This window comes from Hypanus sabinus, chromosome 5, assembly GCF_030144855.1.
Source record: "Hypanus sabinus isolate sHypSab1 chromosome 5, sHypSab1.hap1, whole genome shotgun sequence".
NCBI lineage: Eukaryota > Metazoa > Chordata > Chondrichthyes > Myliobatiformes > Dasyatidae > Hypanus > Hypanus sabinus.
In genome coordinates, this window is record NC_082710.1 from 29719157 (window position 1) to 29835955 (window position 116799).

At 39.4% G+C, this 116799-nt stretch overlaps 1 protein-coding gene across 4 annotated transcripts; it reads left to right on the forward strand.

Moving 5' to 3' along the window:
* The first annotated feature begins 11147 nt into the window (after window positions 1-11147).
* Window positions 11148-113506, forward strand: sncaip (synuclein, alpha interacting protein). Of its 4 annotated transcripts, none has more exons than XM_059969651.1 (10): window positions 11148-11230; window positions 56558-56658; window positions 67146-67218; window positions 73229-74091; window positions 79109-79288; window positions 87904-88017; window positions 92453-92578; window positions 96505-96674; window positions 97827-97916; window positions 109207-113506. In XM_059969651.1, the coding sequence occupies exons 2-10, from the start codon at window positions 56605-56607 to the stop codon at window positions 110249-110251; spliced, it is 2715 nt and encodes a 904-aa protein (XP_059825634.1). In that variant the 5' UTR covers window positions 11148-11230; window positions 56558-56604; the 3' UTR covers window positions 110252-113506. The 4 variants fall into 4 exon arrangements, with proteins under 4 accessions (XP_059825634.1, XP_059825633.1, XP_059825635.1 ...); XM_059969650.1 differs by having other exon boundaries at window positions 11157-11296; XM_059969652.1 differs by lacking the exon at window positions 11148-11230 and adding an exon at window positions 11353-11444.
* The last annotated feature ends 3293 nt before the right edge of the window (window positions 113507-116799 follow it).

A 116799-nucleotide genomic window follows, 5' to 3' on the forward strand; every position in this document is an offset into this window, starting at 1 on the left:
GATGCGAGGGAATTGGTAGAAACAAAAAACTTACTTCGGTAGATTTTGCATATATCCCAAAGTTAAAGAAGATGCTGGAGACGGTTGATGCTGAGACAATTGGTTTAATTACAGTGCAAATTGCTGAAATTTTTTTTCAGAAAATATCCAGTAGAGGGCAACACACTTGTTCAAAATCAATCCTACTCTGATGCATATTCTGTTTTGTGAAAATTCATTAGCCTTGGTCCCACCTGTGAAAATCAAACGTATTTTTATGAACTTATTTTATGATATTTCTTTGACATATAACATAATAATGAACAATTTAAAGCAAGAAATAAAAACTACACTAATTCTAAGTTCTGATCATTGTAGATAGCCGTTACTAATTAAATAACAAATAAATATCCGTTAAGAGCAGGAGTTGGAAAATACATTAATCTCATCTCAGTCTTAAATGGTCAACTCCTTATTCCTAAGCAGTGATTTTCTAATAAGAGTGTATCCACTCTCCACATCCACCCTTTCAAAATTCCATGGATTTTTTAATGCTTCAGCCAAATCCCCTTTCATTTTTTTGAATACTGGTATTTTTCTTCTTAAGGCAACATACTCATTCCATGCATTGGTCTGGTAAATAAAAAAAAAAAATTATTAAATGGTGGAAACAACCTTCAACTTAATGCTTAATCTCGAAGAATCTTTATTAGACCTGGGAAAGAGAGAGAAGTTAATTAATTTCACATTGGAGGGAGTTTGGGTTAAGTCAAGATTGGGTTAAGATGGATAAGTCAAGAATATAACTAATATGGTGAGGCTAGGTTTGTCATAGAGGTAGACTGGTGGTAAAAATGTCTGGTTGATAGTTTAATGAGGGAAGTTACCTGGAGGAACAGAACCAAAGGAATATAAAAATTGAAATGCAGCGTTATGAGAAATGCTCAGCTCTTCCTCTCAGTTCAAGGATAACAAAAACATTCACACTGTTGCTCCCAAGAACATGATTGCTACTGGTAGTGGAACTTTTGTTTGAGGACACTTTTAGATTGATCAATGAGTTTTTCACTAGCTCTCTGTGATGGTCACTCCTCTCTCAATGGCACTGAGGCTATGAAAACTGCACCGGCTGCTGTGCTCCATGCCCACTAATATGCTGAACTGGTAAGCAAAGCTTTGGCCTACTCCGAGGTTCGAATCTGAGGGCTCAGTTTTGGTTTGGAATGTTGTTTCTCACTTCAATTGTTTCCATGTTTTGTGCTTTTTCTCCCCCTTCTCTTACGCATCAGATGTTGGTTTTTAATTTTTAAATTGGGTTCTTTTGGGTTTCTTGCTTTGTGGCTACCTGTGAGCAAGCAATTCTCAAGGTTGTACAATTTATACATTCTTTGATAATAAATGTATTTGAATCTTAAACCGTTGATCTGTTTATCAGGGGTTCTAATTGAAGCTATGATCTAGGTTTAGTGCAGTTACATCCTGTCCAGGGAGCCAGCTGGGTGACCATCAGTTGAGGTCTAGCATTAAATGAAAGTTTATGAAAACAGATCTGATACTGTGGCTGCTGCTTCTTGCCTTATATAATTTTTAACCTTATGGCTTTACTTCCTTGAAGAAGTGGTAGAAACTCTGATTCCACACTGACCTTCCAATGAAGTAACACTTGTGAAATAGGAATATCTTCAAGGTTTTTCATTGTTGGAAAGCTGAACCACAGCTAATTCAGAGTAGGGATTGTGTCTGTAATATATCTTTTGATAGAAGGGATGGGAACTGACTGACAGATTAAATGGCATTCAAAAAATATAGTTTCTGAAAGGCCTTTGGTATGAGGTTGTTTAATTGCCTCCTTTAAAACATTATAATTAAAGATTCTAACAGTTGACATTTTCCTTACAAGAACTGCTTAATAACAGAGGAATTCTCAGTAAATGTTTTTGGACTATAAATAAAATGGTGCACTTGTATCAGGTGTCTTTAATAAAATTTACCATTGCACTGAACAGAATGTAGTTTTGTAACCTAACAATGTGACTGTTTTGTTTTATGTGCGATCCATTCCAAGAAATGGGAATGAATGGACTTGTATTCAATCTCATATGGTAATATTTATAGTATATTTCTACAAACGTTTGTAATAGGACAGTGAGAAGCAACTACCTGGTATGTGACTGAGTTCACATAAACGCCAGACTGCAGAGATGATCAGATATTTAAACAGCACTGAGGCATATTTCACAGTTACATGAACAGATAGAAGAGGTCCTGGTTGATCACTTGACAATAAAGTGTTCCCTTGTTACTGCATTCAAGTAATAACCTAACTTTGTTTTTCCCGGACCTGCTGAGAATTCCCAGCATTTTCTTTTTACTTCCAATTCCATAGCTGTACAATTTTTCCCCATTAGCCTAATATATTTATGTCCTGAAATACCAACAACTTGCATTTCCAACAGTGCTTCCTACACAAGTCAGGGAATGCTAAAATTACTTTAATTTAAAAAGTTTTGGAAATGGGGTCTATCCATGGTTTAAATTGAGAGCATTAAGATAAGAGAAGGAAACAAAAAGAAAACAAAATTCGGAGTTTTCACCCAACCAAGGGGATAAATGGGAATGTGAAGGAGAGATGGGAGTGAAAGAGTTTGTTAAGAAAAGGTTAGGGAGAGGAAACGTTCGAGATTTCAAGCTACAAAGTTAAGGCACAATTATGGCATGAAGAAATAAACTGACAGTTATGTCCAGCAAAGCACATTCACTTCATTTGTATGTCTTCCAATTTAGTGTATTGCATTCCATGTCACAATGTGGCCTCTACATTGAGCAGACCAAACACAGGCTGGATGACTGCTTGGCAGAATATTTCTATTCTGCAAAGGATGACTTTAAGCCTGTCATCTTAATTCTCTAACCTACTCCAGCCTCTGTGACTTTGGTCTTTTAAACTGTTCCAATAAACCCTAACATAAAACTTGAGTAATAGCACCTCATCTTCCATTTATGAATGTTGCAGTACATAGGAATGAATACTAAATCCAACCAGTTCAGATATTCATCCTTTACAACCAACACATACAAAATACTGGAGGAACTCAACAGGTTAGGCAGCATTTATGGAAAAGAGTAAACAGTTGATGTTTTGGGCAAGACCCTTCATCATATCTGGAAAAAAAAAAGATGAGAAATTAGAGCGAGAAGGTGGGGAAGGGGAGAAAGAAGTACAAGGTGGTAGGTGATAGGTGAAACTGAGAGAAGGGAAGGAGTGAAGTAAAGAGCTGGGAAGCTGATGGCTGAAAGGGATAAAGGGTTGGAGTAGTGGGATATCTGATAGGAAAGGGTAGAAGTCCATGGAAGAAAGGGATGATGGAAGAGCATGGGAAGGAGTAGAGGAGGTCATGGACTGACATGTCAGAATGGGAATGAGAAGAAGAATTGAAGTGGGTGGCCACTGGGAGATCCCGCTTTTCATAGCGGACAGAGCATAGGTGCTCAGTGAAGTGGTCTTGCAATCTACGTCAGGTCTCACCGACACCTTATGTTCCATCATCAGTCCCTGCTTTATTGTCATGATGAGGTTGGAGGAGCAACACTTTCTATTCCATCTGAGTAGCCTCCAAGATGATGGCATAAATATTGATTTCTCAAATTTCCAGTAATTGTTGCCACTTCACCATTCCCATTCCTGTTTCCCTCTTTCACCTTATCTCCTTACCTGCCCATCATCTCCCTCTGGCGCTCCTCTCCTTTCCCTTTTTTCCTTGGTTTTCTACCCTTTTAAGAGCTGATGATCTCTTAAAAGAATTCACCCGGCAAAAGGCAATGGCAAACCACTGCTGTAACTTGCCTAGTACATGATTTCCCAATATGCCAGAGCAGCGTGGAAGGTAATCATCCGCTACCTGGAAATAATTCCGGATGAGACATACCTTTCTTTTCTATCAGATTCCCCCCCACTTCAACCCTTTATCTCTTTCACCTATCAACATCCAGGCTCTTTACTTCACACCCTGCCCCTCTCCCAGTTTCACCTATCACCTGCCACCTTGTACTTCTTCCTTCCCTCCCCTGCCCTTTTGCTCTAACTGCTCATCTTTTTTTCCCCTGTCCTGATACAGGGTCTCAGCCTTAAATATCAACTGTTCACTCTCTTCCATTGATGCTGCCTGACTTGCTGAGTTCCTCCAGCATTTTGTGTGTTTTGCTTGGGTTTCCAGCATCCACAGATTTTCTTGTTCTTGTGCATTCACCCTTTTTGCCTTTTTTGCTTGTGTCAGAACTGACCAGTTCTGTTGTGTCATCCACCTCTAGAGTAAACTAAGTTTTTTTCTGTGTCTATAGACATTATCTGATCTATTGAATATTTCAAGCATTCTCTTCTTTGTGATTTCCAACAATTATTTGGTTCTGCATCTTATCATTCAAATCTGTTTATTTTAAGTCTCTCTCCACTGTCCTCTTAGATAGAACCAAAAATATTTGTTTTGTCCAGACAACTTCAGCCTCCTCCTTGTTCTCTCTTGCCCACCTCATCTATGCTACTTCAAATCATCTGATTTTCTTGCATTTTGCAGTTTGATCAGGGATCATTGACCTAAAAGATTAACTCTTCCTCTATGTACAGATACTGCCTGACCTACTGACTATACTAGGCAATTTCTGGTTTTATTTCATATTCCTGACATGTGCAGTTATTTTGCTTCCCAGTTCCAATATCTTCTTACTTGTACGTTTTTTCTAGCTAATCTTTAAATACAATTAGGCTTGTTGCTTCAACTGCTCCTAGAGGTGACGTTTTTTGCTAAATCTCTTCAAATTCAATAGTTACAATCATAAATTAATGAACACATTTCTAAATATCTATATCCAACTAAAGTTGCTGTTTCCCTTATAAAGTGACCACCCCCATCTCACCTTTCCTATACAAAAGTTCAAAAATTCTTCCCGGGTATGTTAAGTCTCTTATTTCTAATGAAGGTTCTAGAACACTGTGTTTGTGTCTATTGATAAGATTCCAAATGTGGTAAAACCAAGATTAATTCCAAGTATAACATAACTTCTCTTTATTTTTAGAACTAACCACAAACATAAAGTTAGTATTTTTTAAACAGTTCTTTCAAATCTCCTTTGGTTTAGCATCCATTTGTTTTGATTATTCCTCTCGTAAATGCATGGCTGCATGGAGAAATTGTTCAAATGCATACTTTATGTTGTCATCGTTATTATAATATTTAGATTATATAATTACATGAAATCAAATTTTTCTTAGTTTCATGAAACTTTAGATCAAGTATTTTTCATGGCTTAATATCACTATTAAGGCCATTGATAAGTGGTTTAAATTTAAAAAAGGAAATTGGCAGTTTAAATGAGACAATCAAAATCAGATTTTTTATCATCAGCATGTGTTGTGAAATTTGTTAATTTAGCAGCAGCAGTACAAAAATCCTTTTATAATTTCCAATTGAAATATACTGTAATAAAAGCAACATTCGACTGATATGATTATCTTAAATCAATATTACTAATTTTAAACAGAATGCAGTCTTTTAAACATTAATATTCAATGTAATCTGGTAACAAAAGTAGAGTTTGATCTCTCCAATTACCAATAATTAATTACCCATGTCAGGGTTGGCAGTCCTAGAGAGAAAACTTAGAATTGCTTGTACCTCTCTTTCAATTCTGTCATTATTGGCTTGGCATTCACAACATAATTATGGACTTTTCTTCATCCTACTGAATATTTAGAAATACATTGTATTGTATATATTGTGATAGTGTTCAAAATCATCAAGTATGTTTAGAGTAAATAAGGAGAAACTGTTTATTGTGGCCGAAGGGTTAATGACGAAATAAGGAAACAGTGTTCTGACAGAGCTTACATGCTTTAAATAACTGGCTGAAAAAATAATGGAAGCAAATTAAATTGTAACAAGGAGAAAGATGAGCAGTTGATGTACTAAAATATAGAGGCTAGCCGCTATGGTAAACACAGAACTATGACAAAAGCAAAATCCTGTTTTTTTTAAATTAAAAATAAAACCAATCAATGCTAAAAATAACCATCAGATCAGGAATCATCAATGGAGAGGAAAAGACACTTTTGGATGAAATGTGGTGTTTGGATAGGAAGAAATACTGGTGACTGAAGGAGTAAGGCATAGAATCACTAATTTTTTTGCTGGAATATGGGTTTGCCTTATGACAAGGAATGAAGCAAACTGGGCCAATGATCTCTTTCAGTTAGGAGAATGAGAGGTGCTTCAATTGAAATATACAAAATTCTTACAAGACTTGGTGAGAAGATGCAGAACCTGTTTTCCCTGTCTCTGGATCTAAAAACTGAAGGGAGTGGGTCCATCATCTCAAAATAAAGAGACAGCAATAATTACAGAACAGGAGAGATCATAATGGAAGGCAAAAGAGGGTGATAAACTTGTCAAGAAATTAACTGTTGGCTCAGAGTGTTTATAGAACACAGAAAAGGAGGAAAGCACACAAAATATGTTAATGTGAAGACGGATCTTATTTTTTTGGATCTGTAATGGATAATCCAGGGTTGCAGATGATTCTGCCAACAATATTCATCAGGGAATCTGACTATTAAGTAGCAGTTCACACTTTCTCAAATCCCGGTTGTCCAGACATTGCCATTACCAGCATCTGTTGTGAAAAGAAGTGGGGTCATGTCTTAAAGTCCCATGATGATAAATGTTTTCAGACAGAAAACTTTTAAGTCTAACCAGAGTAGGAGATACTACACTGGCTTTACTTTAAAAGTAACAAACCCTCACTAAAGATAATTATTAACATACTGCATGTTATTAATTACTTAGATAAGATGTGAAACTTCATTTATTTATAAAAGTACAAATATATTCTGTCAATAACTATAGATCTAACCATAATTTTAATTCATTTTCTACTCCTCTCAAACACCCTAGATACAAGCCAAATAAACAGCCCTGACTTCTATTAAACCCAACGAATAACTTCTTCAGTGAGCTCCACACATAACTAATCTCATATTCTATATTAAATTCACACTTCTTTTGAGAGAGTTACCTGTCTTCTCCCATTGTCTCTTCTACTTCTTTCACCTCCTCTGTTGGTGAAACAATGGCTACTAATTTTCCATTCTCTATGATCACCGCATTAGATTTATAGCTGGTAGTCATGATATGGCCCAGCTGTGAATTCTTAACATTCTTGGAATTCACCTGACCAATGATTTTCTTAAGCAGGATCACACCTCACAACCTTAATGGATTCTGGGTCTTGTTACTGCCCAATGCTTCGGTTCTTTAAAAGACCAAAAGATCCTCAACTGAAGTGTCTCAATAGATCATGTCCATAACTGCAGATACACAGCTCTAGCTCAGAACCAGCCTAGGCAATTGGATCAGTATGTCTAGACCAGCAATCTAACAGTCTATTCCCTTCATAACATGGAAAGTCTCACTTGAAGAGGTGCCCAATGCTAATTTACATTGTCTTGACAATAAAAAATGATATTGAGATATTTTCCAAAACATCTTGCACTTATACGTACAGGATATCTATGTGTATGTTGATTATAGCATCTTCAACCAATTAGAAAGCTACTAATGTATTGCTGATAACTCGCACTATCAAAGTACGAGAAATTTCATTCAATTTATCCAGTCCTTATTAGCAGTTGCTCCATTAGGACTGCACACTCAAACAATATGCATAATTTAGTGGCAATTAAAGCACTGGAGTAATCATGAATATCAATCTGTGGTCAGGTAGTTTTCATTGAAGCCGTCACAAGGCTTCCCCACCTTTTCCATCCACATGACTACTGGTACTCACTTGACCTTAATAATTTCTTGCCAAACACTTAATCCTGAAAAAGACAACCAAACCACCACCACTGTCGTCATTTTCATGATCTTGCTCCCTGCCTGCAGTTCAGTTTAAGTCTTGAGAAAATAATTTCAAACTGTTTCCAATAATGTGTGGTTATACTGCACACTCCCTCTGCCAGTTCAGACAGTTTTGCCTGAATCCTTTCATTTGATAGAAAACATGGTAAAGAATCTCACAGACTGAAAGAGTTCTGAAAATTGCACACTTAAGCCAGTGTCTTTTCATCTATACCCACTGTCTCTTCTGGTCCCTGAATGCATATACTTAATGTGTAAATCAAAGAATCATTGAAGTTAGTTCAAAATCAAAGTTAAAAATAAACTTATTATCAAGTATGTGTATGTCACCATACACTACCATGAGATTTACTTTCTTCTGGGCATTTACAGCAGATACAAAGAAATAGAGTAAAATCAATTAAAACTACACACAAAGATGGACAACCAATGTGCAAAAGAAGACAAGCTGTGCAAATACAAAAACATAATAATAATAATAATAATAACAATAATAATAATAATAATAAATAAGTTATAATAATATTGGGATCATGAGTTGTAGAATCCTTGAAAATGAGTCCGTTGGTTGTGGAATCAGTTCAGTGTTGAGGTGAGTGAAGTTATCCACAGTGGCTGAGGAGCCTGATGATTAAATGCCGTTTTGAGGCCCATATAATAACCTAGTTGGAGACGACAACATGGATTGTTAGAGTAATAAACTCACTAATAGATCATGTCTCCAGCTCTTTTCATGTATCACAGCATGCTCTGATTTCTCCCAAGACTTTGGGAAAAATTCCTTTTAAGAACATCTTCATCCTCTCCATTAACACATAATTGACTGTAACATCCCAATAACAAAAAATCTCTTATATCTAGCACAAGATATCATTACTATTCTAACTATAGGATGCTGTTTTCTTTTCTCTTAATGCAGGTCATGGATTTGCCATTTCCTTAGCAGCAATATTCCAGACTCTTTGGGTTCCTCCAAATTGTTGGTTAATAAGGTAAATAACTAAGACAGAGATTTCATTAGTGATGAACATCATTTAACTATGAACAGTGGCACATATAACAATGTAATAAAGGTCATAACACATGCTACAGACAAGTCAATATCCCGCATATACAGTTATTAACTCATGGCTGGTATCTTTAATATTCAATGTGAACTCTTTGCTTTCCCATTCTTTGCTCTAAACAATAAAGGCAAGAATTCCTTAAGTCTTAATTTCCTGTACTCTATCTCCAAAGATCTGTCATTAACCTCTCCAAAATCCCACATGTGTCCTGTACCTCAATACCTGTCTACTGCAGGAATCTAGGACAGAGTGGTCAGAATGTTACTGGAGTGAAGAATGGACTAAAGGCTCAGTATAATTTAATTATTCCAATTATTCCTGGCAGTCTTCCCAGTTTCCACTCTCCATTAACCCAAGTAGATGCAAAACTCTGCTGTTTGTGTCCTGAATTGCACTGTGGCATTCTCCCATAAGTCTGGTGTTCACTGAGTTAAATCAGCGCTCAGTCCAGGCTCAATTCTCAAAGGAATTTACATAGACTTAACCTTCCCTTTCACTGTACCCCCTTTCCTCGCCAACCCTTTGAGAAGCCTGTTGTCCTCCAAACCCATGTCTATGCAGATCTCTGATTTTTGACTTGAATAATGAGAATTAGGCAACGCTAGAGAAACGAGATGTTTTACAATGAAGAAAATGGGATGTCGGAAGAGAGACCGATAAGGCAGACTAAGCAATTGTTATGCTGAGCACTTGCTCTCTGTCTGAAATGGCTGTTTTCATCTTCCACTTGCAAGCCATTCAAATTCCCTCCCCACTCCCACAGCGGCCTGTCTGTCCTTGCAACCCCCCCCCCCCCCACACACACACACACACACACACAGTGTGAGGCCAAGTGTAAACAAGAGAAACAACATCTGATTTTCTGCCTGGGTAGATTACAACACAATGAACATTCCCTAATATCAAGTAACCTGTCTCCTTAAGTCAGACAGAGACATGCAGGAAAGGAAACGGGACTGAGAATAAAAATGGCATTTTCTTCTTTTTGTAGTGGGCAGAAAATGCAGGAACATTTCTGCTTCATCTTAAAAGTTATTTGCAAAGGGACTTGAGTGCAAAGGGCAATCTAGTTATAAGGACAAGAGTGGTATAAGGTTATATGAGAATGTACAGTACCTCCAAATAGGGAGAGATTGGAAGACAGAATCAAAACCTACCAGAAGATATTTTACACAATCAACATACATAGTTTCATTCTTATGGTAATTTCGAATAATTAATCAATGTCTTCAACTTGCCTCAGGCTTACATTTTTTCATTAATCCCTATAACCATCTTATTCACACAGCACTCTCACCGCTGTCATGTCGTCTATCCTGCCTCTTATCTTATCATAGTTCTCTCCACCCTTCCTCTTTCTCTGTCCTTAATATTTTTTTTATCTGTAAATAACAAACTGAAAGCTTATTGATCTGAAATGTTAATTCTGTTTTTTTTTCTTTCCACTGGAAACCGCTGATTATTTCCAGCACTTCCTGTTATTTCAAACTTACAGCATCTGCAACTAAACTTTTGGATGCCTTTTAACATGGCTCGATCCTGTATTTTGTTTGACAACTCTCCTGTGAAGCACCTGGGGACCTTTTACGGAATCCAAGTTGCTGTTGTGGCCGAATTTACAAAGATGTTCGGCAAATTCACTCTGTGCACTACCTCCTCAATGTACAGGAATCCAAATAGGAAGAAGCGCAAATAAGAAATTGTTTAGAACAGATTCAGAAATGTGTTAATTGAACATTTAGAAATAACATAACCAGACTTTGTTTGCTCAATTATTTGTGGTTTGACAAATCGGGCGGCTGCACCTCGTTTTGTTTTGTTGCAGAAACCTTGCCTTCTGTAGATGGGAGCCGGGGCGGGGTAGATAGAGGGCTGGGAGAACGTGGGGGTAGGTGGGGGGGGGGGTTGAATGTCGTGGCATGGAGTCCCAGTGGGAGCTTCACCTGAAGCGGTGCACATTCAGCCTCACCGAGTCCTTTCCAGATCCGAACACGGCCTCGGGTTCTTCCCGTTAAGGCTCAGAACGGCGTCCCGTTATGTGGCGGAGGGGGAATTCGCTGCCACTCAACCTAACTTGAAACAAAGGAGTGGGGCGGGCGCTGCCTCCGCGTCCTCCGCGCCCCCTGGATGGCGATTGGCCAGCCTGTGAACACCTCGGCCAACTGTTGGCTCGGCTGCCTGTCAATCAGTTGCGGCTCGGGCCGGTGGATACGACCTCTCCGTGGAGAGTAGGTTGAGGTGGAGTGGATTCACGGTAGTTGCCGTGTTGGAAAGGTGAGGCGAGCGCCTTGTGTCTTCCTCTCGACCCCCGGACATGAAGATGGTGCATGGATAGAAATAGTGAGTGACATCCCCAGTGGAAAGCGGGTGTTTCTGCTGACCGAGGCATGTCTAAGCGTATGGTCCGGTTGGGGGTGCGGGGTTTCGAAGGGTCCGACGTATCCCACGTCCCTTCAGCCGCCGATGACGGACGGGACACCGAGTTGAGGTGAATGTTGCATTATCCCGAGAGAGGCTGAGGTAGCCAGCATACTGAGGTGGCGAGGATCCCCTATCCCACCACTTGGCAGTGGTCTGCGGCGAGAATAGTGGGACGGATTGGCATTCGGACACTGGTATTCGCCGCATGTCTGCCCCACATGAGGCATACCCGGTCCAACAGGGAAATTAGGACCTTCATTTGTCCAAACATCGTGTGCACTTCTACATGTTCACGGAGTATTTTGGAAAAGGTTTGCAGCTTAAGAGTTAATTGGTTTCGATGAAGCGGTTCAAAGCTAAGAACTGAAGGCGGAGGAAATAAATCTGGGGAGCAGTAGAGGCTTCACGGGTTGCAGTTGTGATAATAAATAAGCAGTTTAGTGGAGTATTAAATAGGGGTAAAATATGATGAAAACACCCGGCAGTTGGGCTGCGTGAGGAGTAGGAAATAGTTAACTGTCAGATCAATGAGCTTTCAATTTAATATCAGGAAATTTGAAGTGGTATAAAATGAAAACAGAAGGGGAAGCTATGTAATGTGGAAAGCAAAGAAATTTGGGGATTCTTAAAAGTAATTTGTGAAATAGACTATAAAAAGTTTTATGGAAAGATGTAGTGCTAAAACCTGTGCAAAATTTGAGTTCAACCACAGTTGGCATACGTGAGGTTCTAGTTTCAAAGGAATGAAAGGATGAGTACTTAACGCAGTGCAGTTTTCCCACAGTTCCTACCAAGTGTAAAAGAATGGGAATTTGTTGAGTGGGGCATACTTGAGAAGATTTAGTTTAGTGATTTTAAGGTATTAAAATAACTGATGTGTTATAGTTTCACTTGCAGTGTTGGTCATTGGTAATAAACAATACACCTGACAACTTCCAAGTTAGGTGGTCAGTTGAACGAGTTTCTTGAAATTGCTATTTTAGTGTTTGGGTTTAAGTAAAACTAATCAACATATCTTCTGAGTGCAATTTTTACTATGCAGAGAGTGTGAATTTGATAAATAGAGATAAATGTCATTTGTTTAAAAAGTTACTGGGTTTAACTTGTATTCTCTAGTCACAAATGGCTTTTAATTATTTTCATCTGGGTATGGTAGGTATGAAGGCCATGCCATCATCTTTGTGATTTTGAGAGGAACTTGAGGTGGCTGTGAAGCAGTAGGCAGGCAGTGTTTCCTGGTTTTGTTCCAGGAGGTGACCAGCCCACAGCCAGAGAGAATTCAGGAAAGCAACTAGTTGAAAGAGCAGGAAAAGTAGGAATAATGGAAGTCTTCAAAATAAATGCCATGTTCAGACACTTACTTGATGTTAGATACTGTTAGAGGTAAGATATTTAAGAAATAATGTTAAAATCATGGGGCAAGGGACTGCACAGCAGGAAACAGTAAAGGTGGGAAATTACATTGTTATCAGCAAATTCTACATGAGTCCTTCATAATGTGTAGCCTTCCTGGTGCCACGGTAAGAATCATTAACAGGGTGTTGATGGCTCTTAAGGTAGCTGGGTGGAAGAGAGAGTCCAATTCAAAACATTGGTACCACTGGCAGGTAAAAAAAAGGGGTTTGATCCTGTCAATGGGTTTTAAGGAGACAGGAAAGTATTGAAGAAGCAGGACGACCTGATTGTGTTTGTGTAGACTGAAATGATGATTAATGCTAGAGAGGAGGGCGGACATTTAGATTCCTGCAGCTTTGGGACCAATTCTGAGGGATGTGGAACTGCACACGCTGGACAGCCTGCATTCAGTGGATTTGAGGTCAGAATTCTTCCAGCTTTTGTTTAGTACATGTGGGATGGTTTGTTTAATTTGAAATGGTATTGTAATGTTTATTAAAAGTATAAAATACACAAAGTATGGGAAAAGAGCAATTTTTTGTAGAGCATTTTTCAAAGGAATCTGACCACAGAGACGGTCCAAGGTTTACCGTGTTGTGTAAAGGCAGAGTTCAGAGGTTCATTTATTATCGAAGTATACAACTCTGAAATTATTCTTCTCTGGATAACCATGAAACCAAAAAGTTAGAGCTGTAGGTACACATAATAATCATTTGTTTAGGATGATGTGCCAGTAATGGAAATAGGCCTTAATTTAAAAAAAGATCAAGGTTGAATGAATATGAAATATTTCTGGATGCAAGATATTAAAGAAAGTAGGAAAGAGCGAGTTCAAGATTAGATTGATTTTACTAGAGAAAGAGGAGATCCTATAGCAGTCAATAATAGAACCTAATTTGAAAGTTAATAATTTGAGTCAGAGTCCTTTTGTCAGAATCTATTTCTTTAAAGTTAAAAAACAAGTATTTAATAAAAAAAATTTTAACATTATTTTGGGTATCTCCATATAGTGGAACCATATTATAAAGGAGCAAATTTGCATGGGTGTTGAATAGATATACAAAAAGGAGGCACTTAACTGGCCTCTAGAACAGGATAGTAATGTAAGGGGGGAAGAGTAGGGTAGGTTTTGAGATGTGTTCAGGAATTAGGTTGATTGGTTAATATAAGTTGCCCTTAGTGCAATGAAGGAATTGGGGAGTATGCAAGAGAACTGGTGGCAGGGAAATATGTGTGTGTGTGTGTGGGGGGGGGGGGGTTGTTCTGAGATCCAGCATTAATTCATAGGGCTGAGTAACCCTTTCAGACATAAGCAAATGAGCAGTTATGAAGGAAAACTTCCTTCAGTAAAATAGCCTGGCTTATAATTGGTTTAATAAACTTCCTTCGGATTTACGTAGGGAATTGAGATAAGCCAAATGAAATAATGGTCAGTATGAAAACAGACTATAGAAATTGCCCTTGATAATCTCATTCCGAACAGGACAATGGTCTTTTCAAGTTTAGACACTGCCAAGCCCGGGACCTGTCTGTAACCAGAACATTCTGTAATTTGGAAAATCTAACTGAGATCATAAAAGTTGAGCCATTAGGTTAATTAGTTAATTTTAGATCTTAATTAGAAATATTTAATTAGTTTTAATCTGTGGTAGAGATTTAAAACGTACAGGACCATGGTGTTAAACCACAGAATGCCAGACTGGAGAGTTTTGACCTGTACTACATTTACAATTTTTTTTCTAGCCGTCACTGTTCACAGCTGGAAGTGTTGCTAACACCACAATGAGCAATCTTTATTTTGGGTCAAAACATCTAGAAGTGGCTTCTTCAAGAATTGAAGGGTTTGACTCTTTTTTAAAAAAAACTCAAAAAACTGCTTGTAATAGAAACTCAGTGACTGCTTTACTAGGTCCCTCCAGTAACATGGCCGCTGAATGTGTACTTGTAGCCTTCTACTGCTATAGCCCATCCACCTTCAAGGTTTGACTTATTGTGCACTCGGAGATGCTCTTCTGCACTCTGCAGTCATGATGCATGGTTATTTGAGTTACTGTCGCCTTCCTGACAAGTTAAAGCAGTCTGGCAATTCTCCTCTGACCTCTGTCATTAACAAAGTGTTTTCACTCACAGAACTGCAGATCAGTGGATGTTTGTTTTTCGCACCATTCTTCAATTCTGGGGTTTGTTGTGAATGAAAATCCAAGGGGGTTTGCAGTTTTTGAGATACTCAATCTATCCTGTACAGCACCAACTATCATTGCATGGTCGAAGTCTCTTAGGTTACACTTCTTTCCCATTCTGATGTTTGTGCTGAACAACTGAACATCTTCACCATGTCTGCATGCTTTTAAGTTGTTGCCGCATGAATGGCTGATTAGATATTTGCATTAATGTACTGCGGTACCTAATAAAGTGGCCATTGATTGTATGTTTTCTGGAGTACAACGTCAACATTTTGACATGTTTATCCGTCAAGTAAGAAACTGTGTTTTACCAGCCATTCTTTTCCCTCCAAATCTTTTGGTTGAGTAAAGGATGCTGCATTAAAGATTAAGTCAGAGTGAAATACTAGGTTGAAAGGTCCCCTGTCGGTCTGTCTCCCACAAGTTTCCATATGGTGAGGTATTGATAATTTACTATTCAGAGGAACCAAGTTATCATTATGTATACATTTTTGGATGTTAAGATGCTAGAGAACTGAGATGGCCTTTATCTTAAACAAGCACAGACACTTTGCTCTAGTTATACAAGTCCCAAGTGGACCATTATCCGGAATATCATGTGCAAGTTTGGTTTGCCTACATGAGAATATACTTGCTGATGAGAGACTGCAGTGTAGGTTTAATACTTGAAAAGAGAGAATGCAGAGTGATGTTTCTAGAGTTTAGAGCAAAGATGTGGGAGACTTTAATGTTTTGATGTGGTAGATGTGGAATTAATCTTTATCCTGCTGGGGATCATAATCTCAAAATGAAAGTTCAGCATTTGTTACGGAGACAAAGATGTTTCTTCAAAGAAGGGCCATCCTTTAGATGGAATTCTGAATCCAAGAGGATTGTGATGGTTAAATACATTCAGGACAAAGATCAATTTTTTTTTAAGAGATTACAGAAAATTGAGGGTTATGAGATTCGTGCAGGAAAGTGGTGCTGAAACCGAAGAGAAACTACTGAATGGAAGAGCAGGCGTGAAAGGCTGAATATCCTACTCTACCTTTTGTTTGTTAAGATGCTACAATTGTATCTGCCACAATATGGATATTCTCATCTCCGATTATTTGGTTGTTATGATAATATTATATAAGACTCTAATTCTAGCATTATAGGCAGCAACTTTTGGAAATCCTGTGTTTGGACAAATTAATGTATTATTTGAAGAACATAACTTTGGAAGCCAGAGTGAACAGATCAGCTTGTCTTGCCTTTCAGCAAGATCACACTTGTTCCTTCACTTCAGCAATTTTTTTTTCACTAAACCCAAACCTATTGATTTTCTTAACATCTAAGGATCTGTCCTCGTTATTGTTTGGAAATTTGGCTCTATCACTATCTGCATCCTTCACTTAAGTACTTTTACGATTTGATCTTTTTATAAAGCTTTAATTCTTCCAGCAGCTGTTGAAGCTAAGGACAGAAAAAGATTATTCTGAATGTTCCCTTAAACCCCAAGGACAATAACTTTGATTTTAATAATGGCTTAATTATCAAAAAAAATCCAAATTTCCTTCAGCATGAACTAATAACATTGAAGATACCAAAATATGAGGTAAGCTAAAATCCTACAATACTCAGCTGTTCAAATAGCATTGTAGCAAAAACAGCTAATATTTTTGGTTGATCATTTTTTATCTAAGTTTGGCAGTTAGTTAGATAGATAGACTGTCTATTGATCCTAAAGGATTGTGTCACAGTTGCAATGCAAGTGCACAGATATACAAATATTGAAAGAGAAATAAGAAAGAGTCTAACGGGGGTGGGGGGGGGGAAAGGGAGAGTCATCATTTCCCCAACGATAGATTGACGCATTATAGAGCCTAATGGCTGAGGGGGTAAGAATGAACTCGTATGGTGCTCTTTGGAGCAGCACAGTTGTCTTAGGCGATTACTAAAAGTGCTCCTCTATTCAGCCAAGGTGGTATGCAGAGGGTGAGAAATACTGCCCAGAGTTGCCAGGATTTTCTATGTCCATTGTTCTACCACAGCCTGCAGTTTGTCCTGTTTGACTCCTATAACAGAACTAGCATTTCTAATTAGGTTATTGAGCCTGTTCGGATCATCCATGATGATGCTATTGTCCCAACACACCTGAGCATAGAAATTTGTACTGGTGATAACAGACTGGTGGAACATGTGAAGGAGAGGTCTGTGTACTCCAAAGGACATCAGTCTCCTCAGGAAGTAGAGGTGACTCTGGCCCTTCTTGTCCACAGACTCTTGTGTTGGTGCTCCACTCAAGTCCTCGCCATCAATAGAAACAGAGCCATGCAGGCTTAGTCTTCCTAAAGTCCATCACTGTCTCCTTTGTCTTATTGATGTTGTGTTGCAGATGATTCAGCTTGTACCATTTGATGAAGTCTGCCACCAGGGCCCTGTATTCATCCTCCTGTCTTCCTTTTATATACCCAACTAATTAGGCATTAAACAAATTTTAAGATAAAGGAAAATGAATTAGGGGAAGAAAGATGTCAAACAAGTCAGATAATTTGTAATCAGATGAGAACCAAAAAAAATTGAAGTAAATTGTGCAGTTGAAAGTAGTTGTAAAGGTACATCACAAGGATGTGTAAATAGGTGGTGATTAAAATCTGAGATGGTAGAAGGGGGAGAGTACCTGTCATCAAAAACCACCACCATGCATCATCTCGTCGTTCTTCCATTTTCTGAGCACTTTAACCAATGTCCCTTTTCCTGCATCTTATTCAAGTGCTTTATAGTTTTGAGGAAAATATAAGTACATGCTGATTTCCAGTGCAAATGTAACTTTATTTTCAGGCACACAAGTTTGAGCTCTGTCTGAATCCAAAACACTATCCATTATGCTTAAGGCCAGTTGTAGGCATCTTTGCTGGAGTTCTTCTTGAAGGTTGGTTTGTTGCCTGGGTTGGAGTCCTCAAAGTAGGCTTTTGTAGGTTATGGTCCTCACGAGTTGCTGTGAAGTGTTTCACTTTTGGCTTTCAAGGTGCAATTACTGGCGCTCTGGCTTGCTAATGGGGGAGAGGCTGTGTAGCCATACTCTTGTATGCCCTTCCTGGAATTTATTTGGTCTTGAGTGGGAGGGCCGCTACTAATCCCTTCAAAGGATAATGAATAAAGGATCTCAACCTGACACATCAAATGTTTCTGCAGATGCTGCCTGACCTGCTGAGTTCCTACTTTTTGTGTGTGTGTTTTACTCTGGATTTCTAGCGTCTACAGAATCCCATTGGTAAAGGATCATAAATTTTCTGAAAGCTCTGAATGAGATGGTGTTTGAAGCCTGAACTCCATTTCTATCTATATCTTGTTTCTCATTCCTTGGTTTAATACTTGTGTTAAACTCAGACTAAATGTCGGTCTCAAGATCTGATCTTGCAGACGTCTGAGTTCAGCTTGGTAATTTTGCTGTTTCCCAGCTTCCTGTTCAGAGGAGCTGTTTAGCCACAGCTTGTAGGAGCATTGTCTTTACAGCCCAGCACTTGTGATCTTTTACCTGTCACCCTCTTCCCCCCATCTCCAGAATTATCATCATGAAATGTACAAGATTGCAAAATAATGTTATACAATTGAGGAAACCCACCAGGTTTGACAGGTCTGAGTTTACTTCGCCTTTTTATCCCTGTAACTTCTAATCTGTCAATGTCAGCCTTGAGTTTGTTAAATGACAGAATATCTATCGTACTCCTTGGTTTTCTTAATATGAATAATGTGTTGCATTAAAAATTCTGTTCATGATGGGGCCCAGAGTTATCGAAGCACACTGCTTAGAGTCATCAGTTTTTAAGCAGCATCAGTTGTGTGTGTGTTTGTATTCAAAAAATAGTGATTTTTTTTTGTCAATGACAGTTGGCAAGAAATAAGCAGTAGGACAATTCAGCACTGTTTTGCTCACCACAGGTTTCAAACATTCAGGCTTGGAGGTGTCAGAAATGACCGAGTGTAAATGAAATTATTTTACTACTACAAGTTCAATACATTAATTGTTACTCCGCTAAATAGTAGTTTGTCTTTTTTATTTAACTATTTCCATGAAACTTTGGTTAATTGGGGCAGCCGCTTAATACAGGTCTCGATGTGTCCCAATTAACCAGGATCCACTCTATATAGAAAAAGCTCAGAATAAAACTAATGTCAGGAAAAACAAATGCTAGGCATAATGCAGATGAGATAAATTTCAGTTTGGATCAGACGGCAGCAATGATCCCTTGAACATAGTGTTTGAGGAAATTGCATTGTCATAGTTGACCTGCCGGATATATATTGGTATATCTTTACAAATGTAAGCTTTCCATATATCTGCTAAATTGTCTTACTCTTTTGTTACCTGGTTCTTTATCGGATGCATTTCCAAATATAGCTTGAGAAATTTAGAAAAAACCTTTTGGTTACAAGGTTGTTGTAGTAAAATGTCATGTTTTATTTCCTGTTTATGATAGAAAACTAATGTGCATTGTAAAATATGTAGATATCCTAAATGCTGCTTTGCTCTCTAAATGGAATTTTATTGTGTTACTATTGAGTTGGGGCAAGCACAGTAAAAGATTTCAATGTGTTTATAATGCCATTTGGGGATTCTTTGTCATTTGAGATTAGTCTTGAGCCTCTGTTGCATAATGCTTCAGTTCTGTTCCATATGACTGTCAAGGGATTATACACTGAAGCCCTGAAAAAACTTGACACTTGGTTTATAAGGCTAATAAATCAAGATGATGCACTTTTTAACTTTTCCCAGCTGTACCAAAAATAACAGCCTGTTTTTCTCATTTCCATCATCTGAGTTTGTTGATACAATGGAAAAATAACCAACAACAGAATAAACACTTCCACCATGGTTGCTGGCAAAAAAACCCAGCTTCTATTGATTCCAGCAACGATCATGCCATTAAAGTCTGTGTACTGGAATGGTAAAGTGTTCCTGATTGACCATTTAAATTGTATTGATTTAAGATATTTCTCAAAATTTGTGGCTAACCATAGTAGTGGTTAGCACAACAGTTAGGGCATCGGAGTTCAATTCCAACGTTGTCTGTGAGGAGTTTTTACATCCTTCCCGTGAGCACGTGGCTTACCTCTGGGCAATTGGCTTTTTTCCCACATTCCCACTTCAGTCACTGTAAATTCCATGAGTACAGTCGGGTGGGTTGCTGTGGTACAGTTCTTTAAGCCAGAAGGTCCTGTTCCTTGCTCTATCTCTAAATAATGTATAAAATAAAATGTTAAGTTTTATTTTTATGGTAGGGAATTAAAATAATTACATGTTGTTCACTGTAGAGAAATCATTCATACCATTACTTCTACTTTTTCAAGTAATTTTTAATTGCTGGGTATAATTTAATTTTAAGTCCAGTTTTTAATTTAATTTTTTAAGTTCAGTAAAAGTGATGCTTCAGCCTGGAAATTGAGAAACATTAAATTATGTTTCCATACAGACTTTGGTATAATATGCCTTTTTATTGATTCCAAATAATGTTATATCAAATGGTTTGAGTGAAACTAACTTTATATTGGTGCATAATTTGCTCTCCAGATAATGAGTTAACAGCACCTGCTGTTTATATAGAAGTGTGTACTGCATACTGTACTGCACTATCTCCATAATATACTGGTAAGGCACAGGAGTACATTCAGCCAGAGACTCATTCCACCGAGATGTAATACTGAGCGTCATAGGAAGTCATTCCTGCCTGTGGCCATCAAACTTTACAACTCCTCCCTCAGAGTATCAGACACCCTGTGCCAATAGGCTGGTCCCGGACTTATTTCCACTTGGCATGATTAACTTATTATTTAATTATTTATAGTTTTATATTGCTATATTTCTTCACTATTCTTGGTTGGTGCAGCTGTAACAAAACCCAGTTTCCCCTGGGATCAATAAAGTATGTCTGTCTGTCTGTCATACAATGATTTTAGCCAGGGGCAGTTCCCTGCTGTTAATCTCATGGATGTGTAATCTCCTGTCTGCTTTCTTGTTGGTGTGAAGTTGTTGTGTTGTGAGGTAGATACAAACAATCATGCAAGTGATTGAGCCCTGTGAACTTCAATTGAATGCCTCTTTAATAGTGTTAAATTTGGTGATTCAGTTTCTGAAATACCTCAATTTCACAAGCATAGGCTCTTTCATCAGGTTTTTTTGTTAAAACTTACAAACTTTGTTGTAAGAAAAGCCTTCTTTTTACTTCTCCCAACACATCCATTCTTTCTTCATCTCATTTATTTAACATTTTTGCTCTATTTGATATAGAATTTGCTTAGACTGTTCGATTGTTGTATTAATTTCACATACTTCAGTTTGTTTGGTTAATTGTTGCGGGTGCCTCTGCACAGATCTGCATGTACATTCAGCAGTTGTTTAAATGAAATGTAAAACCTGAAAATACAAGGGTGATTCTTCTTCTTCTTAAGACCTGCTACTGCAGATAATAGGTCACTTATTACCTCTTTCACAAATCAAATGTTCATGTACATTAAAATGTCTACATTTGAGTAAGTGATCTGTGTCCATTTTAAATTCAATCAAAGCTGCTTAGTTTCTACCACGATACCATCTTCTTAACCTGTTTTAATATTAGTAGTTTGAGCAAACTATTTTTCCTGTGGAATAAATGGAATGGTAAATTTGTGATGACTAATTTTTGGTTAGATTTGCTTAGTATTTTTTAGTCTCTTGACATCAAGTATTTCTGGATCAAACGTAGGATGCCCAATACAGCAGAGGCTAAATGGTGAATGTGAGATTTAATTGAGGACAATCATAATCCCTTGGTTTTAATTTGAATTTAATGCCAGTCATAAATATCCTAAAACCTTTCTCTTTTCAGTTTTCTGTGTCAGTTCTTAAATCCTGCCAAGAGTTTTTGCTAATGTATTTAAGCATTATGTGCATGACATTATATCTCAATTTTATCTTTTACCATATTCCAATATCTTCATCACAATTGGTGGTTATCTGCTGTCAGTCTTTTGCAATATATTTGTTGTAATGGGGATTATTACTTCAGAAAGACTGTCCCTGTCATTCAAAACCTTTTGCATTAATTATGTGATACCTGTAATCTTTTAAATATGTGCACTTGTCCCTTGTGCTTCACATGTAGCCTAATCTTCAGGCTTTAAATTTTATGGGTATTATCTTGACTTTTGGGGAAACAGATTTTTATCACCCATTTTGTTTATTAATGAGCTAATTATTACACCAGTAGCCAAAGTTCCATTTGCAACATTATTCATATAATCAAGGTTTCTTTTGCTGCATCCTGACTCAATCTTGCATCGATGTACTCAACCCAACCTTGTTTCAATTGCTTAATACTATATGACCATAACTGTCTTGAATAAATTAAAATAAAATCATTTGTAACTCCTATTATTCTGAATGGTAGTTTAGATCTTGAAGTAATAAAGTAATTTCTACTTCTGATTAATACCTTTCAATATACTTAATGTTGTTTGGTTAAAATAATGAATTGCAGAGGATTTTTTTGTTGCAAAATACTGGTATGGAGATTAAAACTAGTATTTTGTACATTTGATTCACAATTTAACTGTTACTCCTTGCCCATTAAACATTGTTTTTTGAACTTGCAATCAAATATGCAAGGCTAAACTTGGATGTATCCAAAAATGTTTAGTTTGATTTATGTTTGGCAGATGTCAGGCTGCTGTTGTGTACCTCATAAAATGCCATGTTCTTAAGACTGCAGTACAATGTTGGCAAATGCACAATTTCCACAGGAAATGCTTGCATTCCTAACTGTACCATATTTGAAGGTATTACATGCATCTGCAACAAATATACTCTATGGAAAATGTTGCACGCTATGCAGTTGTTTCAATATAGTTAAGCATGATAAATACGTCTCTTGGCAGAAATATAAAGATTAAGTATAGTTACAGAAAGTGGAACACTACAAAAGAGAACCAAACACATTAACGGCTTGGAGTAGCTATTTCAGTACCACATTTTTATGGAAATCTGCTGTAAAGGCATTTCTTTTGCCAATTTTAAAATCATGATTTGTTCCATAGCCTTTAATTTTTTTCAATTGATTAGTAGAACAGCAGCTATAAAGCAAATTTGCCATTAATGCACTATGGAGTTCATAGTTAAAATTGATAAATATTTGAAACATTTGTCTCAATTGTATGTATAGTTGCTAAAGCTAAATTAGAAGTTTCATAAATGGAATCAGTTCCCTTGGGATTAATAGTTTATTCCCATTTATCTTTCAGATGTTTTTTCAGGAAGTGAAAAATTTAGCTGTTTACACTCTAATGCCAGAGTATCCATATTTATCATCTTAGACAAATTACCAATGATCGCCTCTCTGCCAATTTCACATTTAGAGTTGAGTCCAGTTCAAGTTTATTGTCATCTAACTATACATATATATGCAACCAAATTAAACAGTGTTTCTTCAATGCACCCATAATTAATATGAAACACACATCACGTAAAATGAAATATTACCACAAATAGATAAACTAATAAAAATGCATTTGAAATGTGCAGCATAAGTAAGTAGTACAATAAACAGCTTGCTGTCCCAATGATGAGTCTTTGGTGGTGGAAGAATATTCATTAGTCTGATGGCCTTGGGAGATAAAAGCTGTTGCCCAGTCTGGCAGTCCAAGTCCTGATGCTTCCATACTTCCTTCATGATGGTAGTGGGTCAAAGAGATTGTGGGATCCTCAACAATGCTTGGGGTTCTTTTATATACAAAGCTCCTGCTAAATTTCACAAGTAGCGGGGAGGGAGATCTAGTGATCTTCTTGGCATTTTTTACTATCTGTAGAGCCTTGCAGCCTCCATACCTCATAATAATGCGGCCAGGCACTCTTGATAGTGTTCCATAGAATGTTTTCAGAATGGGGGCAGGGGTCTTGCATGCCTCAAAGCGTAGGTGCTGCTGTGTCTACTTGACTAGTGAGGAGGCTTTGTGGTCCAGCTTTGGTCGTCTAATGTACGTACCAAGGAACTTTGTGCTATTCACACTCTTCACGACAGAACCACTGAAGTGCAGTGGAGAGTGGTTGACGTGGGTCTTCCTGAAGTCCACAATCATCTCTTTTGGCTTGTCCACGTTGAGACTCGGGTTGTTGTTCTCACACCACTTAAGAAGCCTCAGCAGCGTGCTGAGCACCTGGGGGGCAGTAGTGCTCAGTGTGAAGGAGCTTGAGAGCCAGGGAGAGAGAGGGGTGTTGTGTCCCAATGAGGAGAGATTATTCACTAGTCTCTGAGAAATTATCGTGTTGAACACCAAGTTGAAGTTGATGAGCAACATCCTGGCCTATGAGACATCATTTTCTAGCTGGGACAGCATACACAGTAGTGGGTCATGGCTATGGCATCATTGGTGGACCAGTTTGAGTAATGTGCTAACTGCAAAGGGTTCAGTGTAATTTTTTTTATTCATCGATCTGGCCACAATTTTTCTCCTCACCTGCCTTTCACTTCTCCTGGTGTCCCTCCCTTTTCTCTTTTTCCCATGATCCACTCTTATCTCCTATCAGATCCTTTCTTCTCCAGCTCTTTACCTTTCCCACCCACCTGGCTTCACCTATCACCTTTTAGCTAGTCCTCCTTTCCCTTCCCTCCCTGCAACTTTTTATTTCAGGTGTGTTCCCTCTTCCTTTCCAGTCCTGAAGAAGGGTCTCAGCCTGAAACGCCAGCTATTTATTCATTTCCATAGATGCTGCCTGACCCTCTGAGTTCCTCTAGCATTTTGTGTGTGTTGCTTTGGAAAGGTTCCAATGTAGCTGTTTCCAGCAGCTCAAAGTACTTGATGATTGTTGAGATTAGGGCCACTGGGTGGTAATTGTTTAGACCAGTTACCATTGCTGTTTTGGGTGCCAGAATGATGGTGGACGCCTTGAAGTTTTCCGGGACTGTTGCAAAGAGATGTTAAATACATTCTTTAAAACTTCTGTTAACTGGGCTGCACAACCTCTCAGTACCTGACCAGTTCTGTTGTCCAGCACAACCGATTTTCATAGGTTTACCTGTTTTAGGATCCTCCTCACCTTGCCTACAGCCAAATGGGGTGTCTGTTCCTCAGAGAGGGGGCTTTCCTAGTTATTACATCACATTGTGTCAAATCTTGCATAGAAGACATTCAGTCTATCAGGAGGGAGGTGTTGCTGTCGTTAACAGGGTGGACCTGTAATATGTTATGGTTTGTATATCTTGCCAAGTTTCTCAAAAATGACGTTCTCCCAAGCCCGGCCAACCTGCACAGGTGGGGCACGGCAAACACTCCAGCATGCCAACTGTGCCAGAAGTGGGGCACTTTGGAGCATATCCTCAGTTCTGCCCGAAGGCATTGGTGGAAGGCCGATACCACTGGCACCATGACCAAGTCCTAAGGTCTATGGTGGAAGTAATCAGCACAGCAAAAGATTCAAGACAGCAAAAATAAGCACAGTCCCAAACAGTCTATCAACTTTGTTAGAGTGGGGGAGAACTCAACATCGGCCTGTCTCCTCAGGAGGGCTTCTTCCCACTGCACAAGACTGGCAGCTCCGAGTCAACCTAGGGAGGCAGCTCAAGTTCCCAGATATCATCGTAGCCACTCCAGAGCCCAGACATGGTGTTAATATCAGAGTCTACGAAGCAAGTGGTCCTACTGGAACTTACAGTCCCCTGGGAAGACCAAATTGAAGAGGCCAACGAGCACAAGAAGGCTAAATACACAGATCTCCTTGCAGAATGCTGGAGCAATGGCTGGAGAGCTCGCTGTGAGCCAGTCAAAGTTGGGTGCTGGGGCTTTGCTGGCCATACATTACAGCGGACTTGTAAACTCCTTGAAGTCAAAGGACTGCTGTGCAGAAGAGCCACCGAGAACATTCTGGAGGCTGCTGAAAAGGCCTCGCGGTGACTGGATCCGGAGGGGGTATCCATGGATTAGTGCGCCACTTGGACACAAGTTGGGGGCTGATCACCTCTGGATGGGTCACCCGGGCGAGGGTGTCTGGTGATTAAAGACCTGAAACACCCTACGACCCCGGGTTCATCACTGAAGACGTGTCCAAGTAGCACCAGAAGGTGTATTCTGCAATTACCACATGTCTCTGATATCACAAAGGTGTCTGAATTCTTGTGAGTACTCTCACTTTGATTTCCTTATGGCACAGGAGAACATAGCTCTTGCTGATCTTAGGGTTGTTTTATTCCTCAATCTGAAGGCAGTCCCGATCCCTTAGATGACCTATCTTCAACTAGTATTCTCCTGAATACTTTTGTTAAAATATTTAATTAATCTTGCAGAACACTTGCAATTATGAAGAATCTTTGCCTAGATTTGTATTGAAATCATGAAACCTATAATGTCAAAATTTTACTTACAATGAAATAAAAGGAAAGTACTTGCATTATTTCCTGTGCAATTGTTCTTGAACATTTGTTCCTTAGGAAAACATATCAAGGTCTTCTGAAATCAAATCACTACAAAACAGATTTCCTTTAAATGGTGTGTTTTCCTCAATCATGTTAACAACTAATGACCCTTAGTGGATTCTTTCCACATTTTGTATTAGTATTTCTCAAAAGCTTGTATCAAAGGCCATAAATTTTGATTTTATGTGCTCAGTCACTGTTAATCAATGTGACTTCAACACGGTATTAAATTATGTAATACCTAGATGTTACACTGAAAATCTAATATATTTTTGACATCAAGAGATCAGCATTTTGCACATCAATTATTGCAATACTTGAACTTATCAGAGTAAGTTTTAAGCTGAGTTTTTCCTTGTGCAAGAAAAAAAATGACATTAAACTATCTCCAACACCCATGTCACATCTCTTGAATGTGTATGGCCACAGTATTCCACAAAGACAGAATCTTCAGATCACATTTTTCAGTGAATGTCAAGGCAAAGGAAATCAAAGTAATTTATCCACACCATTATGGCTGTCATTCAAAGATCTGTAGCTGCCCTCTCAAACAGGATAACAACTATTAATTCCCTCAAGTTGCTGGTTTGATAAATGAGAAAGCTACCATGAAAGTCTTTTTGAGATCAGTACTAATGACTTTACATTGAACGTATATTAACACATCAAGGTTATTCACATAGTATACAGCAAGACATAATGGTCTGGATGATGCAGAGGTAACAGTCACATTTACTGCTGACCTTGTAGAAAAAAGAGACTGCTCATTAAAAACAGTTGGGAAGTTAACCCTTGTTCTGTTAGCTGATATTGGAACAAGGGGATAATGGACATTAGCACCTGTCAATTCATTACTCTTTCTGAACATGAAAAGCATTTTGTACAATAAAGAACTAAAAGTTGAGCATTTTTTTCCTGAACTTGTTTAAGAAGGCGAGTTCGTATTTAAGTTACGGTTAATTCACTGGATTTCCCTAGACTCCAGTGACAGCTGTAGTTTTTGAACGCTGTAAAACAGTTGTTGACTTGTGTCAGAACATTAGGGTATTAAAATATACATATAAGGAAAATTCATAGCTATTTCTTTTGTGGTTTAACTGCACTAAATCCTGACTTTTGCCTTGTTGCCACTGCAAAACCTTGGGTGGTGATTGTATTTTGGTTCTATGCAAAGGTGATACAAATAGAAGTCAATTCAACAATGGGTATTAGTAAACCGTATCTGACTAGTCTCCTCTCTTCTTAGAAAAAAAATCTTGTACTCTAAATGTTATATTTCCTTTCCATAAAGGAAAGGCTGGGGATAAAGAACAATATATTCATATAGTATTTCTTCTATAATTAGTAATCTGCGAGATAGAGACAAAATTCATTACGGTTTTTCCATCACAATTTTAGGCTGCAAACAAAAGGAAATCATTACTGTTATTGGCAAAGCTGTAAACAGCATGATGTATTTATTTTGCTCTTTGAGCCCAATTTTGAGTGAATGCATGAATGGCAAGAGACAAATAAGGGCAGAATGGCTTTTTCATTAATAACATTTTTAATGCTTTTCAAAATAATCGGAAAACCATTGCAGAATGGTATTTATGAATTGAAACTGGATTGAAAAATCAAGTAATTGAGACTAGGCAGTTTATAGATGTTTCTGGCTTGAAGAAAACATTTAGGCTGATATAATTACCATCCATTGCAGTCAGAGAAACAGCGTGGAACTGGGTGTTGGATTAGACTGGTTAATTGTTTTCTTTGCAACTTAGCAGTTTTAAAATTCCTAGCAAATAGAACTACTTATGTACTAAAAGCATGTAGTGCTTTCCTGGCATATATGATGAATAAACTCTTCTCAGGCTTCCAGGCGGCAACAGGCATCAATTTTAATCGACGTTTCGATGACACAAACTGCCAACTTCATCAGGGATGATGCCCAGACATGTCTAGTTCATTTTTCAGTGTGTGTATAATATTCACATACATATCCATCATATTAATATCCATTGTCCGTCCCTCCCAATTGGTTAGTCCTCGTTCTATCAGGTTTCTGCTGTCCCACCTTGTTTACAATTCACATTCAAAGGGAATTTTGCAGATGCCAGTCATCCTGAGTCCCAGGTCATCTTTGACTCATAAGCTGCGATTTGAACTTTCATTCAGACTTGTGGATAGTATTAATCCAGTATTTCTTCAGGATCCTGATGTTCCTTCCAGAAGATTTCCTGTGAGTGTGGTGCAGCATATATCGGCTGAATGGGGTACGCGGTGGAAACGCTCATCAAGGAGCACAGGAGGTGTACCCTTTTGGGTTCCCTGGAGAAACTGGCGGTAGCAGAGCCCTGCATATGCGATGGACATGGGATTGACTTCAGTACAAAACTACTGCACTGTGCCAATGGCTTTTGGGACCACATGGTAAAGGAAGCCATTGAAATAAAACTAGAAAAAACTAATTTTAACAAAAACGAAGGTCTTGCTCTAAATAAGTTGAAATTTTGGTTGCTGAAAGATCTATGTAAACATCGATTGCAATCTATCTATTTTGAAATCGCAGTCAGAGTAATAAAAAGTGTTTGCAAATTAAGATTGAATCAAGACAACGACCAAAGTGGTGAAAGTTAATAATAACTTTACCTGAATAAGACATCTCAGTTGACTGTATTGTGTACTGCAGCTGCGGTAAGAATCCTGATACATGAAACCATTTACCCTGTATGTTAACAAGAAACACAGGAAGATGGTCTTAACTCAAGAACATGGAAACTGACAGCATCCTTTTGGTTATTACTCTGCCATAGGTCTTCTCAATGATTGAGAGGAATTCAAATGGTTCTTCACACCTTCATAAAACAAACAGAACTGAAAGCTCTGATTAAAGCCTGTAAGTTGGTAGAAGGAAGATCAGCTAACTTCTACTCTAATTCTTGATGTACTTTTGAAGTTATTCATGACTTTGGAGACTTGTGGAAACCAACGGGATTTCTTATGACTGTAACAACCCCAATCAAGAATGGCCAACTAGTACAGGAACTCATGAGTATTATACAATGGCCATCGGTAGTGGCTGTATCAAAATGCAAAAGCCATACAATAAAAGTAAAGTAAATAAGGGAATTGAAAGTACAGAGTACATAAGCAGTGAACCATGGTCCCAGAACACAATTACATAATCAGGAAAGCTCACCATTGCCTCTAAAGAGTCTGAAGAGAGCTGGATTATGCACATCTATACTCCATTCTACAGATGCACAGCAGAAAGCATCCTAACAAGTTGCATCACTGCACGCTATGGAAACTGCTCTGCAGCAGACAAGAAGGCTCCACAACAGGTAGCTAAAACTACCAATGCATCACTGGCACCAGCCGACCTGCCATCAAGAACAGGTATACAGAAAGGTGCTGGAAAAAGGGTCAATAACATCATGAAAGATCCCACCCACCCTGCTTATGGACTTTCCATTCCATCAGGGAGGAGGCTACGTAGCATCCACACTTGGACAACTAGACTGAAAAACAGTTACTTTCCTCAAGTAGGCTGGTCAAAATCTCCACCTACTAACCCACCCTTCCACACCCCCAACCACCACTACTTTATCATTTCCAGTCAGTCATCTTGTGTAGATTCTCAAATCAAGTACAGATCGGAGGCAGCATCTCCAACACCATCATACTGAGCACGGGGGCCCTCCAGGGCTGTGTGCTCAGTCCACTGCTGTTCACTCTGCTGACCCATGACTGTGCTGCAACACACAGCTCGAACCACATCATCAGGTTCCCCCAACGATACAACTGTGGTGGGTCTCATTGGCAAGAAAGACGAGTCAGCGTACAGAGTGAAGGTGCAGCGGCTAAAGTACTGGGGTAGAGCCAACAACCTGTCTCTGAATGTGAACAAAACAAAGGAGATGGTTGTTGACTTCAGGAGGGCACGGAACGACCACTCTCTGCTGAACATCAATGGCTCCTCAGTAGAGATCGTTAAGAGCACCAAATTTCTTAGTGTTCACCTGGCGGAGAATCTCACCTGGTCCCTCAACACCAGCTCCATAGCAAAGAAAGCCCAGCAGTGTCTCTACTTTCTGCGAAAGCTGAGGACAGTCCATCTCCCAGCCCCCCATACTCATCACATTCTCAGAGGTAGTATTGAGAGCATCCTGAGCAGTTGCATCACAGCCTGGTTCGGAAATTGCACCATCTCGGATCGCAAGACCCTGCAGTGGATAGTGAGGTCAGCTGAGAAGATCATCGAGGTCTCTCTTCCTGCCATTATGGACATTTACACTACACGCTGCATCCGCAAAGCAAACAGCATTATGAAGGACCCCACGCACCCATAAGACCATAAGATATAGGAACAGAAATAGGCCTTTTGGCCCATCGAGTCTGCTCCTCTATTTCATCATTGCTGATCCAACTGTTCTCTCATTACCAATATCCTGCCATTTCCCTGTAACCCTTCATGAATCTACCAACTCTTATACAAATTCTTCTCCCTCCTGCCATCTGGGAAAAGGCACCAAAGCATTCAGGCTGTCACGACCAGACTATGTAACAGTTTCTTCCCCCAAGCTATCAGACTCCTCAATACTCAAAGTCTGGACTGACACCAACTTGCTGCCCTCTGCTGTGCCTATTGTCTTGTTTATTATTTATTGTAATGCCTGCACTGTTTTGCGCACTTAATGCGGTCCTGGGTAGGTCTGTAGTCTAGTTTATTTCTGTGTTGATTTTACGTAGTTCAGTGTAGTTTTCGTATTTTTTCATGTAGCACCATGGTCCTGAAAAATGTTTCGTTTTTACTGTGTACTGTACCAGCAGTTATGGTCGAAATGACAATAATAAGTGATGGCTTGAAGTGGTATCAGGCATTCTATGTCACTGCTGGGAGCCCTTAAATTCATAGAAGCTGAAATGCACATTATGGCAAACAATTTAGTTAACTATTGTGCGAAATTAACCCAGTCTGTCCAGTCTGTGTATTAACTATTTTCTGCTGCTTGAAGTGGTCCTATAAAAGGAGGACACACCCAGATTCCTGGTGAGTGGGTCCTGCTTAAGAAACTGCATAGAGAACCACTGGGAGGTCCTTATCAAGTGCCATTAATTACCCACTCTGCGGTGAAAGTAGAAGGCAAAAGTAGTGGATACATGCCAGCCATTACAAGCAAACTAAAGTGGTCCACAGGCAGTGTGATTAATGTGCTAGTAACCTCCGACACAATGCCTACGTACTGGGCTACAGTGAGCACATCACTAACCAGCCTGAAAACTTCAAACAAGTCAACAACTGCTAGACATTCTGAAGTTTATTCTAATATTAGTTATTTTTGCCAATTTCCCCTACTTACAGTGAGTACTAATAGTTATGCTTTATCTTAGTTTATATCTTTTTACTTGTATAAGGATCATATATAAAATAGTTAAAACTCACATAAGTGTGCTGACTAACCTGCCTAACAATGGCATAATCCTATACATACTTTGAAGAATATGTACCTTTTGATTCCTTAATTTAGGTTGTTTATTGTATACTCAACATAGATACCATAACTTCTCTGCCTCCGAATTTTCAGATGTAATGATTCTAAATGTGTGATTTAGAATCAAAGGGGAAAATATGTTGGATTAGACTGTTTAGTTATTTTATTTGCAGCTTAAATTACTTGCTAGTATTTTAATAACTACTTATACACATGCAACTGTTTAGTTTGTTCCCCAGTGGTCACAGTATGTATATACAATTGTTCAGTATGTCCCCTACTTGTTATGTTTGTATGATTCTAGAAACTTCCCTTGGTATTGTATTATTTAAATGAAATGTTTCTTATCTATGTAGTATAAAAGGAGCTGAACACAAGGTTTCACCATCTTTCTTTCTCTTTGCTCCTCTCTCCCTTCTGCTACTAGCCTTTATCATGGTCCATTTTTCAACTTTCTGTGCTGAATTAGCATTTAATAAAATGATCATGAAGCAGCATGTTTTGTGTCTCTTTCCTGACTTCAAAAGGAACCTTGGATTAAAAACATTAGAATCCAACATCAGGTCCCCACCAGAGTCTGTACTGATCATTGAGCACCCTTTTCATACCTAACAGTCAATTCTGCCCACGTTCCCACCAACCACAACACCTCCCCATTAAAAATGAAATACTGTAGCGCCTCATTTCCTAGCGTATCCGAACCGACTCACAATTAGATAGCCTACGGGGGTTTGCGAGCACAGAGCTTTGGAGCCTCTTCGCCATGGGGGGCCGGTTGACAGAGGCTTAAAAGTGAGGCTGAAGTTTTCGAATAAAGTTTTTCCTTCGACTGCAGCTACCGACTCCGTGTCGTAATTTTAGCGCTGCTTGTAGCACGCCGCTACAATACTTCACATTTTGTTTGCATATTTCATGTTTTCATGAGAGTAAGTATCTTGGGTTGTGGCCAGTTGATGTCCTTATTGGCTAAGGATGGATGCCTAGTTTCCACTAAGAGTTATTCCATCGAGTGGGAAGAATCTGACTAGATATTGCTTTTCTTTCTCCCAGAGCTTTGAATACGTGTTTGGAGTATACACAATAACTCAACAGTAACACCCTCCCTAGATTTGTTCTTCACAAAGTAATTATAGTGCTTTAACTGTTCATAACTTAATAAGGGAATATACTGTTAGTCGAAAAAGCTGATTGTTAGATGTCAAAATGTATGGAATGCAACATTTTATTCAGTCAAAGGGCAAGATGTGGAAAGCTGCGTAAGTAGTGTACTGTCAGCAGAGACAATAGAATTTCTTTCGTATCTGTGCTAGTTGTCAGGCAGCTTGTTTTCTTTACCAGAGTATTTCTACACTTAAATCCCACTTCACCTCATCATCTCCCCACTCTGCCATCCTTCCCCATCACATCCATTTGCTCCACTGTGCCATTAAATCATTTGTATTAATTCCACTTAAACATTGTAATGGTATTTACAACTGAATAGTTTGAATATTCAGGATTCTTCAAAGGTTCTGTGCTGTCATCACTTCCCGTCTTATTCAGCATATTCTGCCTGGAGGTATTCTATTTTACCTTGAAGTATCTATCTTTGCAAAACACCTGGCCTCATGTATGTGTTAACTTGCAGCAACTGTGTTTGAGCACGTGTGTCCAAAAGCATAACCAGCATTTATAAATATCTGTGGGATAAATTGTCCGTGACCTTCCATATCCTGCAGATACATAGTAAGCTAGATTCATAGTTTCCCAATAATTGGGCTGCAGTTGAGAAAAATACCAATAAGAGAGCGAATGAAATGGAACTAATATATAATTAATATTGAGCTGCTGTCAGGAAGTGGTTTTCAGCTGAAAGTTCTAATGTGGTGGGAGACTCAAAGAGACAATGAGACTGCATTGGGAAATTTGGATGATGAGTAAATGAATTTAAAATAGAGAAATAATAAAATTGAAATGGCTTTAGGCTACACAAAAAGAAAAAGAAAGATGGATCCCACCACCAAACACATCTTTTTCTCCCTCCCACTTTCTGCTTTCCTCAGGGATCAGTCCCTATGCGACTCCCTTCCCCATTTGTCCCTCCCCATGGATCTGTCTCCTGGCGTTTAACCTTGCAAGCAGAACAAGCGCTACACCACCTCCCTCACTACCATTCAGGGCCCCAAGCAGTCCTTCCAGGTGAGGCGACACTTCACCTGTGAGTTTGTTGGGTTCATGTACTGTGCTTGGTGCACCTGGTACAGCCTCTTGTATATCGGTGAAACCTGATGTAGACTGGGAGACCGCTTCGCTGAGCGTCTACACTCTGTCTGCCAGAACAAGCAGGATCTCCCAGTGGCGCACATTTTAATTCCACATCCCATTCCCATTCTGATCATCTGCTGTCGGCATAAGGCCACACTTGGGTTGGAGGAACTGCACCTTGTATTCTGTTTGGGTAGACACCAAACTGATGGCATGAACATCGATTTCTCAAACTTCCAGTAATGCCTCCTCCTTTCACCATTTCCCATCTATGTCCCTCTCTCATGTTATCTATTTGCCCGCCCATCGCCTCCTTTAGTGCTCCATTCCCCCCCCCACCCATTTTTCTTTCTTCCATGGCCTTTTGTCTCTTTCACCAATCAACTTCCTAGCTCTTTGCTTCATCCTCCAAGTTTCACCTGTCGCCTGGTGTTTCTCTCTCCCTCCCCCCACCCACCTTTCAAATCTACTCAGTTTTCTCCAGTCTTGCCTGGCCCGCTGAGTTCCTTCAGTATTCCATGTGTGTTGCTCGGATTTCCAGCATTTTCTTTTGTTTGTGAAAATCTGGGGTGTCAGCTTTTTAGCTTGCCAAAGTCTGTACAGTGTACAGCATCTACAAACCCCATTTCCAGAAAAGTTGGGATATTTTCCAAAATGCAATAAAAACAAAAATCTGTGATATTTTAATTCACGTGAACCTTTATTTAACTGACAAAAGTACAAAGAAAATATTTTCAATAGTTTTACTGACCAACTTAATTGTATTTTGTAAATATACACAAATTTAGAATTTGGTGGCTGCAACACCCTCAACAAAAGTTGGGACAGAGTTAAAATAAGATTGAAAAGTACACAGAATATTCAAGTAACACCAGTTTGGAAGACTCCACATTAAGCAGGCTAATTGGTAACAGGTGAGGTATCATGACTGGGTATAAAAGTGGTGTCCATCAAAGGCTCAGTCTTTGCAAGCAAGGATGTGCCAAAATTCATGAGAGAATTGTTAGTCGGTTCAAAAGGAACATTTCCCAATGCAAGATTGCAGAGAATTTAGGCCTTTCAACATCTACAGTACATAATATTGTGAAAAGATTCAGAGAATTCTGTTACGAACCCTGTAACTGGGTCACTTACCAGCAAAGATAGAGAGGTCCATTGAAGTCTGATGGTACTATTTTTAACAGTATTTATTGGTAAAAATACACAAAAATAATATCAATGCAAACATACAGATAACATACGTTGTCAATACTAACTCTAAAAGTGCAGGTATAATAATAATCAATTAGAAATAAGCTCTATCATTGTCTAGGGGATAATGTATGGTCCGATGGAAATATAAAAGTCAATCAGTTCATTCAGGCTGCAGCTTTTTGATTGGAGAGAGACAGATTTTAGAACTTGCCAGCGTTTTCTTTTTATGATGACGATCCTTCCAGAGTTCCGTTGGTGGTGGTTTCTCCTTTTTAGCTAAAGCCATTCTTCCGTCGTAAGGCCCCGATCCCGGCAACGGGAAAGGACGCACGTGGGCTTTCCACTGGCTGTCACTATTACACTGTCACGAGATTTCTAGCGTTTCTCCTGGTGCGTCTAAAGGGGTTGTTCCCCAGACTCTCTTTTATCCTTACTCACGGGGTCTCAGATGTCAATCAGGTTGGGATGATGCAATCCCTCAACCAGCCCACTCTGTTCATTCCCTGAGGGCTTCAATGAATAGGACAGTACTCAATACACAATTCCGTCTCCAAGAGACAATGGCCGTTATCCGTGGCTTTGTCTTTAGGAGGTCCAGGACACATTCCAAACCTTGAGGATTCTGTGTGTCTCTCTCTTTCATTTCCTGGGTCCCAGACCCGAATTAATAGCGATCTTGCGATTCTCAAAAAGGAGGGGGCTACTTTGTACCCTTCGGCCCCTCAGAGTTGTGGCACATTCGTAACAATTCAGAGATATCTCAGTGCGTAAAGGGCAAGGTCGGAAACCACTGTTGAATGCTCATGATCTTCAAGCCCTCAGGCGGCACTGCCTAAGAAACCATCATGCTACTGTGACGATTATAGCCACCTGGGGTCAGGAGTACTTCGGAAAACCATTGTCATTTAACACAGTCCATCGCTGCATCCAGAAATGCAACTTGAAACTGTACTACGCAAGGAGGAAGCCATACATCAACTCTGCAGAAAAGCTGGCAAGTTCTCTGGGGCCCGAGCTCATCTCAGATGGACCAGAAGACTGTGGAACCATGTGCTGTGGTCAGATGAGTCCACATTTCAGTTAGTTTTCAGAAAAAACGGGCGTCAAGTTCTCAGTGCCAAAGATGAAAACGATCGTCCTGATTGTTATCAGGGAAAGGAGCAAAAGCCAGCATCTGTGATGGTATGTGGGTGCATCAGTGCCCACGGCATGGGTGAGTTGCATGTATGTGAAGGTACCATTGACTCTGAGACGTAGATTAGGATTTTAGAGAGACATATGTTGCCATCAAGGCGATGTCTCTTCCCGGGACGTCCATGCTTATTTCAGCAGCACAATGCCAGACCACATTCTGCACGGGCTACAACAGTGTGGCTTTGTAGACACAGAGTGCATGTGCTTGACTGGCCTGCTGCCAGTCCAGATCTATCTCCTATTGAAAATGTATGATGCATCATGAAGAGGAGAATCAGACAACAGAGACCACAGACTGTTGAGCAGCTGAAGTCTTATATCAAGCAAGAATGGACAAAATTTCCAATTGCAAATCTACTACAATTAGTATCCAAAACGATTAAAAAGTGTTATTAAAAGGAAAGGTGATGTAACACAATGGTAAACATGCCTCTGTCCCAACTTTTGTTGAGTGTGTTGCAGCCATCAAATTCTAAATTTGTGTACATTTACAAAACACAATTAAGTTGGTCAGTAAAACTATTGAAAATCTTTTCTTTGTACTTTTGTCAGTTAAATAAAGGTTCACGTAAATTAACATATCACAGATTTTTGTTTTTATTGCATTTTGGAAAACATCCCAACTTTTCTGGAAATGGGGTTTGTATATGCAGACCTAATTTGAGTAGATCATTAATGGTTCAGAGTACAGATTATGGGAAGTAGTAATAAGAAGCACTGGAGGTTATAGAAACCTGCAACAAACAGGAAATGCTGGAAAGCTCACTAGGTCAGGCAACATCAATGGAAAGAGTAGACAATATGTTTGGGTCAACAGCTATCAAACATTCACAGTTCTGATGAAGCATTGCAGACTCAAAGCTGACTACGTCTCTTTACAAATGCTACTAACTTTTCTGAGTTTCTACAGCATTTTCTGTTTTTTGTTTCATGGGATATATTTCCTTAAGTCTTATGATCATGTTGAGAGTAAGGTCCATGTCATTCTTCTTGTCAACATCAGTTAAAGTCATTAGCAAAGGAAGAAGAATTGCTACATTGGGAACTACTTGAAAGCATTTGATCATGGGGGCGGGTGTGCAGAAATCAAGGCTAGTAGATTTACTGTTGTGGAAAGGAAATTGAGAAGTTATTCAAGTGTGAAAAATGCTGAAAGTAAAAGATAAGGTAATTTTCATTATTCTAGCAAGACCATTACAAAACATGGGTCATTTTTGAAATGTTAAAAGAACAAAGCCTCTCAAATGTTCGAGAGAATGTAAAGTAGAATGGAAGAATGTTGGTAACCTAGCCAGGGTAATCAGGGGAAGGGACAAACAAGCATAGAAATGAAATAATTAACATTGGAATACAAATAAATGCAGAAGTCCAGGAAAACAAGGGTAATGTTTTAATTTAATTTAGTGAGCATTACAAAGTTCCATGGCTCTGGCACTACTGAATATCACATTGGAAAATGTAGCAAGACAGATTGAATTTTCACACTTATTTTACTCCAGAATCGAATTTAGAGACAATGAATTGGAGCCATCTGTAAGACTTATCGTAATTAGAATAGTTAGAAACTAACCTTTACCATCAGAATACAGTGGAATATCCTGAGCTTGAACTTCATGGTGAACGGTGCAAATGGCTGGAAAACATGAAATTGCATTGTCAAACCATTTAGTGGCATTTCCATATTGTGAAGACGGTGAGTTTAAAGGTAGTACTGATGCTTTTTTTTCAAACTGTGCAAGATGAATGAAAAATTCTTAGAATTTATTTAATTCAAACTTCAAAACGATCAAAGTACATTGATGTTATCATATACAACCCTGTGATTTGTTTTCTTGCGGGCATACATGGTAAATCCAAAAAACATAATATAGTCAAAGAAAGACCACGCCAAACAATTGGGCAACAACCAATGTGCAAATACACAAAAAAAACAAATAAGCCATAAATATCAAGAATGTGAGATGAAGAGTATTTCAAAGTGAGTCCATAGTGTGTGGGAACAGCTCAATGATGGGGCAAATGAAGTTATCCACATTGGTTCAAGAGTCCGATATAACTATTCCTAAATCTGGTGACTATAAGATAGAAGATTTGGCTCATTGACCTGCTCTGCCATTTCATCATGACTGATCCATTTTCCCTTTCAGCCCCAATCCCCTGCCTTCTCCCCATATTCCTTCATGGCCTGACGAATAAAGAATCTGTCAACTTCTGCCTTAAATATTCACAAATGACTTGCACTCCACAGCCACCTGTGGCAATGAATTCCACGGATTCACTACTCTCTAGCTAAAGAAATTCCTTCTCAACTCCATTCTATAAGGATGCCCCTCTATTCTGAGGCTGTGTCCTCTGATCTTAGACTCCCCACCATAGGAAGCATCCTCTCCACATCCACTCTATTGAGGCTTTTCAACTTTGGTTAGGTTTCATTGAGGTCGCCCCTCATTTTTCTGAATTCCAGTGAGTACAGGTGATCCTGGAACCATTTTCATCAACTTGCTTTCAATGCTCTCTGATGTCAGCACGTAGTTTCTTAGATAAAAATTGCTCACAATACTCCCAAGTGAGGCCTCACCAGTATTTTATAAAGCCTCAACATTTCATCCTTGCTTTTATACTCTAGTCCTCCTGAAATGAATGGTAACATCAGATTTGCCTTCCTCCCCACCGACTGAACCTGCAATTTAACCTCAAGGAACCCTGCACAAGGACTCCAAAGTTCATTTGCACAACAGATTTTTGAATTTTCTCTCCAATTAGAAAATAGTCTTTGCTTTTTTTTTTACCAAAGTACATAACCATACACTTCCTGACACTGTATTCCATCTGCTACTTCTTTGCCCATTCTCCTAATCTGTCTGACTCCTGTAGCGCCTCTGTTTCCTCCAAAACTACCTGCCTCTCCACCTATCTTTGTATTGTCTGCAAGCTTGGCAGCAAAGCCATTAATTCCAACATCCAAGAAGCAGTCCCAATACAGACCCCTGTGGGACACCATTGGCAACCAACAAGGAAAGGCTCCCTATATTCCTACTCTTTGCCTTCTGCCAATCAGCCACTGCTTTATCCATGGTGTTGTGGGTTGTAAGGCTCCCGAGGCAGGAAAAAGCAAGCATAGTCTAGATGGTGGGGGTCCTTGATACCAGGATAAGAATAAATTACTTTAACGTTTCAGACTTGAGTGGCAGTTAACCATTAGAAATAGAAAACAAAATCAATATAACTGGTGTCAGTTTGAAATGTGAAGCTGCCACTTTCAGGAGCTATGAACTTGCACCCCAAGATCCCTCTGTAATCTATGCCTCTAAGGGTCCTGTCATTTACCATATACTTTTCATCTGACCCCCTCACAGTTATCCAGATTCAATTCCATCTGTTGTTACTTTGCTCAAATTTCAAGCTGATCTTACAACATTCCTCACAACTCCAGGAATTTGTGTCCTCTGAAAGCTCACCAACCAGATCCCCTATTTATACATTTGTAAGTTTAGGTGATTGTTTGTATGTATCTTGAACAATGGAAGTGATCATCCCCAATCCTTGTGTTGTTCATAGAATTTCCAGTCAGAGAAACACCACTTCACTACTGTGATATACTATAACCAACTTTGTATCTGACATGGATCTCAAGTGACTATCTTCTGGCCCAGCCGACGATGAAGTGTCTTGTCAAACACTTTACCAAAGTCCATGTAGATGACATCTTCCTTTTAAAAAAAACATAACATCTGTTATATGAGACTTACCCACCATAAAAACATGCTGATTTTCCCTAGTAAGACCCTGCTTTTCCAAATGAGTGAACTGGTCTTTAAGAATCTTATTCAACAACTTCTCTACTATTCATGTAAGGCTCACAAGCTGATTTCCTCATTTGTTTGGACACTGGAAATATGTTCATGTGGTGACATGTCGTATGTCAATTCATGTCTTTAAAGATCCCTTGCTACTTTGGAGGGGAAAAATGATAATTATATTAAAAATACTTTTAATTTTGTGTACTGCAGTATTTTGTTGTCTTGCAGCGTGCAGGCTGACTTAATTATAGTTGGGTTTTGTGGTAAGAGCAAAAATGATCCTTCTTGGAGGAACTTTACTGGAAATATTTTCTTTCTGGAATGAAGTCAGCAAAAATAGAGAATGATGTTGCATTGAATTACTGGTTATTTTTCACATAGTAAATAAGTTGCAAACATTTACGTGTTGTAGCTAGTGTTTTGAAATTAAAGAGGGATGACCATTAAAATATTTTGGACAAATTAACTGAAAAGTATCAAATGAATTTTTACATTGTTCTGATTAATGCAAGGTTGTGGCCAGCTATATTATGTTCCGGTGCCGTATTCAAATTATTGGTACAATTTGTTAATAGCTAACAGCATCAGCTATGTTGTGGGATCTTGCTGGCCGCAAGATCAAATTAACCCATTTATTCTATCTATCTTTTCAACTAATTCTGAATCCATCTAACCCCCATTGACTTCAATGGATCTGGGGTTGAGACGGTAAACAGATTTAAGTTCCTTGGCATACACATCACTAGGACCTCATGTGATCAGTACATACTAGCTGTGTGGTGAAGAGAAGTACAACAGCGCCTCTTTCACCTCAGATGGTTGAAGAAGCTCGGCATGAGTCCCTAATTCTTAATGACTTTCTACAGGGGCACAATTGAGAGCATCCTGACTGGCTGCATCACTGCCTGGTATGGGAACTATACTTCCCTGAATCGCAGGACTCTGCAGAGAGCAGTGTGGACAGCCCAGCACATCTGTAGATGTGAACTTCCCACTGTTCAGGACATTTACAGATACGGATGCATAAAAAGGGTCCAAAGAGTCATTGGTTCCAGCTGCTACCATGCAGGAAATTGTACCACAGTATAAAAGCCAGGAACAACAGGCTCCGGGACAGTTTCTTCCACCAGGCCATCAGGCTGTTTAATTCATACTGATACAATTGTATTTCTATGCTATATTGACTGTCCTGTTGTACGTTATATATCTTATAAATGAATATAAATTGCACATTGCACATTCAGATGGAGACGTAATGTAAAGATTTTTATTCATATATATGAAAGATATAAGAAATGAAGTCAAAATGAGATACAGGTTTGGAATCCAAGGTAATTTTGAAGATGCTTAATAACTCTACTTTTATCCTCTTTCCTCAATGTACTCTGTAATGAACCCATGTTAACTTTTGTCCATCTTTTTTCACTTTTCATTTCTATTGAAATTTATAGCTCTTACTGGCCTAGTTGTATATTTTATTTTTCTTGTATATGTCTCAACTCTCCTTTGTTAAATACTGAAAATTTTCCAGTCTTCAGGTTTAGTTTTTATTCTGGTAACGTGTAAGCCACTTCCTTTGATCGAATTTATTTTTGCTTCTATTGATAACCACAGCTGGACCACTTATCCTGTTTTTTTTCCCTATAGGGATATATTACCTTAAATTAATGTAATTATTATATATAAGGTGGCCATTACTGGTTTACTTAAACACAAAGTACAGTGCAGATGCTGTGGTCAAAGCAACACATACAACATGCTGGAGGAACTCAGAAGGTCGGACAGCATCCATGGAAACGAGCAGTCATCGTTTCCACGGATGCTGCCCGACCTGCTGAGTTCTTCCAGCGTGTTGTATGTGTTGCTAGTTTGCTTTCAGTCTCTTTGATATAGCTTCCATATCTGCTACAGCCAACTTATGCAATTGCTTTATTTACGTTAATAGACCTGCTTTTTGACTGAACTAAACTTATTCCAATTTGTACATAAAATGCTCTTTAACGATCACTGTTTTCTAAAGCACATTAACTCGGGTCCTCAAGTAACCCTTATTTTAATTGCAAACTATTAATCTTTGATGTTTCTACTAACTATACCAGAAGACCTTACAATCTCTTCAGTCCATCAATTCATCACAATATTACTTCTAATTTGGTTTGTCCAGATGGTCCAATAGATTATTGTCCCGTATGATTAGCCTATTATCCTAATTATATCTACCATTTCCTGATGTTATGCAATGCTCTCCATCATCATCAATGTTTGAGGCTCTGTAATGCTTTCACTACCTTTGTGTTTTCTTTGCTCCACACTAATTGATTATGCTTTTTGATTTTTTTGAGCTTTGATCCTTGCTTTCTACTGCCCTTATTCCATTCTTTCAAGTGACCTAGCTCCCATATAATCAGCAAAAGTCTACATAAGGGGGATTTCTGATAGTAAAGATCTGCTGAAAAGTTGAGCCACAATTCAGGCCAAAGGGTTTACAAAGAATTAGATTGTGGTTTTTAGAAGCAAGACTTTCAGGCTATAACTGTTGGAAAACTTTTGGAAGTTCATTTCACTGCTAGATTATATGCACATCCAAAGTAGAAATGTAATACGAAAACCTAGTGATGAACTATGCTATATTTCAAGGCTTAAGCATTTGCAAATGAAAATTTGTAGCTGCATGTTGTATTAACACAGATAGTAATCTTTTATTAAAAGTATACAAAACTTTTGGAACAGTCATGAATTGAGTGGCTTTTCAGGATCCAATTACAATTTTTTTTAAAAAGAGCAGGGACATTATTCCTGTGACACACACAAAATGCTGGTGGGACGCAGCAGGCCAGGCAGCATCTATAAGAAGAAGTGCAGTCGACATTTCGGGCCGAGACCCTTCATCAGGACTCGTGGGTTTCGGCCCGAAACAGAGTCCTGACGAAGGGTCTCGGCCCGAAACGTCAACTGTACTTCTTCCTGTAGATGCTGCCTGGCCTGTTGCATTCCACCAGCATTTTGTGTGTGTTGCTTGAATTTCCAGTATCTGCAGATTTCCTCATGTTTACATTATTCCTGTGTCCTGGCTAATGTTCATTCTCAAATAATCTTCACTCCTTTTGTACAAAAGAGCATAGAAATAGGAGCAGCAGTTGGCCATCCAGCTGTCGAGCTGCTCCACTATTCAGTAAGGTCATAACAGATCGGGCCGGAGATTTGGCTGAACTTACTTGCCTTTCCCCCATAGTCCTTAAATCCCCTGTTGTACAAAAATCTATTTGAATACATCTTAAATATATTTCATGAGGTAGCCTCTGCTTCTTCCCTGGACAGCGAATTTCAGATTCACTACTCTGGCAAAAGCAGTTTTTCCTCATCTCAGTCCTAAATCTATTCTCCAAAATCTTGAGGCACTGTTCTCTAGCTTTGGTCTCTCTTGCCAGTGGAAAACACATTCTGTCTTTACCTATTTATCCCTTTCATAATTTTGTTACAACAAGATCCCCTCTTCTTTTGAATTCCAGCAAATATATTCCCAGGCAATGTTCTTCATAGGCTAACCATCTCATCTCCAGAATAAACCTGATGAACCTCCTCTACAGCACCTCCAAAACACTCCCAAATCCTTTTGCTGCTATCTTTCACCATTTAAATAATTATCTGATCTTCTATTTTTTTCTTCCAAAGTGAATGACCTTGCATTTACCAACATTGTACTCCATCTGCCAGACCCTTTCCCTCTCACTTATCTCTCTGCACAATTCACTTTGCCACTCAGTTTAGTGTCGACAGCAAACTTAGATATGCTACACTCTGTTCCCTTATCCAGATCTTTAATATATATCGTGAACAGTTGCTGCCCAGTACCAGTCCCAACAGCACTCCACTCACATCTCAACCAAGGGAAAATACATTTATCCCAACTCTCTGCCTTCTGAGTTAATAAATTTGTGCCTGCTAGTACTTTACCCCCCAATTCCAAATATGTCCTTATGAATAAGTTTGATATGCAGCATCTTACTGAATGCCTTTTGGATCTCTAAGTATAGAACATACAACTGTTCTCCTCTGTCCACTGTGTTCATTGTATCCTCAAAGAACTCAAGTAACTTTGCTAAGTATAGACCTATGAATTTATGTTGTGTTTGCCTGATAGAATCAGTTCTCTCCTGATTTCTCGCTATTCTATAATGATGGCTCCAAGCATTTTCACAACAAAAGATGTTAAGCTAACTGGCCTCTAGTCACCCGCTTTTTACTTGCATCCTTTTCTTTTTCGAAAGTGGTGTGACATTGACTGTCATCCAGTCCACGAGGACCTGCCCAGAGAATTTTGGTAAATTATTTCAAACATACCTGTTATATTGTCTGCCTTTTATTTAGCACCATCAGGACCAGGGACTTGTTTACCTTTTTGCCCACTAGTTTGCTCATCACTACCTCTTTAGTGACATTATACAGAAGTTTTCACCATCCATTGCATCCATAACTTGGGCTCCGCCATGAAGCCCAAGTAATGATTACACACAGTAATCATTCAAGGCCTCAGCCAGTTTTACATTAATTCCCCCTTCTGATCTTCTCCTGTTCACTTTAGCCATCCTTTTCTGCATTATATAATTATCAAAACTTGTGCTATTTTTAAATTACGACGGTAAACTAGCACAAAGTATCTTTGTTGCTTGCTCAGTTGCTTTTTAAAGTTTTCCTAATCTTCCAGTTTCCCACAGCTGTTGATAATGTTGTATGCATGAGATTTTAGTTTGATACCATCTTTTATTTTCCTAGTTATCAAAGGATACCCTAGCTCTCCCTACTCTTATTGTCTTTGTTTTTAGTTTTTTGTGTTGAGTAGTGTGAAAAATATTTAAAGGCTTCCCACCATATAATCTGTTTCCCCAGTCTATGCTGACCAGGTCCCCCTTTTCACATTGTATTCTCCCTTGTTTAGACATAATGCATTAGTCTTAGATCAAATAATAGCACCCTCATTTGTATGAGAAATTCAATCAAACTGACTGATCACTCTTGCCAAAATGATCCATAACTGCAAGATCACTGTCTCATTGCACAGGACCAGATCCGAATTAACATTTTCCTTTCTAGCTTTACTAACATGCCATTCAAGAAAGCGATCATGGATGCATTCAATGAAGTCTTCCTCAAGACTGCCTCTATCAGTTTGATTTCTCAAATCTATGTGTAATTTAAAGTTCCCTATGACAACTGCCATTCCATTCTTACATGGATCAGATATTTCTAGGCTTATTACCTGTACAACTAGTATTATTTGGTGGCCTATACACAACTCCCACCAGTGAATTCCCCTCCCCTTACTATTTCTCACCTCTACCCAGATGGATTAAGTATTCTACTCATAGAAACATAGAAAATCTACAGCACAATAGAGGCCCTTCAGTCCACAATGCTGTGCCGAACATATACTTACTTTAGAAAGTACCTAGTGTTACTCATAGACCTCCATTTTTCTGAGCTCCATGTACCTTCCAGAAGTCTCTTAAAAGACACTATCATATCCGCCTCCATCACCGTCACCGGCAGCCCACTCCATGCACTCACCGCGCTAAGTTTTAAAAATAAACATACCCCTGATATCTCCTCTGTACCTACTCCCCAGCACCTTAAAGCTGTGCCCTCTTGTGTTAGCCATTTCAGCTCTAGGAAAAAGCCTCTGGCTGTCCACACAATCCAATGCCTTTCATTATCTTATACACCTCTATCAGGTCACCTCTCATCCTCTGCCGCTCCAAGGAGAAAAGGCCAAATTCACTCAACCTATTCTCATAAGGCATGTTCACCAATCCAGGCACCATCCTTGTAAATCTCCTCTGCACCCTTTCTATGGTTTCCACATCCTTCCTGTTAGGAGGTGACCAGAACTGAGCATAGTACTCCAAATGGGGTCTGACGAGGGTCCTATATAGCTGTAACATTACTTCTCAGCTCTAAAACTTATTCCCACGGTTGATGAAGGCCAATGCACCATATGCCTTCTTAACCACAGAGTCAACCTGCGCAGCAGCTTTGAGTGTCCTATGGACTTGGACCCCAAGATCCCTCTGATCCTCCACACTGCCAAAAGTCTTACAATTAATAGTACATTCTACCATCATATTTGACTTACCAAAATGAACCACCTCACACTTACCTTGGTTGAACTCCATCTGCCACTTTTCAGCCCAGTTTTGCATCCTATCGATGTCCAGCTGCAACCTCTGACATCCCTCCACACTATCCACAACACCCCCAACCTTTGTGTCATCAGCAGATTTACTAACCCATCCCTCCTCTTCCTCATCCAGGTCATTTATAAAAATCACAAGGAGAAGGGGTCCCAGAACAGATCCCTGAGGCACAGCACTGGTCACCGACCACCATACAGTATATGACTCGTCTACAACCACTCTTTGCCTTCTATGGCCAAGCCAGTTCTGGATCCACAAGGCAATGTCCCTTTGGATCCCATGCCTCCTTACTTTCTCAATAAGCCTTATCAAATGCCTTACTGAAATCCATATACACTACATCTACTGCTCTACCTTTATCAATGTGTTTAGTCACATCCTCAAAAAATTCAATCACACTCGTAAGGCATGACCTGCCTTTGACAAAGCCATGCTGATTATCCTTAGTCATATTATGCTTCTCCAAATATTCATAAATCCTGTCTCTCAGGATCTTCTCCATCAACTTACTAACCACTGAATTAAGACTCCTTGGTCCATAATTTCCTGGGCTATCTCTACTCCCTTTCTCGAATAAGGGACTAACACCTGCAATCGTCCAGAGCCTCTCCCATCCCCAATGATGATGCAAAGATCATTGCTAGAGGCTCAGCAGTTTCCTCCCTCACCTCCCACTGTCCCCTGAGGTACATCTCATTCAGTCTGGAGACTGATCCAACTTGATGCTTTCCAAAAGCTCAAGTACATTCTCTTTCTTAATGTCTATATGTTCAAGCATTTCGATCCATTGTAAATCATCACTATAATCGCCAAGATCCTTTTCTATAGTGAATACTGAAGCAAAGTATTCATTATGTATATTTGTTATCTCCTCCAGTTCCATACACCCTTTTCCACTGTCACACTTGATTGGTCCTGTTCTCTCACATCTTATCCTCTTATTCTATACATGTAGAATGCCTTGGGATTTTCCTTAATCCTGCTCGCCAAGACCTTTTCATGGCCCTTTCTGGCTCTCCTAATTTCATTCTTAAGTTCCTTCCTGCTAGCCTTATAATCTTCTAGATCTCTATCCTAACCGAGTTTTTTGAACTTTTCTTCTTGACTACGTTTTCAATAGCCTTGGTACACCACAGTTCCCGTACCCTACCATCCTTTCCGTCTCATTGAAACGCTATGCAGAACGCTAAGCAAATATCCCCTGAACATTTGCCACATTTCTGCCATACATTTCCCTCAGACCATCGGTTCCCAATTTATGCTTCCAAGTACTTGCCTGATAGTTTTATATTTCTCCTTATTCCAGTTCAACGCTTTCCTAACTTGTCTATTCCTATCCCTCTCCAATGCTATGGTAAAGAAGATAAAATTGTGATTTACCATCTCTGAAATGCTCTCCCACTGAGAGACCTGACACCTGACCAGGTTCATTTCCCAATACCAGACAAAGTACAGCCTCTCCTCTTGTAGGCTTATCTATATATTGTGTCAGGAAACCTTCCTGAACACACCTAACAAATTCCACCCCATCTAAACCCCTTGCTCTAGGGAGATGCCAATCAATAGTTGAGAAATTAAAATCTCCCACTACAACAACCCTGTTATTATTACACCTTTCCTGAATCTGACTCCCCAAACAGATCTGCTCCTTGATGTCCCTGTTACTATTGGGTGGTCTATAAAAAACACCCAGGAGAGTTTTTGACTCTTTCCTGTTCCTAACTTCCACCCACAAAGACTCAGTAGACAATCCCTCCATGACTTCCTCCTTTTCTGCAGCCAACACATTATCTCTGATCAGCTCATCCACTTTGTCCATGATGCTTCTTGCATTAAAATAGACATATCTCAAATCATCAGTCTGAGCGTTTCCCTTCACCATCAACTACCTATCTTCCCTCTCACACTGTCTCCAAGCTTTCTCTATTTGTGAGCCAACAGCCCCTTCCTCCATCTCTTCGGTTCAGTTCCCACACCCAGCAATTCTAGTTTAAAATCTCCCCAATAGCCTTAGCAAACCTTCCTGCCAGGATATTGGTCCCCCTTGGATTCACGTGCAACCCGTCTGTTTTGTACAGGTCACAATGATCTAGAAATCTGAATTCCTGCCCCCCCCCTGCTCCAATCCCTCAGTCGCACATTTGTCCTCCATGTCACTCTATTCCTATACCCACTGTCGTTTGGCACAGATAATTACATTTGAGTTCCTGCATCTCAACTTCCTTCCTAACTTCCTGTAGTCTGTTTTCAGGACTTCCTCCCTTTTCCTACCTATGTTGGTATCAATATGTACCACGACCTCTGGCTGTTCACCTTCCCACTTCAGGATATTGTGGACACGATCAGAAACGTCCCAGACCCTGGCACCCAGGAGGCAAACTACCATCCAGTTTTTTTTTCCAGTATCCACAGAATCACCTGTCTGACCCTCTAACTATTCCCTATCACTGCTGCCTTCTTCTTATCCCTACCCTTGTGAACCACAGGGCCAGACTCTAGATCTTCTGTCATCTCAGACCATTGCTCTGATCGCATTCTTAATTATGAGCTCTCTCCACTTCCTTACCTTCCTGCCTATCCTTATGTATTACCTGAAACTCTTGGACATTTTTCCGGATTATCTCCACCCAACAACTGCAATTCTGTAATAACCAAAAGTACCCTTTTGTACTGATTTGTGCCACATGTTTATTGGCCTTGTTTTGACCACTATAGGCATTCAGATAAAGTGTTAAATCAAAAGAAATTTAATTATTCAAACCATACATAGATACAGCTGAACAAAACAGTGTTCCTCTGGAGCGAAAGTGCAAAACATTCAAAAATAGCAGGTAACATAATTCAAAATATCAAGCAAAGAGGCATATTCACTCAAAACAAACCACATATAGTCCTAGACCCTGAATGACAATGTCCAGCAATAAACACATGATATCCAGCTACAATTGCACCGCTCAAGCAGAGAAGGGCAGCACTGACGGGTGAGGACAGGACCTGGCAAGCCCAACCATGCTGCAGCGCTTCCACATCTCTCACTTCGTCTGCAGCAGCAGGCAAGTCTGAGGCTTGAGGCCTCGTTCTCGCCTCAACTGAGGCTACACAGCTCCCAAGTTGTCCATGCCTCCACCATACAAAGGTAACAGACCTGCTGAAACTAGCATTATCAATATCCAACAGAGTCTTGCAATTGCAAGTGAAATGTCCGGGACAATCTTCCAGTTATATTGCACCAACTTCGATGCTTCCGAGTTGCAGGCATCGACACAGTCTGCAGCCAGATCAGCTCTTCCGAACCCAGACCGGCTCCTCTGACACTAGTTCACAGTCCAACTACTCTGATCAACAAGCAGCTCACTGATGGAGTAGCCCTGCACTATTCGAAGTTCTTGGAGTAGGATTGTCTTTGGATTGTAACAAAACAAATTTTACAAAGAACAAAGCACCTTTGGTTGGCTCCCCGAGAGGCTGCTGTGTTTGCACATCCAACTGCCTTACTCTAAGTCCTTACATTCATTCATTGTCCTTTTGGAATCTAGCAACCTTTGTATAATTTCATTTGATTTTTCTATACTCCATTCTGATTTTTCGCTTTTCTAACTTTTGCTGTTGTCTCTGCATTGCTTCTGTCTTTCTACCTGAATTCCTTGCCATATTAATTTAAACCATTCCCCAACAGCACTAACAAAAAATTTCCCTAGGACATTAATCCTGCTCCTGGCCATATGTAGACTGTCCAGATTTTACTGGACCCACTTTCCCCAGAACCAGTTCCAATGCCCAGGTATCTGAAATCCTCTTTCCTGCACCACTGCAAAAAAACACTTATTCATCCTAATTACTCTGACTAGCACATGGCACAGATAGCAATCCTGAGATTACCTTTGAGGTCCTACAATTTATTTATCCCCTTGCTCTCTCAATTCAGCTTATAGGACATCTTCCCAATGTTTTTTTTCTCTATCTTGTATTGCTCCAGGGGCGGTCAACAGTTCGCCATTCCTAGTGGCCAGGCGCTGTTTATTGTTCTTGTTTTAAAATACTTTTGTGGGATAATGGTGGGTAGTACAAGTTCATTTACTGTTACATTTTAGCTTAGGTTATACAGCTATTTGCTTGTGTATTTGTGGATCACCCTAAATGTAACCAGGGTATGTAATAATCACCTCCATCGTCCTTATGTGACTGAAAGGGTTCTCTCCCCAGGTCATAGTGCCCGGTCTGTTTTTGTGCTTGTAACAATAAAAATGGCTGTTGAGTTAATCGAGCTTTTCTCATCCATCATTGTGGACTGAGTGCCCTCCACATTGCATCAAGAGTGGGAGTAGAAATTGATGGTGAAATTGAAGAGCTACAACATTGGAGCACCTTATGACCCAGGGAATAAGTCAAGGGACCGAGTGGTATGCCTTCCCTGCACCCCTCCCAAAGACGGGACGCTGACCTGGAGGGAGGACCTAGGACCCGAGCATTTTGCCTTCTCAGGGAACCCTGATGGGGTGGACACACCCAGGCTCCCCAACCCAGGGGACGTGGCGGAGCACATCACCCGCTTCCTTCGTGGCCCAGACAGGGGAACCCAAGATACCGCAGCCATGGGAGGATGGGCAACGTGGCAGGCATCATCAATGCTGTGGAGCAAGAGGAAGACCAATAGGCCTCAGCAATTCAGGCTATGAGGTCTACCCTGAAGCTCCCCAGGTACAATGGTGCCACCTACCTGGAGCCTTGCCTGGCACAAATCGAATTTGCTGAACAACAGGCGGAACCCACTGAGACAGTGGTGCACCTTGCTCTGGCACTGGAGGGGGATGCCTTGCAGATCCTCCCTCACCTAATGCCCGCTGAGCAGTGTGACAACAGGGCCCATCTAGCAGTGTTTTGGGCAGAAGCCATTGGAGGAACCAGTGAGGGAAGAACTGGGCAGCAGGTGGTGCTGTGTAAAAGAAAGCCTGAGGGCATTTGCAGCAGAGCTTCACCACTGTGCTGGGCATGGTTACCCCCAGTTCCCTCCCATTGCCCAAGAAGAGCTTGCCCTCCATGCCTTTGTAAAGGCTTAATGCTTTTGGCAGCATGTTCACCTGACAATCACCATTGTTGCTCACAGGGGCAATGACAGAGGCAGGGAGGGGCGAAGCAATTTTAGCCCCCCAAGGCGTTCCAGTGACTCCCAGGATGCAGCGAGCCTGGGCTTGTGTCACTGAGGCGGAGGAGCCTGTGAGACGGGTCTGAGCAGTGACGTGCTTGCCAGGGAGCAATCTCTGTTACTGGTGTGGTGAGGCAGGCCACGTGGCCTGGGACCACCCCGCATCAGTGCCATGCCGTAGCCCAGTGCAGCCATCGGGATATGCCAAGCGGGCAGCACTGGCCAAGGCCTCCAGCAGAATCCTTCCATTGTCATCTCTCCAAGCGGGCTGTTCGGATGAAGAGCGAGGACTGCATGGTGGAGGGCCTCAGATGTTGTGTGTTGGTGGACATGGGATCAACCCTCACCGTTACCCATCGGGGTGTCCTCCCCAACACAGACCAGCCATTCCTGTCTAGGTGGAAGACGCTCGCGGCCTAGCTGGCTATGGTCACCGGTGACTGTGTGGCGATGAGAGGGAAGAGGTGGCTGGGCATGGCAGTGTTGCTAGCCGACATCCGGAAGTCCTGCATCTTTGGCCTGGAACTGCAGTCCCGCTAGGGGTAACGCTCTACCTCGGCGCTGAAGCTGTGGCAACCACCACTAGACTCTCAGCACTGGAGGCAAGGTAGACTGTCCAATCGTTGACCAGCAGCAAGCAGGTGAGTGACTCTGTGCTGGCCCGGATGAGGCGATGGCTGAGCGTGGGATGGCAGCTGGAGTGAGCAGAGCAGAGGTCTCTGCCCTGGATCCAGAGACCACAGCCCAGTGCTCTGTGGCTGTCCAGTTAGGCACGCTGGAGATGGCCGCTACGGCGGTGGCCGTTCCAACAATGACAGACGTATCCTGTAGCTGGTGGCCCCCCCCAGGGGCGCAGTGCCACTGAGCTGCCATTGATGCACAGGCTGGTGAGGGCCTGCCTTTGCAGGGTCTCGGAGACAAAGAGCAAGCTGCGTAAATGCTTCAGCCTGCTGCTTGCCTCACCAAACAATGCCTCCCTTTGGGGGAGGTGAGTTACAGACTCCCCACAGCACCCAAGCAGTGGCGTAGACTACCACCGGGACTTTGTGGACTCTGGGGTTGCCGGAAGTAGATGTTCCTCAGGTGGGGGCGGGGTGGTGCTGGGCGGGGGTAGTGGAACGTGATCCACAACCTGCCCCAGCATTCCCGGTGCCCAGCGCCGTTTATTGTTCTTGTTTTAAAATAGTTTTTAAAATAGTTTTGAGGGATTATATTGGGATGTTCAAGTTCATTTATTGTTATATTTTAGCTTGGGTTATAGAGTTATTTGCATGTGTGTTTGTGCGTCACCCTGACTGTAACCAGGGTGATGCACCTCTCCCATCTGTATGTGACTGAGTGGGTTCTCTCCCCAGGTCATAGCGCCTGGTCTGTTTTTGTGCGTGTCGCAATAAAAACAGTTGTTGAGTTAAACAAGTCTTTCTTGTCTGTCATCAAGGACTGACTGCTCACCACAATATGATTGGGACCTACATGCACCATGACAGCAGGCTATTCACCACTCTCCCTTTCTAGAATGCCCTGCAGCTGCTGTGAGACATCCCTGACACATGTCAGTCCCATTTACAGCCAACAAATTCCCATTCATTCCCCTTACCAGGATCCCCTTCCATAACAGCTGTGCTACTCTTTTTTTCCTGACCTCCTGTGCAGCAGAGCCACTCATGGTGCCATGATCCTGGCCACTACTGTCTTCCGCTGATGAGCCATCTTCCTCAGGTATCCAAAGCTGTTCAGGCTAACAGTAGGGATCTACTGCACTACCTTCCTGCTACTGCTTTGCCTGTCAGTTACCCTTTTCCCATCTCACTAAATGCATTATTCACAAAGTGAATCACTGTGCAGCTCCAGGGACATCACGTAATCTGGCAGGAGTTGCAGCTGGACTAATTTCCTGCATATGTAATTATCTGTTAGTCTCTAAATTCCCACATTGCACAGGAAGAGAGTAACACAGTACTAAGCTCACCTACCAAGGCTAAAAAGCTTTGGGGGAGAGACTACAAACAAAAATTCTGCCCTCTCCTTACTCACCCTCCTCACTAAAACCCAATATTTACTAAAATCCGTACAGCCAGTCAGCAGCCACTCTCAAAAAGATCACTCTGCTTGAACCTAACTTTTTAGTGGCTGTCATATTTAGCTAAATATCCAATTGCCTATTATCTAACAATTAATTGGCTTGCTTTTTAAAAATTCCTGCAAATTAACTTTTTGAGCAAGCGAAGAGACTCATCTGTTTATGTTCTCTGAACTTTAAAGGGCCATTAATGTTGCTGGTCAGACATCACACGGGAGAGTTCATGTAATATTTGTTATAATATGTTTACATGGTTATCAGATTTGAAACTTATGTTGGCTTTGAAATTCTTTAATACAATATGGGTTGAAGGGTGACTTCCTGCTTCCTGGAAATTAGAAGTTGTTATCCTATATCCAGAAGCCAGATGAGGATCAATCAGATCCTTCCAGTTATAGACTCTTTTCACTAACTTCATGTGTCTGGAAGATAGTGGAATGAATGGTAAAAGCAAGGCTTTCCTATTCTGTGGAAAAAAAAGTGGGATATTAGCTGTTTGCCAATCTGGATTTCATAAAGGGAGGATGACCATGTTCTCAGTGTTAAGTTTGGAATCTGGTATTCATAAGGCCCAATCTGATAAAGAATCAGCGGTAGCGGTTTTCTTTGATGTAGAGAAAATTTACAGTATGTAATGGACTCATGGCTTCCTGCTTAAACTGGAAAAGATGGGAATAGGTGGCAAAATGTTTAATTGGATTGAAGAGCTTTTTATGTAATAGCAAGATGCAAGTTTGAATGGGAACAACATTCTAAGGAGTATGAGATAGAGAATTGGATTCCACAGGGGCGTGTGTATGACTCACTCCTTTTAATGCCGCAAAGACTTAAGTTATTTGTTTTTCTAAAAGTAACATTACACCCACAATTGATCTCAAGTTATATGGTAAATCTCTTAAACTGAGTTAGTAGTAAAGTTCCCAGGGATGTGTAAACTGAGTCAGCAATGAAGTTCCTAGGTATCTTGGATGGACATAAGGCTAACGTGGAAGGTGTATGTGAATATAAGTCTAAAGAAGTGTAAAAAGGCCCTTCATGTGAACAGGTGCTTAGCTGGATGTGATTGCGTTGCAAGTAGGAAATCATCCCCAATTTCGGCATTACTGGTTGAAATTAGTGAAGTATCTTTACACAGTTAGCAGTGGTTTATTGGGTTAATGTAGGAGGATATAAAGTTGGTCATCCAGTATTGGCAACATCAGTAGAGTGTTGGGAGCACTGTGTCATTAGGCTGTCATTTTTGGTGGATGGGAAATTAATGGCCACAAAATCTTGGTTCGTTTCATGTGTACCTCTTCCTGTTACTCCTCCATGATTTTCCCCTATCTGTGGTTGGCTTGAGCCTTCAGAAAACGATCAAGATGAGGGGTGATTGTTCAGCTATATATACAAGGCACATATTATGGATTCTTGCATATCTACACAACTGGTTCAAAAGATCCAGTGACAGGTTGTACTGGTGTTTCTGTTTATGTTCCAAAGTTTCAGGTGACTAATAAGAAAATATTATCAGAGGAAGTATCAGTTCTCACACCAGAGATGATTGCTATCATTGTAGCCATGGAATGGGTCAAAGAAATATGCCCTGATTATGTACTTCTGTGCTCTGACTCATCCTCAGGATTGACATCCATTAAAACAGGTACTTTAAATGATAGGTCAGGCCTTATTCTTGAGATTGAACAGCACCTGTTGAGGCTGCAGAGTCTAGGCCTGTGTATACATTTCATATGAGTTCTTGCCCATGTTGAGGTTGAAGGAAACAAGGTGCAGACATTCTTGTCAAGCAATCACTTAAAATTAAGGATATAAATGTAGTACTGCCTTTGCATAAGGGGGAGATGAAAACCATCATTAAAAAAGTCCATTCAAACAATTCAGTTGGGATGAGGAAAAGAAAGGATGCTAGTTATATAAAATTCAGAGGATGATAGGAATTCAACTGGTAGATGGGTATTGTGTATTGGACATATTAGGCTGAATATTGTTCAGAATTAATATACATGATAGAGGCATCTGTAGGGGGTGCACTTGTCAAGAAAAGGTGCAGCATATATTGTTTGAAAGCAGTTTCTATGAGGTGAAAAGGAAACATCTAATTGCTAAAATTAGATGTTTAGGGCAGAGATTAACATGGAAAGTTTTGTAGGATATCACTGCCGCTGTAATGTATATAAGAGTGTATTTGACTTTCCGAAAGGTATTAGATTTTTTAATATTGAGATTTTTTTTTTGGGGGGGAGCGCAATTTAGTGGGTTTACTTCCTGTATCTTTGCACCATAACCAACTAAGCAGGTGCGATAAATCACCTTATGTTGTTCTGCCAGCTGCCATTAAATGTTGTATGAAGAAGAAGAGACTCGCCTCTTCAATTCTCCCATGTTCACTCCATGTCTTAAATCCTGCAAGTGAAACTCTCAACCAATAATAAAGAGAAACTTGCCGAAATCTCACCTTAATTTCTGCTTATTCTCTCTGAAGGCACTTGAGCTACAACCTCAGTTTCCCACTCTAACCTCTCACTGTGTTTGCTCCCACAATGGCTGCTCTGCTTGAATCCAGTATCTTTTTATTGGTCCTAGTAAAACTCACAAGCAGCAAGTCTTTCTCTTTGCAATACTTGCCCCCTCTTGCACAGATCTTAACTCTCACTCATGATCCTCCAAAGTGAAACACATGCCTCCCACTCCCATTCACTATCCTCCAAAGTAAAATTCATAGCAATACAACAAACTCTTTTCAAAACTTTCTGCAATTCAGTATCAGCAATATTTATGATTTATCTACAATCTTTTACTCTGTAATGACTGTTTTAAGTTACATGAAATCTTGAGTTAAATATTGTTATAGTATAATTTTTATCTTTCCAGATTATCATTTTTGATGAACAGTAATCCAAAATGTGCTTTGATGAACAATGGATATCCCCGAGTACTTAGATTTGGATGCAATAGATTTTAGCGATGATACGGTAAGAAATGTTTATTTTACTTTGTATTTTTAACTTAAAAAGATAATGAACTATTGAAGCTACATCCAGAATTAGGACTAAATATGCAAACTTTGGCAGAGAAAATAGTGTTTCATTACTTGTATTCATTTAACTTCCCGAATTTATTTTTAACTTCCAGTACTGTTTTATAATGCTGGATTAAACCAAATGGCCAAACTCAAATTTCAAAAAGAATACTAAATCAGATACTAAACCTTAGCTTCAGGATTAACTAGCATTATTTTGTTTAGCTTGAAATACATTTCTGCTGGAGAACTAAATGTTATTTTAAATGTAATTCTGCAAAATATTGACGTTTTACAATGATATTATAAATGTAAATTTTCCATTTGGAATAAGTTGTCAGCTGAACAAAGTAATACTCAGTAGTACTATTTCAGATAAATTGAAGAACCAGTGTAATTCAGTCATTTTAGACTTTCCTAAGGCACACGTTCCTACCATTGTTCTGAAATGTTAAAACATTAATCTCAACTTCTTTTTGCTTGGATTATTGATCTTAAATGGATTTTTAGATCATTAATAAATAACCCACACTATTAAAATAAAAAAAAACAAGCTATTTTTCCTCTGAGGGAGCTGACTCCTGATAGTGAAATAATTGTTTTTGTAGTTGCATTTTTAAAATGCATCCAGTTTTGACACTGTACTTTTATTTCTGTGCTCACAGCATTCTCTTAGATTTCCTGTCATGTTTTGAAATGTCTTTTTTTTTGACTTCTTGACCCTCTCATAGCTAAATTATTCAAATAAATTGTTTCGAATTGCTTGTGTCTCAGAAGTCAAAACAAACTTGATCTTTAATTTTTCAAATCTTGCCCAGTGTAACAGGATCCTACCACCAAGCACATCTTTACCTTCTTCCCACTCTCTGCTTTCCATGATTCCCTTGTCCATTCATTCCTTCCCACTAATCTCCCTCCTGGTACATATCCTTGCAAGTGCCAGAAATGCTACATCTGCCCATTCACCTTCTCCCTTAACTCCATTCAGGGTCCCAAACAGACCTTCCAGGTGAGGCAGCACCTCACCTGTGAATCTGTTGGAGTTGCCTATTGCATCCAGTCTCCTGGAGCAGTCTCCTCTACATTGGTAAGACAGAAACTGGTGCACCACTTTGTTGAGCACTTCCACTCCATCCACCAAAAGTGGAATTTTCTGGTGGCCAACCGTTTTAATTACTACCCCCATTTCTGTTCCAACATATTGGTTCATGGCCTCCTCTTCTTCCATGATGAGGACTGTCTCAGGGTTGAGGAGCAGCACCTCATTTAGTCTGGGTAACCACTAACCTGATGGAATGAACATCGATTTCTCCTTCCAGTAGTTTATTTTTCCATCCCTGTTCCCTATTCTTGTATTCCCCACTCTGGCCTCTTACCCCCTTCTCTTCACCTGTTTATCACCTCCTCCATGTGCCTCTCCTTCTCTTTCTCCATGGTCCACTTCCCTCTTCTTTCAGATTCCTTCATCTCCATCCCTTTGCCTTTCCCATCCACCTGATCTCACCTATGACCCTTCTACTGGACCTCCTTCAGCCCACACCCCCACATTTTTATTTTGACCTCTTCCTTTCCAGTCCTGAAGAAGGGTCTTGGCCCCAAAATTGACTTATTTATTCATTTCCATAGATGTTGCCTGACTTGAGTTCCTCTAGCATTTTATGTGTGTTTCTTTGGATTTCCAGCATCCACAGAATTTCTTGTGTGCAGTATATATCTTCCTATGATTTTCAGCTTGGAGCTCAGTAATGCCAATTATGAATGGTTTGAATATTGGCTAATTCCTGATGTTCTGCCTTCAGATTAAAGAGTTGTGTAGTATTTCTGAAACTTGTATCTGGATCATGCAATTTAATGTTTTTGTAATCATGTGAGATTTTATTCGGATAAGAAACGTGGACCCTTTATTTAGGATTTTATCCTCTTAGTTTTGTTTGAATTACATATGCATTAAACTAGAGAATTCAAATTTTATTGCATTTTGTGAAACATTTTAACACCAATTTTAAACTCCTTAATGTTACCATATACAGAGAATCTGTACGCAAGTGCTATCACAAAGAAGGTAATAGATTTGGCACATCACCAAAACTTTGACAAACTTCTATAGGTGCAGGGTATCCTAATTGCATCATGGTGTGGCATGGAAATGCCAATGCCCAGAAACAGGAAAATATTACAAGGAGTGGTGGGTACAGCCAGTCCATCTTGGGCAAAGCCCTCCCTACCACTGAGTACATTTACATGGACTGGTGCCACAAGAAAGCTGCAAACATCATGAAAGACCCCTACCATTTTTGCCATGCTCTCTTCTCACTATTCACTTTGGGCAGGAGCTACTGAAGCCTTGGGTCCATGTTCACGACCAATGATTACACTGTAATGATCGGGCTTCTGAATCGTCGTGAATAACTTCACTCACCATAACTCTTCTGCTTCTGTGACCTCAGTCTCACTTTCAAGGACTCTTTACAACTCGTGTTCACAGTATTATTTATTTGCACAGTTTGTCTTTTTCAATTGGCTGTTCATCAGTCTTAGTTTTTTGTGTAGTTTCCCCATAAATTATGTTGTATTTTCTTGTATTTCCCTCAAAATGTTTGCAAAAAATTGGATTTCAAGGTAGTATATGATAACATATACATATCATTTCTCAATCATCAAGCTCTTGAACCAGAGGGGATAACTTCACTCACCCATCACTGAACTGATCCCACAACCTATGGACTCACTTTCAAGGACTTGTTATCTCATGTTCTGTATATTTATATTCTTATTTATTTTTTATTTCTTTCATATTTCACAGTTTATCTTTTGCACATCGGTTGTTTGACTGACCTGTTGGACGCTATCTCTCATTGATTCTATTGTGCTTCTTGGCTTTACTGTGTATGCCCACAGGAAAATGAATCTCAAAGTTAAATATGGTGACATATTTGTACTTTGGTAACAAATTCACTTTGAACTTTGAAGTGTGGACAGTAGAAGGATTTTGAAATGTACCAAGTTATTCAGTTTTTAATATTAAGCATTCAGTTCATAGGCATAATTTATCTGCAGCTATCAGGATACTGGAAGTTTCATTATTCATTCATAATGCAAAGCATTTCTTTCCCTATCTATTCAGTTTTAGGCATTTGCACATTTCTGGCAAGACCAAGATTTTTTGGTCAATCCTTTAGAACAAGGATTTCCAACTTTTTTAATGCCATAGACTAATACCATTAAACAAGGAGTCTACTGACTCCAGGTTGGGAACCTCCGATTTAGAAATTGGAGGTGAGCCAAACTCTTGAATTGTTGCCATCCTGCTGCTGAACATACTACAGTGGTGATGTTGGGTGTGGAGTTCCTAAAGACAATGGAATATAAGGGCAGCTTGATGGTAAATTTACTGGTAGTGGTCCCATGCCCAAGAACCTTTGTCCAGCTTGGCAGAAAATAGAACAGATTTAGGAAGTGGTGTCAGTGTGACCTTGGCAAGTGGAAGCAGTGCATTTTGTATCTGGTACACAACAGTGGAAGGAGGGTGGGGTATCAGTTGTGATGAATGGCACTGAGCACTTTGAGTGTTAGTGGAGGTGTGCTCACCTAGACCAATGCAATCAGATTCCTACCTATGGCTGGGCTTTGGATAATGCACTGAGGACCTCCTCTAATGATATCCTGAGCCTGGGATGACGGATCTCCAGCAAGCATAATGGGTATGACTCTGAATTGGATTCAATGCTTCCTGGATGTCAAGACCAATCACTCACCTCACCTGTTCCATATTTGGACTAATGTTGTGTAAAGTCTAGAGTTGAATGATGCTGACAAAGTTCAACTGGGCATTAGTGAACAATTATTGGTGAATGACTGACTGCTGTTTGAAGGCACTGTTGATGATCCGTCCATACTCTGAATAGAGTTTGGCCTGATTTTTATTGGTAGGATATACTTGCATACTTTTCCTTCTTTTTGGAAGAGATCCAAAGTTCATTGAGCTCATTAAATATAGATAAATGGAAAAAATATGCAGCATACAGTTTGGATTTTTTTAAAAAAATGCTTTTGTATTAAATAAAACTATCTGCTGTACCTTTCTAAAAGTCACAAAAAGTAATAAAAATATTTTAAGTGTGATTGAGCTTTAAATACTTATTGTACATTTGCAGTATCCATGGTGTGAAGTTTTTCAGCTCCAGTTTAGTACAGTGCATCTGGTAGTCATGACCTAAACGCTGAGTAAAGTATGGTTTTTATTTAAAACAGATTGCTGAATAGAGTTTCCTGAAGATTAAAATTTATCTGGTCTGTTTATTATTGCAGTCTAATGCATTTGTCATTCTAAATTTCACTTAGTAAGAATGAAGTGTTTAAATTTTTCAATTATGTAGCCAAATGTGTATGTTAATAGGGCGCCAAGTTTCCTGGCAAATCTCCCATGCCAAGGATGAGGAATGGCAAATTTCTGGATGAGACTAGCCATTGTGCCAATGTGCTAGACAGAGGAAAGAAAAACTGAGGATCTCTCATCTGAATATTTGTAGTCCCAGAACATTTAAAATTTGAATGTTTTGGAATTTCTGCCAAAATGAACCACGGGTCTGATGAAGCATTTTCATACACTGCTATTTTGAATTTGTTTTAATTTATATCATGCAAAATGTATCCAAGTGATAGTGATATGAAGACATATCAAATATGGAAGGTTGAAATTATTAAAATTAGGTAACCCAGTTCATGCATAACCTGAGAGAATGTTTTGTTTTAGCTATACAACCATAACACCATGTTACTGAAAAGCTCTTAAAGATTGTTCAAAAAGTGATTCCAGTAAAACATTATTCAACATTGGATCAGACATGAAGCTGAATAGCTAATCTCAGATAATCCATTAGGCACATATTTTTATTTTAAAACCCATTCCCATTCTGACATGTCTGTCTATGGCCACCTCTACTGCTGTGATGAGACCACACTCAGGTTGGAGGAGCAACACTTTGTATTCTGTCTTGGTAGTTTCCAACCTGATGGCCTTAACATCGATTTCTCTAACTTTCAGTATCTTCTCCCCTCTCACCCTTCTCTTCCATTCTCCATTCTGGTTCTCCTCTCACTCCTTCTCCTCACCTTCCTATTTCCTCCCTCTGGCATTCCTCTTTCTTCCATGGTCCATGTTGTGTTTGCTCTGCTGTAACTACGGAAGAAAACCTGATTCTGGAGATAGAACTAAGTCAGAATACTGAATAACCCCTAATTCAGCAAATTACTCAGCCAAAAATCAATAGATGCTTATGTGAGAATGCTGTTCTTGGACTACGCTTCAGCATTCAAGACCATAGTTGCATCTTGCCTCGACAAGAAGCTCAGAGACCTCGGCCTTGACCCTGCCTTGTGCAGCTGGATCCTGGACTTCTTGTCAGATCGCCAGCCGGTTGTAAGAGTGGGCTCCCTCACCTCCAACCCTCTGACCCTTCATACAGGAGCCCCTCAGGGCTGCGAACTGAGTCCCCTCCTTTACTCCCTGTGTACCCATGACTGTGTCGCCACCCACAGCTTCAATCTGCTAATTAAATTTACTGACGTCACTATATTGGTTGGCCTCATCTCAAACAATAATGAGAAGACCAACAGGGAAGAAGTCATCTCTCTGGCACAGTGGTGTCAAGAAAACAACCTCTCTCTCAATGTCGCAAAAACAAAGGAGCTGGTTGTGGACTACAGGAGGAATGGAGACAGGCTAACCCCTATTGACTTCAATGGATCTGGGGTTGAGAGGGTTAACAACTTCCTCGGCATCCACATTACCGAGGACCTCATGCGGTCGGTACATAACAACTATGTGGTGAAAAAGGCATAACATTGCCTCTTTCAACTCAGACAGTTTAGGAAATTTGGTATGAGCCGCCAAATCCCAAGAGTTATCTACAAGGGCACAATTGAGAGCATCCTGACTGGCTGCATCACTGCTTGGTATGGGAACTGTACTTCCCTTAATCGCAGATGTGGATAGCCCAGCGCATCTGTAGTTCTGAGCATCCCATGATTCAGGACATTTACAAGGACAAGTGTGTAAAAAGGGCCCTTAGGATCATTGGGGACCCAAGCCCTCTCATTTTGGCAAACTCGACCCAGAATATATCTTAACATTTGAACCAAGATTCAAATGCAACTCTGAGATTGGCATCAAACTTGAAGTTGGCAGTGGAAACAACAACGGATTTTACATGAGTTTTATTCAGTGTTTGACATCGTCGTTAGACTCGCTGATAACATACTGGTCAGGGTTTGGATTGACTTCAGTTGGGCTGCCTCAAATTGAGTTTGATGCTGTTGTACGACTGCATGCAAGTCTTCTGAAATTGCATATTGATATAATAAAACATCTCATCGCCAATTGTTGTGTTCACTTGTGCATAACTACTGATGAGACCCTGATCCTTGAGAGGTGACAAAACTAGAACATGGAATAAACCCTAATTCAGTAAACCACTCAGCTGAAAATCAACAGAGCATAACTATTTAAACGTCACAAAGAACATTTTTCTAAAACAATGGCCAATCAGAGAAGGTCAGCTAGGGGTTGGTTGACAGCTGACCAATAGGCATTGATTGCTTCACCATCCACTGTCCACTGTCCACTCCTATTAAATTCCTTCTTCACTCCTTTACCTCTTCCCCTGTACACTCCCAGCTTCTTACGCCATTCTGCAACCCCTCCAACGCATCCGTCTTCCCTCTCACCCTGATTTCACCCATCACCTGCTAGCTTGTAATACTTGCCCTTCCCCCCACCTTCTGTCCCCTTCCTTTCCAGTCCTAATGAAGAGTCTTGACCTGAAATGCCAACTGTTTAGTCCCCTCTACAAATGCTGCCAGATTTGCTAAGTTCCTCCAGCATTTTGTATGTGTCCCTGGAGATTTCCTGCATCTGTAGAACCTCTTGTATTTGTGAATCTTGATAGATGCTTTATTTATGTAGCGTTAAACAAAATGTGTACCTGTTTCTCATTCGAAGAAAGCATGCAGTCACCGACCTACCTTTACTAATCATTCCTCCACTTACTATAAAAGGATGTCCTCTGGTTAAAAAAAAAGGATACACTTTGGTAAAAAGCCAGTGGCTGTCCACTCTATCTATATAATTTTATACACCTTTACCAAGTTGCCTCTCATTTTCCTTCACTCCAAAGTTTAAATGACACAGCATGGACTAGTGGAACCGAAGGGCCTATATCGGTGTAGTACTTCTCTATGACTCTAAATGAGCCCAGGCTCATCCAATCTTTCCGCATAAGGCAAGTTCCCTTATTTAGACAACACCCTGCACCCTCTGTAAAGCCTCCACCTGCTTTTTATAATGAGGTGACCACTATTGAACACAATACTTCCAACAAAAATGAAATGGCCTACTGTTACGAAACCCCGTAACTGGGTCACTTACCAGCAAAGATAGAGAGGTCCGTTGAAGTCTGATGGTACTATTTTTAAAAGTACTTATTGATAAAGGGGCACAAAAATAATATTAATGCAAACATACAGATAATATACATCGTCAATACTAAATCTAAAAGCGCGGGTATAATAATAACCAATAAGAAATAGCTCTATCGTTGCCTAGGGGATAATGTATTGTCCGATGGAAGCATAACAGTCACTGTTACCTCATTCATGCTGCAGCATTTTGGGTTTAAGAGAGAGGCGGTTTAAACTTGCCCAGGTCTTTTATGATGCCAATCCGTTGAGTCAGGGGAGTGGGTTTCCCCGTTGTTAGCTAAAAGCCGTTTTCCTTGGTTCCAGCCACCAGTTCCAGCAACAGAACTGAAAGCACGTGGCCTCCTTCAGATGACTTCCTGCTGTTACGTGGTCGCTTAACTTTTCTTCTGGTGCATCTGAGGGGCTGTTCCTACAGACCCTCTTTTATCCTGACTCGCAGGGTCGTAGATGTCAATCAGGTTGGGGGTGTGCAATCTCTCCCTCAACCAGCCCACTTTGCCTGAGGACGTTCACGTAGCATAGTCTCCAATCCACAACTTCGCCTTCTGGAGACAATGGCCATGTCCCATAGCTTTACATCGCTGGGGAAATGAGACATTCTGCACGTCTCCCTCTCATTTCCTGGGCCCCTTGACCCAACCCAACAGTGATCTTGCGATTCTCACAAAGGAGGGGGCTACCCCGCACCCTTCGGCCCCTCAGAGCTGTGGTACATTCATAACACTACATAAAGGAGGTGGAGGAGCTCAAGATCAGGTGCCAGGCTAATAACGTCTCCCTCAGTATCAACAAGATGAAGGAGATGGTTATCAACATCAGAACTTACACCCCTCTTTGCATCACAGTGGCAGTTTCAAACTTGTGGGAATGCATATCTCACATGACTTTGCATGGTCCCAGAACACATATCAGGAATCCTCACCATTGCATCTTCCTTCTGCGGAGGCTGAAGAAAGCTGGACTGTGCACATCTATCTATATTTATGGCATTCTACAGATGTACAGTAGAGAGCATCCTAAGATACTGCGTCACTGCATAGTACTGAAACTGACATGTGGGGACCAGGAAAGCTCTACATCAGTAGTCCAAACCGCCCACAGCATCACCAGCACCGGCCTACTCACCATCAAGGATACGTGTATAGAAGGGTGCTGGGAAAGGGCCAGTAATATCACGAAGGATCCCACCCAACCTGTTCATGGACTGTTAGTTCCACTCCTATCGGGGGAAGGCTAAACAGCATCCTCTCTATGACCTCCAGACCCAAAGGCAGTTACTGTCTGTAACTTCCACCCAATAAACCACCCCTTCACATGCCCTAATCATTATGTGATCATTTCCTGTCAGTTATTTTGTGTGCCTAGCATCACCTTATGGGCATACAGTCATTCTGTGTATATAAGCTATCTTATTTAATTATAGTTATTGTGTTTTTTTTAATTATAGTGTTCTTTATCTTTTGTGCTGCATCAGATCCGGACAGTATAGTGGATTAGTTGTGTTCCTTTGCACCAGTATACTGGAAGTGGCATTAAACACTCAGAATGTTCTAAACAGAGTTTTATAGAGCTGCAACATAACCTTGCTGTTCTTGAACTCAATACCCTGACTAATGAGGGCCAACACACCATACCTTCTTAACCACACCTTATTAATTTGTGCAATAATTTTAAGGGATCGATGGACTTGGACCCCAATATCCCTCTGCTCCTCCACTCTGCTGAGAACCTGCCATTACATAGCCTGCCTTCAAGTTCAACCTTCCAAAGTATACCCTTCAGACTGAACTCCATCTGCCATCTCTCAGCCCAGCTCTGCATCCTGTATAAACTACAGAACACCACAACTATTACAACACCACCAACTTTGTGTCACCTGCAACCTACCCTTCCAATTCCTTGTCCAAGTCATTTATAAAAATAACAAAGAGCAAGGGGAATCAGAACAGATCCCTACTGAACACCACTAGTCACTGACCTCCAAGCCGAATATACTCTGTCTTCTATCATCCTCTGCTTTCTATGGGCTAGCCAGTTCAGAATCCACACTGCCAGGTTTTCATGGATTGCATGCCTCATGACTTTCTGAATGAGCCTTCCATGGGGAACCAAACATCTTACTAAAATCTGTGTACAATCCTAATCCTACTTGCCAAAGCCATCTTGTGTTCCCTTCTAGCCCTTTCTAGCTGTAATTGTTTCTCCTGAATATTTTTGTTAGACTAATTAATACAGTTTGAAGCCGAAATGTGACATACATATTGCTTATTACTTTGAAAGTGTCTTTAGTGCTGTTGCGGGTGTGGAAACACGCTTGGAAACATTCAAGTATTAAGTCCTGGTCATAGTAGGAACAAATTTGCAAGAATGAGTTAACAAGCAGTAGGTCAGATTGTACTGACAACTATCCAGCAGTTCTCATTGAGAACCGAAACTCAGATGTTGGATTGGCCCTAGGACAAATGTTGGTGGCTCCTTGTACTGATATGAAGTAGTGGATCTGGCCCCTCAGATTAATGCTAATCAAGCTTTTAGTATGTTCCCAGGGATGGCCAACCTTCATTAAATGTTTACTTTTTAATTCAATTAATATGAATGTTCAAGAGACAAAGCAAAGTGGTTAGTATCTTGATTTTGATTTGCAGTTTATATGGTTGGAAAGGTGATGTTGGCAGTGCATTTCTGATAAATTAGTTACAGCTGCTGTTCAAGTGTCTAGTACTTACAAAATGACATAAGGCTGAAATGCTTTCTTAGATTTTATTTTTCTTTCAGTGATGTGAAGTATGTCTTACCATAGATAGTTTATGTCTCTTATTTCAAACTGGACCCAAACATCCAAAATTCTGCTCAGGATATCCCCACAAAGCCTATAAACTTCTTCACTCCTACATCACAGTAGAGAAGCATGTTTTACATGTACTCTAGTGTATAATATTTCTCTAATTTGTTTCTTTCCAGTTTGGCAGTTCTGCAGCAAAAGCCCTTCCTGAGCTGTACAAAAGATCTGATTTGCAAAATGAAGATCGAATAGGTATTTGTTTTAAAATATATTTTTATGCTTTCACTATGCGCATGGAGTGGATTGGATTTGAAAATGATTTAAATTTTGAGAAGTATATTTCAGTATTCCTATTATTAAGAATAAAGAATTTACAACACTGAACAAGGCAATTACCTATCCTGTTGAGTGTTTGTGAACACAGAAAACAACAAGATGAGAGGTTGGATTGGATAACACTGGTCTGTCAGCATAATGCAGACAAAGGGACAATCATAATTGGGGATATTTATGACTTGAGGTGCACTTAACTTTGATAATTAAGCAAATCTGGTGTGTAGGGATGCCTGATATGTGGCGATGATATTTAATTTTGGGCTAATTCTTTGCTGGCATTAGCCTTGAAGGGGGAAAATCATTGACAAGGGTTCTTACAAACTGGCATAAAGTTGAAATGCTTTTTCGTGCAGTTTTCATCACTCTTGTGGAGCCAATAGGGCAGTCCTCTCCCTAACCTCTGGCTCAGGTGAATGTTTCCAAATTTAACCAATCTCAATGCTAATAGATCAGGACAGTCTGTTCTTGGAAAAGAAATGAGGCTTCCAATATAAAATTAACAGATGGTTAAATGCCCTTGACATATCTGACACTGCCTTTATCAATGTGGAGTACAGTGCACTTAATGCAGAATATATTTTTGTACACTTACTTGGCACATTGGATTCTTGTGCACTATTTTTCCATAATTTAATGGAATTTAATCTGCAAAGAAAACACCTAAGCTGCAAAATTAGAAATTTTATAAAATTTGTTGATATTGATATTTTTCTTTGTCTAACAACCAATCCAGACTCCACTCCACCAACCCTATACGCTACGCTATATATTCTTGCACCTTGATGAGAAAGACATTACTTCATTCAAGTTGCCATCCTTTCTCTATGTCACGTTCTTCTTTGAACTTCCCATTATCACACTCACACTATTCTCCCTATTCCTCTCCTCTTCTGTATTCAATGCCATCTGCTCCTGTTGTATTTCCTTTCAGCCCATAATCAACTGATTTAGCTGGCTGAGTCCTGAAAGATGCAACTGCTGAATTGCTTCTACAGCAGAAACCATCTGATATTTGATCCTCTCCTCCCAGAGTATCTTTTGGCAAATACATATATCCCTAGCAACACAGGTAGAAATGGCCACTGTACACTGCTACTGGCAGTGACAAAGTTCAGCCTACGCATTGAGGGTACCTTCCATCAAGTTGTTTGATAGTACATTTGTGCTAAATAGGACACACTCGGGACGGATTTGGCAGTTCAAAACTGAGTGTCTTTCAAGGCACTGTGTGTCACACCAGCACCGTTAGTAACTGCATATCCTGATGTTTCCTATAATCAGCCATCACTGTTGAGCTAGGTAATCAGTGCTGGTTAAATGAGGAGTGCAGAGTCACATGCTAGAAGCAGCTCAAAGCATACTTAAACTACAGTGCCAACCCAGTCTGAACAATATAAAGCTAAGCTTTCTCTTGGCCAACTGATTTCATATTTCTATGGTAATGCCTCATTTAGTAATGATGCACCTTTCAGCTACATTGGACCCTTTCCAGTTCATCTACCGATCAAACCAGTGCACTGATGATGTTATAGCCATGGCACACACCCAGTTGTTGTTCATCACCTTCAGCTCAGTGCTTACTACAGTCATTCCCCAGAAGTTGGTGGATAAGTTGTCCTCATTGGGACTCCACTCCTCTCTCTCTAACTGGATCTTGGACTTCTTGACGGAAAGACCTTACTCAGTCTGAGTTGACAGCAAGATCTCAAGCTGCATCACATGCTGAGCACTGCGGCCCCCCAGAGCTGTGTGCTCAGCCTGCTACTGTTCACGACTGCACTGCAGGATCTAGCTCCAGCCATATTATTAAATTTGCTGATGATACAACAGTAGTTGGCCTCATCAGCAGCAGTGACTTGACATGCAGTTAGGAGGCAGAGAGGCTTGTCAAATGATGTGAGAACAACAACCAGAGTCTCCACGTGGACAAGACAAAAGAGATGAGAGAGGACTTAAGGAGGGTGCAGGTGAACCGCTCTCCATTTTCTCTCTGCCGTGGAGAAAATGAAGAGCATAAAGTTTCTTGGTGTGTGTATAACAGATGATCTAACCTGATCCCCCAACACTTCGTCATTTGTAAAAAAAAGTCTAGTGTATCCTGCGTGTACACTTTCTGAGGAGATTGAGGCGTGCAAGGCTTCCTGCCCCCATTTTAGCAACTTGCACTGGACCGCCATTGAGAGTGTCCTGTCTGGTGGTGCCATTCTGTGATATGGAAGCTGCAAAGCGTCAGACCTCAAGACACTACAGAGTAAAAATTGCTCAAAGGATCACCAGGGTCTCCATTCCCCCTATTTTCCCAAAGCATTGTTGAGAATCCCTCCCACCCTTCCCACAATCTCTCTGACCCACTACCATCAAGAAAGAGGTACAGGAGCATCAGTTCTACGATTACCAGACCAATTGTGAGACTAGTGAATAGCCTGCCACCGCAAAGGACAGCAAGCTGTTTACTGCCTACCTGTGCTGCATGCTACATGCACTTTGAGTTATATTTTATTAACTTATTTGTAGTAATATTTTGTTTTTATGTTTTGTGTGTGACGTGCGTTTTGTGGGTGCACCATGTTGTTTTGTTTAATTGTATGTATGTGCAGTTAGATGACAATAAACCTGAACTTGAATTAAATAGCTATCAAGAACTGATAGCTATCCCCAATACTCAATGGAGGCAGACGAATGTGCTAAAGGTGAGGCTGAACTGCGTATTGTTGTATTCATCCAGAGGTGCTGATTGGATGATCCACCTTGAATTATGCCCACAACCATCAATTTGCTTCAGCCCTCCTATTATCTAGAAAATCCTAAACGTGTTGAATGCAATAAAGGAATCAGACAACATACCAGTTGTTGCCTTGAAGATCTGTGCTCTGCCTGAAGTCAAGTTGTTTCAGTATTAGAATAACATTGGGACCCACTCAATCTTGTTGGAGCTTGCCTGATGTAATGTATCATATTCCATGATCTTTTAGAAAAATCATTAAAATCCATATGAAGATATTTTTGGATTTGCGTGTGAAATGTGCATGTTTTCTTTTGATAAAATATAGTGTCCGGCTTCCTCTACTTTAACTTAGGAAGAAGTATAGTTACTTTAATTCATGTATATAAAGAAGCTTGTACAGTTACTCCATCTTCTGTCCAATTGAAAAGCTGTCATTTGATTTTATTGAAAGAACAGTGCTCCTTTTGTGGAGTAATTTTCACACTGACAGTATAATGTAAACTTAATCAGGTAAAAGAATAATCAAAGACCAGAGTGTTCCTTGTTGATCTTTGATTATCCTTCATTTCATTAAAGATTAAAATGCTTCAGAAGTAATTTAAGTGGCTTTATTTTTATTTTTAAACACACAGGCTGCTTGTATGACAGAATTAAGCTACTTTATCTACCTTGAATTTTAAAGATGGTAATCTGCCAGCTGCAAATACTCAGAGAACAAAGTAGAAATAATTTTGGAAAAAAAATACAGTACTTTTGTGTAGACCCAACATACTGGTGATTTTTTAAAAATATATTTCAAAACTACATGTAATTCATACAATATCTGTTGGATCTTGATGTGTATTTTGGCTATTCAGAAATACTGTAAATGTCAAGTTGATAACTTGGACTTTTCCTTTAAACAACAACCCCTTCACATGATGCAGAGCCAAGATTAAATAGTCTTTAGGTGGAAAGGGAGATCATCTTATGGGCAATATATTTATTTCAGGACACAATAATATGGGAGTAAAGAATAATATACAATGTATCAATTTAAACGTCTTCCATGTTTTACATAATTGACTATTTTTCTGTGCCATAAAATATCACTCTTAGTAATTACAGGTGAATTTTTTTCATTACTGACGTGAGTTATTTTAGCCATTCTCCAATGAAAAAATGTATTAAATATTTTCTTTCTAGATTTGTAATGTGGGAGAGTGAAGAAGAATAGTGGTTTTAAAGAGTCTGAGATCGGCAACCTTTGAAGATCTAGACTTGCCTTTGTAGGGGATTGTTTTCATAAATCTAGGACAGGATCTGTCTACATCAAGGTTTTTAATAATTTCTGTCAACATAAAACAGCTGGAAAACATCTGGCATCCATTCTTCAATATCACTTGGAAGGAATTTCACATGTAAATGACACCGACATAAAAGCACATCCCTGTGTATGCCAGTTTTTTATACTGCAAATCCTTAAAAAAAACACAATGAAACCCTTGTATAAAGTTATTAGTCTGTTTCTAAGCTGTATAATTTTAATTGTTTGTTAAGCTGTAAGATATTCATGATTTTTAAAGATTAAGATACAGTGGTTTAAGGAAGTATCACCTATAACATGAATCAGTTTTACTTGAAATGTTGATGGAATGGCTGTATGTTAATTACCTGATTTTAGATTTGGCTTTCATGTTGAGAACTGCTAATACAAATGAGGCTAAATTGAAACAATAATATTTTCATTGTTCTTGTTTCTGCTGTAACAATGACATCCATAGTCTCTTCACTAATCCCTTCATAAATTTGTTGACGTATTCTTTCCACCACTCATTCATGTATACATTAGTTTTGTGTTGCAGTTGAATTTTAGTTAGTTTATTTTTCAAAGGCTGATTGTCATGATATTCTTAGCAAAATATGTTGTGGTAAGCCTATGCCATTTAAGTTCAAGTCTTGCCTAGCTGCCCCATTAACTTTGCAAACTGTTTCAAATTTTATTAATAGTTCAGCCACAATCATGTTAAATGATAGGCCGGTTTTAAGGGCCTCATGGCTGACTCCTGTTCTTGTTTTCTTGTCTTTTTCTTAATTCTGATGAATGCAGGCCTAATTGGTACAAGCTTATTCGTACCTCAGTTCTGTCGTTTCAGAAATCAGACTACTGAACCTTTCTTGCACTCTGTCCATAGAAAGAACATTGTTCCTCAGATAGGGGGCCAAAATGACTTACAATAGTCAAGTTGTGATTTCACCAAAGTGCCATATACTTGCAAGAAGATTTACTGCAAGTGTATCAACAGAAGTAGCTGGAAATAATCAGCAGGTCAGGTAGCAACTGTTGAAAAGAAACCAAACTACATTTCAGTTGAGGACCTTTTATCAGAAATACAAATTACTTTCATTACATAAGGTGGGAGAAGGATTGGACAAAGGAAATCTCCTAGAGGGTTACTCTTGTGTTAAATCATGGCCAATTTGCTAATGGCAGCAGTTATAAGTGACAATATAGGTATGTAATGTAAAATGTTATGAATACAAGTCATGCTGTACAAATAAAAAAAAGAAAAACTGAGCCAAAATTTACAAAATTTTCTCTCTCTGAAGTCATCCAGATGTTGTCTGGCCTGTTGAGTGTTTCCTGAATTCTCTGTTTTTATTCCTACTCCTGTACTCAAATATTCATTCCCACAGTGAAAGCCATAAAACCATTTGCCCTTTCAATCATTTGCAGCTTTTGGATAATGTTTACAGATAGTGGTACACAAACGCAAGCAGGCCTCATTGTAATTCTCCTTTTCTTAATCTTAATAATGATCTGCCCTTCTGTTATTGCCACTGATGTGGACAATCCCTTATTTATTTGCATTATCTTCCCTGCATTTGCCAATTTCATCAACCTGTCCAAATCTCTGCAACCTCCTCAGAGCTCACACTCCCACCCAGTTTGGAGTCACTGGCAAAGTTGGAGATACCACATTTAATTCTCTTATCTAAATTATTAATGTATCATGAATAGCTGGGATCCCAGCACTGATCCCTGTAGCACCCTTTCTGTCACTGGCTACCTGCTGCATAGAATAAAACCTGACTCTTCCTGTGTTTATTTCCTATTAGCCCACCAGAGTGAGGGTATTAATTTTTCGTGTGAAAATGGGTTGATTCAAAGAACAGTTTCTGAACCATTTTATTTACCAATGATCTTGATCTAATATTCAGTTTCTAGTTCCAATTGGCCTTCGGGAAGTACAACGTCAGCTAGCAGTGGAATAAAACCTAAAGGCACTGCAGATGTGTACAGTAAATTCAGACCTGTGAAACGAGTTTCACCTCTCAAGCATCAACCGGAGAAACCTGAAAATGACAAACAAACTGAAGAACATGAACTTAAGAGTCACTACAAAAAACAAGAGGATGCTGAAAATCCAAATCTCTTCAATACCTTTTGCCACAGCAATGGGCAGTGCTTTAGGATCAAAGATGCTCAGAGCAATACTTTGCTTGATGAACTTGAACACTATGATTTGGATATGGATGAAATTTTAGATGTGCCTTACATCAAATTAAGCCACTTTCCTTCCCAGAAATGTAGTCCTTTCAAAAAGGCTGCCACGGAGGTTCACACAGGCATGGGCATGAGAGATGATGGCAACAGGATCTGCTCAACAATGAAGGCTGAGCAACCTTCAAGCAACTCAACACAGTTCTGTATTTTGTCACCAGTAAATAGCTTAGAGTTGAGGAAAGCAAAAACAATTGCCATAAACCAACAAGGGCAAGCAACTGGAAATTTAGAGAGTTCTCATTCGTTGAATAACTGTGAAGCTGAAGTACAGAGTAAAAACTTGGTCAGCCGGGCTCCAAGTTTGTTTGTTGATCCACATGGACATAAAGTTGGCAGTGCGTTACCAAACTCTCAACCAAGGACACTGCCTTTGCAGTCCTCAAAGGGGAGCAAACTGGAAGAAGGAAACAGTAATAAAAATGGCATTACAATGGCAGGGTCTGGAGAGAAGAACGAGGAAGCAAAAAATGTTAAAAGTATTTTAAATATTGTCAGAGAAGGACAGATTTCACTTTTGGTAAGTGTACAATCTGGTGCCATTGTCGACCAAATCTTTTTAAAAATGGGTGAATGGCACAGAGAAAAGTAGTCACATATTTTAATTTAAATATGTCAAGCTGCTTTTATTTTGTGTGATTAAAGCAATTTACATATTTTAATTTATGAAATCCTGTGACATCCTAGGGAATTTAGAGCATTATTTTTGTAGAAAGCTGTTTTGTCCTATAATTTGAAATGCTGAAGAAACCTAACAACTGGATTGTTCATACTGCACTACTGACTGACTAATTTTACTTGAAGTAGCATTTTTTTACTGTCAGTCCATGGAGTTTTTTCAATTCATAAATTGAAGCAATCTTGGGATTATTTTAACTCAGATATTTATTTTAACGTGCCTTATCAATTACAGTTAGCCCAGTTCTTATCCTGTCACTGTCATGCTTGCATCTTTGGTGTGCAGCATTTTCTGTAAAGGGAAGACTTTATAGAAAATGCTGCACACCCAAGATGCAAGCATGACCCATAAATAGTGCATGTGTTGTACACTAGGTTGTATGCAAAGGAATTAGGAGCATTGTTGTGACAGCTTATGGCATTAACTGGTGTAATTTACAAAAGTAATCAGAATGATGCAGAAACAGTATTTGAAAAGAGGTCTGTTAACATCAAAAAAAATTGAGAAACTGATGCATTTAGAACAGCCAAAGGAAAGGGCTCAGGCAAAGTACAAGAAATATTTTTTTCTCTTCTTTAAAGATGCAGTATCAAGTAATTTTAAAGCAGTTTAATCTTTTTTAGATGTTACATATTTAAAAGTGTAGATAATATTCATATTTGTCCCATCAAAGCTTTCAGCTTTCAGGCTGCTTGATGTGAATAAGATAAACGATAAAACAAGATGCTGTGAGTATAAATAAATAATGTTGGAGTCTCAATAAGAACATTCCTTGATCAAGATGGCTATTGATGCACTATATACTGTTCATAGGAGAAAACTGCTCCAATCATTTTGCAAACCATTAGACTTTATACTTACAGGTCAATCAACAATTCACATTGACAATCTTTTCTAGGAAGCTTTGTTACCTCATTGAAGTTAATTCTGCAATCTTTGACATTTACAGGTTGATACAGAATAATTTCATAGAATATAGAACAGTACAGTACAGGCCTTTTGACCCAGCATGGTGTGCAAAAGTTTTAATTTACTCCATTATCAATCTAATGCTTCACTCCCACATAACCCTCTATTTTTCTTTCATCTATGTACCTATCTAAGAGTCATTTAAGTGTCCCTAATATATCTGCCTCTGTCAATGTGTTCCATTCGTTTACCACACTGTGTGTATAAATAAAACCTACCTCTGACATCCCCTCCCACCCCATCTACATTGTCCTCCAATAGCCTTATAAGTATGTTGTCTCATATTTGCCAGTACTGCCATGGGGAAAAAAAGGAGCTGGCTGTCCATTTTTATCATCCTTTACACCTCTTTTGAGTTGCTTCTCATCCACTCCAAAAAGAAAAACCCTAGCTTGCTCAACTGCCACAAAAGACCATAAGACATACAAGCAGAATTAGGCAATTCAGCCTAATGGGTCTGTTCCACTATTCCATCAACTGCATCCTCCTACCTTCTCCCTGTAACCTTTGATGCTGTTACTAATCAAGAACCTATCGACCTCTACTTTAACCTCTAATCCAGGCAGCATTCCGGTAAACCTCCTCTGCACCCTCTTTAAAGCTTCCACGTCCTTCCTTTAATGAGGCAACCTGAACTGATCACAATACTCCAGGTGTGGTTTAAGCAGAGTTTTATAGAGCTGCAGCATTCCTCACGGCTTGTGAACTCATTCCCACAACTAATCAAGGCCCACATGTCGTGCACCTTTTTAACTTCTCTATCAATTTGCACAGCAGCTTTGAGGGATCTGTGAATTTGGACCCCAAGATCCCTCTGTTCCTCCGCACTGCTAAGAATCCTGCCATTAACCTAGTGCTCTGCCTTAAAGTTTGATCTTCCAAAATTGAACTTGAAGGCATTGTACAAGGTTAACGAACTTTATCTGCAACTTCTCAGCCTAGCTCTGTATTCTGTCAAAGTCCAGTTGTAACCTTCGACAACCTTCTAAACTTTCTCGACCACCACCATCCTATATATTGCCTGGCAACTTATCCACCGTTCCACTTCCTTATCTAAGTGTATATAAAATCCATAAAGAGCAGAGGAGTCCCAAAACAGGTCCCTGAAGAACACCAATAGACACATTTCTCCTGGCAGAATACACTCTATCTCCTACTATTCTCTGCCTTCTCTGGGCTAGCCAATTCTGAGTCCACACAGCCAAGTTTCCATGGAGCTCACACCTCCTGACTTTCTGAATGAGACTACCATAGGGAATGTTTTGCTTGTTGATGCCTTACTAAAATCTATTTCCACCTCATCCAACACTCTATCTTCTTCAGTTTGTTTTGCAACTTCTTCAAAAGTCAATCAAAGTTGACCTGCACCTCACAAAACCATGCTGACTAATCAGGTTATGCTTCTCTAAATGCTTGTAAATCCTGTCTCTAAGAATCTTCTCACTATTCCCACCACTGACATTAGACTCAAGGGTTTGTAATTCCCAGGATTATCCCTATAGCCTTCATAAACAAAGGAATAGCATTTGTCATTCTTTTGTTGTTGGTGAAGATACAATCACCATCACCAATAGTACAGCAACCTTTTCCCTCGCTTCCTGGAGACATCCTGTCTGGTCCCATCAATTTATCTATCCTAATATTTTTCAAAAGTTCCAGCACATCCTCTTTTCTTAACCTCAACATGTTCCAGCACATTAGCTTGTTCTATGTTGACTTAACATTTGTCAGGGTCCCTCTCACTGGTGAATACTGAAGCAATGTGACCCCAGACAGATGTTTCCTCTTTTAAATCAGTCCTATCCTCACTCCAGACAGCCCTCTGTTCCTCATATATGTATAGAGAGTCTTGGGATATTCCTTAATCCTACCCGCCTAAGCATTCTCATGTCCCCTTCTAGCTCTCCTAAGTCAATTAAATTCTTTCCTGGCTACCTTATAACTCTTTAGAGCTCAGTCTGATTTTTGCTTCCTAAACCTGAAGTATGCTTCTTTCTTCCTTGTCAACCATGATTCCTTGACACTCCATCCTTTCCCTGTCTCAGTGGGAGAAACCTGTCCAGAAGCCCATGCAAGTGGTCCTTAAACAACCTCCATATTTCTGTTGTACATTTCCCTGAGAACATCTGTTCCCAATTTACACTCCCATGTTCCTGTCTAATAGCATTATAATTAACCCTTCCCAAATTAAATACTTTCCCATACTGTCCACTACTATCCTTGTCCAATGCTGTGCTAAAGGCCGGAGAATTCTGGTCACTGTCTCCGAAATGCTCATCCACCAAGAGATCTGTCACTTGGCCAAGTTCATTGCCTAAATATAGAAACAGTATTGCCTCTCCTGAGGTTGGCTTGACCACCTGTTTTGTCAGGAGTCCTTCCTGGACACATCAAATTCTGCCCAATCAAAAACTCTTCGTGCTAAGGAAGTACCAAATAATAATAGGGAAGTTGAAGTCACCCAGGAGAACTACCCTGCTATTTTTTGCACTTTTCCTAAATCTGCCTACTAATCTGCTCTTCAGTGTCCCTATTTCTATGGGGGAGGGGCTATAGAATACTCCCAAAAGAGTGATTACTCTCTTCCTGTTTCTGATTTCTGTCCACACTCACACAGTGAACTATCCCTTCATTACATCCATTTCTGCAGTTGTGATACTAGCCCTGATTAGCAATGCCATTGCCTCAACTCTCTTACCACCCTCCCAGAACCTTTAGGAACCTCTAAAACCTGGAACATCCAGCAGCCCTTGTGACAGCCAAGACTCTGTTTTGGTTCATAATGTTGTGGTGCCTTAAACTGCTCAATGCTCTAAGTTCATCACCCTTTTTCCTGATACTTTTCACATTAAGCATATTTCATCCTATTCAACTGACTGAACTTATGCCTCATTCACTGCCAATCCTTCCTCACAGTCTTTCCTTTGCACCAGCTGCTCCATTATCTAATCTATCACTCTGGCTCCCACCCCTCTGTCATCCAAGTTTAAATCCTCCCAGACCAGACATTAAACGCTCTTGAATTCAAGCGTACCCCATCTCTTTTGTACAGATCATATCTTTCCCAGAATAAAACCCAATGAGCCACAGATCTGAAATCATGTGCTCTGCACCAATTCTTCAGCCATATGTTCATCTGCCATATCATCCTATGATGTGGCAGGGGGGCTTTGGAGCTCTTTTTTTCTGTCATTCATTCATTTTTTGGGGGGTTTTCTTCTGTTACATGGATGTCAGCAGAGGGTAAGATTTGCAGGTTGTATATTGTATACATTCTCTGATACTGAATAGAGCTATTGAACTATCCTTACTGGCGCACGGCACAGGCAGCTATCCAGAGATTACTGCCCTTCAGGTCCTTCTTTCTGGCGGGTATAATCATCAGGGACTCTGGAGTTCTCCCTGACTTCCCACAGTACAGGAGGAGCACACTGCTGCCTTGGGTTCCATTCTTGCTGCTTTATCTATGTAATAATGAAGAAAGAAATTGAAACTTACCAGAAACTCATCTTGGCTCCACCTCTTCTCACCCAAACCTCAGTCCTCCTCTCTAACTATGTCTGCTTCTAATCAATTTGAAAACTGAACCGGAAGTCCCAGCAAGCATCGCTTTTTTAAAATTTCCTGCTTTTCATTCCGGTTAATGGTTCTTTCTGAATAGAAAGTCCTGACAGATTCTATCTAATTTAAAAGCTCCTTTCAAATAGTAGTTAAATCTTTCTAATGAAATCAAACCAAAATGCTACTTCTGAACATGAAACCTGATAAAATTAATGAAGGGCAACACAAAGATGCGAAACAGAATGGTGATGTACAAGTTTAAAAAAAGAACAAAATAATTACACATCTTTGTAACTTGTCTTTTCTCTGTTACCCATGTAACGATTAGCCACACTTAACTGTTGACAACCTGGAGAAGATTCATGATGAACATGGGAATAATCTACTGCACATTGCATCCTCGCAAGGTCACCTTGAAAGTTTGCAGCATCTGACTACTTTAATGGCAGAGGAGTGCTTGACGGAACGTAATAATGAGAAATTAACACCATCTTCATTAGCTGTGAAGGTATGTCATGTGGAATAAATCTGAAAATGCTGAAATACTTGGGCAACTTTCTAAAAAAAAATCTGTGTTTCTGACCCACGACCTTTCATCAATCAAATGCATTTCAGACTTTCACCACCTACAGTTCATGGCTTTTCATTCACTGATAAAGAACAAGCTGATGAGTTTGATGAAAAAATGATGGAATTTGAAACTGAAAATGCTCTACCAAAAAAAATCCTATTTTCATTTTCAGGTGGATTTGTAGATTGGAGATCTTCTCTGGAGATCTGAGTTCATATTCTACTAGGGCGGGTGAAACTTTGAAACTTCAATACATTCTAAGTATAAAAAAGCTGGTATCTTATGGTATTTGTAAAATTTCAGAATTGATCTAATAATCTTAGGAAATTTCACCATTGCTACGTTGTCTAATAATAAGTTCAAACCCTTACTTTGTGATTTACTCTTAACTGCCCTACTGGATTCATGTAATGAGATAATCAGCTATGCCAAAGTCCTATTAAAATAATGCTGAAATTGTTTCCCTGATACTGGTCAAGCATCAATTTTGGGGCAAAATGAAAGACATTTGAAAGCAGTTCCATTTTTCTCCTGCCACTCTAACAACCTGAGATGTTGTGGAAAAAAAATGGGAGAGAGAGGAGCCAAACAACAACAAATGTCTCCCAGTGGCCACACATTTTAATTCCACGTCCCATTCCCATTCTGATATGTCTATCCATGGCCTCCTCTACTGTCAAGATGAAGCCATACTCAGGTTAGAGGAACAACACCTGATAATTCCATCTGGGTAGCCTCCAACCTGATGGCATGAACATTGATTTCTCTAACTTCCCTTAATGCCCCTCCTGCCCTTCTTACCCCATCCCTTATTTATTTATTTATTTATTATCCCCCTCCCCTTTTTCTCTCTCTCTGCCCCTCTCACAATCACTCCTTGCCTGTTCTGAATCTTCCTTTGGTGCTCCCCTCCCCCTTTATTTCTCCCTAGGCCTCCCTTCCCATGATCCTTTCCCTTCTCCAGCTCTGTATCCCTTTTGCTAAACAACTTTCAAGCTCTTAGCTTCATCCCTCCCTCTCCTGTCTTCACCTATCATTTCGAATTTCCCCCTCCCCCTCCTACTTTTATATATCTTACTATATTTTCAGTTAGTCCTGATGAAGGGTCTCAGCCCGAAACGTCGACTGTACTTCTTCCAATAGATGCTGTCTAGCCTGCTGCATTCCACCAGCATTTTGTGTGTGTTGCTTGTGTAACCCTTACCCACAGGCTGGTATATGTCTAGGGGAAAAAGGAGATCCAGCCACTCTCCAACCCACCTCCCGTACACGCAGGTGCTGTGAGAATCGAGTTAATGCCTCGCGCCCGCCAACAGTATCAAACCCACAACAAATACCGTTATGAAATACACTTTAAAGAGTTTACTAAAATTAAAAAAATAGTAGGCAATACAATATATATATATATACAAGGAAAAAAACAAAAGGCGCCAACTTATCAAAGTTCAGTCTGTTTAGTGCACTCGTTGTAGCTCAATCAACGAACCAATCGACCCATCCGGCCGTCGCACCTGGGACCACCCCGGTGGTCTTACGAGCAGTCCAGCACACGTCCACCTTCCTCAGCGTCTTCCTCGGCCTCCCCCTTCCACCAAAAAAACCCGCGAAAACCCCTCCCCCAAGTTCCCAGCATCACAAGACACAATGACATTCCCCATTGATTAACAAATGAATACAATTACCATATCAGCCATTCTAAAGTGAAACAACGGCGAGAGAAACACTTATCCAACAAAGAAACATTCCTACTTGTAACAAACCAAAGAGGCCATTTTGAGTAACATACCCAGGACATTGTACACTTGAATTTCCAGCATCTGCAGATTTCCTCGTATTAACAAATGTAGTCAGACAGAGTGAGTTGCACCTTTCAGCCAATAATCTAGGCTTCTTTACTATCTTTGGGTATGTCCCATCTCAAAACTAGGATAACCTCAACAGGACAAACTCTACATGCATATCATAATTTACTCGATACACAGTATTGTAAAAGATGATGTATGACAATAACCTGTTCAGAAACAATTTTCATCGCTAAAATTAGCAGTGTGAATTCTTGTTTATGAGAAGCATTTTTTTTATTTTGAGTTTAATCTCTTTTATCAGTGGATTTTAATTTTCAAAGTTTAAAGTAAATTTATTATCAAAGTACTTAATATGTCACCATATACAACACTGAGATGTGTTTTCTTGCTGCATACTCAGTAAATCCAAGGACCATTATGGAACCTTTGAAAGACTGCAGCCAACAAGGCAGATCAACAACCAATGTTCAAAGGAGAAAATAGTATTAATAATAAATAAATAAGCAATAAATATCAAGAACATGAGATGAAGAGTCCATGAAAGTGAGTCCATAGTTTGTGGGAACTATAGGGCGAGTGAAGTTATCCCCTCTGTTTCTTTTCTTTTTAAATCTTTTTATTAATTTTCAAACAAACATGAGAAGAAAAACAGAAAATACAGAGAGCTTGAGAGTACATAATTTATAAGGCTGGAATGCAAATACGAACAGTTAATAACCCAAATATAATAACCTCCCGAATTCATAGTGTATTTCAAAAAAGGAAAAATGGAAAAAAACAAAAAAAAATAGCTATTGCATCATATCAGGTATACAAGGTAGTGTCAATAACTCCACACCTCTATCCAAATAACTAAAGGTGATAAGAAAAAGGTTCGGGAAAGGTCAGCTTAACTCATATGAAAATGTTGAATAAATGGTCTCCAGGTTTCTTCAAATTTGACCGAAGGGTCAAAAATGACACTTATGATTTTTTCTAAACTCAAACAAGATATCGTTTGGGAAAACTATTGAAATGTAGTTGGGGCATTAATTTCTTTCCAGTTCAGTAGGATAGATCTTCTAGCCATTAGTGTGACAAATGCAATCATCCGCCGAGCTGAAGAGGATAAACAACTGTTATCCACCATCGGTAAGCCAAAAATTGCAGAAGTAGGATGAGGTTGCAAGTTAATACTCAGAACTGTTGAAATGAAATATTTTTCAAGTACTTTTGCAAGCAAGGGCAAGACCAAAACGTGTGAGTCTGTGAGGCTACTTCAGAATGGCATCTGTCACAGATTAGATTAACATAAGAATAAAATCAAGCAACTTTGTCCTTGGACATATGAACCCTATGTACCACCTTGAATTGTATTAGGGCATGTTTGACACAAATAGAAGAGGAGTTAACTAACTGTAAAATTTTCTCCCATTGCTCTGTATGTAAGGGACATTGAAGTTCTTTTTCCCATTCATTCTTAATTTTATCTGACATCCCTGGTTGTATTTTCATGATCATATTATAAATGACAGCTACTAAACCCTTCTGATAGGGATTTAAACCTAGAATTTTTTCCATAATATCAAATGGGCATGAATTCATGAATGTAGCATATTATTCAAAAAATTTCTAATTTGTAAGTATCTTAAAAAATGGGCTCTAGACAAATTATATTTATTAGACAGCTGTTCAAAGGAAATAAAACAATTATCTGAAAATACATCACGAAAACATGTTATACCCCTCGTTTCCCATAGCACAAAGTCTTGGTCCATAAGAGAGGGCTGAAAAAGAAAGTTAGATATAATAGGGCTTGATAAGATGAACTTACTCAAACCAAAAAATTTACGGAATTGAAACCATATTCATAATGTATATTTAACTATAGGGTTAGTTATTTGTTTATTCAGTTTAGATAGGACAAAGGGAAGCAAAGATCCTAAGATAGAGAACAATGAAAAACCTTGTACAGATTTGCACTCCAAATTTACCCATTGTGGGCTTTGTCATGCCGCCGATTCCTGTGCCCAAAATATTAAATATCGGATGTTAACTGCCCAGTAGTAAAATCTTAGGCTTGGCAAAGCCAACCCACCTTCCTTCTTAGGCTTCTGTAAATATTTTTTACTTAATCTAGGATCTCTATTTTGCCATACAGATGAGGATATCTTGGAGTCAATAATATCAAAGAAGGATTTAGGAATAAAAATTGGTAATGCTTGAAATAAGTATAAAAATTTAGGTAAAACTATCATCTTAATAGCATTGATTCGACCAACCAATGACAAAGACAATGGGGACCATCCAGTAACAAGTTGCTTAATCTGGTCAATTAAAGGTAAAAAGTTAAATTTAAATAAATCCTTATGTTTCTTGGTAATTTTAATACCCAAATAAGTAAAGTTATCTGTAACTAATTTAAATGGTAGATGTTTATAAATTGGAACTTGCATAATTTTAATACCCAAATATGTAAAGCTATCTGTAACTACTTTAAATGGTAGATGTTTATAAATGGGAACTTGCGCATTTAATAGGAATAATTCATTCCCATTAAAATTCAGTTTATAGCCAGAAAAGCTACTAAACTGAGCAAGCAAAGATAAAACAACAGGAATAGATCTCTCAGGATCTGAGATATATAGTAACAAATCATCAGCATATAGTGATAGCTTATATGTCCCTTCCCCACAGTTAATACCAAAAATGTTAGATGAATCACGAATAGCAATGGCTAAGGGTTCCAAAGCAATGTCAAATAGTAAAGCACTTAAAGGACCGCCTTGCCTAATGCCACGAAACAACTGAAAAAAGGGAGAACTGATTATTGGTAAGAATCCCGAAGCCAAAGGCTTAATATATTAATTTAATCCATGATATAAATGTCGGGCTAAAGTTAAAATTCTGAAGCGTATTAAATAAATATGGCCATTCAACTCTGTCAAACGCTTTCTCAGCGTCTAAAGAAATGACGCATTCTGGGATTCTAGATGAAGGAGTATAAGCTATATTAATTAATTTTCTCATGTTGAAAGTTGAATAACTATTTTTAATAAATCTGGTCTGGTCCTCAGAAATGATTTGAGATAGTATATTTTCCAATCTAGTGGCCAAAATTTTGGTAAAAATCTTGAAATCCACATTCAGCAAAGACATAGGCCGATATAATGCACATCCAATAGAGTCTTTGTCTTTTTTAAGAATTAGAGAAATAGAGGCTTCATAAAAAGATTGTGATAATTTACCTACCGTTAATGCGTCCTTAAAAATTTTACATAACCAAGGAGAGAGGATAGAAGAAAAAGATTTTAAAAATTCCACAGTATAACCATCCGGACCAGGGACTTTACCTGAATTCATTGAAAAAATAGCCTCTTTTATTTCAGTTTCCGTAATGAGTGCATCTAATGATACACAATCCTCGGCTGTTAATTTCGGAATATTCAGTTTCCTTAAAAATTCATCCATTATGGAAGAATCATCAGAAAATTCTGATTGATATAAAGAGTTATAAAATTCTTGAAAGACTTTATTTATCTCTTTATGATCAGAGTACCATCTCATTTATGGATCTTAATGATCTGATATTTAATCAAAGCAGTTTTCAATTGGTTAGCCAATAATTTACCAGATTTATCCCGATGTATATAAAACTGTGTCTTAGATTTAATTAATTGATTTTCAGTCGAAGAGGATAATAGCAAACTATGCTCCATTTGAAGTTCAACTCTTTTTATAAAGCTCTTTACTAGGAGTCACAGAGTAAGTCTTAACAATTTCTTTAATGTTATCAACCAACATAAGTATTTCAGTGTTAATTCGTTTTCTGATACCAGCAGAGTATGAAATAATTTGTCCACGGATAAATGCTTTAAAAGTGTCTCATAATAGTCCACGAGAAATCTGTTCTCTGTTTCAAGAGCCCGATTATTGAGGGGTAATAACTGTTCCTAAATCTGGTGGTATGAATCCTGAGGCTTCTATACCTTCTTTCTAGCGGTAGAAGTGAGAAGAGAGTATTGTTACATATCCCGTAACTGGATAACTTACCAGCAAAGATTGAGAAGTCCATTGAAGTCTGATGTCACTATTTTCAAACGTTTTTATTTATAAAGGGACACAAAAGTAAGGTTAATACAAACATTCAGATAGTGCACATCGTCAATACTCAATCTAAAGCGTGGGTATAGTAATAATCATCATTAAGCTCTACTGTTGTCTAGGGGTTAATAGATTGTCCGTTGGAAATATAGAAGTCACTCAGAAGTCTGCAGGCCTCAGTCTTTTGAGAATCGCTGGGTTTCACGTGGGGCGACCGAGAGAGAGAGATTGGGGAGAAGAGAAAGAACTTGCCGAGTCTTGATGAAGCTTCCGTGAAATCGGGGGAGCGTTGGTTCCCTCTCCCCAATGTTAGTTAAAAGCGGTTTCCTGTGATTCCAGCCACAAATTCCAATCCCGGAATCTAACACACATGGCTTCCTTCAGAATGGCTTCCCGCTGCTGCGGGATCACTCTATCATGTCTTCTTGGTGCGTCTGAAGGGGCCGTCCCCCTGAGACTCTCCTTTATACTTCCTCACAGGGTCGCAGGTGTCAATCAGGTTGGGATGATGCAATCTCTCTCTCAACCAGCCCACCTTGCCCGAGGGCTTTTCACGTGGTCTCCATGAGACAATAGTCGCTGTCATCTTATTCTGTATCCCGGGTGGGACGTGCAATTTGGCACATTTCTCTCTCTCTCTCTCTCCCTCCTACTGGGTCTACTGACCCCCCCCCCCCCCCTCGATGGGTGCTCTTGCAATTCTCACAAAGGAGGGGGCTGGGATCATAACAGTATGATCTGGGTGGTGGGGGCTCCTGATGGTGGATGCTGCTTTCATGTGACAGCACTCCCATGTAAGTGTGCTCAATGGAGGGGAGGGCTTTACCCATGATGGACAGGGGCATATCCACTACTTTTTGTAAGATTTTCCATTCCAGGACATTGGTTGCATCACAGTCTGCTATGAAAACACCAGTTATCATTTATTTTTTCTCATTATGTTACCATGTAATTATAACAACACAGAAGGAGGGCATTTAGCTCATCAAGTCCATGCCAGCTTCTTATACCCCAGTATCCCTGCAGATATTTCCCTTGTGGATTAGCTATCAACTCTTCTACATTCTTTTTGCCATTTAGCACATTAAGAGACATTTCATCTTAGACAATTAACCTCACCAGCTTACCTCAGGTGTGGATATCCTGAGGAATGCATAGTCAATAGAAAATTTATAAATTTAGCACATCATCTGCAGTACGTTCCTGGAACCAACCACCCTTTCAATGGGGAACAAAAATTTCTTCCTCCGATCCCCTCTAAACATTATACCTCTCATCATGAGCCACTAGTTTCTACTGTCTGTTATAAACACAGGAGATTCTGTAGAAGCTGGAAATCCAGAGCAATACACATGGAATGCTGGAGGAACTCAGCAGGTCAGGCGGCAACAAGCCAACATTTCAAGCAGAGACCCTTAAACAGCACTCAACAGTCAACGTTTCAGGCTGACATCCTTCATCAGGATCAATCTGATGAGAAGTTTTGGCCAGAAGTATTGATTGTTTATTCATTTCCATGGATGTTATCTGACCTGCTGAGTTCCTCCAGGTGTGTGTGTGTGTGTGTGTGTTACTGTCAATCATATCTATTCGGCTCATTACCCCATTCCTACTCGGACTTATTGGTCCAAAGAAAACAAATCTAGCCTATTTGATCACTCACTTGTCAACAGCCTGATGAATCTTCTCTGCACATTCTCCAGTACAATTACATCCTTACCAAAGTTGTGCTAATTAAATTAATAGATTATTCTCGTTTATCCCTAATTTGATATTAATAGCAAAAAGAATTAGAACGGGGAGTTGATGAACAGGTCACTGCAATGGACCCATGGTGGAATCCAAACTTCAGATTGATTCTCCATAAACATTTTGGGCTTTCTATAGGTGTAGAACAGGTCCTAAAACGTGCTGTCATCAGAGCCTAGGCTTTGCACAACAAATATTAATGCTTTTTGTGAAATTCCGGATGAAGACCAGTATTGCCCTCTGAAGTGCTCTGTAGTGAATAATTTCTAGGAAATGTAAGTAGGGGGAAATTGGATTGTCCTGTGTGCCATCATGTACATGATTGGCTGAACAGCAGCCTCCTATGCTGTATGAAACTGAAATATTAAAAGACCAAGTGCAGTTGATTTCATCTTCAGATTTCATACTTGCTAAGTGAGTTTAGAGGTTTAGACCAGCCCAATCTTGAGGGAACTCTGTCAGCTATTCATCATCCTTAAAGAAAAGCGATGCTACCTGGCAGATGCCTCCAAACCTGCTATGAACAAACTTTTTCTTGGGTTGTTGCCCCTTACAGTTGCTCTTTTGTTTTAAAGTATTAGGTATTGTGAATGGAATGTGTTACCTTTCAAGAGTTGATATTCTAAACTAATTAGTTTTTGTAAACAAAATTAGTGTGTGCAAAGCTGACATCTGTTAACATGAGTGAAGGAAATCAGATGGTCTTTAATTCTTCATTATAATTAACTAATACAGTAATATATTTGAGTTTCTCTAAAGCACCATCATAAGTCTAAAATAATTATGCTAAAGGATTTTTGAAATTGTACAGTTTGTCTGGAACTGCCGCATGTATGAAGTCCTGAAGAAAATATGAATTTATGAAACATTTCAAGATACTTTGAACTCCAATCTTCATGTTTGTATGATTTTTAGGAAGGAAAGCTTGAATGCCTTCGCTGGCTGATGAGTGAGACTGAAGCCATTGCTGAGCTGAGTCCTTCAGATGGGTACCCTGCCCTTATACATTATGCAGCATGCTATGGTCAGGTAGGCTTGGACTGGAAATTAAAACAACATGCTTATGCTTGCCTTTTAGTGCTATTGTGTCTTGTAGGCTGAGCTGTGCATTATATTTCACATGAGCTAGTCCAATTTCCAATGCATGCAAATGGGGGCAAAATTGGATTCATTAATGTCTTTTTTTTAGGAAAATTAAGGCTTCTTAGAAGCTCTGAATGGTTTTTTGTTGTGACATCATTTATATTGTACACATTAGTGAATGTCAATTGTGATTACAGCTTGTAGCATTTTCCTATCCTTCTATTATGGATCTAAGTGTGGCAACAGGATTCTTTATCAAACTCACTGAACTAACTGAGCAGTAGGTAGGCCCTCCTCTACTCAGTACTAGTTGCAGCAGTCATTGCTTGTCAGTTATTTCTTCTTGCTGATGCTGTAATTCAGTACATGCTTTGCACTTACTCGCTTTGGTTTTTGGAGATCATTTGGTGTTAGAGTGCTAAATGTTGGATGATCTTTTCATGAATTCAATCTCTTGCTCAGAGCCAGTTGAATCAGAATCAGGTTTATAATCTTCGACGTACAGTATGTCTTAAAAATCTGTTGTTCTGTAGCGGCAGTGCAGTGCAATACATAAAAATAACCATAAAGTGTAATAAACATAAACAAATAGTGCAGAAGAGGAATAGTGTTCAAGTACGGTTCAGAAATCTCATGGCAGAGGGGAAGAAGCTGTTTCTAAAATGTTGAGTGATGCTTCTAGACATGGATGTATTCAATAAGAATGTCTCCTGCCACACACATTCTAGGATGAGGGCATCTTTGGCAAGTCTGGTATTTATTGCATATGAGAAGGTAATAGTGAAAAATCTTGAATCTGGTGGGGGTTCTTCACAGTAAGTATTCCAGAATTGTGACTTAGGAATGATAAAAGATTGCTTTGGAGAAAATCTACTTGTAGTGGCATTTCCTTTCTTGTTTTTAACAGTGGAGACTATACATTTGTGAATTAATCATCTCAGTATTTACCCAGTGAGTTTTCCAAGTGGTGCACAATACAGCCACGATGACCTAGTGATGCTAATCCAGTGGGATATTGGAAGTTGACAAGCTCCCTTTGTTGTTGCACCTATACAGTGAGTAGTAGGGTCCTTTCCACCAACCTCCTGATTTTTGCCACATGTTGAAAAAGCATTCGGGGTAGCAGGGGAAAGAACTTGTTACAAGATACTCTGCCTCTGATCTGTTCTCCTCTTTTAGCCACTTTATTATTCAGACCTTTGTGCTTTTGGTCAGTCGAGATCCCCAGGGTATGATGTTGGAGGGACTCTGCAATGGTAATGTCTTTGAATGGCCATATTTTTCTCTCATTGAAGGTGGCTGTTGAGCAACTCTTTCGTAGCACAATATATCCCTATCTTAATACCATTCAGGCTGTGCTGCATGCAGATGCAAATGAAATTGAGCATTATGCAATTATCAGTGAGCATCCTTCCTTCTGACCTTTAAGAAGGAAGGAAGTTCATTTATAAAGCAACCAAAGTATCGGTGATTACATGTCCACCATTAAGCATGTTACACCCCAGTTAAGGTTTTTACTGCTGTACAATCTGCTCTGCTTTCAGCATGTTTGGGTTTGAAATAAAGATAAGGGGCTACGTTGTTCAACTTTGGCTGATGCAGCATCCCTATCAGGATGGTGAAATTGGGAGAAGGTTCTAGAGAATGTTGGGCAGAGAGATTTTTGTGATGGACACTGGTGTGGGTCAAGGTCGTCTTGGCAGCACTGGGAGAAGACAGTAAGAAAGCTGGCTGAGGATGTCGTCCCTGTTGTACAAAGTGCTTACTGCAGATGAATGGCTTCAAGGAGAAGGACCAGTACTGCCATGGGAGAGCCCGTTTGTCCGAGGTGGATTTTGAGCGACATTCAGAAGGTGGTGTGTACTTTCATACAGACCATGGGTCCAATGCGTGAGTTAAAGACAACTTCAAGATGACCAACTTGTGTGCACATTTGGACTGGGTTAACTGTAATGGGTCCTTTTTATTTTTTTTTCTCTTTTCCAACTAACTGTTTGCTACAGCTGACATTTGTAAATATACTTCCTTTATAATTGTAATTTCTTGCCAACAGCTAATTGCATGGGGGCAATATTTACACAGTACTCACAGAGGTTGGGGTTCGGGTGGTCGAGGCATCCCAACTTCCTGGTTTTGGTGGGACCCAAGTCATACCCTAGACATACGGAGTTTGAGAAAGGTGGTTTTCTCTCCGCGGAGTCCGGTGGCTGTCAGCGAGAGCCTAGCAAGCTACATCTCTAGAGACTCCCGGTAAAAAAGGGCTTCATGCATATAGTCCATACCAATAAAATTCTGAGGAGGAACTGGATGATATTTCATTCTTTTTATCCTGCTAGTGTACAATCTAAATCATCCAAGTTATTGATCAGGGACCTGTCTTCATTCATTCTGAGACAGTTTACTACCATATCTACATTTGAGCTACTGACAAATGACTGCAGAGTGATGGTCCATCCATTGATGCCATGGTCAATTACTCTGTAGTGCAGAGCATATATTCCTGAGAAGTGCATTTCAATGCAGTGAAACTATGTCATTACGTATTAGAGTAACATAACTTGCTTACTTATTTACGCCCATAATCCCTACTGAGGCATAGGCCACCAACAGCAGCTTGCCAGCATCCTCTGTTCTGGGCCAGTCTTTCAAGTTATCCCAGGTATAGCCCTTCTTCTCCTTCCTCTCCCAGGAATAAGATTTTTGGAGAATCTGTAGCATTGGGTTTATGCAGGATGGGGTTGTTAACCCTATGCCCAACCCTCCTCCTTTTGCAGCTGGGCTTGAGATAGTCCATGGCAGAGTTGAGTAACAGAGTAGTGTGACTAAATCACAAGTGTTTCTTGGATCTATTTGGAGAAATTCTACAGTAGTTGTCAGAGTGGATGTAAAGAATACTGTAAGATGTTTGGTCTTGCGATTGTGAGAGCACAGCTCTTAACAATACCTCTGTGGTAGACAGGAAGTCCGAATCAGAATCAGGTTTGTTATCACCAGCATGTGTCATGAAGTTTGTTAAATTAGCATCAGCAGTTCAATGCAATATATAATAAAGAAAAAAAGAATAAAATAACAAATAAGTACATAAATTACAGTATACATATATTGAATAGAGTAAAAATTGTGCAAAAACAGAAATAACATATATTAAAAAATGAGGTAGTGTTCACAGGTTCAATATCTATTTAGGAATTGCTGAGTGTGTGCCTTCACGCTTCTGTACCTCCTACCTAATGGCAACAGCGAGAAAAGGGCATGCCCTGGGTGCTGGAGGTCCTTAATAATGGATGCTGCCTTTCTGAGATGCTGATCCTTGGAGATGTCCTGGGTACTTTGTAGGCAAGATGGAGCTGACTAAATTTACAACCCGCTGCAGCTCTTTCGGTCCTGTGCAGTAGCCCCCCCCGCCAAACCAGACAGTGATGCAGCCTGTCGGGATGCTCTCCACGGTTCCTCAGTAGCAGTTTTGGAGTGTATTTGTTGATATACCAAATCTATTTAAATTCCTAATGAATTATAGTCACTGTAGTGCTTTCTTTATAACTGCATCGATATGTTGGGACCAGGTAAGGTCCTCAGAGATCTTGACACCCAGGAACTTGAAACTGCTCACTCTCTCCACTTCAGATCCCTTTATGAAGATTGGTATGCGTTCCTTCGTGTTATCCTTTCTGAAGTTCACAATCAGCTCTTTGGTCTTACTGACGTCAAGTGCAAGGTTGCTGCTGAAACACCACTCCACTAGTTGCTATATCTTGCTCCTGTACGCCCTCTCGTCTCCATTTGAGATTCTACCAACAATGGTGGTATCATCAGCAAATTTATAGATGGTATTTGAGAAAATTGAGATAATTGTGCATAGCTTTTGATCTTCCCTTAATGGAGCTTATAGATACTTCTATTACAGATACTTTTATGTTCTATAAAGCCATTTTCTTGAACACCATGTTTTGTAAATTTCCATCTGCCTAAAGGTTTACCCCATTTCCACTGTTTATGTAAGTGAACTTAGCTATTTGAAAGGATTTTTCCCAGTCTTTAACAAACTAAAAAATGTAATTCTAAAAAGTAATGAATGAAAGCTAAATTTAATTGTGTTTAGTTTTATTAGGATTTTATGCTAATTGGACATATCATAGTATTTTAATAAAAAGCAAACTTTTCCCTAAGTTGTTACTGAATTCTTCTATTCTTAGCTCAAATTTTTCTGCTTGTCAGTACAAGTTAAATTTAGATAATGTTAGTACTCTAAACTGAATTGAAGTCTAGTCATTGAGTATAATTAATGGAAGTGTACAATTTACTGGAAACATTTGTAAATATTTAAGGACTTGATGTGGTATTTTGCTTAATGTCATTTTTAAAATTGGAATGATTTTCCTAGGAAAAGGTTCTTCTGTGGCTTCTACAATATATGCAAGAACAAGGAATATCTTTGGATGAGGTTGATCAGTATGGAAACACGGCAGCTCATGTTGCAACACAGCACGGTCATCTGAGTTGCCTTCAGGTAGGATTCACTGAATTATAAATACAGTTTTGCCTGAGTTTGAGTAGGATACATGTGGTTTTACAATAAGGTCATATTGAATTAGAATACATTTTTTTCACATTTGGATTAAGTTATACTGGATTAAACATGGAAATATTCTCTTAGAGTAGTGGTTGCCAACCTTTTTATGCCCAAGGTCCCCTGCCTCGGCCTTAGTGAAAGACAAGATCAACCTACTGAATCGTTTAGAGAAAAAACAGCTGAGACTGTACTTCCAGCTTGAGATCTTTTACAAACGTTTGTATTTGGGCTAATTATATTCAAATTACATAAAATGCTTTTGTCAAACTTTCAAATTAATTCAACCAAGAAACACTGTAACTAGCATATCAAACAGGCCATAGCTGTCTTTCTTTAAGAATATTACAATACTTCATACCTTTTGTAGTAACTTCTACTTTGAAAATGGACCACTCGACAACTTCATGCCCAAAGGAGCAACTTTATCTGGGACGGCAAAACCAGTATTTAACATACAGAGATTTTCACTGATGGTGCAATACACACATGCTCACCGGGCAGAAAGAACGAAAGTAAAACCCCGCAACCCAGGAAACAACCTCTCTTTACAAACAGCTTTCCGTAGCAAGAGTATTGCTATATTAGCATTATCCTAATTAGTATTACTTATTTTTATAAAGCTCACATTACCACACCTTTAATTCTAAGTTTCATTATTTAATTTTATTTCAACACAAAAATTAAATTAATAAAAATTCACTGTTGTACTCAGTGTGATGACTGGGGCTGAATACTTCCTGCTAGTTCGGTGCATAACAGCCAGTCTGAGATCGTCTGTAAGGTGTCTGTCAGTAAGACAGCTCCTGTACTTAGAGTTAATCATTTTCATCTGTGAAAATGCAATTTCACACAGATAAGTTGATCCGAAGTAGGCACTGACTTTTAGTGCACATGTGGTGGGTTGAGGAAACTTCTCCCTGCTGACAAGCCCCCAAAAGTCACCATCCCTTGATTTTGCTTTAAGCTTGATATCGTTTTGCAAATCAATTATTTCCATTTCAATATCACTTGGCACACCAAATACTTGCTGGAATTTGACTGCTATCTGTTCTATATCAATCAGCAGAGATGGGTTTGAAATAAATGCAGCAATATCTTTAATGACGTTGAACTCCCCAAAACGCCGATCGAACTCTATTGCCAGTTTGTCTAGGTAATCAGGGTGAAAAGCATTTTTTTTCTTTGATGGCTTGTAACATTTTCTCCAAATTGAGAAAGTGTGTCAGCCTCATGTTCTTTAAATTTGAAATCCAAACACTGAGCTTGGCCTTAAACGCATTTACTGCGCTTATCATGTGGGGCAGGTGTCAGTCTTTTCCCATGAGCTTGTTATTAAGTGTGTTTAATTTAGCCGTTAGGTCTGTCAGAAACTCTAAATCCAGTAGCCACGCATCATCTGACAGTTACTTGTGCTCCTCATTTCTTTATCTCAAGCAGCAAGTCAACAAATCGTTGCAGCACAGCACCCTCGCAAACCTCCTGACAGACCGAATATTTGAATGGACAGTTTCCTTTGTTAGACTGAGTGTTGAATCTGCCACATTTTTCAGGTGTTTTGTATTGGTAAGTTGTTACTGAGGCACTAGTATAAGTTCCAGAGGTATGCAAGCTAAAGACATCACTGCTTTTTGTTTCCCAGTTCTTTTACATTTGGGGAATGTTAGAATTTAAAGGGGGAGAAGTGTTGTAATGTGAGCATTATAAAGATAAGTTAATACCAATTAGGATAATCGTAATATAGCAATATTCCCGCTATGGAAAGCTGTTTGTAAAGAGAAGTTGTTTCCGGGGTTGAGGGGTTTTACTTCCGTTCTTTTCTGCCTGGTGTGCATGTGTGTATAGCCCCTCCACCTTGCACCACGGTTCAAGGAAAACCCCTATGTTAAATACTGGTTTTGCCATCCCAGATAAAGTTGTTCCTTTGGACATGAAGTTGTCGAGCGGTCCTTTTCCAAAGTAGAATTTACTGCATATGACTCTCATATGCACTGTAGGGCTAAAGTTTGCTTTTGCATCAAAAGATTTATCAGGCATAATGTATTTGTGTATTTGTTTTAATTTTCTGTTTCGGGATCTACTGGGAAAGTCTCAAAGATCGACCGGTCGATCACAATTGACTGGTTGGCGACCACAATCTTAGAGCCTGATGTAAGTGCCTAAGAGATAGATTTTGGGGCTTTTAGAACAATGCCTTGTGGCATTTGATCTCTGAAGTAAAACTTCATAATCAGGTTCAAGCAGGCACTGAGTTGACTGTTCCACAAGATAAACATTTTGTACTATTCACCCATTTCCCAAATTGCATCATTTTGTTCACCTTTAGTTTTGAATACATAACATACATTGGTTTGCAGCCAACTACTAATTTGATTTTAAAGTTCTTGTCCTGATACATGACCAGCTTTGGCTTGGTTCCTACAAAACTCTAATCTCCCCAGAAATTCCTTTTCTCTCTTGTGCACCCTTCCTTCTGCTCTTAGGCCTGAATGTTAACTTTTCCTAGTTCTTTACTTTTTCTTGAACCAAAGGATTTGGTCACTCACCTGCTGGAATGACATCTTTCGCTCAGTAAAGTTTTGATTATGCTGCCCTGAAAGTGCCTTGGTAAATTTGGTAAATTAATGGTACCATAAAATACAAATGAGACAAACTTGCCTTCCTGCCATTCTGATATTTGGGAAAGATTTTCAGTTCCTATCAACTTTATATTCCTGTTGATAAACCCATTATGTATACTCCCTTTTCATTACTGTATTGCACAGGGAAGCATGCAGTCAGTTTTTATGTTAGAGTGTGGGAAATTACTTTGCAATTCTTCAGCCTAGACATGGTAAACCAAAGCACCTTTTACTGTGCTGCTCTACAATGTTATGTTCTGTTTCTCTATGCTGTACTTGACATTGGTTGCAAAAATTCGATTCCTGGTTTTAACTTGGTTAGTTTGGTTTGAGCAGATGCAGTTTGGGGATGGTATCAGCTGAATTGCTTTTTCATTGACAATGGCATATCTTGGATCAGGTATGGAGGTGGCTACCAAACAGTAAACCAAGGTTTTATGACATTCATCTGATTGATATTGTAACTTTTGGCCTAAGTATCTTGTTATCACCAGATACATAAATGAGGACACAACGGCTATAGGGACATGTCTATCTAACTCAATGGCCATTTTATACCTGCTCGTTATTGCAAATACCTAATCAGCCAATCATGTGGCAGCAACTCTGCATAAAAGCCTGCAGATATGGTCAAGAGGTTCCTCTGTTGTTTAAACCAAATAACAGAAAGAGGAAGAAATGTGATGTCAGTGGCTTTGACCGTGGAATGATTGTTGGTGCCAGACGGGGTGGTTTGAGTATCTCAGAATTTGCTGATCTCAAGGAATTTTCACGCACAACACTCCTTAGGGTTTACAGCGAGTAGTGCGGGAAAAACAAAATTCATCCAGTGAGTGATAGTTCTGTGAGCAAAAATGCCTTGTTAATGAGAGAGGTCAGAGGAGAATGGCCAGACTAGTTCAAGCTTACAGGAAGCAATGGTAACTCAAATAATCAATAGTTATAATAGTGGTAGACAGAAGAGCATCTCTGAATGCACGTGTCGAGCTTTGAAGTGGATGGAGCAGCAGAGGACCATAAGGATACACTCAGTGGCCACTTTAGGTACAGGAAGTAACTAATAAAGTGGCTACTGAGTGTGTAACTATCTCAATTTGAGATCAATGTTGACAACACTTTAAATTTTTTGAAGATTTTAGTTAATGTTTTGATTCCTTTCTGTACTTTTGTGCTGTCAGTCCAGAATATTTGGTGTTATAATAATTTTGTTTGTTCTGGATTTAATCCTTAATTTTGCTTTTTAAGACTTTAGTTGAATATGGAGCAAATGTGACTATACAGAATCAAGATGGAGAGAAGCCTTCACAGAGTGCAGAACGTCACGGGCACACTACTTGCTCACGTTACCTGGTAGTTGTTGAGACCTGCATGTCTCTAGCGTCACAAGTGGTGAAGTTAACAAAGCAACTAAAAGAGTAAGTCATGGTACTACAAAAAATGAGTACAGAAATAGATTAAATACTCTTTCTTAAGATTAAAATTTTGGATTATGATTGAAAATACAAGATGTCTGCTTTGATTCTTGTGTATTTCTGTTATTTTTTGTTTTTATTTCAGATTTCTATTTCACCAATATTTTATTTTCTGTTTAGAATGTCTTTGAAGCCGAAGTTCTAATTTACTATGGGGCCAATGCCACCGAAACTAAAAATAAAAACAAAACATTGCCCACCCCCTCCGGTCTTCTCCTATCATTTAAATTTCCCCCTCTCCCCACTACTTTCAAATCCCTTAGTATCTTTCCTTTCAGTTAGTCCTGACGAAGGGGCTCGGCCCAAAAACGTCGACAGTGCTTCTCCTTATAGATGCTGCCTGGCCTGCTGTGGTCCACTAGTATTCTGTGTGTGTTGTTTGACATTGCTGAAATGGTGACTGAGCTTAACTTATTTAAATTCAAATGTGACTAATTATAGACTTGCAATTTACCTCTTCCTAAATTTCTCTGAAACAACTTGCCGCAGAAAATAAATTTGAAGTTGTGTCTTTCTGAAATATTTCTTAAATTTTGGTCAGTAATTGATCTGCAACAAACTAATGCAGTAATAGAGATTCATAATCGTGAATTTAAAACAGATTTGTTAGTCAGTGGTAAGTGCCTAAAAATAAAATCAGTTGCATAGTAGTCCTAGCAGCCTTTATTTTAAAATTTTCTTTTAACTAAAGTAGAATATGCTAGTAAAATCCATAAATGCATTTTTGACAAATCAATATTTAAAAGGGCAAAAATCATCTGGAACTTTTAAATATTACTACAAATATTGTCCTGTTTTATTGTCAAGCTGGTCGTCCTGAAAGGGCAGTAGTTCATCACTGTGGAAGATCATTATAATTTCTCTTGATACTGAATATTGTAATTGTTTGAAATGCATACCAAATGAATTATAATTCTTTCATTGCAGGATATTTTGTTTCTCACTGCAAGTTTACTCATTAATACCAAACATAAAAATCCTTACATTTTATATTGTAAGATTCGAGCATTTTGCAGCATTTCCTGGATTCTCACTTGTGTTTGCATTTGTTATAATTTAATTATTTAATTTGTGTATTGACGTCTCTTTGTACAGGCAAACAGTGGAGCGGGTCAGTTTGCAAAACCAGCTGCACTATTTCCTTCAAGACCAGGCAAAGGAAACATCAGAACTTCAACCTCCCAGGTGCCTAAAATGCCTCTCCATAGAGATTATCTTTTTGTTAGAAAAAAAATGAAGATACGTTAGCTTCTGCAACTTACGCTGTCTTTAAATGCTATAACAAACACTCAGTATTTAATAATAAAAAATTAGCCACATGTAGTTTTCTGTTTACTTAGTTCTATGAAAATTTCTATGATAATTTAATCCAGAGTACTTACGTTGTGAATACTAAATGGAGTACACGAAACTACAAGCAAGTTATTGCCTCACCCAAAAGTAATGTTGAGGTACCTGGAATGGTGCAAAATGAGGAGGTTCCATCTCCTATGGTTACATGGGGAAGTGTGTTAGTGGGGGTGGGGGAGAAAGGAGGGCTAATTGATGTAGATGGAAGAGCAGACCAGGGAATTGAAGGGACCATGTTAAGGAACATGAGTTACAGTTGGATGACCTTCAGCTCATATGGGAGAATGAGGAGGTGATAGATAGGAGCTACAGGTAGCAAGTTACCCCGAAGTTGCATGAGGCAGGTACCTGGGTGACTGTCAGGAGAAGGAAGGGAATTGGGCAACCCAGTACAGAGTTACCTCTTCCCTTCAATAATGTATACTCTTTGGATACTGTTGTGTGTGTGGTGGGGGGGGGGGGGGGATCGACCTACCATGGGGAAGTCACAGTGACCTGATCCCTGGCACTGAGTCTGTCTGTATGGCTGAGTAGGGAAGAGGGGAGAAGAGGAGTGAAGTAGTGATAGAGGAGCAGACAGGAGATTCTGTGGATGTGAAGGAGAATTTTAGATCATGTGTTACTCCACCCGGTGCCAGGGCCAACGATGTCCTGAATGGTCCAGAGCATTCTAAAAGGGAGGGTAGTCAACTGGAAGTCATGGTACATATTGCTACCAATGACATAGATAGGAAAGGGGAGGAGGTTCTGAAGACAGAATATGGGGAGTTGGGTCGAAATCTGAAAAGTAGGATCTCCAGGGTAGTGATCTCTAAATTGCTGCCTATTTGATGTGTCAGTGAAGATGAGAATAGGATGACTTAGCAGATGAATGCCTGGCTGAAGAATTGGTGCAGGGGTAGGGTTTCAGATTTCAGGATCGTTCGGATCCCTTCTGGGGGAGGTATGTCTGCAAAGGGGTGGGCTTTGCCTGAACCTGAGAGAAGAACCACTATCCTTGTTGACAGGTTTGCTGGAGCTGTAGGGGGGGGGGTTTAAACAAATTTGGTAGGGTGATGAAGATAAGCTAGCCAATAATTTAAAAGTTTTTTTCAGATGTATAAAGAGTAAAAGAGAGACAAGAGTGGATATCAGACCGTTGGATATTTGACACTGGAGATGTAGTAATGAGGGCAAAGAAATGGTGGACAAACTTTTAAGTCTTTACTGTGGAAGATACTGGCAGAATGCCAGAAATGCTAGTGTCAAGGGGCAAAAGTAAGTGTTGTTATTACTTGGGAAAAGATGCTTGGGAAGCTGAAAAGTCCAAAGTTAGATAAGTCACCTGAATCAGATGGACTACCTCCCTGGGTACTGAAAGAGGTAGCATAAGAGATTGTGGAGGCATTAATAATGATCTTTCAAGAATCACTGGATTCTAGAATGGTTCTGGGGGACTGGAAAATTGTAAATATCATGTCACTTCTTAAAAGGGAGGGAGGCAGAAGCAAGGAAATTGTAGGCCATTTTGCATAGCTTCGGTGGTAGGAAAGATGTTGGAGTCTACTATTAAGGATGAAGTTGTGGGGTACTTGGAGGCACATGACAAAATAAGCCCAAGTCAGTATAGTTTCCTTATCTTGTCTGAGAAATCAATTAGAATTTGTTGAGGCAATAACAGATAGGATAGACGTAGGAGATTGAGTGAATGTTGTTTATTTAGATTTTCAGAACCCCTTTGATAAGGTGCCACACATGAAGCTGATTAACAAAATAAGAGCCCACAGTATTACAGGAAAGATACTAGCATGCATAGATGATTGGTTGACTGACAAGAAGCAAAGAGTCGGAATGAAAGCAGCCTTTTCTGGGTAGTTGTCAGTGACTAGTGGTGTGCCGCAGGAGCCAGCTTCTTTTCATGTAACGTGTTGATGACTTGGATGAAGGAATTGATGGCTTGGTGGCCAAGTTTGTGGATGATACAAAGAAAGATAGAGGAGCAGGTACTGTTGAGGAAATAGGTTTCTGCAGAAAGACTTAGATTGGGAGAATAGGCAAAGAAGTAGCAGATTGTATACACTATAGAGAAGTACAAGGTCATGCACTTTTGTAGAAGCAATAACGACATGGACTATTTTCGAAATGAGGAAAAAATTCAAAACTCCGATGTGTAAGAGGACTTGGGAGTTTTTGTGCAGGGTTTCCTAAAGATTAACTTGTAGGTGGTAAGGAAGGCAAATGCAATGTTAGCATTCATTTTGTGAGGAATAGAATATAAGAGCAAGGATATAATGCTGAGGCTTAATAAGACATTGGTCAGACCATACTTACAGTATTGTGGGCAGTTTTGGGTCCCTTATCTAAGAAAAGATGTGCTGACATTGGAGAGGGCCCAGAGAAGGTTCACGAGAATGATCCCTGCTATGAAAAGGTTAACATATGAAGACTGTTTGATGGCACTGGGCTTGTACTCACTGGGATTAGAAGAAGGATGGGGATCTTATTGAAACCTATCAAATATTGAAAGATCTAAATCGAGTGGGTGGAGAGGATGTTTCTTATAGTGGGAGAGTCTAGGACCAGAGGGCACAGCCTCAGAATAGAGGGACATCTATTTAGAACAGAGATGAGGAAAAATTTCTTTAGCCAGAGGGTAGTGAATCTGTGGAATTCATTGCCACAAAGGACTGTGTAGGCCCTGTGAGTATACTTAAGGCAGAGGTTGATAGGTTCTTGATTAATCATGGTGTCAAAGGTTATGAAGAGAAGACAGAAGAATGGGTTTGAGAGGGATAATAAATAAGTCACGATGGAATAGCAGAGCTGTCTCGATGGGCCGAATGGCCTAATTCGACTGCTCTGCCTTATGGTCTTATGGAATAGTCTCTTCAGAATTTCCGAAGGTGAAGAACATGGGGTTGGTGGGGGAGGGGTGGTCACAGTTAAAGAGGCAAATGGTGGAATCTCCTGAAAGGTCATGGAGCTTGCGCAGAATATGAATGCTGCAGCTGTTTGGATGGAGGATAGGACCAGGAGGACGCCAGCTTTGTTCTGTTTGGGGGGAACAGTGCTGCCACTGCTAAGGATGAATGAGCTATAACATCTGTGGTAGTTTGAGGGTATGTTATGTTTGTTTGATCTAACCTAATCCTTGAGATAGAGATGAAGGAAAAATTATTGTGTAATTTACAGATCAAATAAAAATGGTCACTGCCATTGTGAGGTACAGCAGGTCAAAGTTCTTGTGTATTTTAAAGTTTCATGGCACATTTCAACTCCATAGATCGAGGGCCAAATCTTTCCAAACATAAACTTGCTACATGAAAATTAATCATTTTTAGCCACAGAGATGTCATGTGTATTTGTAATATATCCAAGGAGACTGAAGAAAAACTAATTGTTAAATAAACAAGTGGCCATCTTTCGACTCAGGTTTTTCAATATCTAGCTAAAAGGAATGCTTTTACCATCCTCTGGTTCTATACATTTCTAAATTTTGCCCCCTAATCCTGTATCTTTTGCATTGTTCTTGCTCTGTGACTCAGAAGGGAGTGAGGGAGAAGAGACATGTGCTGATTTGTTAGAAGAATAGACAGGAGGTTCTGTGGCTGAGATTGAGATTCCCAGATGGTATGTTGTCTCAAGGATGTCAGGGTCTAGGATATCTCAGCTTGTGTCCTCAGCATTCTTAAATGGGACGGTGAACAGCCAGATGTCATGGTCCATGTAGGTACCAATGACATGGGTAGGACGAGTGACGAGGTTTTGCGAAGGGAGTTCAGAGAGTTAGATGCTAAGTTGAAAGGCAGAACCTCCAGGGTTGTGATAATATGTTTGCTACTTGTGCCACATGTGAGTGAGGCCAGAACAAGGAAGACAAAACAGTTTAATACGTGGCTAAGGATGTAGGAGGGAGGACATAAGATTTCTAGATCATTGGGCTCTATCGTAGGGAGGATGGGACCTGTACAGAAGGATGGTTTTCACTTGTACTGGAGGAGGACTAATATCCTAGCTGGAAGGCTTGTTAATGCTGCAGACGTGGTGGGGTTTAAACTAGAGTTGCGGAGCAAGGGGAGGACAGATGTTGGTAAGACCTCTGTAACCCCCTGTGTCGCCTCAGGCTCGCTCAGCTCGTTCTCGTCTAGAGGGAGCAACCTTCAGCCCCGCCAAACTGGGTAATCAGCTGGTGTGGATGCTGTGTGATGTCCCCGCCTCGCCCAAAAACAGACAGTACACCATATGCGATTAAATGAGTACAATTTATAAAGGTTACTATAACTAAGTGATTAATAACGATACAGTATATATGAAGAGAAAATTAAAGAAAAGGCGCCAAACTTATCAAAGTCCAAACCACTTCGTGCACAGCCGTTGGAGCTCAATTTCTGAAGTCTTCTGGCCACCATTCGATCCCCTCCGAACTCCTCGACTCGCAGCTCAGGACCCTCCGAACTCCTCGACTCTCCAAACAGCTCAGGACCCTCCGAGTGGTCAACCAAGCACATCTAGCTTCATCCCCCCCCCCCCGGAGAATCTCCCAGCCTCAGATCCCCCTTTGGGGTACGATCCTCGCCCAGCTTAGAGCATTGCGTCCTCTCTCTCGACCCCCTCGCACTGATCTGCCCAAAAGCCCGTCAACAAAAGTTTACAGACTCAGAAGAAAGAACATTAATCCCCATTTGGTTTACAAAGGAATACCATTCTTGTTATCAGTAAATTAGCATTCCCGCTAGTTAACAAAAGGAAACCCTTTCCCAACAGTAACAAAGAGAAAAAAAAACCCCCTTTACACCTCAGATAAACTTAGGAATCAAAAGGTTGAGCATGTTGCAACTAGTGTCCTAAGCTGTGTGTACTTCAATGCAAGAAGTATCATAGGAAAGGAAAGTGCTGAAGATGTGGTAGCTGGTTTACAAACAGCAGCAATGTGTAGCAAGGAGAGGCTGTTGATAGGGCAAACTTGCAGTCAACAGGATGAGTAAAAGGTGGACAAAATGGAAAAGCGTGAATAAAGGACTGATGGCGTTAGATTTAAATGCACACAGTATACAGAATAAGGTAGAAGAACTTGTAGCACAGTTGCAGATTGGCAGGTATGATGTTGTAGGCTTTACTGAATCATGGCTGAAAGAAGATCATAGCTGAGAGCTTAATGCCCAAGGATGCACGTTGTATCGAAAGGTCGGGCAGAAAGGCAGAGGGGATGGCATTGCTCTGTTAGTAAGAAATACAGCAATATAAAAATTATTTATGGTTTTATATTGCTGTATTTCTTCACTATTCTTGGTTGGTGCGGCTGTAACGAAACCAAATTTCCCACGGGATCAGTAAAGTATGTCTGTCTATCTGTAGTAAAAAAAATGAAATCAGATCATTAGAAAGAGGCGACATAGGGTCGGAAGGTGTTGATTCATTGCGGATGAGCTAAGGAACTGCAAGAGTAAAAATACCCTGATTGGAGTTATATACAGACCTCCAAAGAGTAGTAAGGATGTGGTCTACAAATTACAATGGGAGATAGAAAAGCGTGCCAAGAGGGCAAAGTTTTCAATATGTACTCAGGTTGGTAAAATCAGGTTGGTGCTGGATTCAGAGATGGGGAGTTTCTAGAGAGCCTACAAGATAGCTTTTTAGAGCAGCTCATGGCTGAGTCCACTATTGATCTGCTATTCTGGATTGGGTGTTGTGTCATGATCCAGAATTGATTAGAGAGCTTAAGGTAAAAGAATTCAAAGGAGAAAGTGATCATAATTTTTATCAAATTCACCCTGAAACTTGAGAAGGAGAAGCTAAAGTGAGATATATCACTAGTACAATGGAGTGAAGAGAATTACAAAGGCATGAGAGAGGAACTGGCCACAATTGTTTGGAAGGGATGACAGCAGAGCAGCAATCAATGGAATTTCGGGAAGCAATTTGGAAGGCACAGGATATATACATCTCAAAGAGGAAGAAGTCTAAAGGCAAGTTGACACAACTGTGGCTAACAAGAGAAGTCAAAGCCAACATAAAAGCCAAAGAGGGAGCATATAATAGAACAAAAATTAATGGAAAGTTAGAGGATTGGGAAGCTTTTAAAAACCAACAGATGATAAAGATGGAATACCGAAAGTAAGCTAGCCAATGATATTAAAGGGGATACAAAAAAGTTTCTTCCGATACATAGAGTGTAAAAGAGAGGCAAGAGTGGATTTCTGGAAAGTAATTGGTGACGAGGAAATGGCAGACTAATTTAATATGTATTTGGCATCAGTCTTCACAGTAGAAGACACTAGCAAAATGGTGGAAGTTCCAGGTGTCAGGGATCGTGAAATGTTTACGGTTACCAGTACTAGAGAGAAGGTTCTTAGGAAACTGAAAGGTCTGAAGGTAGATAAGTCACTTGGACCAGATGATGTACACCCCAGAGTTCTGAAAGAGGCAGGTAAAGAGATTGTGGAGGCATTAATAATGATCTTTCAAGAATCACTAGATTCTGGAATGGTTCCAAAAGACTGGAAAATTGTAGATGTCACTCCAAGAAGGGACAGAGGCAGAAGAAAGGAAACTATAGGCCAGTTAGTCTGACCTCAGTGGTTGGGAAGATTTTGGAGTCGACTATTAAGGATGAGGTCTCAGGGTATTTGGAGATGCATGATAAAATAAGGCGTAGTCAACGGTTTCCTCAAGGGAAAATCTTGCCTGACAAATCTGTTGGAATTCCTTGAAGAAATAAGCAGGATAGACAAAGAGGCATTGGTTGATGTGTGTATTTGGATTTTCTGAAGGCCTTTGACAAGGTGCCACACATGAGACCTCTTGACAGGCTATGAGCCCATGGTATTACAGGATAGATTCTAGCATAGATAAAGCAATGGCTGATTGGCAGGAGGCAAAGAATGGAATAAAAGGAACTTTTTCTGGTTAGCTGCCTGTGACTAGTTGTGTTTCACAAGGTTCTGTGTTGGAACCATTTGTTTTTCCATTATATGTCAGTGGTATGGGATGATGGCATGGATAACTTTGTTACAAAGTTTTCAAACAATATGAAGCCGGGTGGAGGGACAGGTGGCTTTAATGAAGTAGGCTACAGAAGAACTTAGACAGATTAGGAAAATGGGCAAAGAAATGGCAGATGGAATACAGTGTTGGTAATTCATGCACTTTGGGAGAAAAAGATGAAAAGGTTGACTATTTTCTAAATAGAGAGTAAATACAAAAAACAAAGGTGCAAAGGGACTTGGGAGTCCTTGTGCAGTATTCCCTAAAAGTTAATTTTGCAGGTTGAGTCTGTGGTAAGAAAGTCAAATGGTATGTTAGCATACATTTCAAGAGGACTAGAATATAAGTGCTAGTATGTAATGTTGAGGCTCCGTATGGCACTGGTGGGGCCTCACTTAGAGTATTGTGAGCAGTAGGATGTGCTGAAACTGGAAATGTTTCAATGGAGGTTCACGAAAATGATTCCAGGATCAAATGGTTTGTCACTTGAAGATCGTTTGATGGCTCTGGGCCTGTATTTACCAGAATTCAAAGAACAAGGGGTAACCTCATTGAAACCTATGGAATGGTGAAACGCCTTGATAGAGTGGATGTGGAAAGGATGCTTCCTATGTGGTGGGAGAGTCTAAGACCAGAAGACACCAGCCTCAGAATGGAGAATGTCCTTTTAGAACGGAGATGAGGAATTTCTTTAGGCAGAGAGTGGTGAAACTGTGGAATTCATTGCCACAGGCGGCTGTGGAGGCCAAGTCTTTATGTATATTTAAGGCAGAGGTTGATAGATTATTGATTGGTGAAGGCATGACGGGATATGGGGAGACGGCAGGAGAATAGGGCTGAGAGAAAAATTGGATCAGCCATGATGGAATGGTGGAGTAGGCAAGATGGCAAATGGCCTAGTTTTTCTCGTACAGCTTATGGTCTTATTCTCAGTTTCATGCCACTATAATAAAATTTTCTAAAATGGATTATAAGCAATTTCAATCTTTAACTGAGAACTAGAATTCAGGATATTGATGGGAAATATCAATCTGATAGCATAAAACTTCCACCCCATCATCAGATTAATTTGGTCCACCTCTGACACCTCTACCCTCTTCTTGATCAGGCTCTATTCTGGGAGACAGATTATTCACAGACATCTTCTACAAACCCACTGACTCCCACAGTGATCTTGTCATAATCTCCTCCCACCCTGTTGCTTGCAAGGATGCAATTCCCTTTCCTCAGTTCTCTATCTCTGCCACATCTGTTCTCATGATGAGGTTTTATACTCCTTCGCTCCAGAACTGTGACATCGTTTTTCAAAAAATATTTTCCCCTCACCACTGCTCCATCTTGATGGAGCTCTGTCCCCATAACCACTCACACTTACTCCCCCAACCTAAGAGGCTTAGAATTGTCCTGTTCCTTGCTTATTACTCCTCAAGCCCCTTCATCCATTAATCTCCAGTGGCAGAGAGACATCTTCCCCTCTCTACTTTCCATGGACTTCCTTTTCCATTCATCCTTCCCCTCTGACCAACCCCTGCCCCCCGCATGTAGCTCTACAATGCTACCAAGTGTTACACCTACCCCTTACACCACCTCCCTCCCCACCATTCTGAGCCAGTCGGAGTCCTTCCACATGTGAATCCATTGGTGTCATTTATTACATCTGATGCTGCTAGTGTGGCCTCTACATTGGTAAGACCTGTTTCATCAAGCACTGTTGGAAAAAGAGAGAGAGAGAGAGATACCGCTTCTACCTCTTCCAACGATTCTGAGGCACAGAGAGATCTGTATTTATTGACAATTATCTTTATTGTTCAAACTAACTAATATGTGAATTTATACACTAAATACCTTGTGTGTACACCTGCTAAGTACTCCTGACTCTCCTGGATAGTCAAAGAATAGCAAAGGTATTACCCGGGCGGAGGAATTTATGCTGGCCAGGCACTCCTTGTTCCTTGTGGTCCCGACTCACTCTCCACGTGCTTCACGCAGGGTTCTTCTCGCTTGTATCTGCGATGGTTATTCTTCGAAGTTACCGCCACCGGCACACACAAAGCATCCACTTTTATATCCATTGCTTATCAATTCAGATGTCGCATTCCCATGTCATTGGCTGCAGGTCATGTGTCTGGCTCTGGTCCAAAGCAGATCACCTGGTCATTGGCTCTGGTCCAAAGTAGCATCCATCTATTGGCCTCTCCCCATCAAGGGACAGTTGCTGACTCATGGCTCTTTGTTCCCAGTCAGCAATGAGCTCGAATCACCTCAGGCATTCACAAGTCTGCATGTTATAGCCAACCAAAGAACACCTCACAAACAACTCCTTATTTGGAAATGACCTCCAGTCCAGCAAATTACCTGAAGTCTTTGTATCTTCTTTAAAACACTAATCAAGTCCAACATGTCAAGCTCACAAAATGGAGAATCGAGTGTCTTCACAAAATGGCAGCCTCCATCCCCCAAGCACATGGCAAGAACAAAGACTGCTTCTACTGTTCTTGATTCATTTGCATTCACTGATTTGAAGATTGTCATTCTTTCTGGCCAACAGCACATTTATTTCATCCATCACACTAGCCAAGATCTCCTGGAGGCCAGCTATTTTAATTCATCTTCCCATTTTCACACTGAATTGTCGGCTCATGGTTCCTGTACTGCCAGACACAGAGGAAAAGCAGCTGATATTCCACCATGATTAGTTTATAACCTGATGGCATGAACATCAATTTATCTAACTTCTGATAATCACTTCCTTCCCCATCACTCTACCCTTCACTCCCACATGTGTTCACTGTTTTCCCTCCTTGCCACCTTCCATTAGTCCAATGGCTTCTCGTATCAGATTCAATCGTTTCTGGCCCTTTGCCACTTCCACCTATCACCTCCCAGCTTCTGTGTGTCTTTCCAGTCCAGAATGAAGACTCACACCTGAAGCATTGATTGTCAACTCCCCTCCACAGATGCTGCCTTACTTGCTGAATTACTCAGCCTTTTGTGTGTGGCTCCAAATTTCCAGCAACAGAAGTGTCTTGAGTCTCCGATAGCTGATAAAAGTCACTTGGTGCCTTTTAACACAGAATGCTCTGATTCTTAAATTACTTAGTCTGGCACATTAATAAGACTTGGACTTCCTTGTATAGATGTTAACAAAAAAAAAGAATTAATTTTATGTAGTTAACTATGAGAAAACTTCTATTTGCAATCCAACAACTATTCAGAAATTCTGAAAGTGTGGCATCTGGCTAAGTGGTTTATTTTTGTGGTTCACTCATTGGAGTCATGGTTCTCATGAGCCCTCTTGGTCACCGGGCCCAGCTCCTGTACTGTTTACCCTCTCATTCGGACCCTGGTTCCTGCAATCTCTTTAAATTCACCTTCTTCTCCAGTTCATTTAGATTTACCAGCTTCACTAGAATATTTACTGTACTGTTCAATATCTTAAAAGTAAATAAAAAGTGTGTTAGTGTATTAATAGAATAACACAAGAGTCCAGAAAATCTAATAGCCAAGCACTACCAACATTAAGTTATACCGTAAAATGAAAAATAAATCATCATGAAAAGAACTGGGTATCTGTTGTTGCAAGGTGTAAGCTGGAGCAATCTGGACCAGTGTCTTTTCTGAAATCTGCACCAGAATCAGGTCTATTATCATTGACTGATATGACATGAAATTTATCATTTTCCTCAGTGGTGAGGAGGGTTCGGTTCGTGATGGAACTTGTTGAGTCTTCAACCCTCTATCAGGCTGTGGTGCAACTGATTTGAATGCTCTGTACCATACAGTGCATGTCATTAATTTAGCATGAATGATTTTAAGCAGGAACTGCATTAATGTAATTTAGTTTGATTTGTACTTCTCGTCACTGCATGAAACAGTCGACCCTAACACTTAAAATATTCACCAAAAGGAAACTGATGGAAAAAAGTTTGGGAAAACACTCTCAAGTTAACAGTATTGTGAGAAGTATGGTCTGACAAGCCAACCAGTTTTATTTGCCAATGATGTAACACATTTTTTTAAAAAATGCATTCCTGTGTCTGCCTTTTCTTTTTGCTCATCAGAGTGGTTAAGAAATAGAATTTTATTAATGTCTGGTACAGTACTAAAGAACATTTTAATTTATTCTTCTATATCTTTTTTCTGTATTTTCTCATACAACTAGTTCATCTATACCATCTGAAAACAGTAAGAAGAAAAATAATCTGTCGGGTGATCAAAAGGTGACTGCTCTAAGTGCAAAAGGGAATGCGACTGTTTCCAACCCTGATTCAAAACCAAAGACTACCACGATAGCAATGCTAAAACAAAAAGGTGAAGAAGCAGACAAAATTATCCGTCAACTTTTGGGAGAAGAGATTTGTGGAAATGTGTGCACACAAGAAAAACTTTCTTTGGAATTTCAAGATGGGCAGGAGGCAAGTGTTGTGACAGGTTCTGCAAGAAAAGCCTTGAGAGACAAAAGGGAACATAAACTGACCAGACTCAGATATTCTCAGAGATCCTCTAGTGAGTCAGACACTGATACCCATATCAGTGAAGATCAGAAGAATTCTCACATTAAAAGAGATAACAAGCCACGCCCACGACCCCTTGTTCAAAAAGAGGAATGCACTGCAAAAGTACAGTTCATGATTAAAAAACACACTTCAGCAATAGGCAGAATGTTCCCTTTTGTCCCTAAAGCTTCTGCTGCATCAGAGGACCAACTTCATTCTCCTGTTGCTGAAAGCAATGATAAATTTCCAGACTGTCTGCTTTGTACTGATAATGGTGACATTGGTACCATACAAAAAGTGACAAATAGTCCTAAAAGCGCTCTTAAATCACCAGCTTCAAAAAGCAGAACTTCTCAGAACTTAAAGCTGAGAGTCACCTTTGAGGAGCCTGTTGTGGAAATTGAGCAAACAGTTGGTGAGTCAGATAATAGGAAGGATACAGAAAATGAAAAAACATTGCCAATGTCTCCAACTAGTTTAGAAGTCAATGAGCCATTGAACAAATATGTTGGACATTTTCGTTCACCAGTAGAACCTATAAACACTAATCAGAACAACAATAATGCACATCCTGTCAATCTAAATGTAGATTATAATCCCAATTTACCACTGAACTCTGCAGGGAGGAAAGCTGGATGTTCAAAACCAAGTAATTCAACACCCACAAAAGTTAATACTAAGACAGTGAATGTGGTGAAGTCTACAAAATAACCCATTCTTTAAAAATTTACCACAAACTATAAAGCCAAACTAACCTTTTTTTAAAAAAAAATCAAAATAGAGTTAAATTTTATTTTGGATACATTTGTATAGAAGAAACTAAGCTGAGCAAATCTAAAAATACGTTGACCTTTTCTACATTTTATAAAGATACTAATGTAAAATAAAAATATATAGGTAATAGTTCCAAAGTTTCTAGCAAATATGCTGTAATTGTTTCTACATAATAAACTTTCAGTATTTTATAATATAAATTGTATAGAGTAGGGAAGTAAAAGATGAATAGTGTTAAAATTGGTGTTCTGCACAAAATTAGTTGCTACTACTAAAAACAAACAAATTACAAAAGTATATTGAATTACTTTGTCCAATATACCAATATTTTTCTCCCTCTCCTGCTGGCACTGACATCTTGACCAAGTAATGATTCTTTGTGTCATCCTACAGGATGGTTTCAAACTACAGAGGGCATCACACTGACTGTTTAACCATATCCTTTGCTGAGTATCACTGAAGCATTGGAACACGATCATTTTGTTCCCTCCCAAACCTCTAACATGGTGATCCTAAGGACAGGTATCAAGTCACAATTGCATACTGACCAAAATTAATGCACTTGGCACAGACCAAGAATTAAAATTATGGTTGCATGGTCTGTGTGGGTCAGCTATTTAGTGCTTTAGTCTGCTGAACTATGACCAGAATTCAGAAAAAGAAAATGTTTGGATGCTGTTAGACGGTGAATTGAATGATCACTATTCTTCTCACTTTTGGAGCTTGATTGAATTCCATTTTCTTGTCACAAAAAATGATATAACAAACAATTTTATTCTTTTTGTCAGGCATGTTTTCAGTAAAATGTTTCTAGCATTCAGTACAAAAGGACATAAATTTCCATTGAAAAGAAGTCAAATGCAGTTTCTGTTTGAGTTAGGGCATAAGGCGTACTTAAGATATAGGAGCAGAATTAGGCAATTTGGCTCATTAGTCTGCTTCCAGTTGATTTGTTATCCCCTCAACCTCCTTCTCCTCCTTTCCCCCCATAACCTCTGAGACCCTTACTATCAACCTCCAATATTCTAGGAGATTAGCTTTGTAAATCTAATGGTTCATTCACTGAATAAAATAATTGACTTTTCCCTAGCAGTCATATCCTTATATGATAAGAGTACAAAATTATTGTTACAGTCTTCTGTAAATGAACTTGATTGTATTGTAACACAATTCGGCACCTGAAAATTAATGTTAACTTGTATAGTCTCTTCTGTTCATGCAAGCCTTACCATATCTATGGCTATTCATTATCCATGACATGAATCTACCATGGAGTGGATATTTCCTTGCACCAGAATTGCTGTTCAGCTGCCCCAGTTGACACTGTTACAGCATGGCTCTAGGAGCAGTTTTTCATTGGAGATCCAGCTCCCAGTATCTCAGTGTGGCTTTGTGCAACATGGGGGCTGCACTCAGCAAACTATTTTGTGAGAGGTACTTGTGTAACTATTAACTCCTCGGTGTTACTGATTGAGATAACTGAGTTGTCTCAGTCTGTCAGTAATATTTTGGATGGGTTTCCAAAAAATGTATACACTAAACACATGCACAGTAAATATCAATGAAAATGATAAAATTCACTTAAGTAATTGGAAGTTTTGGTCCCCAGTTCATTTCTTTATTTCATTTGAATGGGAACTGATGAACTTTAGTTCAGTGCAAATTCCTTAGGGAATCTTCCCTACTTTGGGAGCTGGAAATTTTGACATTCACACTTTCCCATTAGACTCTGAGGTGTCAGAAAGTGCACCACAGGCAGGACTGAAGATGCCAGCATAATCCCATGCCAGTACTGAAAACTTACTTTTAAGAGCAAAGATAAGTAATGAAGCAAAAATATATCCAAGCAGACCCAGAATCAAATCCAGTTACATTCTCCATGCTGTTATGAATTCCAGCTGTATGCATCCTGTACTACAACAAATCTCTGTTCTGTTGATCTACATTAGTTCACTATATTTCACAACGCTAACGCTTATTACTTTATTCTAATATTTTAACTCTGTCTAGCCTGATGTCATGATTCAACATCCCTGAGCAGTAATATTTTGCTACTCAAACAACTAGGTTCCTTTAGGTACTAAATGGATTCTTCACTCTCTTCACTGGAATTCCACTTTAAAGGTCTCATCACGCAGCCTCTTTCCCTGACAATATCCCTACCCCAATCCAATTTTTATTTACAAAGCTTCTCAAATGTACTTTTATATCTAGCTTAAGGAGATATGAGCCCACTCCTTACCGACCTTCCCCATTTCTTTGATCTGGAATGAAGTCAGCCCTGCAAATATCTTTTTCTTTGGCTCAATTACATTTTTTTCTACTAAGCATTGGAAATATTTGGGAACTTCTTTATGTTAAAGATGCTATAATTCAAACTTGTATACACAGTTTTATTTTTTTATTTGTGAATTTATAAATTACAAACATGGAATGTCAACAATTTATAAATTACAATCACTGTAAACTTCATGAACCATAAAGTACTTTATAAAATTATTCTACCAAAAGATGTTTTGAAGCTGATTTACAGTTACGCAGAAGTTTGTTTTCTTTGGATTAATTATTTAATGCAAAAACAACAATCAAATGTTAATCATATTGTCAATATACTTCATTTTACTGGAAAATTGATGTGTTTGGGGCAACATTGTCACGTTTGAAATTTAATTTCCTTATTTGATTGTAATATGAGTTGAATCCTGTTAAAACTTTGATTTGCACATTTTTTATTTTCTGTAGACTTCATTGGCACTCTATTTGTATAAATAAAATTGTAACAGTTCAAAATATTGGGTATGACCTATTAAAGCAGTTTCTGTAGAAGTTACCATACCGGATAGCAGACTCATTTGGAGGAATGTTTGTCATCTGGAATACATTTAGTAATCAGAACCCTTCTTTTGTTTTTAAAACTATTGTGCCACTATTCAGATAAACCTATTAATATGTATGAGTTCTTTTACTTACTCCCTTTTGAGATTGTTGATTGAACCCAAACAGTTAAAGGGAAAAATACTGTCTCTCTGACCTTGTATTCGGCATTCACGTCGAATTGGGTTGCAAGAGAGAAAACTGCAATGCAAGGTCATTGAAATGCTTTCATGTAATGGCCAACATGTTATAGTTCGGGTGATAATATATCCAGGGATGAAGCACTCAACTTAAACTGATCTATTCAGTCAACACAGTAAACAAAGGAATTGGTGAAGTAATTATTTGAATGATTTTCCTGTAAAGGCTTATATCAATTGTTTAGGAGGTATTCCATGGTATTTCTGTAATGGAAACATTTACTAATTAGGTATTCCTTGTCAGCTTTTATGTTCAAATGATCTTGCATTTTCAAGTCGTATGATCCACTAAGTATTAGTATGAAACAAAATTAATAACTTTTCCACATCTTTTTTTTCTTGCCCACTGCAAAAAGGATACCAAAACTGTCTTGGAAAGTTCTACCGCTGCCAAGCATGCAGCTTTATAAATGAGAACCTTCATAAGGCAAGCAATGATGTCCATTTGTATCATTCAATACCAGTTGGGATTTTGGTCTTTAAGAATTTGGAATTACTTGTCCTCAACAATAACATAATCTTTCATTTAGTGTACTATTTTTCTTCTAGCCCAGCAGTAATTTTTTTTAAAATCAACACAATCCCTTCCTTTCTTCCTGCAATGATTTCTCAACAATATTTGTTGAATGAATTTAAAGTATGATTAGTACAATTACGATTTGTATATTTAGTAATAATAGCAGAATGATACAAAAGGAAAGCTGATAATGATTACACAAGTGTATATTTTGTTTGAAATTGAAGGATGGTAAGAATAATTTTATTATAAACAAGGGTAAGGAACAGAATTGTAAATTACTTGCAAAGGAATTTATAGATGTTGGTATTTTAAAGCAAGCCATGTAAAATACTGTAGTTTCCATTGCTCTACTTGCCAAGGCAACAACTACTGAGCAAACAAAGAAGCACAAGATCTTATTCATACAGCTGGAAGTTAGCGTTGTAGTGTTTTTCCTGCAACAGGAAGACATAGGAAGGAAAACATTATATAGTTCAATATCTGACTAAGAACACAATGATGCTTTCAAATATTTTTTAAAAATCCAATTAAGTTTAGTAAACATAATATGGCTTTGGTTTTTAATGACCTTGGATATTGCTTGATTTAGCTTGCACACCTTTCAAAATAAGTACTTGCCCATAATGGGTCTTTAGCAACAGTGATACTGTACTTCTTGTCTGTGCTTCCTGGCCAAAGGAACCAAGGCATGTTTTGTTTGAATGCAAACATGAAATCCTTATTCAATAATGACTCCATAAATATGTAGATTCATTGTTAATCTTTCAAAGATGGCCATTTCTAATTGCTGTTCTTTACATTTCATTCTAAAAGTTGTACTTAATGAGAAGATATAATGAGCAATTCTACAAAATGGAATATTCTCTCTTGCATTTAGCAGACATTTCAATTGAATGTTTTCCCAGTAATTTTAAAGAATAATTTAACAAAGTGTACACATTATGTAGGCTAAATATACTTTAACAATGTTTTAGCCCGTTCTGGCATATATTAATTTCAATATTTTTAGTGAATCTTGTCAATATGAGCTAATTTTCAAACATTCTTCATCATGAGTTACAAAGTATTGTAATATTTTCCTACTGTTTATGTTTTAAGATTTATTATGTTACCTTTTCTGTATTAATCAAATCTGCTCTTAACCTAAAAAAAATCCCAGAATTATTTTTACTGAATAGAGGAAATATGTATTTATAGACTACAAATCAATATTTCATTTGATCCAAATGATCATTATGATCCAAACAAATGCATTAGTGTGAAAGTTAATACATAGTTAATTTTCATGATTTAAATTCTGTGGTCAGACAGAGCTAGCTGAGCTTAAAGTTGCTGTTTTTTTAAAAAAAAGAAGCCATAATATCAAGTTGAGTTGGTCATATGTACAAGTATGGTGAGGTACAGGTACAATGAAAAACTTACTTGTAGCACCATCACAGACATATAGATTCCTTGAATCTCCCAGGTTCATCTTCCCGCACTAAGTTGGCTCCATGAGAGGCATTGAAAGGAGGTAGGCCTAAATAAGTGTAAATTCTATTATGTTAGAGGTCTAATATGGCTTTGAAACTTTTCAGCATTTTTGTGGCAATGGTTGTCAAAAACTTTGATTTTTAAATTGTTTCTGATAATTACAAACATTTGAAGCGTTCTAGTTATTAAAATGTGCAACAATAATATAAGCATGTTATTATATCAAAGTTTGTCCTTTACAGCTGTTCCCCTCTATTTCAATAAAGGGAGAAAATTTTGCTATGCCAGGACTAACCTAGAGCAGATATGTGGGGAGATTCCCCACTGTAAGTGCTACATCCTTTTGATCCCCCATGGATCCCCAATGGAGAGACCATTATCAGATAGTGGTTCTCAAAAATCCTTGTGAACAGCTGCTAGGAAGTTTTGGGTTGTAGTGTTTATATGTATACACATTGGAATATCAAACCTGGTGAACTTTGGAGAGTTGCCAAGACATGCATAAAGATTTGCTTGCATTTTGTTTCTGAAAACTTTGGATCAATAATTCAAGACCGTATGATAAAGTCACAATTAAATGATCCTGCTTATTTTTTCAGTGAGGGTGAAACTCAGAATCCATCTAAAACTCACACACTTAAGTTCTTCATTACAATAGGTCAGCCTTTTTTGTATACAAAAAGGACATTTGCCAGCTTGCCTTCTTTCTGGATTAGTGTTGAAGTATCTTCAGGGACTGAAAAGAGTTAAGAGGGGTTGAAGGGCAAGTCAATAAAGATTCTGTTAAACTGAACTCTTACATCTGTTATTAAGATTTTTTCATGTTAACAATGTAGCTTGTATTGACAGTAATAATATAGAGAGCTAATTGTTTTAATCATTTTCTTGTTGTAGGCACAGTCACATAGTGACCGACTAAGGAATTCTAAGCTGAAGAATACCTCTAATTAAGAGCATGGAGGCGGTGGTTACAGGAATTGTAAATTCTCCCGGCTATAGTTCAAATTCTATTCACTGGAGGAACGTCAGCATTCTGTTATTCCACTTCTTGTGACCCAAAATGGCATAATTTTTTTTTAAATTTAAATCTACAATAATAAAAACTATACTTTTAAACACTAGGGAGGTGGGGTTGAAAAGACAAAGAATGGAAGACAATAAAATTACATTGATGCTTTCCTGAATAAAAAAAAAAGCAGGTTATTATAAAATCAATTTTTGTTTCCATTTGCTCTGCCTATCTGAACAAATATGGCTAGATTGTGACTGAAAAAGCTGGGAAAATACTTAGCGATTTGTAGCAGTGTAGTTCTCAGCAATTTGCTTTGAATTATGAAGCTTCTATTTTCATTATCCTTATGTAGTTAAATCTTTACGAAAGTAGGTAATGGGATTTCAGGAATGCTATTACAGGTTCT

Bases quoted from the DNA above. Each gene is read 5' to 3' on its own strand.
- sncaip (XM_059969651.1), top strand. From the start codon at position 56,605: ATGGATATCCCCGAGTACTTAGATTTGGATGCAATAGATTTTAGCGAT. The intron at 88,018-92,452 runs GTAGGCTTGGAC...TGATTTTCCTAG, and splicing joins ATGCAGCATGCTATGGTCAG to GAAAAGGTTCTTCTGTGGCT. The intron at 96,675-97,826 runs GTAAGTCATGGT...CTCTTTGTACAG, and splicing joins TTAACAAAGCAACTAAAAGA to GCAAACAGTGGAGCGGGTCA.